We start from the raw sequence: 144,179 nt of genomic DNA, 5'->3' as shown, positions 1-144,179 counted from the left end.
CTGGAAGCAGATGCGGCAGAGACGAAGGAATACGGTATTGGAACTGGTCCTCCTGGGAGCAGATATGGTATTGGAACTATTTACTATATTTACTATAAATCGACTGACTCCCACAGCTACCTAGACTACACATCCTCCCACCCAGCCCCCTGTAAAAATGCCATCACATATTCCCAATTCCTTTGGTAAGGGCAGGGATTATGATTCCAGTAAATGAACAAAGAACATGGATAAGCATGGTGTACAATTTAACTTCTGACAGAAAAGCAAGCAAAACGAAATAGGCCACGTGTTATATAACCTGTCTGTGCTACTCGGAAGCTCATGAGATGGGGCTGTATAATTGGTATTCCCATTTCATACAGCCCATTGTCCATTTTCAGCCTCTGGATCAAATTCCTTCAAGTTAACAAGATAACCTCTATGAGAGCAACAGAGCTCAACGTTTTAGATGATCCTCCTTACTATCACTCTTGAGATGGTGGAGGATGGTACAATTGCAACATTGAAAGGCATCTGGATGGGTATATGAATAGGAAGGTTTAGAGGGATATGGGCCAAGTGCTGGCAAATGGGTCTAGATTAGGTTGGGATATTTGGTCGGCATGGACGAGTTGGACCAAAGGGTCAGTTTCCGTGCTGTACATCTCAATGACTCTTTGACCCATTACTAACAATGCCCCTATTAAGCTACACAGGTGATCAGCATGTGGACGTATTGATTTCTGTTTATGGAAGCTCCTGCCATGTACCCAATTCAAGAGAATGATACATCAGCAGAAAGTTTTTAAGGGAACATATTTACTAGTTTGGAGGATGACCTGCTTTGCCAAAGAGGACGACCCTACTTTGTATTTTTTTTCTTAGAATAATATCAAGAAAGCACAACCAATGATTATCTCCCACAAGGGAGGGTGTAACCTTTTCCCCTTTGACCTTCAGCATTATCAATCCACCAACAATAACACCCAGGGGATTTCCATTGACCAGAATCTTAACTAGGCCAGCCACATAAATTTGATTTGATTTATTATTGTCACGTGTACCAAGATACAATGAAAAGTAGTGTTTTGTGTGCTAACCAGACAAATCAGACCTTATATAAGTACATCAGGGTAATAGAACAGAATATAGAATATAGTTTTAAAGTTACAGACAAGGTACAGAGAAAGATCAACTCTAATATATGAGAAGTCTGTTCATAAGTCAGTGCAGATAGGGTGGGCAGTCAGAGGCTTTTTCCCAGTGTGGAAAGGTCAACTACAAGAGGGCACAGGTTCAAGGTGAGGGGGGGAAACCTTAGGGGAGAAGTGTTGGGTATATTTTTCACGCAGAGGTTCATGGGTGCCTGGAACACACTGCCATTATAAGTGGTAAAAATAGGCACGTTCGTAATGTTTGAGCCCTATCTTGATAGATACATTAATGGGAGGTGGACAAAAGGTTAGAAACCACGTAAGGGCAAAAAGTAGCAGGTCTAAATAAGGATAAAAATCTGCACAGGCTTGGTGGGCGGAAGGGCCTGTTCCTGGACTGTATTGAATTCTATTGAATAACAGCAGGGAAGAAGCTGTTCTTAGATCTGTTAGTGCTGTGTGCATTACATGTCACGAGAGTGTTGGAACAAAGCACAAAAGTAACAACCAGTCTCTCAGTGCTTGGAAGTGATTCTTCAGATCTGTAAACTAAAGCATGTAATGATGTGAAGTATGCTGAGAATTCTGTGACTCACTTCCTAACTCTCCAATGCCGGTGCACTATCTACAAGGTCCACGTCCATGGTGCCTTGGATTACAATCCAGCCAGTTTGGATGAGTGCAGCTTTAACAATGTCATGCTTAGCCACATCCAGGACAAAGTAACCCATTAGATCAACACCTCATCAACCACCTTAAATATTCACTTCCTCCATTCTTGGCACGATGTGAGTCTCCATTTTGCACCAAAGGCATAGCAATAGTTTTAAAAGCTCAAACCTGGGTTCCCAGAATTATAAAAACAGTTAAATATTGTCTTGTTTTCCCCAATGAATGAACTGGCATGAAGTCAGATCAACTTGTGGCTTTGAGCCATAATCATCTTCGATAAAGACCAGTCAGTGTCTGTTTACATGCTACCCTCAGGCATCCACTGAAGGTTCCTCTTATAATAAGCTGAGTTCTGCCACTGAGCTGGTTTTTTTTGCCCCCTTTCCTCGGCCCATGAATTACTGGGTAATACGTGGGAGTATTGGAGTAAAGGCTCAAAAGTAACAATCAGTCTCTTAGTGCATTCAGGTAACGCATCAGATCTGTAAGATAAAACTTGTAGTGAACTGAAGCATGGAGATAAGCAAAAAATGAGCTTTTAGTTGAATAAAATAATGTTTGACTTGTTGAACTAACAATAATTTTGGGAACTGACAACACAGCTAACTTGCTACATATAATTATAAGTGCTGCATTGGATGCAAAGTTTAAATGGAGTGCCTCACAACTGACAGATTATTTAACATTTCTGTTCATTTCTCTGGGTGAATTTTATTTTATTGGCAAATTCATCAATGTGAGAATTGTCTGCACTGGAGAATGCAGTAGTTTTGCAGCCCGTGTCAGCAACATCAGACACTCCCGATTCAGGTATGTCTAATTCTTCAAGAATACAAAGGGGTTTGTTACCTTTAGTTCTCTCTTCAAAACACTGCAATCCCTTCTGCAAGATGCCTTCGGTAATTTCATAGGACAATTGCCTATTTAAATTTAATACTCATTCACATTTTTATGTAAGGGAATCAGCAGCAAGCATAGGTCAAATCCATTAAATTGGGGAAGGGTGCAGGACTGGCAAATGATAAAACAGACAATGGACTCAACTAAGCCGAAGGAATGTTTTGCATGTGGGCAGAACCCGAAAATCAGTGGTGGTAAAAATCAGAAATGTAAAACAAAACACTGGAATTTAAATTCAATTAATTAAATTTGATTTAATAGATAAAATCAGGAATTGGAAGTGATTTGATTGTGATTGCAAAATCATCATAGAAGTATAGAAATTAGGAAAATTGGTTGACCATTCGGCCCTTCGAGCCTGCTCTGCCATTCAATGTGATCATGACTGATCCTTTGTGTCAATGGACATATCCCAGCTTTGTCTCCATATGAGGAAGACTACTTTGTTAAAGTTGGGTTCCTGAGTCACACACTGGTGGCACTTAACATTGAATTGACCACCACCATGCAACCCATCATCTTAAATGCTGCAGTGGCTATTGCAGTTGCAATCCCAGAAACCTCAATCATTTTGCCTTCTCCTAAAATTCCCCTTATGAGTTATTCATATTAACATACAAATTCACTATTAGGTGTTTGCAGAGAGTGTTAATTCACTAATGCCAGTGCATAAAATTAACCCTTGCCTATCTTTCAGCTGAAATAATAAAATGTAGCACAGGTCCACATGAAGCAAGCATATATTCACAGAGCAATTCTGTGATGCAAGTGATAATTGTCAATGAGTATTTTCTAGACAATTGGCTGGAGACCTGACTAACATACGTTCGCATACAGTTAACCATTCCAATGCCTGGCCAGTTGACAATCTTGCATGCTAGAAACACAATGACGTCAGCACCTGGATTCAGCAAGCAACAGGAAAACCTGGTGTTTTTCACTGAAAGATGTGGCATTCCATTAGTATGTTGACCACATGTGTCTGACAAACTATGACATTTATCAACAATGACGCCAGCGTATGAAAATCCAAGCATGTATGAACTGACAAGGAATGAATATCAGGTTATGTAGAAGTGCCTTCTGAGCCAACATTATCAACGAATCATAGACGAACTATCTATTTCAGGGTGACAAGATTAATGATAGATCATCTTACTCATATTGTATGTATCACCTTACATAGAATGTGGAAAATCAAGATACTGAAAACAATGTTTGTGAAGAACTGGAACATTTTCAGCTGCAATGAATGATGGTTCCCCATTCACCTACCATAGTGTCATATCATCCCAAATAAACTATCTAATGTTGATAAATAACAACATTTCAAGATATCTCTTTCTGGCATATTTTCTTTTGAATGCATTCTGACATTATTGTATCAGCCACTGAGGACCACCCTTTACAGGAATACACTTTCTTTCCATGCAAAACTCAGAGAGAGAGAGAGAATGGCAATTGGCCAATTCTTCACTTGGCTGGATAAACCTGTTCTGTTGATGAAGATGGTAGACAGAGCTGACTGAATCTGTTAGGTGGCTGCAAAAACCCAAAACTGTGGAAGAAACAGGTAGCAACAACACATTTGCTTTATTGCTTGGCAGCAAGAATGGGCTTCAAGAATTGGATGAAGCCACATTGTGGAAAGAACAGAAACTGTTTTGCAATTATTGGCATTATTTCTGAGTTTCTGAGAATGATTTGAGATAGCTTATTGAAATTGTTCTTACTTTATTTATGGGTGTCAAAGCAATTGGCTGCTGCAGATACATAGAGATTGTCTCATTGCATTTTCTCCAGTTTCCTCATTTCCCCTCTCCCCACCTTGTCTCAGTCGATTCCCTCGAACTCAGCACCGCCCTCCTAACCTGCAATCCTCTTCCTGACCTCTCCGCCCCCACCCCACTCCGGCCTATCACCCTTACCTTGACCTCCTTCCACCTATCACATTTCCATCGCCCCTCCCCCAAGTCCCTCCTCCCTACCTTTTATCTTAGCCTGATGGACATACTTTCCTCATTCCTGATGAAGGGCTTATGCCTGAAACGTCGAATTTCCTGTTCCTTGGATGCTGCCTGACCTGCTGCGCTTTTCCAGCAACACATTTTCAGCTCATTGCATTTTTATACAATTCATTATCACCTGATGTTTCATCATATAATCTTAGGCTCAACCACAATGAGTCTTAAGAATCTTTTTAACAGCCTTTCTCTCCTTACCTGTGGACCCCATGATATGTTGTTTTAAATGTCCTTAAGCCACAATTCACAGCCTTCCAGTCACCTTGCTGTGTTGCCGAATCTATGATCATGTAGGCAATATGCATGTTTGTGGCCCAAAGATGATGGAGTGACTCAGCAATATGAGAATAAAGGAAAGAAATGTCAGAGCCTAAGCAATTCCAGGAAAAAATAAGTAGTCTGTCTGATCAATGATTATTGTGTGATAATTATAACACTCAGTATTCGAAAAGATTGACAAAGCAAGCATATAGATAAAAATTACATTGAAGGATGCTTTGGATAATTTGTTACTAATTTCTCTCTAAATTTGCAAATTGGAACTTCCTGCAAGGATTTGATCTTATTTTCTTTGCAATTAGTGTTCCTTCTATTTTCTATCCCTTTTTCTCATCCAGGACTTTTTGGCATCATACTCTGTTTACTGAGAGGACAGTTTTAGGTCTGTTGCAATGTTTTGTTGTCAATGATCACTCAGAGATGTGAAAACAGCTAGTAATCCTCAGGGTAATCCTCAGGCTAGTAGGAACTGGTTGCCCTGAACATTTGTGACCTCTCCAACCTTGGTTTCCATTGCTCTCTGTAGCCAATAGCTACTGGCTCCTGTTTAATTTAGTTTAGACAAGGAAGAGGCGTGAAGAACACAGCAAGCCAGGCATCATTAGGAAGTGGAAAAGTCCACGTTTTGGGTGGACATCTCCACCTCCTGATGCTGCCTGGCTTGCTGTATTCTTCCAGCCATCTGCTTGTCTACCTTGGAATCCAGTATGTGCAGTTTTTTTTTGTCTCTAACCAAGTTTAATTTAGTTTGGCCAACTTTCTGTCAGGCCCAATTACTCCAGCTGTGGGTCAATTTAGAATGTCCAATTTTGGGTCTGTGGTAGTTTGAACATATGATCCTACAGATTCATAAGCTATCTGTCACAAACATCACATTATGTAAACAGTTTTCTCTTAAAATAAGAAGAGTTTGCAGTCACCTGTTCTCCAACACATGCTGCACTGGGTCACTGTTCCAAAAGGACTTTCTGATCTTGCTCTTTTTTTAGCGAAAACCCATCACAAAATAATGAGCACTTAAATGCCTCAATTTTGAGATCAAATGTATAAGATTATAACAATAGTTCTTAAAGTTTCCTGTGGAAAAGCAGTGGTCTAGTGGTATTATTGTTGGACTGTTAATCTGCAGGCCCAGAATTTGTTCTGGGGATCTGACTTCTAATCCCACCATGTTGGATTTAATGAAAAATCTGGAATTAAGAGTTTAATGATAACCATGAATTCCAACCACAATTGTTGGAAAAATCCATCTGGTTCACAAAGGAAAACTGTTACTCCAGACCCACAGCAATGTGGCTGATTTTTAACTGCTCTCTCGACAATTCGGGATGGGCAGTAAATGCTGGCCTAGCCAGTGAATGATTAAGAAAAAATATACTTTAAAATGTACTTAATTGCTGTGAATCAGGACACTTAAAGTTATATCAATTCACATTCTCTGCCGTGAGGCCATGAAAAGATCCACACAATAAGAGCAGAATCACATATATTGGGTTCAAACTTTACTGAACAGTATGGCTGCATCAAGTGGTTAACATTGAAAATGTTGCTTTGTGAACAAAATACAGAGTTGCACTGATTAGTCATGCAGAAAAGCAAATAGCTACAGTTATGATGACAGGACAACAAGCCTCACTCAGTTAATTCTCTATAGGTGCTAATTGACATTTTAAGAATTTCTGATATATTTTCTTTTTATGCGGCAAAAAAAAGACTTCTTGTCATATTAGCACCATTTGAAGTCCTGAACAACAAAAGGCTGCTATCCCATTAAAAAAGGCAAATATTTTTGAGGAATGGTTCTGCTGCCTTGAGATTAGATTGCCTACAGTGTGGGGACGGGCCCTTCGGCCCAACAAGTTCACACCGACCCTCTGAAGAGTAACCCACCTAGACCCATTTCCCTCTAACTAATGTACCTCACACTATGGGCAATTAAGCATAACCTGCACATCTTTGGACTGTAGGAGGAAACCAGAGCACCAGGATGAAACTCATGCAGACATGAGAACGCGCAAACTACACACAGACTGTCACCCGAGGCTGGAACCAAACCTGGGACCCTGGTGCTATGAGACTGTAGTGCTAACCACTGAGTCACTGTGCCACTTTGAGTCAGCTTTTTTTTACAACCATAGAACCATTGAATTTTCTGGTGTTCTCACATTACATCGATTTAGCAACAACAACTTGTGTTTATATGTTTCCTCTGATATAATAAATTTTCCCAAGGTGCATCACAGGAGCATGGTCAAGCACAGTGCCACATAAGGATTTATTAGGGTCATAGAGTCATAGAAATGTACAGCATGGAAACAGACCCTTTGGTTCAACCCGTCCATGCCGACCCAGTTATCCCAACCCAATCTAGTCCCATCTGCCAGCACCTGGTCCATATCCCTCCAAACCCTTCCTATTCATATACTCATCCAAATGCCTTTTAAATGTTGTAATTGTACCAGCCTCCACCACTTCCTCTGGCAGCTCATTCCATACACATACCACCCTCTGTGTGAAAAAGTTGTCCCTTAGGTCTCTTTTATATCTTTCCTCTCTCACCCTAAACCTATGCCCTCTAGTTCTAGACTCCTCCAACCCTGGGAAAAGACTTTGTCTATTTATCCTATCCATGCCCCTCATAATTTTGTAAACCTCTATAAGGTCACCCCTCAGCCTCCGAGGCTCCAGGGAAAACAGCCCCAGCCTGTTCAGCCTCTCCCTGTAGCTCAAATCCTCCAACCCTCGCAACATCCTTGTAAATCTTTTCTGAACCCTTTCAAGTTTCACAGCATTTTTCCAATAAAACTGCACGCAATATTCCAACAGTGGCCTAACCAATGTCCTGTACAGCCGCAACATGACCTCCCAACTCCTGTACTCAATACTCTGACCAATAAAATTTGGATCATTGGAATCTGTTTTGGGGTAAAGGTGACCTGTACAAGAAGGACGGATTGCACCTAGTTTGGAAGGGGATTAATATACTGGCAGGGAGATTTGCTACGGCTGCTCGGGAGGATTTAAACTAGTAAGGTGGGGGGGTGGTGGGACCTAGGGAGATAGTGAGGAAAGAGATCAATTTGAGACTGGTACAGTTGAGAACAGAAGCAAGTCAAACAGTCAGGGCAGGCAGGGACAAGGTAGGACTAATAAATTAAACTGCATTTATTTAAAAGCAAGGGACCTAACAGGGAACGCAGATGAACTCAAGGCATGGTTAAGAACATGGGACTGGGATATCATAGCAATTACGGAAACATGGCTCAGGGATGGGCAGGACTGGCAGCTTAATGTTCCATGATACAAATGATACAGGAAGGATAGAAAGGGAGGCAAGAAAATACTGCAAAAGCTGAAAATCTGAAATAGGAACAGAAAGTTCCAGAAACACTCAGCAGTTGGGGCAGCACCTATGGTGAGAGAAACAGAGTTAATGTCTCAAGCTGAGTGTCACGTCTTTGGAACCGAAGTATTGCTGAGATACTTTGGGACTTCCTGAGGTTAGGAAAGTCACTACATAAATGCAATTCCTTTTAGTTTTCTCTTCACCTAAGGACATTGACACTTGCTGATGCAATAGCATGTGAGTTGACAGAATTAATTCTGCAATAATACCTGGCACCCCATGCACATGTAGTTCAGTGCCTTGAAAATTGTAACTGCCAGGCTCATATATTAAGAAACGCCACTTGTGTGAATGCTGAAGGCATCAGGTTCCCATGCAACTACGGCCTAGCATAAGCTTGCTCCTTCAACTGGGAAATGCCCAATGGAGGATGAAGTGGGGAGTTGGTAGTCATGGTGAAGTTGGGTGTGAAGAGGGTGAAGTGGGGGCGGAAGAGCTGGGAGAGACAAGTAGGGGAAGAAGGTCAAGGCAGTTCATAATAGACGGAAATAGTAAATTAGAAACATTTCTGGAATTGATCTGAACACTTTCCCCACAGAGCAAAAGTGCGTTATTTAAACTCCAAAAGCTAGTGTGCTTCCAATTAAACCTGTTGGACTATAACCTGGTGTTGTGTGATTTTTAACTTTGTACACCCCAGTCCAACACCGGCATCTCCAAATCATATTTAAACCTAGATTACGAAACCACCTGCTTCAACCAGCTCAGTCCACAGAGTAGCTTCTTAATCCATGTTTTAGTATAATTATAAATAGATCCATCAGGACAAAAGCTATAATTGCCTTGCACCTCTCCTTGTTGTATTATCCTGACAGTGAGTGGTTCCAAGATGAACATTTGTTTTTACATTATCTCGATTGCATTGGCTAGACATGTCATGTTTTGTAGCAACAATTAATGTTCAAAGGGGTAATGTTTGCAAAACAGGGCTGTGAAGGTAATCTATGGCTAAGCAAGAGATGCATTATAACAAGCCAACAGGTATTAGTCAACTGCTAATAGAATATTAATTACAAATTATAGTGTATGTGGCCTTGATGCAGTGGGAAGATGCCAAACAGAAATTAAATCCTTTCCCACTGCAAATCATGTGGTCAGGTCTTTGTGGCAAGCCTCTTAGAGCTTGGCTTAGACAAACTTTAACAGATGTCTTCAACTATCCAAACAGCTTACATAGAACATAGAACATAGAAAAATACAGCGCAGTACAGGCCCTTCGGCCCTCAATGTTGCGCCGACCGAATCCTACCTAACCTACACTAGCCCAATAACTTCCAAATGCCTATCCAATGCCCGCTTAAATGACCATAAAGCGGGAGAGTTCACCACTGCTACTGGCAGGGCATTCCATGAACTCACAACCCGCTGTGTAAAGAATCTACCCCTAACATCTGTCCTATACCTTCCACCCCTTAATTTAAAGCTGTGTCCCCTTGTAACAGTTGACTCCATTAGCGGTAAAAGGTTCTCAGTGTCTACCCTATCTAAACCCCTAATCATCTTGTACACCTCTATCAAATCTCCCCTAAACCTTCTTTTCTCCAATGAGAACAGCCCCAAGTGCCTCAGTCTTTCCTCATACGATTTTCCTACCATACCAGGCAACATCCTGGTAAACCTCCTCTGCACTCGTTCCAATGCCTCCACATCCTTCCTATAGTATGGCGACCAAAACTGCACACAATACTCCAGATGAGGCCGCACCAGAGTCTTATACAACTGCAACATGACCTCAGGACTCCGGAACTCAATTCCTCTGCCAATAAAGCCCAGTACACCATATGCCTTCCTCACAGCACTATTTACCTGGGTGGCAACTTTCAGAGATCTGTGTACATGGACACCAAGATCCCTCTGCTCATCCACACTACCAAGTAGCCTACCATTAGCCCAGTAATCCATCTTCTTGTTACTCCTACCAAAGTGAATGACTTCACACTTAGCTACATTGAATTCCATTTGCCACCTTTCTGCCCAGCTTTGCAACTTGTCTATATCCCGCTGTAACCTGCCACATCCTTCCTCACTATCCACAACTCCACCGACTTTAGTGTCATCCGCAAACTTACTCACCCAGCTTTCAAGCCCCTCCTCTAGATCATTTATAAAGATAACAAAAAGCAATGGTCCCAAAACAGATCCTTGAGGTACACCGCTAGTAACTGCACTCCAAGATGAACCTATACCATCAACTACTACCCTCTGTCTCCTTCCAGCCAGCCAATTTCTAATCCAAACCTCTAATGCACCCTCAATGCCATACCTCTGTAGTTTTTGCATTAGCCTACCATGGGGTACCTTATCGAACACCTTACTAAAATCCATATACACAACATCTACTGCTTTACCCTCGTCCACCTCCTTAGTCACCTGCTCAAAGAACTCAATAAGGTTTGTGAGGCACAACCTGCCCTTCTGTTACTTTGCAACAGAATCTGTACAGGCATCAAAATTGATAAGTAAAATAGATGACAAAAATGTGTGTCCTTTGACAAAGAACAAAGAAGAACGAAGACAATTCCAGCACAGCTACAGGCCCATTGGCCCTCCAACCCTGCAGATTTAGATAGAAGATCCAGATCCTCTACCTAAACTTATTCCCTATTTTCTAAGGATCTGTATCCCTCTGTTTCCTGCATATTGACGTATCTGTCTAAATACATCATAAATGATGCTTTGGTGCCCACCTCTACTACCTCCACAGGCAATGCATTCCAGTTACCCATCACCCTCTGTGTAATGAGCTGTCTATGCATATGTCACTTAAACTATTCCCCTTGCACCATGAGCCCTAGTAATTGAGTCCCCCACTCTAAGTAAAAGATTCTTGCTATCCACCCTGAATATACCTCTCATGAGTTTGTAGACCTCAATCAGGTCCCCTCTTCAAGCTCCGTCTTTCTAATGAAAATAATCCTAATCTACTTAAACTCACAGACTATTCGCAAAAGTGCATTATGAGAGATTTAACCCTTTGCTGCATAAACCTTACTGATCTTCAAAGGTTATAGAGATGTACAGCACGGAAACAGACCCTTTGGTCCAACTCGTCCATGCCGAACAGATATCCCAACCCAATCTAGTCCCACCTGCCAGCACCTGGTCCATATCCCTCCAAACCCTTCCTATTCATATACCCATCCAAATGCCTTTTAAATGTTGCAATTGTACTAACGTCCACCACTTCCTCTGGCAGCTCATTCCATACAATACCACCCTCTGAGTGAAAAAGTTGCCTCTTAGGTCTCTTTTATATCTTTCCCTTCTCAACCTAAACCCATGCCCTCTAGTTCTGGACTCCCCTGACCCAGGGAAAAGACTTTGTCTATTTATCCTGTCCATGCCCCTCATATTTTATAAACCTCTATAAGGTCACCCCCTCAGCCTCCGACACTCCAGGGAAAACAGCCCTAGCCTATTCAACCTCTGCCTATAACTCAAATCTTCCAACCCTGGCAACATCCTCGTAAATCTTTTCAAGTTTCACAACATCTTTCCAATAGGAAGGAGATCAGAATTGCATGCAATATTCCAACAGTGGCCTAACCAATGTCCTGTACAGCCGCAACATGATGTCCCAACTCCTATACTCAATACTCTGACCAATAAAGGAAAGCATACCAAACACCTTCTTCACTATCCTATCTACCTGTGACTCCACTTTCAAGGAGCTATGAATCCGCACTCCAAGGTCTCTTTGTTCAGCAATACTCCCTCAGACCTTACTATCACATGTATAGATCCTATTCTGATTTGCTTTTCTAAAATGCAGCATGGAGGCACAGTGGTTAGCTCTGGAGCCTCACAGCGCCAGAGACACGGGTTCAATTCCTGCCTCAGGTGACCGACTGTGTGGAGTTTGCACATTCTCCCCGCATCTGCATGGCTTTCCTCCAGGTGCTCCGGTTTCTTCCCACAGTCCAAAAATGTGCAGGTTAGGTGAATTCGCCATGCTAAAATTGCCGGTAGTGTTAGGTGAAGGAGTAAATGTAGGGGAATTGGTCTGGCTGGGTTGTGCTTCGGCGGGTTGGTGTGGACTTGTTGGGCCGAAGAGCCTGTTTCCACACTGTAAGTAATCTAATCTAATCTCACATTGATCTAAATTGAACTCCATCTACCACTTCTCAGCCCATTGACCCATCTGATCCAGATCCTGTTGTAATCTGAGGTAATCTTCTTCGCTGTCCACTACACCTCCAATTTTGGTGTCATCTGCAAACTTACTAACTGTAACTCTTACGTTCACATCCAAATCATTTATGCAAATGACGAAAAGTAGACGGCCCAGCACCGATCCTTGTGGTACACCACTGGTCACAGGCCTCCAGTCTGAAAAACAACCCTCCACCACCACCCTCTGTCTTCTACTTTGAGCCAGTTCATGGTTATTCAGCACAATTCTACAACTCACATCTATCTCAACTCTTCATAATTTCCTTTTTCGCAATCCATCAAAATATGCAAAATAAACATATGTACATTATCACACACCGATTAACAACTTCAAATGATACTTTGACAAGTGCTTGGACAGCAATGGAATTTCTCATCCCTTGAACTGAATGGACAATTGCCAGAGGTGTGGCAGAATAGGGTAACAATAAAAAATAATCAGATTCCGAACATCTGAAAATAAAGTCTGGTTTTCCTTTTAAGGCTTCTTAAACAGCTAGATGTGATGGTCACCAGCAATCCATCATTTATTTCTGATTATTTGATAATCTCACTCCTCTGCAGAGCCTGATTCTCCCAGGTTCCAATGAGAAACTGGACAGTGCCAGACTTGAACTTCGGAGTGGTGACCTGAAAGATGAAACTCTCCGTTCCTTATCTGGGCCTAAAGATTCACCCTCATTCAACAACAGCATACGGTGCCTCCCTGGTCAGTGCCCACCTCCATTCCTCAGCATCAGCGAAATGTCAACCTCATTGTATCATGATGGCTGGACTCAGATGAACTCAGAAGACCCATCAGCTGTTCACTGAAGCACCTTGGACCTCACCAACACCTTACAATGCAATGTTCCAGCCAGGTCAATGTTTTAAGGTAAGGAACAGGAGCTATGGAGGAGATGGAAGGAAAATAGTTTTCACCCGGAGGGTGGTGGAAATCTGGAACTCACTGCCTGTAAGGGTGGAAGAGATTGAAACCCTCATAACATTGAAGAAGTATTTAGATATTAAGAACCACACAACACTAGGTTAGAGTCCAACAGGTTTATTTGAAAGTATTAGCTTTTGGAGCGCTGCTCCTTCATCAGGGCGGTGCTCCGAAAGTTAGTACTTCCAAATAAGCCTGTTGGACTATAACCTGATCTTGTGTGATCTTTAACTTTGTCCACGCCAGTCCAACAGCACCTCCTCCACATGTGCACTTGTGAAGCCAAAGCATAGAAGGCTTCAATCAAGGGCTTATGCCCAAAACGTTGATTCTCCTGCTCCTCTGATCTGTTGAGCTTTTCCAGCACCACATTTTTGATTCTGATCTCCAGCATCTGCCGTCCTCACTTTCACCGTGCAAGATTGTGAGCCAGCTGCTGAAGAATGGGATTAGAATAGTTAGGTGGTTGTTTCTGACTGATGCAGGCTGACTGGGCTAAAGGGCCTTCTTCTGTGCTGCAGTTCTCTATGATTCACTACAATGTCACTAGTAATACATAAACCCAGGCACATGGTCTGAGGTCATAGGTTCAAATCCCACCATGGTATATGGTGAAATTTGAATTTGATAAAAACTTTGCATAAAAACTAGTCTAAACGCAAAAACTTGTCTGGCTCATTAATGTTCTTCAGGGAAGGAAATCTGCCATCCTTACCTAATCTGGCTTTTATGTGATTCCACTGCCTCGTGCCCAATGCCTAATGCCCAAAGCTAAGGTCCCACTGTCAAACATTGAAGTCTCACTGTCCACTGCTGGAGTACCAATGCCCACTGTTGAGGTTCCACTATGAACTGCAGTGGTACTATTGCTCACCTCTCTGGGTGTTTGATATTTGAACCTGGCATCAAACCTTATCCCCTATTCTGAGAAAATCCCAGCCACTATATCCAGAAGGAAAACCAATAACCTACTTGCATTAACCAGTCTTTAGCAGTAATTCATATCAGAGTTACCTGGGAATGAAACATATTAAGCAACCACGTTGATCATTACAGGTGGTGAATTATTGGTGGCTGGTATGCTTGACCAACGGGAGAGCTGTAGGCTGAACCCAACTCATTACTCATGCATTCAGTCTCAAATTCTCAATTAGCTGCAATGTGTCAGATTGAGCAAACTGGCACAGCTGCAGGCGTGTGGGGGTGGGAGGGTAGAATCTGTGAAAATGAGGGGTGAGTCCTGAGTTAGGGTCCAAATCAGTGCTGGGGAGAAGGGCCAGAGACTCCCTTCAGCCCATCTCTCCTCACCACATGTATCCCCAAAACCATTACATTTACGCTCCATGAACCTCAACTGTTGCCAACCTCACCCTGATTACCTGGAATTAAACCAATAAGGCATTTGATAAGATTCCCCACAGTAGGCTCATTCAGAAAGTTAGGAGGTATGGCATACAGGGAAATTTAGCTGTGTGGATACAGAATTGGCTGGCTGAAAAATGACAGCAAGTGGTAGTGGATGGAAAGTATTCTGCTTGGAGGTTGTTGCCTAGTGATGTCCCATAGGGATATGTTCTTAGGCCTCTCCTCTTTGTAGTTTTTATAAATGGCATGGATGAAAAAGTGGAAGGGTGGATTACTAAGTTGCCAATGACACAAAGGTCAGTGGTGTTCTACATAGTGTCGGGAGCTGTTGCAGGCTACAACAAGTCATTGACAAGATGCAGAGTTGGGCTGAGAAGTGGCAGATAGAGTTCAACCAGGATAAAGTCAAAGTGATTCATTTTGGAACGTCGAATTTGAATGTTGAATAGAGGGTTACGACAGGATTTTTGGCAGTGTGGAGGAACAGTGGGATTTTGAGGTCCATGTTCATAGATCCCTCAAAGTTGCCACCCAATTTGATAGGGTTGTTAAGAAGACACATGATATTTTGGCTTTCATTAACAGGGGGATTGAATTAAAGAGCCACAAGATTTTGCTGCAACTCTATAAAACCCTGATTAGACCACACTTGAATATCTGGTCACTTCATTATAGGAAGGATGTAAATGTTTGAGAGAAGATGCAGAGGAGATTTACCAAAATGCTGCCTGGATTAGCAGGCTTGTCTACAAAGAGAGGTTGAATGAGTTCGGGCTTGTCACACTGGAGAGAAAAAGGAAGAGAGATAACTTGATAAAGGTATACAAGGTAATGAGAGGCCTGGATGGAGTAGATGACCAGGGACTTTTCCCCAGGACAGAAATAGCTGTCAGATCATGGAGGAAGGTCTGGGGAGACTTCAGAGGTAGGTTCTTTATGCAGAGAGTGGTGGATGTGTGGAATGCGGAGACATTAGGGACATTTAAGCGACTGCTAGACAAGCACACGGATGGCAGTAAATTGAGGGGTGTGTGGGTTAGGTTGACCTTAGATCAAGATAAATGCTTGGCACAACATCGTGGGCCGAAGGGTCTGTACTGTGCTGTAGTGTTCTATGTTCTATTAGATTAGATTACTTACAGTGTGGAAACAGGCCCTTCGGCCCAGCAAGTCCACACCGACCCGCCGAAGCGAAACCCACCCATACCCCTACATTTACCCCTTACCTAACACTACGGGCAATTTAGCATGGCCAATTCACCTGACCCGCACATCTTTGGACTGTGGGAGGAAACCGGAGCACCCGGAGGAAACCCACGCAGACACGGGGAGAACGTGGAAACTCCACACAGTCAGTCACCTGAATCGGGAATTGAACCCGGGTCTCAGGCGCTGTGAGACAGCAGTGCTAACCACTGTGCCACCGTGCCGCCCAAACACCTAACTTTCTCTCATCCACTCTGCACCTCCCTTTCTCTTTGTAACCTCAGTCTTTCTCTTTCCTTTCCCTCCAAACCATTTGGGGAGAAATAAGAAACAGCTTTGTGTGATTTTTTTAATCTCGTACAGAGTTGGAAACTTGCAGCATTGACTGCTGTTCTGGTTATGAATGGTTAACCCAGTGAAAAGCCAAGGGTCTGCAACCTTCCTTGCTTCTCATTGCCTTGGGATTACTTTACTGTTTTGTCAAAAAACTTGTTGTTTTGTTGAAAAGCCATTTATTACTCAGTCCTTACACTTATACAGAACCAAAGACTGATCTGGAATGAGTATACAGACTCACAAGTGATTCATTTGAAATAAAATGGATGGGATAGTTGTGCGTAGATGCTCAGAGCTTGCTTCACATGCTTTGCTCATTTCAAAACTGTAATGCTGATTAAATCTGCTTTTATTGTCATTGCCAAATTTCATTTTTTGCATTATTTTACATTCTAGGAATAACCCAAAGTTCTCATGGTCTTAACACTGTGAGTGAATTCGCAAATGTTAAGCATTGCTCCCACCGATAAAACCAATTACCAATAAAATTAAAAAACAAAAGTATCTTATTTTTAATTTCCTAATATTAGCCCTGATGCAATCATGTTGGCATTTTGAGTTTCATGCATAACTTTCTAATTTTAAACAAATCCAGTAGTGCTCAAAGAATAAATCAAATTTATCCAGAAATGACCCCGGGATCAAGCAGTTTAGCGATGAAGAGAGGCTGGTTAGGCTTCGGTTGTTTTCTTTGGAATAGGAAAGTTGAGAGGGAATTTGTTGGAGGTGGATAAGATTATGCGGGGCATGGACAGCATGGATAGAAAGCAGCTGTTCTCCCGGGTCCGGGTCTGTAATAAGAGGTTGTAGTTATAAAGCTGAAAATGTGTTGCTGGAAAAACGCAGCAGGTCAGGCAGCATCCAAAGAGTGGGAGAATCGACGTTTCGGGCATGAGCCCTTCTTCAGGCTCTCTCTCCAGCATCGCAGTCCTCACTTTCTCCTCATAGTTTTAAAGGTTTCGAAGGGATTTGAGGATTTGTTTTAACCTGAAGGGTTTGTGGGGTATGGAATGCACTGCCTGGGACGAGCCTGAGAAATGTCATAACATTCGCGCCTGTGGGCCTAGTGCTGGAAGGTGAGACAAGTGTGGATCTGGCAGCACAGACATACTGGGACAAAGGCCTTTTCTCTACTGTATGATTTATTGATTCCAATCAAATATTGCAAAGGTAGGAATTTCACTTACCTAATACTTTAAATACACAAGCTCTGAAATATGATACCCACTTAGTTGCATTCTATTACAATGATACTTCAAAATTATAGAATCAGTACAGTGTGGAAACAGGCTCTTAGGCCCAACAAGTCTACACTGACCCTTTGAAGAGTACACATCCCTGAACACTGTATTCAAGTTAGCACAGCCAATTCACCTAACCTACACTCTTTGGACTGTGGGAGGAAATCGGTGCACCCAGAGGAAACCCACACAGACACAGGGAGAATATGCAAACTCCACACAGTCAGTCACCCGAGGCTGGAATCGAATCTGGATCCCTCGCGCTATGAGGCAGCAGTGCGAGTCACTGAGCCACCGTGGCAACCTATATGAGTCAGTGGGAACCTCTTTATCAGAAGATTGTGGGTTCAAGTCCTACTCTAGGGAGTTGAATGTAAATCACTCCCAATGCAGGTCTGGGAGAGTGCTGCACTATTGAAAGAGCTGTCATTTGAATAGAATATGATCTCATCAACTCTCACAGGACAGTGTAAGATAATCCTGACGTGCTGTCTCAAAGAATATTAGGAGAGTTTTACTTGGTGTTCCAGCCAATACCAATCCTCAATTGACATTACTAAATGGATAATTTGGTCATTATTACAACTCACATGGGAGATTGCTAAGCACAATTTGGCTGCTTCATTTACTACATTGCATTGACAATCCTGCAAAAGGGCTTGTTTTGCTGTAAGGCACTTTGGGACATCTTATGACCATGAACAATTATATCAAAATGCGTCCTTGGTTAGTGGAGGGAGGTGTTTTGCAGCGGGTATGTGGTTGGTTAGTTTAGTTTTCCTGCTGCTTAATAAAGAGCCTTTTCTTCTTCAAAGAAGGAGTTGGCAATCAGCGGTTTCTGAGTGAGCACCCACAAAAGTGCCATCTGCTTAGTGAAGATGTGTGAGTTAGGTTATACTGGTTTTGGTTTTGGATTGAAGCTGACCACAGCTTGAACAGCTTCCCCAAATGTTTCTGTTGATAATATCCCACATTTGTGGGTAATTCACTGAAGATGAGTTGCGGCATTAAAGTGACAGAAATGGAGAGAAAATTGGGTGCAATGACACAAATGTGATTGACCCGCCTTTTCACTGAGACAGGGGCCGCAGTGGTTCCACTGGTAAGGATCACACCTTGAACTTCATCATGGGGTAGGTGTAGGATAAATTCCGGAGAGTATCAAATTTGAGGAGAAGTCCCCATAAGACTTTGCAGCTGACAGAGTCAAAGTTTTCTATGAGGTCACGAAATGTCATGTCGAGCAACTGGTGCTATTCCTTCAGCGTTCTTCAATTTGCCATTGTGGTGCCCTTCAATGGGGAGAAAATGCCCAGCAAATAGCAAATCACTTCCTTGGCCAGTGGAAGGATGTAGTTGAGGAGATTTGTGCAGCAATTTAGAAAATACGAACAATTTTACCTATTTTGGGAATCTCTTCTCAACAAAGTCAGACATAGATAATCATCACCCCCACTGAGCAAATGATAGAACATAGAACATAGAAGGATACAGCGCAGTACAGGCCCTTCGGCCCTCGATGTTGCGCCGACCGAATCCTACCTAACCTATACTAGCCCAATAACTTCCAAATGCCTATCCAATGCCCGCTTAAATGACCATAAAGAAGGAGAGTTCACCACTGATACAGGCAGGGCATTCCATGAACTCACAACCCGCTGTGTGAAGAATCTACCCCTAACATCTGTCCTATACCTACCACCCCTTAATTTAAAGCTATGTCCCCTAGTAACACCTGACTCCATTAGCGGTAAAAGGTTCTTAGTATCTACCCTATCTAAACCCCTAATCATCTTATACACTTCTATCAGATCTCCCCTAAACCTTCTCTTCTCCAATGAGAACAGCCCCAAGTGCCTCAGCCTTTCCTCATAAGATTTTCCTACCATTCCAGGCAACATCCTGGTAAACCTCCTCTGCACTCGTTCTAAAGCTTCCACATCCTTCCTATAGTATGGCGACCAAAACTGCACACAATACTCCAGATGAGGCCGCACCAGAGTCCTATACAACTGCAACATGACCTCAGGACTCCGGAACTCAATTCCTCTGCCAATAAAGCCCAGTACACCATATGCCCTCCTCACAGCACTATTTACCTGGGTGGCAACTTTCAGAGATCTGTGTACATAGACACCAAGATCCCTCTGCTCATCCACACTACCAAGTAGCCTACCATTAGCCCAGTAATCCATCATCTTGTTATTCCTACCAAAGTGAACGACTTCGCACTTAGCTACATTGAATTCCATTTGCCACATTTCCGCCCAGCTCTGCAACTTATCTATATCCCGCTGTAACCTACCACTTCCTTCCTCACTATCCACAACTCCACCGACTTTTGTGTCATCCGCAAACTTGCTCACCCAGCTTTCAAGTCCTTCCTCTAGATCATTTATAAAGATAACAAAAAGCAATGGTCCCAAAACAGATCCTTGTGGTACACCGCTAGTAACTGCGCTCCAAGATGAACATAATCCATCAACTACTACCCTCTGTCTCCTTCCAGCCAGCCAATTCCTAATCCAAACCTCTAATGTATCCTCAATGCCATACCTCCGAAGTTTTAGCATTAGCCTACCATGGGGAACCTTATCGAACGCCTTACTAAAATCCATATACACAACATCTACTGCTTTACCCTCATCCACTTCCTTAGTCACCTTCTCAAAGAACTCAATAAGGTTTGTGAGGCACGACCTGCCCTTCACAAAACCATGCTGGCTATCCCTGATCACGTTGTTCCTACACAGATGTTCATAAATCTTATCCCTTACCATTCTCTCTAAGACTTTGCCCACCACTGAAGTCAGACTCACTGGCCTATAGTTACTAGGGCTATCCCTACTCCCTTTCTTGAACAATGGGACCACATTTGCTATCCTCCAGTCCTCTGGTACTATTCCCGTAGACAATGACGACATAAAAATCCAGGCCAATGGCTCTGCTATCTCCTCCCTAGCTTCCCATAGGATCCTGGGGTAAATGCCATCAGGCCCAGGAGACTTATCTATATTCATCCTTTCCAATATTCCCAAAACCTCCTCCCTGCATATTTCCAGGGCATCCATTCTAATTATTTGTGATTCCATATTCACATCAGCAACAGTGTCCTGTTCCTGAGTGAATACTGATGAAAAGTACTGATTTAATGTCTCTCCAATCTCCTCCGCCTCCACACACAACTTCCCACTACTATCCTTGACTGGACCGATACCTACCCTAGTCATCCTTTTATTCTTGACATACCTATAGAAAGCCTTTGGGTTTTCCCTAATCCTACCAGCTAAAGACTTTTCATGTCCCCTTCTCGCTTCTCTTAGCTCCCTCTTTAGCTCCTTCCTGGCTACCTTATAACTCTCAATCGCCCCAACTGAACCTTCACGCCTCATCTTTACATATGCCGCCTTCTTCCCTTTCACAAGGGACTCCAATTCCTTACTAAACCACGGCTGCCTCACAAGGCCCTTTACACCATGCCTGACTGGTACATACCTATCGAGGACACGCAGTAGCTGCTCCTTGAACAATCCCCACATCTCATTAGTGTTCTTCTCTTGAAGCCTGTTTTTCCAATCCACACATCCTAAGTCATGCCTCACTGCATCATAATTTCCCTGCCCCCAGCTATAGCTCTTGCCCTGCGGCGCACGATTATCCCTCTCCATCACTAAAGTAAAAGTCACCGAGTTGTGGTCACTGTCCCCGAAGTGCTCACCTACCTCCAAGTCTAACACCTGGCCTGGTTCATTACCTAGAACCAAATCCAATATAGCCTCCCCTCTTGTTGGCCTGTCGACATATTGTGTCAGGAAACCCTCCTGCACACATTGTACAAACACCGACCCATCTAATGAACTCGAGCTATAGCTCTCCCAGTCAATATCTGGGAAGTTAAAGTCCCCCATAACAACCACCCTGCTACCTTCACTCTTTTCCTGAATCATCCTCGCAATATTATCCTCTACTTCTCTAGGACTATTAGGAGGCCTGTAGAAAACACCTAACAGGGTGACCTCACCTTTCCTATTTCTAACCTCAGCCCAAACTACCTCAGATGGCAAGTCCTCTTCCATCGTCCATTCCACTGCTGTGATACTGTCTTTGACAAGTAATGCCACGCCTCCCCCTTTTTTACCCCCATGTCTGATCCTACTAAAACATTTGAACCCTGGAACGTGCAACAGCCATTCTTGTCCCTGTTCTACCCACGTCTCTGTAATGGCCACAACATCGAAGTCCCAGGTACCAACCCACGCTGCAAGTTCACCTACCTTATTCCTTATACTTCTGGCATTGAAGTATACACACTTCAATCCACCTTTCTGGTTACAGGCACCCTCCTTAGAGATCGCTGCATTATTCCTAACCTCCCTACACTCAAGGTCCTGTACCCTAAAGCTACAGTCCTGGTTCCCATGCCCCCGTGGAGTTAGTTTAAACCCTCCCAAAGAGCACTAGCAAACCTCCCCCCAAGGATACTGGTGCCCCTCAGGTTCAGGTGTAGCCCATCCTTTTTATAGAGGTCCCACCTTCCCCAGAAAGGACCCCAGTTGTCCAGAAACCGGAATCCCTCCCTCCTGCACCATCCCTGTAGCCACGCATTTAACTGCTCTCTCTCCCTATTCCTCGACTCTCTATCACGTGGCACGGGTAACAAACCAGAGACTACAACTCTGTTTGTTCTAACTCGGAGCTTCCAACCTAGCTCCCTGAAAGCCTGTCTGACATCCTCACCCTTCTTCCTACCTATATCGTTGGTGCCAACGTGGACCACGATCTGGGGCTGCTCCCCCTCCCCCTTAAGGACCCGGAAAACACGATCAGCGACATCACGTACCCTTGCACCTGGGAGGCAACATACCAAACGTGAGTCCCTGTCGCCCCCACAAAACCGTCTGTCTGTACCCCTCACTATTGAGTCCCCAAGAACAATTGCTCTACCTTTCTCCACCCTACCCTTCTGAGCAACGGGGCCAGGCTCCGTGCCAGAGGCCTGAACCTCGTTGCTTGCCCCTGGTAAGTCATCCCCCCCACAAGTATCCAAAACGGTATACTTGTTCTTGAGGGGAATGACCGCAGGGGGTCCCTGCACTGGCTTCCTCCTCCCACTCCCCCTCACTGTCACCCATCTATCTTGAACTTTCGGAGTAACTACTTGCCTAAAGCTCCGATCTATGACCTCCTCTGCCTCCCGAATGATCCGCAGTTCTCATATCCACAACCAAGTTAATATTTCATTTGGCAGCAATGAATCTTGTGCTCGCATGTGGTTCCCACTCTCGGACAATCTGTAAGCAATGCAAAGGAGCACCGGCAAATGCATTCTCCAAATTGGGTATCAAGCTGTCCGTCAGCAGTATCTACTCCCAAGGTGGCTTCTCCAGTATCAAGTCATCAATCACTCCAACCAGCTCCAAAAGGAGAGAGATGCCATTTGTATCTGTGATCCCAAACTCCTGAAGCAACAGCTCTCCTCTGGAACTCACTTGCAGCAGCAGACTCCCAGATGGATGGGGAGGTCATCAATGCATCCCTCAAGCATTCAGACAATGCAGTTGACTCATGGGAAACCCTGGTCTGTGACCGAAATGAAGACAACTAATTAGGGAAGGCACCAAGCACAACAAGAGATTTTGCTGGGAATGTGCAGGTTTAAAGTTGAAGTGTTGGAGGGAGCACAGATAATTCATCTCTGCAAACCTTCAAGCACCCCCTACCTCCCCCCCCCCACACCGCCCCCCCCCCCCCCCCCACCCCACCCCCACCCCATGTGGCAAAATTGTGCAAATAAACTATCCATCGCTCAGAACTCCTAAACTGGAGTGGAACCGTTTCATCCTCAATCTGGAGGAACTGCTTAAGAAGATTAAGAAGATATAATTGAAAACAACAAATGCTGGAGATCAGATAGCATCAATAGACAGCCCACTTTATGGATGCTGTCTGACCCACTGTGATCTCCAGCATTTGTTGCTTTCTGTACAGATTCCAGCATCTGCAGTAATTTACTCCTACAAGAAGATATAATAGTTGTCTTTGTTTATTGTACACTCCAAGACACATTCTTTCCTTTTTCCACCTTGACATAGACTGATGTCAGACTCCTCCACCACTTTAAGTCCTACACTTGAACCAGCAATCACTATGTATCAGATTGGTGGCTCGGTGGTACAGCCCAACCCTGTACTTTCCCTGCCCACCCACATATACTATTCAGCAATGTCTCTGAAACGCAGCCGAGATAGTAAACCTCCATAAACACATAGCAGTCCTGCCATTAGTAGCTTGCCTATCTCCTCTGTGACTGTCATTAGCTAACTCTCTGGCCTAATATTACATGGGCAGAGTTTGAACCACTAGAATTGAGTGGAAGTTAAATATTTTTATTTCTTTTCCTTGTGACTTTCTTTGCATCTTTTGTCGAGACTCAGTCTTTTGTAGGAGCAAATTACTGAAGGTGCTAGAATCTGTACTGAAAACAACAAATGCTGGAGATCATAACAGGTCAGACAGCATCCATGGAGAGAGAGCAAGCTAAAGTTTTGACTCTTTAATTTCGTCGAAAGTGATGAAGTTGAAGGGTTGAAGAGAAAGGGCTGGAGAGTGGAAGTGGCTGGTTAGCTTTATCAGAAGCCAGTACAGACACAATGGGTCGAATGGCCTCCTTTTGTACAAAGTTCTTTAATTCGATTTAATATTTAATGCCTTATGTAAATTGCCTTTACTACCATCTAACTTTGGCTTAATTGTGCAACATCAATCAACAACCCATTTCATAGCAGCGAGGAAATGTCATTTTTGCAACTCCACATGTAATTAAATTACATTGCAGAAAGATAAATAGTGTTACACACACTGAGTGAATACAACATGCAAGAAAATGAATGGGTGCCAGTAACAACATTCTGTTTCAGAGGGTGTGTTTGTGTTTGGGAAAACAAATGTTCTGGGGACATGATCCCATATTTTTAAAAAAATATATCTTGACAATTTAAAAAGAGTGCGATGCCTTTTGGTTTTGTGTTTCACACTCAGCCAATAATTTCCATCTGGTTAAAAAAATGCAATCACTTTAGTGAGTGGATAGTTATAAAGCAGAAAGTGGGAAAAAAAATGTAACTTTCATACAGGTCTGCAGAGTTGGTGCAACACACTTAGGCTTTGCAATAGTGTTAAAAATGTCATTAACATAGAGCAGGGCACAGCTTCATTTGTGTCAGCCCTCCCTGATTTGGAGTCCAACAGAATTAAATCTAATCTTCAGGACCCTGCTGTGAGCAAATCCCCAGAAAAAGTATCATAAAAACATTAAATAAAAGAGGTTTTGCACTCCTTTGAACTTTTATTTGTCCCATGGAGACTCATAAAATAAATAAATTTACCGACAATCCCAATGGAAGAAACTGATGGACAAGATTTTACTTTTGACAATCTTTTATTTAACAATAAAATCAAAGTCAACACAAATTAAATGAATTTACCTTGCAAATCACATTCCATAGAAGCAATAAATTACAATTTGAATAACTGATGCAAAGGTAAATTTTTAATATTGCTGAAAAGATAGACATGTTGCCAATGATTTGTCATTTCATCAAGAGAAGGGCAGGGTACTAAAAATCAAGCGACCACAATTGTTTCTTCAGTCAAATTATGCTGAATGTTTGGCAAGTTGATGCTGAGCTATGCCAAGAAGAAATCACAGCTGAAAATGTGTTGCTGGAAAAGCGCAGCAGGTCAGGCAGCATTCAAGGAGCAGGAGAATCGATGTTTCGGGCATGAGCCCTTCTTCAGGAAGCTTGGATGTTGTCTGACCTGCTGCGCTTTTCCAGCAACACATTTTCAGCTCTGATCTCCAGCATCTGCAGTGCTCACTTTCTCCTTCAAGAAGAAAGCACAGTCAGGATTATTGGTCAAATGATGCCCAATCATGAGTCAAATCTAACAATAGGCACAGAGTAATCCTGATTATGTTAATAGCTACATTAACACCCAATTTAAGATGATCAGTCAAACTCTGACAATACCCCTAAAGAGTTAGATTCAACACCAAAATATTCTTCCTTTAGGGAAACAGTGGTGCTCCTGACACAGTTCAATGCTAGGGTTAATTTTAAATTAGTGACAATGGCCAGCATAAAGCACAGAGATCACATCCTCAGTGTTCCATTATGTTAACAGACCATTTTGCCCTAACATTTCTGGCTGGTACTCTGCCCAGCATAAATTAAGTACTCTATTATCAGATGCCTTTGAAAGGCAGTTGATGATCCGTGAATTTCTGGCTTGGACTACCACTGCAGAATAGAGCCACAAACTGTGTATGTCAGACCAGGGATTCTATCACTTTTCCATATTTTGGAGCACTTATGGTGCTTAAAGTAAAAGAGCATGATGTTTAAATGGTGTCCTTCCCAATCTCGGGGAGAAAGTGAGGACTGCAGATGCTGGAGATTAGAGTCGAGAGTGTGGTGCTGGAAAAGCACAGCAGGTCAGGCAGCATCTGAGGAGCAGGAGAATCAACTTTTCGAGCATAAACCCTTCATCAGGAATGAGGCTTGTGGGCCAGGGCTGAGAGATAAATGGGACGGGGCGGGGTTGGGGGGAAGGTAGCTGGGAATGTGATAGGTAGGTGAAGGTGCGGGAGAAGGTGATAGGTCAGAGAGGAGGGTGGGGCAGATAGATGGAAAGGAGATGGACGGGTCAGGAGAGCAGTGGCGAGATGGAGGCTTGGGACTGGGATAATGTGGGAAGAGGGGAAATGAGGAAATTGTTGAAATTCATGTGGTGGCAGGGTGCCAAGGCAGAATATGAGGCATTCTTCCTCCAGGCGTCGGGTGGTAAGATTTTGATTAGAGGAGGCCCAGGACCTGCATGTCCTTGACGGAGTGGGAGGAGGAGTTGAAGTGTTTAGCCACAGGGCAGTGGGGTTGGTTGGTGTGGCTGTCCCAGAAATGAAATGATCCGCAAGTAGGCATTCTGTCTCCCCAGTATCGAGGAGACCACACCGGGTACAACGGATTCACTACCTGACATTGGTGGAGGTACAAGTAGATTTCTGTCAGATGTGGAAGGATCCTTTGGGGCCTTGGACAGAGGTGAGGAGGGAGGTGTGGGCGCAGGTTTTGCATTTCCTGAGGTGGCAGGGGAAGGTGCCAGGAGTGGGGTGTGGGCTGGGGGGAACGTGGACCTGACGGTGGAATTGCAGAGGGAATGGTCTCTCCAGAATACTGATAGGGGTAGGGAGGGAAACATATCTCTGTGTGGAGTGACAGAAGTGGTGGAGGATGATGTGATGCATCCAGAGGTTGGTGGGGTGGAAGGTGAGGAACCGGGGGGGGGGGCTTTTGTCCTTGTTGCGTTGGGTGGGGTGGGGTTCAAGGGCGGTGGTGCGGGAAATGGAAGAGATGTGCTGGAGAGCATCGTTGACCATGTGAGAAGGGAAATTGTGGTCTTAGAAGAAAGAGGACATCTGGGATTTTCTAAGGTAAAACTGGTCATCCTGGGAACAGATGCAGCGGAGGTGGAGGAATTGGGAATAAGGGATGGCATTTCTACAGGAGGTAGGGTGGGAGGATGTGCAATCTGGGTAGCTGTGGGAGTCAGTGGGCTTGTAGTAGATGTCCATGGTTCGTCGGTCGCCGGAGCCCGCTGGAGATCAAACATCCCAGATGGCCTCCTTCTTCCAAGATCACAATTTCCCTTCTCATGTGGTCAACGATGCCCACCAGCACATCCCCTCCACTTCCAGCACCCTTGAACCCCACCCCTCCCACAGCAACAAAGACAGAGCCCCCTAGTCCTCACTTTCTATCCCACTAACCTCCGCGCATATCGCATCATCCTCCACCACTTCCCCAACTACAAACGGACTACACCACCAGGGATATATTTTTCTCCCCACCTTATCAGTGTTCTGAGAGACCATTCCCTCTGCGACTCTCTCATCAGGTCCACACACCCCCACCAGCCCACACCCCACTCCCAGCACCTTCCCCTGCCACCGCAGGAAGTGCCAAACCTGCACCCACACCACTCCCCTCACCTCTGTCCAAGGCCCCAAAGAATCCTTCCACATCCATCAGAAATTTACCTGTACCTCTACCAATGTCATCTACTGCATCCGCTGCACCCGATGTGGACTCCTCTACATTGCGGAGACAGGAGCGTACTTGCGGGTCGCTTCAGAGAACATCTCTGGGACACCTGCACCAGCCAACCCCACCGCCCCATGGCTGAACACTTCAACTCCCCCTTCCACTTCGTCAAGGGCATACAGGTCATGGGCCTCCTACATTGTCAAAACCTTATCACCCGATGTCTGGAAGATCACCTCAGATTCCGCCTGCAAGCACACAGGATCAATGTGGATTTCAACAGTTTCCTCATTTCCCCTCCCCCAACGTTATCCCAGTCCCAAGCCTCCAACTCGGCACCACCCTCCTGACTTGTCCATCACCTTTCCCATCTATCTGCTCCACCCTCCTCTCCGACCTATCACCTTCTTCCGCACCTGTATCTGCCTATCACATTCTCAGCTACCTTCCTCCCAGCCCCACCTCCCTCCCATTTATCTCTCAGGCCCTGCTCACAAGCGTCATTCCTGTTGAGGGGTTTATGTCTGAAACATCGATTCTCCTGCTCCTCGGATGCTGCCTGATCTGCCGATCCAGCACCACACTCTCAACTCTTTCTCAATCTCACAAAGTTCCAAAACATTATATAATCAATAAATTGGTACTCTCAAAACAAAAACAGAAATTGCTGGAAAAACCAGCAGGTCTGGGAGCATCTGTGGTGAGAAATTAGAGTTAATGTTTCAGGGCGCGTGGCCCTTCCTTGGAAGTGGTAATCTGGTCCCTGTTATAGAAACATAGCTACCAATTCGTGAAAATTAAGCTCCAACAAGCAGAGTTAATGACCAGCATCTTTTTTTTTGATATTGGATAGGGATAAATTTCAGCCAGGAAATCAGGTATAGGTCTTTCGCAAAACAGTGTCATGGAGTCTTTTGCATCCACTTGAGAGAGCAGAGGAGCATAAGTTTATACTCCTCATCATTTAAGTTGGCACATAACTTAATGATCTATCATATTTTCCACTACCTTCCATTTTAACACATTACAGTATTCTCGTCTCCCTCTTAACAATATGAGTAGCGTTCAGTCTAAATCTTGATGAAGGTGCTCCATAAATCCCCTCTCTTCTCAATCTCCAAGAGACCCAGTCACTTATTTCTCCTCATGGAGAAACTTAATATCTTCAAGCAAGGCTGTTTCTGGGTTACTGAGGCATGACTCTTTGAGAGGGAACAGGGTATTTTGCACTGATGGTTCCATTATGCACCACCATTCAGGATGATTGTAGGGATCAGATGGTTGGGTAGCCTTTCCAACAGCAATTGAGAGACAATCACATCTTTCATCTGTGTAGCTTTTCCTTACCCACCCAAATTACTTTGCCTCAGAGCTCCACTTAGATAGATTTTATGAGTTTGCACACCTCTCTTTGTGCTGGCTGAGTAGTATAAAAAAAAGCGCTTTCAAAGAGAGAGGCCTGGGATAAATGATGTGACATTTAACCCTTACAGCCTGTTTCAATGTGCCTCTAATTGCAAAATCATGGCACCATCTTTAAACATCGCAAACAATGAGTTTCTGTGCGCTGTTTACTGCTTACTAAGAGGAAAATAAACCAACAAATAGTCTTTTAGTATGGACAGTACACAAGATAAAAACAAGTACTGCGGATGCTTGAGATCAGACATAAAATGTGTTCTAAAGAAAAATCATATTGGATTCAAAACATTAACTCTGTTTCTCTTTCCACAGAAGCTGCCTGACCTGTTCAGTTTCTTCATCACTTTCTGCTTATTTTTCACTAGTTTAGCAAAATATTCAAACCTGACAACAAACAGATCCCAAGCCAGACCTAGGCAAAAGTATAAAGTACAGGATGTTATAGACAAAATATTTTCATCACTAAAAAATAGCCCAACCACTCCCTTACCTCAGCTCATTTGCTTTTGAAACACTCATCCATTCAGAACTTGATTATGCCTATAAACCCTTAGCCAAATCCCCTTCCACAACTTGAGATCATCCCAAACTAGGGTTCCTCACTTGAACCAAATCTTATTCGTTCATCATTCCTGAATTTGCCAACCTGAATTGGCTATCAGTTAAGCAATGGCTTCATTTTAAAATTCTCTTTCTTGTTTTCAAATTACTCCATAACTACACCCCTCCAAATCTCTTAATCTCCTCCAACCCCTACAACCCTCCATGAAATCTCAACTCCTTCAATTCCACCACTAGGAGTTGTAACAGCTGTAAAGGCACTAAACGTTAGTACTGGCAGATTTTTAAATGGAGCAGTTGGAGGATAGCGATATTGTAATGCACGTTTTTAAGCACAAAAGAAAGTAGAATTTGCATTTATATAGCACTTATCCTGACTACTGGATGACTCAAAGTATTTTGCAGCCAATAAAGTGTTTTTCAAGTATAGTCATTGCTGTAATGTAGTAAAGCTAGCTGATCATTTAAACTCACAGTCACAGCAATACAATACAGACCAGATAATCACATTGTGATGTTGATGGAATGATAAATATTAACCAGGTGTGGGAATAACTCACTGCTCTTGTTTGAAATGGTGATATGAAATCATTTTATTCCATGATAGCAATTGAATGCAGCCTTGGTTTAACATAGCTGTTCCATCCAAAAGACAGCAATTCCACTAGCGTAGCACTTCCTCAAGTACATTATTGGAGTGTCACTTTTGCTTTTCCTTCACTCATGCTCTGGAATGAACCTAGAGGACAGAACCTAGTGATTTACTACTAAATGCCACACAGCTGACACAATGTATGCATTTCACAGTACTTGGAAATATAAAGGATTCCACAATAGCAGCATTTATGGCATTACAGTTGACCTCAGTCTTCTTGGTAGTGCTTTTTCCTTTTGAAAAAATTGGGGTTTCCCAAATCTGTACAATTGCTAGACTTTGCCTCACTGAGTTTTCCACCCTTCACTGACTCATCAGTTCCACTGAATCCAGGAATTGAGAACTGCAGGTCAGAAGAGAGCGTGACCCTTGTTTGATTACTTTCATGTCATTTGTTTTGTAAGGAGATGGAGGGAGATTCCAATCTTTGCAAATCAATGAATAAGCTTCTAGAATTTGGATCTCTTCTATTTTCCAAAGATTTCCGTCGAACTCCTGTCGGAATTATGACTGGAGGAGTGCCAGAGTTTAAATGCTTGAACTTTCCAATTGCTGGCTAACCAATGATTTTTGAAAACTGAATGTTCTCTTTTTGTCAACTTTCCTGATCTACAGCTACTCTGGAATGGTGCAATCAATGAGGACAGTGGGTGATAAAAAGCAGAAATTCCTGAATTTGATTTGAGAAATGACTGATTGATGTACATTCCCAGGAGGTCTTCCATAGTAAGGGCATACCAAACAGGTCTACTTACAGAAAAGGGTCCTTTGGCCTATCAAGTATTCTAATCCCCATTGAGATCATTTATGTGTATTTCTGATCAAGTGTTGTTATGATTACTTAAGTAACAGGTATGACTTTGTCCAAGTTAAACATAAGAAATCATGGTAGGCCCAGTCACATTGGACCAAAGGGCCTATTTCAGTGTTGTTCTGTGTTCTAAACATGTGGACCAACAAGCCTACTCCGTCATTCAAAATGTTAGTGAATCTTTAACATCAACTCCACTTTCCTAATGTTTCCCATAACCCTCAATTCCCCCAAGTGATCAAAATCTGTCTCAGTTCTATCGGTCTGTTCATGACTTTTTAAATGATTAGGGATAGTGAAGACAGCAATGCTTGGCAATTTTTCCAAATCGATTTCACATGCACAGCTATGTCCAGTGATACTTTGCAATTAAGCACTGCTAGATCCAGAAGAATACAAACACTTGGCTCCCATTTTGAGGTACCTTCACTGGGCAAATACTACTACCCAAAACCCAAAATTCTGGAGACGGTCTCATTACATAATATGATCATCTAGACTCAAAGCTTTATCTTGGTTTCTCTCCGTGGATGCTGCCTGACCCATTGTGATCCCCAGTATTTTTTTGTTTTCAGGACAAATTCCAGTATCTGCAGTAATTTGCTCCAAAGCTGTTAACCATATGCACTCACCAATTGAGGGCAATATTACATGTCATGAGACCATCAGTGCACAAGTGAAATAGTTAGAAATCTGTAAGTGTTCTATAGTCACTTCATTAAACACTTTGATGTGTCTTCTCTGTTGAAATGTCACATCTAATTTGCAGAGAGCAACTTCCACACAAAGCAAACACAATATGATAATGACCAAATTATATGCTCTAGGGATAATCAGTGACAAGCTATTCAGGGTGAAACGTAAGGAGACACATCTTCATGAAAAGAGTGACATTAGCTTAATACTTCCACTCACAAGAAGCAGGGATTCCAACTGAATGAATCACTTTAAATCTGAGATCAATACAACGGGGCTATGGAGAGGGTCATGGCTGGTGACTGTCTACCCTCATCTGCAGCTATGTTCATCCCCGGGTGTTCTCGAAGATGGAACTTGTGGTGTCCACCAGTACTCTTGAGTACTTTATCTTCCCTTCCAACTCCATTTTAATTTAGATTCCTTCCTCTCCCCTAACCTCTGCCCTCACCTTTGTTGGTCTGCATTGCCCTAAATGTGGTTTACATGTAAACCAATCAATCAGAAACCATGACTGATTCACACAAATGGTCAATAGCTGCAAAAATACCGTGGGTGATTTAGGGATGAAAAGAAAACATTCAGTTGTGTGCAAGAGCACTTCTGGATATATAAAAAAAACAGAAGACAAATAAATATGAGATCAATTGATGTTTTACTAATTAAGGGTGTAAAAGGAAATGGGGTCGGAAAGTAAGGTACAGATTAGCCATGAGCACATGGAACTGTTAAAAAATCTAAAGGCAGAGAACTACATCACCTGAGGTAGTTCAGTGATGTTGGTTCAGCAGTAAATACTGACCAGGCCATTGGGCTAAACTCTCAGAATTTCTGTCAAAACAGAGCCATGGGAACTTCTACATCCAGCAGAAAGGGGAGGCAACTTTAGTGTTACACTTAAAAAAAAGCACTTTCAAAAATACAATACTGCACTGAACAGTCAGTCTTGATTTGATATTTAACTAGGACTGTGAACTTACATACATCTGGGATCGAGGCAAGAATGCAGCTGACTGAGCCACTTCAGACTATGGTTTTTGCTCTCAGGTAACAATGTTGTGGCTGAATCTCTCTGTGTCCCTTTGCTAAGGAAGGAAAAGCCCCGCTCAGATTCTTGTCCTTGATAGTTGCCCAGAGAGGCAGGTGAGATTATGTGAACAAATTACCTACCAGCACTTGAAAAGAATCAGTCCTCTCCTCTTGTCAAAAGTTTCAGAATTTTGTTCCTCCTCATTCTTAATGACCCACAAGTGGAATTAAAGTCTGAAACTTCTCACATTTTGAAACAGTGCATTCCCATAATTTAATTAATGGATAGTTAAATATAAAGGTAAATAGACACTTCCCTTAGATGCATAAACAAGAGGAGAGTCACCCCTTTGTGTCTTGGCTTCCCAGTAAAGAATGAGGACTATTCCATTGCACTCCTGAGTTGTGCCTTATACATAGTGGATAGGCCTTGGGGTGGCAGGAAATGAGTGATACTTTGTGTGTATTCAATGATAGATTATCTCTAACCCTCTAAGGTGAGAATGCTAACAACTTTCTGAATGAAGTTATTTCTCCTCTGCTCAGTCTTAAATGATCAACCTTTATCCCGAAACTGTGCTCCCATGTACTAGGTTCCCCAGTCCAGCCTCTCAGTGTCAATACCAAGAATTCTCTTAAGAAGGTTGGAGATTCACAGAGATTACTTCTTATTCTTCTGAACTTCTGAGCGTATATTTACTTAACTTATTCAACTTCCTATTATGGATCAAACAACATTTCCATCCCAGAAACTAATCTGGTGCTTTGCTGCCCTGCTTCCAAGATAAGTATATCCTTTCTTAAATATGGAGATCAAAACTGTGCCCAATCTTCCCGGTGTGACCTCAACAAAGCCCTGTACAATTATGGGAAGACCACCATATTCTTGTACTCCAATCCTCCTAAAGGCTACCATGTTTGATCTTTGCCATATCCATTGATTCAGGAGTCCATTTGTCTTCCTAATTTCCTGCTATATTCTCATTTTTGGTGTTCCTTGAATGCCCAATTTTCTCTGAACATCAATTTCTAGAAATTTCAGGTCTTTTCGAAGATGTTGAACTTTTCTACATTTATTCCCAAAGTGAATAATTTAACATTTCCCTCCATTGTACTCCTTCTGTCATCTTGTAGCCCAATCATTTATATTTATTTCCCATTGTGTCCCTACTCTCGGTCCCCAATTACATAGATTGTAAATAACTGAAAACCCAGCAATAATTCTTGCTGTAGTCCATTAGTAACAGGTTGCTAACCTGAAAACATAGCATTTATACCTCATCTCTGCTTCTTTGTTAGCCATTGTTTCATACATGTTAATATATTACCTCTAACTCCATTAGTTTTATACCATGCATATTAACCTTCTTCTCCTCAAGTACTTCTACCAGTTCTACTTTATCTATCCTATTAGTTACATCCTCAACATACATCTGTCAAATATAATTTCCCTTTCATAAAAGCATATTGGCTTTGTCCTATCATGTTATGATTTTCCAAATGTATTGTTAAGAACTCCTTAATAACAGATTCCAGCATTTTTTGAATGACAGATTTCAGGCTGACCGGTCTGTAGATCTTTGTAAGCAGTTCCCTTCTTTTCTTGAATAGGGCTGTTACAGGTTTTAACTTCCAAACTTCTCGGACTAGTATAAAATGTGGAAAATTTCGGAAAATCCATTATCTCTACAGCTACCTCTTCTAGAACCTTAGAATTGCAGCCCATGTTCTTGGGATTTGTCAGATTTTCATTCCTTAAGTTTCTCTGTTGATGTTAGTTACTTCAAGTGTCTCATTCTTTTTAATTCATTGATTATCTTTTATTTCCTGCATGTAGTTGATGGTTTCTACTGTGAAAAGAAACAGAAAATATTTGTTGAATATCTCCACCATTTCCTCATTCCACTATAATTGTGTCTGTCTCTAAAGGATTGACGTTTACTTTAGCTGCTTTTTATCCACTTGTGAAAGCACTGACAATCCACTTTATATTCACAAATATTTATTCTCATTCTATTTTTCCCCTTTTGCAATAATTTCTGGGTCACCTTGTGATGGTTTTTCTAAATCTGTCCCAATCCTTCAGTTTGCATACAGACTTCCTAAACCTAAATCTCTCCATTTCTCCTCTTCTCTTTTTTCCTTTCATACAGAATTTAAAATATATCCCTTCAGTCAAACTTGGTTAACTGCCCTAATATCTTTTTTGACCCTTGTCAATGAAGGAACAGTGGTACATATCTAACTCAGCTATATAATCATATCATATCAATTAACAGATATTTTTGTTGTGACTTTGGGTGGCTCAGTGTTGAGCATTTCTGCCTCACTGCGCTTGGGTTTGGTTCCAGCCTTAGGTGACTGTGTGGCATTTGTACATTCTTCCTGTGTCTGTGTGGGTTTCTGCCTGGTGCTCTGGTTTCCTCCAAGGATGTGCAGGTTGGCTGGATTGGCCATGTTGCCAATAGTGTCCAGGGATGGTGCAGGTTGGGATTAGCCATGGGAGTTACAAGGATAGGGTAGTGAGGTGGGTCTGAGTGGGATGCTTTTCAGACGGTTGATACATACATGGTGGTCTAAAGGGATTCTAATTTATCTAACTTATTGCAAATGCTGCATGTGCTCAGAATGCCTTTGATTTTTATTTGACGTTTTTAAGTTTCTTTGCACCAAGGCAAAATTTGCTTATAGCTCTTGTTTCCTCTGCCTTCCACTTCAGCTTCCTACCTCAGTATCTTGCCTTTCTATCTTTGTTTCCCTCTCTTGTATCTCCCAGCTCAGGTTTCCGATATCCTGGGACTCTGGTATAAACCTTCCCCCGCCAAACTAGGCTGCATCTTCCCCAGATTCAGTTCCAGTGCCTCAGGAATCTAAACCACACCCCTCCACACCAAATTTTCAGCCACACATGCACGCAGTCAGTTCTCCTTCCTGACCTTGCTAACACATGGCACTGGAGGTAACCCTGAAATTAGTAACTTTGAGATCCTGTTTGCTAATTATTCCCTGGCTTCTTAAATCCCGTTTGCAGAACTTCATCCCTCTTTGTATGAATGCTGTTGGTACCAACATTAACTATGATCTCTGGCTGTTTATTACACACATCCTACCCCTTCAAAATACCAACTTGTCAACTGATCAGCACCTTTTCCCCCTCAAGTACAAATTGTGTGAAACGGAAGCAGGAACACCAATGCTAGCCACATGCTTCCTCTAAGAGAGAGAAATAACTTACTTCAGAGACTGACTCCAAGCTGCTGGTCACTGTGCACAAGTAAATAATGGGTGATTTAGTGACAGGATGTCAGCCTCTGTGCAGTTATTTAGAGTCATAGAGTCATAGAAATGTACAGCATGGAAACAGACCCTTTGATCCACCTTGTCCATGCCAATCAGATATCCTATCCTAATCTATTCCCATTTGCCTGCATTTGGCCTATACACCTCTAAATCCTTCCTATTCATATACCCATCCAGATGCCTTTTAAATGTTTCAATTGTACCAGCCTCCATCACTTCCTCTGGCAGCTCATTCTATACATGCACCACTCTCTGTGTGAAAAAGTTGTCCCTTAGGTCTCTTTCACATTTTCTACTCTCACCTTAAATTTATGCATGCTAGTTCTGGACTCCCCCACCCCAGCGAAAAGACCTTGTCTATTTACATTATCCATAAATCTCACAATGTTATCATCCTCCATAAGGTCACCTCTCAGCCTCTGATGCTCCAGGAAAAACAGCCCCAGACTATTCAAACTCTCCCTATAGATCAAAACCTCCAATCCTGGCAACATCCTTGTAAATCTTTTCTGAACCTTTTCAAGTTTCATGACATCATTGCAATAGGAGGGAGACCAGAACTGCACACAATATTCCAAAAGTGGACTAACCAATGTCCTGTACAGCTCGAACATGACCTCCCAACCTCTCTACTCAATGCTCTGACCAATAAACGAAAGGAAAGGTTGTCTTCAGTATCCTATCTACTTGGAAATTCACTTTCAAGGAACAATGAATGTGTTCATTCTGATTGCTTAAATTTTGGCATTCTTGAGTTTGCCCTGATGAGTGCAAGTAAAGAAACAAAGGTAAGTTGACTCTTTTTTTCAGCAATGAATCAAGTGTATGCTGCTCCTGGTCATTTTGGATTTTGTTTTTCAACAAGATGGTTACAACTTTGTTTCCTAAAGCCATTCTGTTAATTTTTACTGGTAGCATTGTTATGGATGAGCCAGACCTAGTCAAAACATTTCAAGAAAGTTGCCCAGACCCTAACTTTGGCAGTTGCTTTAAGCTGGTGTAACACAGATATTCCAGGAGGGATGCACCTGGTCAAACTACGTAGTTTTAAACAAAACAGAATTCATTTATAAGATTACCAAATTAAACACAACCAAAGAGAACAGAATACTCAATAAACCTATCCGAAAACCCAATAGATCATCCCAAATTAATGATGCTGTTCCCAATACTTGCAACCATCCAGATAAACACCCTTTGGCACAAAAGGTACAATCAAAGACAGGGTCTGACAGGAGAGAAGCCAGAGAGAGAGAGGGAGAGAGAGTACCAGACTGGACCTGCTTCTTTGGGTTCAGCAGATTTTTCCAACTCTGCTAAAACCAAACCAAACCAGAGAAAAGCTGAGCTGGGAAAACTGGCCACACCCCTTTGATTGTACAAAAGTGTTTTTCTAAAAGCCTGTTTCCTGAGGCAGTATCTGTTAGCTATAATCAAACTGGCCCTAAAACCCTTCAACTTAGACTTTTTGGAGTCTGTGTCTTTTACAACCTCTCTGAAAAAAAAAGCCAAGGACAACCTAACCTTTTTAAAGGAGCAGCATTGTCACTGAGTTTAATTTTGAATCAGTCGCAACCTATTCCAGTCTAATTTCGTAACTATTTTAACATTATATACTAGACTGACAGTTCTGTTTGGGGGATTGCAATGAAAACACTGGCAAAACATTAGTCAGACTGGCTGAATTTCAGAAAAACAAGATCATTTTGAGGAGATTATGCTTCAATAGGTCAGGAATGCCAGAAATAGAATTACTTGAGTAATCGCAATTTCCTATGAAATAATGGAAATACTTATATAAAACAATGGAACAGTACTGGAAAATAACTCACTCCCTCATGAAATTGCGGGTTTCCTATAGCATGTGGGCAAAAGTAGGTGGAGGGACAGTTGGTGGTGAGGGAGGTGGGGAGGCTGCAGAAGGACTTGGACAGGTTAGGTGAGTTGGCAAAGAAATGGCAGATGGTATACAATGTGGGAAAGTGTGAGGTTTTGCATGTTGGTAGAATAAACAGGGGCATAAACTATTTTCTAAATGAGGGAAGTTTTCAGAAAATTGAAGCACAAAGAGACTTAGGAGTCATAATTCAGGATTCTCTACAGCTGAATGTACAGGTTGAGTTGGCAATTAGAAAGGTAAGTGCAATGTCAGCACTCATTTCAAGAGGGTTAGAATACAAGGGATACATTGCTGAGGCTGTAAAACACTCTCATCAGACTGCATTTGGAATATTTTAGCAATTTTGGGCCCTGTATCTAAAGATGTATGTGCTGATGTTGGAGGGGTCAGAGGAGGTTTACAATTATGATCCCAGGAATAAAGGGTTTGTCATATAAGGAGCGGTAGAGAACTCTGAATCTATACTCAACAGAGTTTAGATGGATGAGGGGTGGGTGGTGGGGGGAGGGGGGGGTGGGGGTGGATCTTACAGAACACCTAAAGGCCTGGAGAGAGGGGACACGGAGATGATTTTCCACCAGGAAGGGAGTCTAGGACCTAAAGGCATTGCCTCAGAGTGAAAGGGCAATCCTTTGCAACTGAGATGAGGAAGAATTTCTTCAGCTAGAGACTCATTGTCAGAAAAGACTGTGGAAGCCAAGTCACTGGGTGTTTTTAAGAAAGAGGGAATTAGATCCTTGATTAGTGAGGGGATTAAGATTGAGAGGAGAAGACAGGTTGAGAAACATAATTATATCAAATGACAAAGCAGTCTCAATGGGCTGAATGACCTAATTCTGCTCCTACATCTTATGGTTTTATACTATGCAGACTGCTGTAGTTGCAGAAGGCAGCTCGCCAGCCTCCTACTCAACAGCAACTAAGGATGGGCAATACAAGCTGGCCCAGCCAGATTAAGTGAATAAAACAAAAGTCATGAAATCTTTCAGGTTGAAGCTGGGTGTGTCTTTAGCAGTGGTGAAACCTCATTGGCTATCAGGTTAGATTGGGTCAGCAGTTCAGAATCAGACTTTGACCTTGGAGATGGACCAAGATCTGCTAAATCTTTTTATTTCTGTCATTTTTGTCTCGCTCTACTGCTCTTTTTAGTTCAAAAGAAAGTGTTGCTTCTTTATTGCCAAAGTCCAAAGCAAAGAAGCCAAATTGGATAATGACCAAAATATCCAAATATTTTCTATTCCCAGGGTCTGCACTATTGACTTTGAAAAATGAAATATTATTGGAAACAGAATGTTATCTTACTCATGCATTTCCTATTTGACATTTGAGCTTATGTCTTAATATCCTGGACCTATTGTGTTCATAATATGCTGGGTGGTGAGCCATAGAATATCAAAAATATTGTACTATCATATTTCACATTTCACTCGATATAAACATATAAGTGACAGAGCAGGTAGAAACATACCTGAGCTGGCTGGCGATATTAAGCCTGGATGTATAATAATAAACTGTGAGGAATATTAAGGTAAATCACAGAAGGACTTGAATTAATTGAGCAAGTAAGCAGAATGATGGTACCTTGCAGTCTAACATGAAAACTTGCATGATAACTCATCATGGTCATAAAGAGAGTGGTAGTGTCACTGGCAGTAGTGATAGCTAGCTTCCAACTTTAGATGCAACAACATAGGACTTAAAACACATCTGGATGGGTATATGAATAGGAAGGGTTTAGAGGAATATGTGCCAAATGTTGGCAAATGGGAGTAAATTAATGTAGAATATCTGGTTGGCATGGACGAGTTGGACCAAAGGGTCTGTTTCCATGCTGTATATCTCTATGACTCTATGACTATGACCTGTGAACACCAGATCCTTTGAAACAGAATAACAAACTCCTGATCCCCAGATGCTGCCTGACCTGCTGTGCTTTTCCAGAGCCAACCTTTCAACTCTGACTCTCCAGCATCTGCAGTCCTCACTTTCTCCTAACAAATTTGTAGCCAATGCAATTGCAGATTTTAATAGCACTTTCCAAACGCGTGTTAATAGTTTTTGTAACAATTCACCGTAAAAGGATAAAATTGAAAGAGACCCTGGTGGCTTCTTTGAATTTACTCATCTGTCTTTTCACAGGACAGTGCTATCACACTCAACCTTTCTGTCAGAAAATGTATCCTTCACTCAGCGGGAGATAAATCTATGGAAGGTTCTGCCCTGGAGGAGTGTGAGGTTCAGTCGTTGAATGTATTCAAGACTAAGATCGCTAGATTTTTACATATTAAAAACATCAAGGGATACAGGATAATGCAGGAAAATGAAATAGAAAGATCAACACTGATTTCATTGATGGTTTAAATATGCCCAAAGGGTTGACAGTTCTTTTGTCTTATGTTTTTATAAAACAACATTTTCTCCTACATTTTTATTTAGTCATTCACAGGATGTGAGCCGCCCAGGCCAGACCAGTATTTATTGTTTGACACAATTTGTCCTTTAAAAGGAGTGGTGAACTGGCTTCTTGAAATGCTGCAGTTCAAGAAAGACACATGCGCCCATCGAATCCCTACAGTGTGTAAACAGACCATTCTGCCCATCAAGTCCTCACTGTCCCTCCAAAGAGCATCCCAACTCCCTACCTTACCCAGAACCCTGCATTTCCCACAGCTAATCCACACATTATGGGCAACTTAGCATGGCCAATGCACCTGACATGCACATCTTTGAACTATGGGAGGAAACTGGAGCACCCAGAGGAAACCCACGCTGACACAGGGAGAACCTGCAAACTCCAGACACACAGTTACCCTAGGCTCGAATCAAACTCAGGTCCTTGGCGCTGTGAGGCAGCACTGCTAACCACTGAGCCACCTTGCCACTGTCGAGAATTCATTCGGTAAACGTCTATCTTTGCTTCTTGATCCCATTAAGTTGGTTTCAAGGTGGAAAGATGGTCAGAATTGAGGCTGGGTCTGGGTGTAGTTCCCTGCAGCTGGACATGCAATACACTGTAACATGAATGTGCTGCTCACTTGTGGGTACAGAGCTGCAGTATAAAACAAGCAATCAATATGGTAAAAGTGGCTGAGGAGAAAGCTGTGAAAATTCTGACCAAGCTTCTAGGCAGTAAATTTCACTTCATTGTCATGTTGCAAATTATCAGAGTTGGATGTTCTCCAGGGTCTTACCAATTTCCTCTTTTTTTTAGGTCAAGGGACAAATAAAGACATCTTCTGCCAAGTAGATTGCAATCCCTACCCACCTTACAGTACAAGCAAATGCATTCAGATTAATTAAAGTACACATCGCACACAGCAGCTGAAAAGGTAAAATTTACACGAGCAAAGGCTTCCAATTTAAATTAAAGTTCCAGAATGTTTGTAGTTGCACATAATTTTGCTCAGCAACTCCCATTTAGAAGTGGACGGTTTCTGTATTGTATGGAAATCAATATTTCAGTTCGCAAAGATTTCAGTTGTTAAATGTTTTCAGATCGCACGCACTCTGCCAGGTTCTCAAAGCCTGAGCCTCGTGCACTTAGCTGGAAGGTAAATGCAGAATTGATCTTTTTCGGAGTCACTAAAATGCAAATGAATAGCCGGAGGGTTAAGGCCAAAAAAGGCTCTCTAATTCCAGCAGTTTACATTTGTTTCATGATGGCCCAGAGCTTGGAAATTCTGTGATACCAGTTAGGATCTTTGTATCAGTTCACCAATTCTGGAAGAAAGCTGAATTGTGGCGAGTTGCTATTGTCTTCCGCTGACCAGAGTTTATTTCACATTTAGCCCCTGGGCTCGGGTGCAGTCAGGCTTGTGTCAGTGTCTGAGTGCTGGCAAATGACTGCATCTTGGCTTAAATGATCACCTTCTGGCACAATACCCTTACCTGCAGATTTCTCATCAGAAATCAGTTGATAGCAAGTATGAGTGGAACATTAAATGTGATATTCCCCGTCTGGCTCAGTTGTGTCCCTAACACTATTCGAGCTGACCTCATTGAATGTCAACAACAACCTACATGTAGAGCCATAGAGTCATAGAGATGTAGAGCACGGAATCAGACCTTTCGATCCAAACCGTCCATGCTGACCAGATATCCTAACCTAATCTAGTATCATTTGCCAGCACTTGACCCATATCCTCTCAACCTTCCTATTCATACACCCATCCAGACGCCTTTTAAATGTTGTAATTGTACCAGCCTCTACCACTTCCTCTGGCAGCTCATTCCATACATGCACCAACCTCTGCATGAAAAGTTGCCCTTTAGGTCCCTTTTATATCTCTCCCGTCTCACCATAAACCTATGTCTTCTAGTTCTGGACTCCCCCATCCAGGAAAAATACTTTGTCTATTTCCCTATTCATATCCCTCGTGATTTTATGAAACTGTATAAGCTCACCCCTTACCCTCCAACACTCTGGGAAAACAGCCCCAGTCTATTCAGCCTCTTTCTATAGCTCAAATCCTCCAACCCTGGCACGGTGTCACAGTGGTTAGCACTGCTGCTTCACTGCGCTAGAGACCTGGGTTCAAATCCTGCCAGAGGCGACTGACTGTGTGGAGTTTGCATGTTCTCCCCATGTCTGTGTGGGTTTCCTCCAGGTGCTCTGGTTTCCTCCCACAGTCACAAAGCTGTGTGGGTCAGGTGAATTGGCCATGCTAAATTGCCCTTAGTCTTAGATAAGGGGTAAATGTAGGGGTATGGGTGGGTTGCGCTTCAGCAGGTTGGTGTGGACTTGTTGGGCCAAAGGGCCTGTTCCAACACTGTAAGTAATCTAATCTATTCTTGGAAATCTTTTCTGAACCCTTTCAAGATTCACAACATCCTTCCGATAGGAAGGAGACAAGAATTGCACACAATATTCCAAAAGTGGCCTAATCAACATCCTGTATGCCGGAACATGACATCCCAACTCAAATACTCCTTACTTTGACCAATAAAGGAAGGCATACCAAACGCGTTCTTCACTATCCTATCTACCTGCAACTCTGCTTTCAAGGAGCTATGAACCTGCAAGGTCTCTCCAAGGTCTCTTTGTTCAGCATCACTCCCTAGAACCTTACCATTAAGTGTATAGGTCCAGTTCTGATTTGCTTTTCCAAAATGCTGCACCTTACATTTATCTAAATTAAACTCCATCTTCCATTCCTTGGCCCACTGGTGCATCTCATCAAGATCCCATTGTAATCTGAGGTAACCTTCTTCATTGTCCACTATAACTGCAATTTTGTTGTCATCTGCAAGCTTACTAACTCTACCTCCTGTGTTCACATGCAAATCATTTATAAGAGTAGTGGACCCAGCACCGATCCTTGTGGCACTCCACTGGTCACAGGCCTCCAGTCTGAAAAACAACTAGCCTCTGTTTTCTACCTTCAAGCCTTATATAGCCAAATATTACAAGCTTCTTCACATGATCAATATCAAAGAAGAATTGATACCCATACAAAGAAAGTTGAAATCTTAGTCCAGGACTCAAACTCAAAGAACAAAATTAACATTCTGTGGAGGACTGAGGGAGTGTTGCACTGTTAGGGATATCTTCTGAATGAAGCTTTGAACTACAGCCCTATCTGCTATTTCAAGAGGATTTGGAGAGGTGATGATCTAGTGGCATTATTACTAGACTATTAATCCAGAGGCACAGGTAATGCTCTGGAGACCTGGGTTTGCATCCTTCCATGGCAGGTGGTGGAATTTGCATTCAATAAAACTATGGAATTAAGAGTCTGATAATAAACATGAATCCATTGATGATTGTTGGGCAAAGCCCACCTGGTTCACTAGTCTCCTTTAATCCTCACTGATGCCCTTATCCTGTGAGTGAATTGAAAAAAAAAGACCCTGCTCATTTTTTGGAGATGAGCAGGAGGGTGAGTTTCCTGGACATTATTAATGTCTCAATTGACATCATGAAAGCAGATAAAATGAAAAGGAAGTCCCACGGATGTTGGAAATCTGAAATAAAAGCAGAAAATGCTGAAGTCCAATGGACTCAAAAAACTTCAATTCCTTCTCTCCCTCTCTCTAAAGATACTGCTCGGCCTGCTGAGATTCTCCTCCGCCTTCTGTATTTCATATCACAAAAACTGATGGCCTACTCATGGTCACATTTCTTTTTGTGGGATCTTGCTGTTGCCAAAAGTACCTACTATGTTTCCTACATTCCACAACACCTTTAAAATCTACTTTATCACTGTAGAGCACTTGAAGACATCTATTTCCTGTTAATTGCTGCGTAAATATGATTTTTTTCTTTCTTCCAAGTCAGAGGTCAGACTTAAGCAGCATGTTAAATGAGTAGAGGGAGGTGGAGAGGGCCGAGACAGCAGAAGCTGCAGGTGCTAATTTGTCAGGAAAATAATTGAGCAAATCATTAAGTACAAGAATTGGAGGATGGCAGAACTTTCAGATGGAAAAGTTACAGAGTTTGGGCGGTGTGAACTTGAAATGAAAACTGAGATTCACTGCTCTGTAGTGTGCACCTCAACATTTCAGTATTTCCCTGTTAACAAGCCTAAAAATATGAGCAGAGTTGCAAAATGGTTGTCATCTCCACAACTACATATACGGGAATCATACGATTATCAAGCAGGAGATCTACAGTACAGGAATACTGCACAGTTTAGTGTTGTCAGATGATACAAATGAGTCCTTTTTTACATGTGTCACTTGTAAAGAAAGTGTCTATTAAATGTAATGCTACCAAAGATTTTATTTTTGATATGAATCTTGATTGTGCATGCCAAGAAATAAAAGCAGAGCCTCTTTAAATGCATGGATGTAGGTACCTACATTTCTGCAAACCTGTCATTTGAAACAGGAGCTGACTTGAGGCAATACTTGAGTCATTTTATTTTTCACTCTGCACCTGTCCTCAGGTGTGCATCGCCCTACCTCCATGAAACCTTACAGTCTCTGATGTAGTAAAACATTTTGCAGTGAGTAGCAGCCAGCAAGCATCATGAATCACACACTCTGCAGTCACTACCTGAGGCACTTGGTTGTAGCCTCTGCGGCAGTGTAGAAAAATACAGTCTGCCACTTTTTATCACCCCATCTGTCAACAAACTTAGCTGAGGCACCCTACCTGCCTCCCAGCCTTGATACTCAGCATCCTGTGCCAGGAAAGGTCACCAAGAGGTAAAGAAGCCCTTTTGCGAAGGCTCAATGCCTGTAGTTTTAGGCGCTTCCCCTGTATAATTGTAGCAATCAAAGAGTTTTGGAATCTGCAGTCTACAGAAGGGCAGGAAAGAAAAATTCCAAAGTTTTGCAGCAGCTATTAGGCAATCATAATGTTTACTTTCCAAACTCTTCTGTATAAAGGGCTGTATGTACATAGTTTATGCTTGTAATGTCTATTTTCCTTTCCTTGCTCAACAACCCCATGCTGAATTGTACAGCAGAATCAAAGTTAATTGTTTGAGTTTTTGCAATCGCTCCCTTATGCTTATTTTCTTTCTTTTTAAGGCGTGTACCTCGCCACCATTCCCTTGAGATTATACGTATTTCTTTTAACTGTAATCGTTGAAATTTTTATTGTTAGCTTTAAGGTTATTTAATAAGCCAAGTGTGTAAGGTGTAGCAAAGTATTGTAAATAAATATAAAATGGCAGATTGTGTATTAACTGTGGGAATATTTACAAGGAAAATGTAGTTCTACAAGTTACTGAGTTCTTTTGCAGCCTAAACATTTTTTAAATGTTTGTTCTTGGGATGTGACTTTCACTGGTAAGGTCACCGTTAATTGCTAATCCCTAATTATCCTTGAGAAAATGTTGGTGAGCCATCTTCCTGAACCACTGCAGTCTAAGTGGTATAGCTGCAGCTGCCTTGAAGGTAATCCATTTTAGATGAGAAATTAAGTGGATGCCCTATCCCTCCGCACACGTAGATATAAAATTTCCCACCAAAGGAGAGCGCAGCAACAGCAGAACTTGGAAATGATGCAGTCTTATCTGAACTTACTTGTTTACATGAAAATGGAACTCCAAAGAACCAGCAGGTTCATATTCCATTTTTTTCTGGTTTTTTTAAGTTGCATTTTTACCTCTATCATCCCTTGTCAATTCTGATCCCTCAATTAATGTAATTAAAAAGATATTTAAGCTAGTCATTATCTCATACCTTGCTCTGAGCAGATTGACTTCCATACTGTTACAATGGCTATATGTGAAAAGTACATCATTTGTTCTCTAGTGCTATGGGATATCCCGAGGTTGTAAAAGACGCTATAGAAATGTAAACCTTCTCTTAAAGGGATTTAGTGATTGAAGCAGAGTCTGCCAACATTTCACGAGAAGATCATAGGATCCCTAGAGTGTGGAAATAGGCTATTTGGCCCAACAAGTCCACATTGACCCTCTGAAGAGTAACCCATCCAGACTCATTCCCCCACCCGATTACTCTGTCTTTAGCCCTGACTAATGCACCTGACCTACACATCCCCGAACACTATGGGCAATTTAACACGGCCAATTCACCTAACCTGCACATCATTGGATTGTGGTAGGAAAACAGAGCACCCGGAGGAAACTCATGGAGAAAAAGGGAGATCTACACACAAACAGTAACCCAATGCTGGAATCAAACCTGGGTCACTGGTGCTGTGAGATGGCAGTGCTAACCACTGAGCCACTGTGCAAGGTAGATATTGAACAAAAGGGTTAAAGGTTATGAAACAAGATGTGCACTTGAGATTACAACTAATCATTAAAATGTAAGTTCCAACTCAGAGCACTTGGACCCATCTCTTTTTATTTTTGCACTTTAAAAAAATTCTGGAATGAAATGAGAAAGAACTGTTTTAAAAACCAGTATTTTAAGTAGTAACTAATGTGGTTGTAGACAACTTGGAGCTAAGGGGTTCTGAGTATAGGTGTTGCTGGGTGACAAGAGTCTAATTGGCTTATGTACCAGTGACCAGTTATCGATGTCAAAAGTTCTTTGCCTACCAACAACTATGTGACTCATTCACAGGTAACTGAACAGCTTGGTGCTGGGAACAAGATATACAGAGAGAAGTGCTTTGATTTCCACAAGTCCAGAAGCTGTCTCTCTGCTCACTGCAGTTAAAACTCATTTTAAACCTGAAAAAATCCAGTTAATCTTTCTCTCAGCAGTTTTGTAATCTGTAACTTTTAACTAATACGTCAGAGACCTTTTATAAGCAAATCAGCCATTTTTTGTCTCTTCTAAACCATTGGAAGTATCCAGAGCAAGATGACTGAAAAGCCATGTTCGGCTTAGCATAAGAATCACCAGGATCATCTCATCATCCTGTGACTAGGAACCAGTGTACTATCATCCTGTTCTCCTCTGCCAATTGTGTGTTTGTGTGTGTGTGTGTGTGTGATGTTTATAACGGGATTAGAATTCTAATTAGTTGTGTTATATGCCAATAGGTAATAATTGTTTAGCTTTTATTAGACTTTAATTACATAAAATAAATAGTAATTTTTGGTACATACAGAAACCTGGTGTGTGCTTTCTATCAACCTGGGTCCAATAATCAGGTAAAGTTGAGAATTGTGCGCACTAATTTTACAATCTATAAATTTGTGACAACTTTGGGATTAGCTTGATTTCCAGTGCCCTAACCCAGTCAGCCATGATAGTCCAAAGACTATTTCCATTATGTAATTTCTCCATGATTTCATGGGATGTTCCCTTCTTCTGTTGTCATAACTTCACATGGTCCTGGGATGTCCTGCTGCTGGTGGTAAAATCCTGTTTGTTTTGGTGTGAGCACAGAGTTGGAAACATGGCTGGTGGAGGGCAGCATCAGTGGGAGCTTCAGAAGCTGGATAAACAGCAAGCTGGCATGTCATAATCTGGAGAAAAGGTTAGCCCCAAGGCCTGGTGTCAGACTCAGGCCACACCTGTGTGCTTGGGAGAAATCACTGTCTGGCTGTCGAGTGGGACGAGTAATTTGGACAGTAGGAAGGTGCTGTTGGGGAACAAGAGGAAAGTTGCCTGCATTTTCAGATTTACATTTCAAGTTGGGCGATGTGGTGAAACCAACATATCCACTTCTTCAATTGATGGCAGGATATTATTAAACTGAAGAGCATTCAGAAAATATTTACCAAGATATTAGTGGGAATGGAAGGTTTGTGTTATAAAAATAGGATGGACATGCTTGGACTCTTTTCACTGAAGCGTGGGAGGTTGAGGAGTGACCTTACAGAGGTTTATAAAATCACGAGGGGCACAGATAAAGTGAATAGCAAGGGTATATTCCTGAGGGTGGGAGGAGTTCAAAACTAGGGGGCACATTTTTTAAGGTGAGAGGAGAAAGATTTAAAAAGGACATGGAGGCAAGTTTTTTCACATAGAGAGTGGTTAGTGTGTGGAATGAACAGCCAGAGGAAGTGGTAGATGCAGGTACAGTTACAATGTTTATAAGACATTTGGATGCATTCAAGAATAGGAAAGGTTTGGAGGGATACTGGCCAAATGCAGGCAAGTGGGACTAGCTTAGTTTGGGAACATGGGTGATGTGGATTCGTTAGACCGAAGGGTCTATTTCCATGCTGTGTGTGAAGATTGTTTCTTCCTTGACATGTCATTGATACTGATGATTCTTCCAGGAGAGATACAGAAATAAGGTGTTTGGCTTGCACATATGTCTTGGTAGTATCTGACATTATGTTTGAGTCTATCATCACTATCTTTTCACCACACCATGTTATATTTTGAATTACCTGCCTATATACATATAGTTCTTAGAGATATAGGGATCAAAGGGCATGAGGAGAAAGCAAGAACTGGGTGCTGATTTGTATGATCAGCAGAGCAGGCTCAATGGACTAAATAGCCCACTTCTGCTCCTATTTTCGATGTTTCTGTATTTCTAGGACACATCTAATAAGAAATCACAAAGAAGAGTGAACATTTGGAGCGGGTGGGCACACACACAAGGATCAATTGAGTTTTTAAGAGTGAGATTGATGGGCTTTTTTTGTCAGGTGAGGTGATCAAGGAACATGGAGCAACAGCCATGATCAAACTAAATGGCAGGACACATGTCAAGGGTTGAATGGGCCAGTCCTACAACCAACTCAGTGACAGTAGTGATAAAAATTTCTTTTAAAAGACACAGTAACACAGCTAGTTATGTTTCCACACAATAGCAAAATACTGTGGATACTGAAAATCTGAAAGAAAGCACAATATTTTGGAAACACTCACTAGCCTCCAGATCTGTGACAAGAGGAACAGACTCAATGGCAGGATTTAATGGAAGTGAAAGGGATCTCATCAGCTGGCTGAGAGGCAGAGGGCATATCACATTACCCTTTGTACCACAGACATTTAACTGGGCAGCTACACACCTACTCCAGGATCAAGGACAGAACTCCCATCCACTGAGAGCTTCTGACCAATCAGAGATCCACAGCTCTATTGAACAACAGTGACACTAGGGAGCAGTGGCTGTTTCTAGTAAGACATCCAGTGAAGGACTAGAGTCAATACCAAGGCAACAGTTGAATGATTGGGTGGGCAGGTCCGGCCAAGCCAGGTCATGGTGGTGAAGGGTCGACAGCAAGGACAGAATGGTAGCTGCCAGTGGACTCACACTCTCCCTGATGGCGCTTCCCTCAGTCAGGCCGTTCCCTTGATGGAAAATCAGCCCTGACATCCCCCAATCCCAGGAACCCACAATAGCATATGGGCTTGCATGTCATGCTTTCAGGATGGTGCTCCCCGCAATGCCCACTGCTGGCCAGTGATAGGTCCTTTATGTGGGCAGTGATTGCCTTCCTGCCATGGATTTAATCAAGGTGAATGCAAGGCAACATCTCCATCTCCCAAGCCTGAGTAAATGACCTCCTCCACCAAATTCATCAGGGTCAAGGAAGTAATTAAATTCTGTCCAGTGTTTCAGGTCTGTGATCAATGTTAGACAAATTCCAGCATTTTTCATTGTTATTTTGATTCCCCAGTATTAAACAAAATAACTTCATAGGAAGCAGGCCATTTATTGGTATCATTAACATCACCCTTCAATGAATGTATTTCTCATGTGTGAGTTTATTAAAATGGCCCTATTCATAGCGCCACAAGTCCACCAACATGGAGAGATCCTAGGCTATAAAGACATGAATGAGCTTCAGCTCTTGTCTTTTTATATTCACACAGCCTTCTATTTCAACAGGATACATGAGCCATGAAGCTCCCCCAAGCTGAGTGTCTCATTCAACTTAAGGCCTCATTTGTTGAAACACTGTGCGTTCTGAAATTAATCTGAGAAAATGCAGTCCATAAGCTCCATGACAGACGTTGCAGGAATAAGGCCTTGCTTGAAACTATTTCCAAACAGAGGGAGCCGATAGCCAACTGGTATTATCAGTGGACTGTTAATCCAGAGATCAAAGTCATGTTCTGTGGGCTTGGTTTCAAAAGCTGCCATGGCAGATGGTGGAAGTTTGAATCCAATCTAGAAAAAATATAGAATTAAAGGTCTAATGATGACCATTAATCGACTGCCATTTATCAGGACCAAGCACAGTTGGTTCACTTTAAGGGAAGAAAACTGTCATTTCTACATGGTCTGGCCTACGCGTGACTCCAGGCCCACAGCAATCTGGTTGATTCTTAACTACCCTCTGGGAGATATATGCCTCGTTCTCAACACATGGATAATTATTAAAAAAAACAGCTCCAGACCAATCTATCTGCTGTATGGAGGGAGCAGGTTAGTGCAAGGTAAAAACACATTATACAGTGCTGCGATCATTCCCAGTGATAGTTTACCCATAAGAAAATTATGATCTACTCCCTTGAACAGATCAAACAATCTCACTCTGTGGCAGAACAGAGACTATTCTGAGAGTAGAAAATTCTGTACTGGTTCCACTCATTTGAATTCAAAATTTGCATCCAATTTGTTTGCTTACAAGTAGGAACAGTAAAAGATCACAAAATTCTTACTGACCTGAGCAGAATTAAGGGACAATCAGACATGATTTTGGAGGAAAAACATCATTAAAATTTTCAATCAATAACTGAGAAAAGTTTGGGTGAATAGGGTCAATCTAAGGTTCAATATATCGATAAGACTTCTTAGGTCAAAAAGGCCCCTTTCTACTCCTAAACATTCACCATGAGTTAAAAAGAGAATGTTTTACTTAGCTATTACAAAACAGAGTTTGAAGTGAAAATCAGAGTTTTGGCTCTGGAAAGAGTTTCCACATGCCAGACTGTACTCTACTCCAAAAATGGCAATATGTACCTCTAACTGGTGTCTATGACACATACTGCATTACTGAAGAGCTGGTTCTTGTGTTATCTAAAGTGGAGTTTTCTCTGACAACACTGAAAATAATTCCCATCACTCACAATAGCAAGTGCAACGTTAGGCCAACAGGGAAAACATAACAAATTTGGATATGTAATCCAGCACCGCAATGCCCTTGCTTAGAGAGAAAAATGAGCATTTTGATAACAGAATAAAGCTGGGTGCTACTAATGTGACAAGCAGTGCAAATATGTCTTTTGTGACATTGTTAAACTTTTTGACTGCACAAGTCATAACATCACTATATGAATGCTATTCTTGCATGATTTTAATACATGAGATTTTGTGAATATCAGTTCACCTTTCACTATTTGCCACAACCAGCTTGCCAGTGTTTATCGAGTAAAAAATGAGGTCTGCATGCTGGAGATCACAGCTGCAAAGTGTTGCTGGTCAAAGCACAGCAGGTTAGGCAGCATCCCAGGAATAGAGAATTCAACGTTTCGAGCATAAGCCAAGGGCTTATGCTCGAAACGTTGAATTCTCTATTCCTAGATGCTGCCTAACCTGCTGTGCTTTGACCAGCAACACATTGCCAGTGTTTATCCCAAACTACCAAAAATTAATCATTAAATGTTGCAATAAGAAAATCCCTTTTGATCATTTTCATTGAACAGTAACATTTAGTATCGAAATTCAGCACAACTGATAATATTCAAGATATTTGTGTCACTAGCAGCACTGTAAAACGTTTCTGAATGGATAGATTAACACGAGAACATGCAAAATAGGTGCAGAAGTAGACCAGATATTGTGTCAATTCTGCTCTTCCATTTGGCAAAATCTTGGGTTTCAATCCTACTTTCCCACCCAATCCTCATGAGTCCCTGAGGGACTAACATTTTATCTCTCCCAGACCTATTCAATAATGCAGCATTCACTGATGTGAAGAATTCCAAAAGCTTTTGAGTGAAGTAGCACAGTCATAGAAACATGTAGACATAGAAAATATGACCAGGAGTAGACCATTTGGCCCTCCATGGCTTTATTCTTGATGAAGGGCTTTTGCCCGAAACGTCGATTTTACTGCTCCTCGGATGCTGCCTGAACTGCTGTGCTCTTCCAGCACCACTGATCCAGAATCTGGTTTCCAGCATCTGCAGTCATTGTTTTTACCCACTTGGCTCTCCATGCCCAGCCATTCCCTATGACCATGGCTGATTAGCAAACTCAATACTGTTCCCAATTTCTCCCTATACCCTTTGATTCCTTTAGCCCTAACAACTACATCTAGCTCCCTTCAATGTATCAGCTTCAACTACTTTCTTTGTTAAAGAATTCTACAGGCTCACCAGCCTCAGGGCAAAAAGAATTTTCAATGATCTACCTCTTATTCTGAGACTGTGCCGTCATGGTTTGGATTCCCCAACCAACAGAAACCGGAAAGTGTGTCTCATCAATATCAAGCTTGTGATCACAGTATTCTGATTATTTTTAGTATTTAAGAATGTAAAGTCCCTTTCTTTTTACTCTTTCAGATTTCTCTCCATCTCCATCACTGAGAATAGCAATTCTTGCTGGGGAATGGGTCCATAGCCAGTGTTAGTTCTGTTGCTTCATTGAATCTTCTAGATATGTGCCTGGACAGTATTGGCAAGCCATTCATTGCAAAGTCTTCATATTCTAGGCCCTAGAGCAAAGACTACAGGATAGGGATTAAAACAGCAACAATAACTTATTTTTTCACTCGGAAAGATGGGAGGGGTAGATAGTTGCATAATTGAATATTGATCAAGTATGTTCAGACTTTAATGTGCCAGACTTTAATGTTAAACTGTTCAATTGAACATGTGTTATTAACATTAACATGCTACAAGTTGTGGTTATTTTACCAAATGCGGTATTTGCCATCCTTGCCAGTATTTCTTTTAAATCATTCACAACATGAGAGCACACCTGCTAGGCCAACTTTTTTTATCCATCTCTAATTGTCCATGCAGTTGAGAGTCAACCACATTACTGTCGGTCGAGTCACATGTAGGCCAAACTGGGTAAGGACGGCAGTTCCTTCCCTGAAGGACATGAGTAGGTTTTTCTTGACAATTGATAACAGTTTTGTGGTCATCATTAGCCACTTAATTCCAGATTTTTATTGGATTCAAGTTCCTTGGTACAATTCAAAGCTAGGGTCCCTTGGTCGCTGGATTGCTAGTCCAAAAATAATAGCATTAGCCCATTGCCTTCCCATGTTGTTCCAGGTAAGGGTTGTTTAAGGTAGTTCGCAACGAGACTAAGCACCTGCAGTTCCTCTGTCCAACTTCAATATACAATTTCCTCACAGTCTCTCAGACAATTGTACCATTCCATATCCTTTCCATTGCTGTCAGCAAATATGGAAGGAGCATGCTGGCCATCACATTGATGAGTGGACCTTGCTCTCCACTTGGCGAATCCCAAATGTCCGTGGTATCCTTGTCTAAGACATCTCACCACCCCTAAGCTGGAATGAGCAGTATTTCAGCAAACTCTGATAGGTTGTTCACAATTAGGAAATGCTGTCAACGATCAAAATATGCCTTCACAGGTCTCTGATCTGGCCATCCTATGGCACAATGTCAACAATGCAAGAGACTCTCAATTTTTCTTTTGTTCCTGTCACATTTGCTTGAACCTGTTTTGAGATACTGATGAAGCCTGAGTATACAATTCATCCACACCAATAAATGCCTTATAATTCATTGTAAGGCTGTTGACTATCACACCGGAGATCACATCCAATGTCATTAGTAACACTTCCTTTCATCTTCTCGGCAAACCTTATAAGAAGGAGTTAGAATCTCTTTAACCACAGAGGCACCTTCACCAAATCTTTCTCATCTAATTTAGAGACCAATCGATTTTATGAGTGGTTTCAGACCAAGGATGTAGTATGCAAAGAATACACATAAATAACAAAGAGAACATCCTTCTCTATAAATACACAATGTGCTGCTGTATCTGACGATGCTCTGCAGGCAAAGTACACCTGTTTCTGCAATCCAGCTTAGTGCCCCAGAAAGAGCACTGCTGTTCAGTGTATGTAGCTGAAGCAACTGCAGTTATGCCAGCTGGAAAGGATGGATTGTAGTGGGCCAGGACACTTGTGGACAGCAATGTATACTTGAGCTTTTGCCAAGCAATTTCCTGATAAGAGCTCCAGTCCCTTGCAGCTCCTTCAGTAGTTGCCTAGTATTTGATTGCCAGCTGGTTGACCATGCTTAAAAATCTTTTGTTGGTGATGAACCAATTGTAGACATCATCCTGAACAGTTCTCATTTTCTATGGATCTGGCCTCATTCCATCTTTGTCAACACTATGTGCAAGAAGCAAATGGGTTCCTTGGATAACGCATGCTTTTCATTGAGAGTAAAGCCTTCAACCTCTAGGCACCTTAAAACTGCATGAACCCTCAGGTTATGTTCCTTGCCAATCTTCTTATGTATTACTATCTCATCCATGCGGTTTATGACCCCTTCTAAACATGGTAACATTGTAGTCATAATACGCTGGAAGATTTCTGGGACTGAGGAGGTGCCAAATGGTAGTCTGTTGAAATAATATCATCCAAATGGAGTGATAAATTTAGTAAGCAGTCCTGATTGTTTATCAAATGGCACCCATCAGAAGCCACTGTTCGCATCAAATTTGGAAAAGATGCTTGCTTCTGGACAATCCAGTGAAACTTGTGTCATCTGTAGAGAAAGTATGGTTATTCCTAGTTACTGATTTATTGAGCTGTGTTAGCTCAACACATAGTCTAGTGGAGCCTTCTAATGGGTTTGGGTATAGTAAACATATCAAAGCACTACTCAGTTGATTTGGCCACCAGGGAAACATGCCATTCCAGTCATTACTTCAAGTCATTTCTGAATTTGATTCATTAAGACCTGTGAAACCTTCCTGGATGTGTAGAGATGTATTTTCTTAGTATTTTACAACATAGAACAGTACAGGACAGTACAGTTCAGCCCTTGATGTTGTGCCAACCTTTTATCGTACTCTATGATTAAACTAACCTCCATACCCTTCATCGTACTATTATCCATGTACCTATCCAAGAATCACTTAAATGTCCCTAATGTATCTGACTCTACTACCACCGCTGGCAGTGCATTCCATGCACCCACCGCTCTCTGTGTAAAGATCCGACCTCTTGACATCTCCCCTAAACCTTCCTCCAATCACCTTAAAATTATGTCCCCTTGTGATAGCCATTTCTGCCCTGGGAAAAAGTCTCTGACTATTCACTCTATCTAAGCCTGTCATCATCTTATAGAAGGGCTTATGCCCGAAACGTCGAATTTCCTGTTCCTTGGATGCTGCCTAACCTGCTGTGCTTTAACCAGCAACACATTTTCAACCATCATCTTATAGACCTCTATCAAATCGCCTCTCACCTTTCTTCACTCCAATGATAAAAACCTTAGCTCCCTCAACCTTTCTTCATAAGACATGCCCTCCAGTCCAGGCAGCATCCTGGCAAATCTCCTCTGCATCCTCTCTCAAGCTTCCATATCCTTACTACAATGAGGCGATCAGAACTGAACACAATATTCCTAGTAAGGTCTAACCAGGGCCCTATAGAACTGCAGCATAACCTCACAGCACTTAAACGCAATCCCCCTGCTAATGAAAGCCAGCACACCAAACATCTTCTTAACAACCCTATCATTTTGGATGGCATGTTTTAGGGATTTATGGACATGGACCCCAAGATTCCTCTGTTCCTCCACACTGCCAAGAATCCTCTCTTTAACTCTGGATTCTGCATTCAAATTTGACTTTTCCAAACTGAATCACTTCACACTTTTCCAGGTTGAACGCCATCTGCCACTCCTAAGCCCCGTTCTGCATCATATTGTCACTTATAGCAGCCCTTCACACTATCCACCACGCCACCAAACTTTGTGTCATCAGCAAACTTACTAACTCTTCCACTTCCTCATCCAAGTTATTTATAAAAATGTCAAAGAACAGAGGTCCAAGAACATATGCCTGTGGAACACTGCTAGTCACCGAGCTCCAGGCTAAATACTTTCCATCTACTACCACCGTATGTCTTCTATGGGCCAACCAATTCTGTATCCAGGCAGCCAAAATTACCTGCATCCCAAGCCTCCTTACTTTTTGAATGAGTCTACCATGAGGAATCTTATCAAACACCTTGCTAAAATCCTCGTACACCAGATCCACTGCTCCACCTTCATCAATTGTTTTGTCACATCCTCAAACAATTCAATAAGGCTTTTGAGGATTCCTGAAGAAGGGCTTATGCCCGAAACGTCGAATCTCCTGTTCCTTGGATGCTGCCTGACCTGCTGCGCTTTTCCAGCAACACAATCTCAGCTCTGATCTCCAGCATCTGCAGACCTCACTTTCTCCTCCTATATCTTGTCTGACCCAGTGGACTTATCGATCCTTATGTTTTTCAAAATATTCAGCTCATCCTCCTACTTAACGTCAACCTGTTTGAGCATATCAATCTGTTTCACGCTGTCCTCACAAATGACAAGGTACCCCTCAGTAGTGAGTACTGAAGAAAAGTATTAATTAAGGACTTCCCCTACCTCCTCCAACTCCAGGCACAAGTTCCCTTCAGTATGCCTGATCGGCCCTATCCTCACTCTGACCACCCTCTTGTTCCTCACATAAGTGTAGAATGCCTTAGGGCTTTCCTTCATTCTATCCCCTAACACTTTTTCATGCCCATGTCTAGTTCTCCTGAGTCCATTCTTCAGTTCCATCCTGGCTACCCTCCAGACCCCTGTCTGATCCTTGTCTCCACGACCTCAAGTAGCCCTCTTTCTTCCCATTGACTAGATGTTCTACATCCCTTGTCATCCAAGGTTACTTCAACCTTCATCCCTTCCTTGTCTCAGTGGTACAAACCTATCTAGCACTATCAGCAAATGCTCCCTAAACAACCTCCACATTTCTATTGCATATTTTCCTGGGAACAACTGTTCCCAATTTAGGTGCTCCAGTTCTTGCCTAATAGCATTATAATGCACCCTCCCCCAATTAAAAACTTCCCCATATCATCTACTCCTTTCTCTCTCCTTGACTATAGTAAAGGTCAGGGAGTTGTGATCACTATCACTGAAAAGCTCTCCCATCGAGAGATTTGACACCTGACCCGGTTTGTTGCCAAGCACCAAATCCAATATGGCCTCCCCTGCAGTTGGCCTACCTACATACTGAGTCAGAAATCCTTCCTGGACACACCTGGCAAAATATTTTCCCTAAGGAAGTTACAATCAATATTAGGGAAGTTGAAGTCACCTATGCTGTCATCTCTGCACCCTTCTAAAATCTGTCTCCCAATCTACTCCTTCATGTCTCTGTTGCGTCTGGGTATCCCATTGACCCACATAACTGAAGCCCTCCCTCCTACACCAGCCCTGCAACTATGTGTTCATCTGCACTCGCTCTTTGACTAACATGATGCTGTGTGCTCAGTATTGAATTTGTCCAATTCAGTTAACAATTAGGATACCTACCTTGAAAGAACATTTACTAGTGTGACATTGTAGCAATTCTAATTTTCAAACAATAATTTAGAGCAACACAGAACCTCTGACTTAAGAAGAACTTAAGATCTGAGCAAAAATCAAAAAAACCTGTGAATGCTGTAAATCAGAAACAAAACAGAAGTTTCTGGAGAAGCTCAGCAGGTCTGGCAGCATCTGTGGAAGAAAGTAGAGTTAACGTTTCGGGTTAAGTGACACTTCCTCAGAAGAAATGTTAGTTCTGATTCCTCTCCACAGATGCAACTAGTCCTGCTGAGCTTTTCCAGCAATTTCTGTTTTTGTTTAAGTCCTTAGCACGCCATTAATGTTGAGAGACATTCCTCCTACTCCATGCAGCTTCATAAGTTGTAAACTCTGCTACTTTAGCCATTGAATTTGATACATACTCTTGCATCAAGCTTAAAATTGACAGGACGTCCGTTGATATAAGCAAGTTCAGAACAATTGGGATCATTTGGATTGTCAGCTTCCCTCATAAATGCCTAAGGTACGATTATTAAAAGCAAGAGGTCGATAGTATTACATCTTTGCAGGAATACATGTTTGTCTTATTATTGTTCTAGAATTATGTTCTGTTCCTGCAAATTCTATGAAAATGATGTTTTGGTATTATAGAAATAGTATTCTTTTATCTTGGTTGGATATCCTTTACACCTGTGAAGTTTTATTGTTCCACAACGTTAGTACTATCTCTTGAAGCCACCATTTTAATCTGCTGTCTTTTAGTTTGTATTCTTGCATCAATCAATGGTGTAATGGCACTGTTTCTGTCACGTTTGCTAGTTTCTATATCACAGCGATATTTTCTGTTTGCCAGTCTTTCCAACTTTGTATTTCTGTGTTAAAATTTCAATAAAGGCTTAAATGTATTACTGGCTGTTTTGTAGTCATTCACTCTTTTCAATATCTTTTAATGGTTTGTAATACTGTATCTCTGCACAGTTTATTTGGTTCTCCCACCTTTTTCAAGGTGTTCCTACCTGTTTCAATGGTTGAAATGGTGGATATCCATTTCTTACAGACCTTTCTCACCCTCTGAGTTGGCTTACTTTTTTCCAGGTAAAATGGATGTTTTCACAATCTTCATCATGTAAAATGCCAAATGCTTTCTTCTACACAAATTTCTAAATATATTTCCCTGACTGCAGCCTTTATGTATCTTCCCCATAGAATTTTGGCTTAATTACTGAGTCTCAGTCACAGAGTCATAGAGATATACAGCATGGAAACAGACCCTTCAGTCTAAATCATCCATGCCCACCAGATATCTTAAATAAATCTAGTCCCATTTGCTGCATTTGGCCCATATCCCTCTAAACCCTTCCTATTCATATATCTGTCCAGTTCCCTTTTAAATGTTGTAATTGTACCAGCCTCCACCACTTCCTCTGGCAGCTCATCCCATACACACATCATCCTGTGCGTGAAAAGGTTGCCCTCTTAGGTCCCTTTTAAATCTTCCCCTCTCACCTTAAACCTATGCACTATAAGTTTTAGATTAGATTACTTACAGTGTGGAAACAGGCCCTTCGGCCCAACAAGTCCACACCGACCCGCCGAAGCGCAACCCACCCATACCCCTTACCTAACACTACGGGCAATTTAGCATGGCCAATTCACCTGACCCGCACATCTTTGGGCTGTGGGAGGAAACCGGAGCACCCGGAGGAAACCCACGCAGACACGGGGAGAACGTGCAAACTCCACACAGGCAGTCGCCTGAGGCGGGAATTGAACCCAGGTCCCTGGCGCTGTGGGGCAGCAGTGCTAACCACTGTGCCACCGTGCCGCCCTGGGGAAAAAACGTTAACTATTTGCACTATCCACGCCCCTTATGATTTTATAAACTCAGTCTCTGACACTTCAGGGAAAATAGCCCCAGCTTATTCAGCTTCTACCTATGGCTCAAACTTCCAACCCTGGCAACATCCTAGTAAATCTTTTCTGAACCCTTTCAAGGTTAACAACATTTTCCTTACAGCAAGGGGACCAGAATTAAATACAGTCCTTTTAAATCTTTGGTTTTTGCTGTAAAAGAACACATTTTGATGGAGCTTTTTGTCTTCCAATCATTATGACAATTTTCATCAATACCAATTCAAGGGTTAAACCTACATTTATATTACAAGGGGAGTGATGATTAGTTGCAGAATGATCATTTATTGACAGTGGCTTTGCCATGGAGAGTGCACAAGTTAAAGAGAATTGCAGATAAATATCAGGTTTTCTTTAAATGTTAAGCCAGGCAGATTAAATCTGATCTCAGCATGAGGTACTGGGTTGTCTGAGATAGGTTACTGCCAACAATCCTCCTTTGTCATGGGCTATCGTATGATTAATGGTAGAGGACATATCTTCAGTATCTTCAGAAGAGGCAATGCTCTTCAATAACAAGAAGTTTTATTGCATGATGGTAAAAAGTACAGCTACATTTGGTCAGGCATAATGTCTAGGCCTTAAGGGAGCTGGTACAGATACATCTGCTGCCCCTGAAAGCCAGATAGTACTCCTCATCTCAACAAAAAATTAATTAACATCAGTAAAGTCACCATAGAACCACTCTCCTATTAGAGAGAGATGGCTGGTATTGTGTTTAAGCTGGGAGTCCCCACATCTCAGATGTGAGGCAAGGTTGAGAAAGCAGAAACTTCATGTTGACTTCAGTCAGTCCAGGAATTGGACCTGCACTATTGTTATCATTGTGCTTCACACACCAGCCATTCAAACCCACTGACCCCCTAATAACATCAGGAAAATAGGTGGTGTTGACATAAGATGAACACTAACCCCTTTAGAACCATTGACTTAGTAAACATTAATATGTTCAAATTTGCAGTTGTCACTAAGGCGTAGAGAAGTTAAATGTTAGATGTAAGCCACTTGTGTTGATCTCTCTTCCACCACCATGGCCTTCCCTGGGTCCAGCATATTAAACTTCATGGATGGAAATGAACCTTCAGTAACAGAAAATCTGCAAAGTATGAATTCAGTGACAAATAGAAAACTTGGGAAGATTCCAAATCACTAGTTTGTTCCCATTTAGATTGTGTCTGGAATCTAAGCAGCAAAATGTCGATGATTACAAAATATTACAAATAGAAGAATTGTACGTGAAAGGGGTTTCGGAAATGACTTGTTAACTGAGTTGCGGCATTGCCAGAGCAATGTACTGGAGTCAACTCAGGATGGGGTCCTCTTTACAGCTCCTAAACACCCATCCCCAAACAAAAGCTGCCTGGAGAATGAGTGTCCCTCCATGAGCTTTTTGCTGTGGGGTCTTTGTCACACATGTCAATTGTCAGCAGGCATCTTTGCCTGGCAGACATCAGCAGAAAAAGCACAGACCTCGATGATCAGATGGATCTCTTCCTTCAAAATTTGTCAAAAGTTAAGCAAGGATCATTCCAGTGAAGTTCAATGTAATGGTTGAGATGTTGGTGTCCCCCCGAGATATTAAAATAACATCTCTCATGTCAGTTTCAGGTTGCTAAGTCAATTACATCATTTAAAATGGCTTTAGTACTCTGAGAATAGTTTCATTTCAACTCACTGTTCTCAGAAATCATTATAAATCTGTGACAATAAACTTTGCCTTGGAAATTTGCATGGCCTAATAAGACCACAAGAAATAGGAACAGGAGTAGGCCATTAAACCCCTTGAGCCAGTTTGGCCATTCAACAGGATCATGGCCTTTCCGAAATTCCTCATGTCCACTTTCCTGCCCTTTCTCCATAACCCTTAATTCTCCTACTGGTCAAGAACCCACACCAGGTTAAACAACATACTATCAATTAGATGGCAATTTTCAAGATTTCGAGCCAAGGAAGCTGTAACTGAATTTAATCGAACAGGTTTAATACTTTATTCCTACTTAGGTTTTCAGGAAGGATGTTTTCTGCACCCTTGCAAATTAACACATGGTGCAAAAGCATTGGGCAGAATTCTGTATTTTTCTGTGTTTTCTAACTAATGTATTTGGTATGTTGCTGTATGATATCCTTCTACAGTGATAGCATTGTTATTCCTCTCAGCAACTTTGACATCAGCTTTCAGACCCGAGGACAAGGAGTACCTGGAAGTGTGTCAACATTTGCGTGCAATCCAGGGCAGTGCATCAATTTTGTAGGGGGGCCCGTCGAACAGAAACTGTTGAGAATCAATGCTGTAGGTAGTATATTGACACCGTGCAACATGCACATTTTAAAACACATGTGCACACTTGCAAATATATAGCTGTTCACATGTCAAGTGTTGACAAGCCAGGCATTCTGTCCCTCAACTGAAACAATGGCAGGTAACTCAACCTCAAATGTATGACCTACCCACTCCTCATGGATAATCAGCAGAGTTTATCCAGCAGCATTTTGAATTCAAAAGGCCAGGTCACCACATAAGACAACAGATTCAAACTGATACACTTTGTTCATTTATTAATACAAGTAGCATAGTATTCCATTCTTTACAAGAGATAGGAACAGGTCAGGTCATATCTATTCACCAATAACTTACTTTACTAGAAAAAAAGAGAAATACTGTATCCTTAAAGCTCCACATCTGAAAGGTACTGCATAATGTACAAATAACTTAGAACCTGTTACTTTTGTCTATGCCGCCAGTTTTCTATGTCATATTGCACATCCTTTTTGGCTTTGTCAGTACCTTGAAAATTATAAGAACAAGACAGGAATTATTTTACAACAAAAAAAATAAAGGAAATTTAAATGTCCAATGGATGATATGTTTGAAATCAGCCACTGAAAAGATGCACAAGTGGTTATTGTATAATATGTATGCTTTGCACCTTGGATAAGGGTGCACAGCACCATCAGTGTTTTTGGGTGGTTTACTGGCATTATGCTTGCTTGTTAATTCCCAGATGTGCTGAATTTAACGAGTTTTTACAGTTATTTAGTCCTTTATTAACTTCATGTGGTTGAGGTAGAAGATATTGGACAAGTTGAAAGCAAAAGAGACTTTTTTTTTCCTTTTAAGAAAGGGCTTGTAAATAGACCATAGAAGCTGTAAATGTTTTATTCACATCTCTTTCAAAAAAAAATAGACTGTAGCAGTTACAAGTTGTACATGGAGCTAAAGTTTTTTTGTAATAATTATTTTAATGTTTTATGTGAAGTTAAGGAGACAACAGTTACAGTACTTGACTCTCAAAGCTACAAAATCCCTTAGAGCAAGACCTGAAGATCACAGGAGGTACACATTACCAGAACCACAGTATTTTGTCACTAGGCCTCAGGCTATGAAGCCAATAGTGCTAACATGCAATTTTTATATTTCCTGTACACCCACAAAAGCAGAAATTTTGTGGTGAGAGGGACAAGCAAAAACAGACGCTGTGGTGCCAGGAAACCATCCAAACATTAGCAACCCAAAACAAAATTAAAAACCCTCTCAAGCAGAACTGCATTAGATCAACAAAATTAAATCTAGTTTATTTTTTAAAAGAAAGAAGATTATTGAACAAAACTGTAGCAGTCTTATTTTTTCCACTAGCATTAATAATTCTGTTAAATGTATACAACCATTCAGTCTGTATAGCGTGTAATGAAATAATTCTTCTACATCATCTTCTGGTAGTCTGAATTACTTACATACAAACAACAGTTACAGGAACTTGTTCACAATGCATTTCAGTCAAGGACAATAGCTGTCCAGAGTCCTCATTGGCAATATCCGTGTATAACACTGATTGCCTGCAACTGATAGTACTTCCTATGTGGAGGCTAAAGCCAGATAAATGGTCTGTCTACAAGGTAATGCATCAAACAACTTCCGCTGGTGTGAGGCAGTAGATCTGGGAGTTTGTTTTCGGCAGTTTTACGAGCAGAGAGGAGTAGTCTGGCTCTCTTCTGTCAGTTTGCTGTCTCCTCTTTCAAACTCTTGTTCATCTCCCTCTTGGTTCGAGGGTCCACAACCATCCATGGCTGACCTGGGTACATACAATAAGCCCCACGCAGTCTCACAGTTGACCCATTCATCATTGTATATTTTACAGGTATTTGCAAGATTGGAGATGGAGGGGTAAAGGGAGGGAAGTTGGGCGGTAGCTTGTTTAAAATTATATTTCACAGCACAAGATCCTGTCTCACAAATAAACATGTGATGAGTCTACAATGACGTATTCACAAATGGTGGTTGAGGAGTCAGTGGTGGAGCGATACATACACAGCATAATGAGCTCCTTACAGGTGATGTCTAGGGAAACCCTTTATCTGAACGAAGTTGACTTGTTTGTGGTCGTCCAGTCTCAGAGGCTTCCTATCATCTGAAAATGAGTTGACGGTGCTCGTTTTGTTTTTTTTTGTTTCATTTGGAAAATGTTAATGCAAAGCAGGCTTGCTCTGCAGCCCGAATCCCCAAGCTTCGAGTGGGAGACCTCTAGCCCATCGCAGTGACCATACTAGAGGGATGGTGAGGTCCAAAGGACAGGCTGGAAGGTGGATGCATCGGTGTCGGTGTCGTCAGCATGTGGCCTGAGTGGCTGAAGGGTGGAATATGATGAATTGGCGACACGTGTCTCGTGAGAGCTGTGGGGCTGAAAGAACTGGCCTTGTCCATGAGGCTCTTTGAAAACTCATCCAGACCATCGTGGGTCTTTTTGCTTTTCTTAGATTTACTGGACATTTTCCTGTTCCGAGTCTGGATTCCTTCTTTCTTCATGGTCAGTGGTCGGTTAATCTACAGATAAAGAAAGGAAATATTTTATGATATTTTCTCTCTTTTCTGCTCCACTCCCCCAAAACTTACAATTTTCTCTCTTTTAAGCTCTGATTTGTGCTGACGCAAGATACCAAGGAGACCAGCAGCAACTTGGTTTCCCAAGGGAGAAGCTAGCTTTCATGTGCAAGTCTAGGCTGAGATGATTGTCCAACTACTACTGGCTCAGTACAATCCTTTTCTCAGCCAGCCCACACAGTTACAGACTCACACACTGGCGCAGAACAACTTTCCAGTAGCTTTCACTCCAGCTGGACAAGCAAGAGGGTAAAAAGTTATCAGGGGCAGGCATGAATGTGGAATAATCAGACCAGCCATGATCTTATTAATTAGAGGAGTAGGCTTCAGGAGCTCATAATTTGTATGTTCAAGTCGGATGAGAAGCAAAACCACCAGATCTTCCCTCGTTTTTCCCCAACACCAGATCTCTTAGCTTGTTCCTAGGAGCCCCAGTGCTTTCCTGGTTAAGAAGAGTTAACACATTGTTCTTGGGACTTGGAACTCAACAGTATGCAATTTCTTTGTCAATGAGAGGCTTACATATTTATATATATGCTACAGCAAAGAAAGCACAGTTTGCTGAATTCTGTTTTCAATAAGGCATTCTATGTATTGTACATATGAACAAAGAGCCTCAAAATAAATACTCCACTATTTGCAATCAAAATAAAAACATTTACTGTCTAAACCTGAGGTGATTCTATTTTCAGCTATCAGTTTCTTTTATGTGTGTAAAAGGGACACAGGAAACAATATGATAAATGAGTACGAGTAAAGGAATGTTTTCAAGATTCTGCAAGCACTATCTAACTCATTCTCATTAAGAGTTTCATTTCTTAGTTCCAGTCTTTAGATCCTAAGGTAACTTCAACAGCTGTCAGTCAGATTTTAAGTGGAAACTAACACCTTCAAGACATCACACTGCAGAGAATTGCAGCACTGATTTTCAGACATTAAGAAAATGCATTCAGTCACAAACAATAATACTTCTTGTGGTTACACATCAGGAGATGATTGTACATTTTAAACACTTCCCTGGATAACTCTGGAGCAGCATCAAAAAGAAATGCACAGAACACTTCTTTTCCAAAATACAATCAACTGCTGCCTTCCCTTCATTTTCCAAATTGGTTCTGACAAGCTGATTAGGCCATCTACAGTGACACATTATGCAAATGTGCAAAATTAACAGGTAAGAGTCTTTGACTGCCATGAAGCATCAGTGACAGAGTTTATTGTTTTGCTGTGTGCATTTTCATGCAATCAGAACCTAGTTATAGATGATTTGGTGGGAGTGAAATGAGCCAGCATGGAAACATTGGGACTGAATGGCCCCTTTCTGTGCTGTAACTATGCTCAATTCCAAATAAACTCTGTTTACTAAAAACTCAGGATGCATATTGTGCACTTATAGATTCATACAGTGCGGAAAAGACCCTTCAACCCATTGAGTCTGCACCGACATTACTACCACTAATGTCGCTAATTCCAATTTCCTGTATTTGTACAAGATCCTTAAATGTCATGATATTTAAAGTACTCAGCTAAATAATTTTTAAAGGTTGTAAGGTTTCCAGCCCCAACTACCTTCCCGGGCAGGGCACTCCAAATTCCCAATACCTCCTGAGTGAAAAGTTTTTTTTCCCCCAAATCCCCTCTGAATCTCCGGCCCCTTACCCAAAAACTGTGCCCGCTCATGATTGACCCATCAACCAAGGCAAACAACTTAACACTTAAAACAGAATCATCACCCTCAAAAGCTGTTATTTCAACTTTTGGTTTACTTTTAATTCCTTTAAATAGTTTCTTTCTTCACCTAAACCGTATAAATTGCTGATACAGAACTGAATACATGTAGGCACTGGGATCACACCCAAGTCAACCCCACTAGATTGGTCAAAGTGCTGATCTCAACACTCCCTTCACAGATCTTAGAATACTTTTATTCCTTCACACCCTTGGGGCATGTCTGCAGTTCTGCAACAGTATAACCAGCATAGCTGTCAAACATTGCACACTACATACTACAACATTACGCTGTACACTACATGACTGTTAAATGGCTAAGACAGCAAACGTTAAGCTTACAATTGCGTCGTCAAAGCATTCTAAATTCAACTTCTGTTTTGACAAACTAAGTAAGTAAATTGGTTTCGCAGATCATGTACACCTCTGTTGCAAATTGAAGTTATGATTAAGAGAAAGTAAGCTCAGTGAAATCCATTCAGCCAACTTGAATTGATTTTAACTTCCAAAACTTACTATTTTTCCTTTCTATTCCTTAAAGGTGTCAGTTCCTGTTGGGTGTGAATTCTCTACAACTTCTGGTATCTGAGCTGATGTCTATTAGTAAACCTCAGCTAGTTGCTATCCATTCACTGTAACATTACCAAATCCTGAGTTCACCATTGCTAAAACACTTGCACTGTCCTTTACGGGGAAGGGGCTGGGGGCATGGAGTGTTGATTACAAGCCAGAATCTTTGCTGATACTTTCCCAATCCCCAGTCCAGGGCTGCTGAACCCAGATTCAGCAACCCAAAAACTGTCCTTGTTGAAATCTGCTAACTAAGCATAGTCCCATGGCTGAAACCACACCACTTCCTGGAAAAACACAATTACCTATTACTAAGAAACAGAAAGTCAACATCAAAAATACATGTTTCTCCCTGCCTGCTAGACACATTAAGCTATTGTTTTGAAACAAGCTTCAGATTTCAATGTATAATATTCAAACTCTTTTGCATGCGAGCCAGTAGGTAAACATATCATCTTTATTCCTCTCCACCCAGTCCTTCTGACTACAACACCTTCCTGGCCAGTTAGTTAGCAAAGAAAATAAGGACTGATCAACAGACTGTGGAATGTTCCTTTTTAAGGAGAATGGACTTAACTGACACCTCAGCACAATTGAAAAGTTTTTAAAAGTTCTCACTGTCTCAGATAAGGAAGACCCAAGCTATTTTAAACTGATTCCCCCAAATCTCTGAATCTATTAACTTTGTTATCAATTTAGCTAATCCATCTCTCCTTCCTCAACATAAAATCTTCTTTGAAATGGCATCCCATGACTTCCAACTTCATTCTTTGTGAAAGGTGTGCGCCTTCATAGACCAGGCGAGGCAGCTGTCTACTTTCTGCGTTCACTTTTCTAAAATACTCTCGGTCCTGGCACTAAGCTGAAAGCAGCTCCTCCACAGAGCCAGCAAAGGACAAACTTTCACCTTCCAGCCTTCTGAAGTGGTTGCAGATAAACTTTTGGTTGGGCCTCATCTCTCCTTCCCTAAGCACAACCAGGAAGATTGCCATAGTGATCAGACTGAGAAGCACGTAGTGAATTCTTAAACGAACCTTATATATGGGACGTAATCTATCAAATCAAGCCAAATAATGATGGTCAACCCTTACCTAAGTGTGACCAAAAATAGCTATTACAGTATAAACAAACTTTTTTACATAGTTAAAATTCTGACTCAGCACTTAAGTTTATTTTATTACAATGATCAAACTAAGAAAAATGTCTAATGGATCCTTGGGGGAAGATCCAAGTAAATAAATGTCCACATAATAATGTGCTTTTGTTCCAAACAAATTCCTCCAGAAGTGCTTTGAGCTGTCTAGAATACATATGTGATCATATATGTTATCTTTTCCCTTATAGCACAGTGAATACATTAAAATGGCATGGCTGCATTTCTACATGTGCCTTTGATTGACCTAAAAGGAATGTGATTAATCATAAGAAATCATTTAGTTTTTTTTAAAACAATGTTGATGATTTTCTTTTTGCCATGTCAAAATTGTGTAATCATTAGCCCTTGTCCCACCTCTCTGCAGAGCATGTTCTCTTCATTCACTGTGTCACTTAGGTAGGCAATGTTACCCAGGCACTACACCTAGTCTTATTGATGATTTAGGGATGCTGGTGTTGGACTGGGGTGTACAAAGTTAAAAATCACACAACACCAGGTTATAATCCAACAGGTTTAATTGGAAGCACACTAGCTTTCGGAACGACGCTCCTTCATCAGGTGATGAAGGAGTGTTGCTCCGAAAGCTAATGTGCTTCCAATTAAACCTGTTGGACTATAACTTGGTGTTGTGTGATTTTTAACTTAGTCTTATTGAGTTCACTTCCAGCTGTCAAATTTGTACTGAGCCTCCCTAAGCTGTACTGCTGCCTCGCAGCACCAGAGACCCAGGTTTAATTCCAGCCTTGAGCGACTCCCCGTGTCTGCATGGGTTTCCTCCAGGTGCTCCAGTTCCTCCCACATTCCAAGAGATGTGCAGGTCAGGTGAATTGGTTAAGCTAAATTGCCCATAGTGTTAGGTGCATTAGTCAGGGGTAAATATAGGGTAGGGAAATGATCTAGGTGGGTTACTCTTCGGAGGGTTGGTGTGGACTGGTTGGGCCGAAGGGCCTGTTTCTATACCGTAGGGTGTCTAGTCTAATTCAAAGTTAACTAGTACCTTTCTTCCCATTTAATGATGACTGAATGTTGGGAAGTTCTATCAGTTTAATTTAAATCAGCAATTCAGCAAATGTGCTGCTTGAATAAAACATATTTGTGCACAGAAAATCAGTCTCTACCTCCTCCATCTACTTGTTATTACAATAACTCTCAAATTTGTTGAACTGCAACTAAAATGGTAGCCAACAATTTTATTTTTACAAACTAAACTGCCTCATTATGATATCTGGAACATTTTATTGACGTCCGAATTTTGTAATGGAGACTTAATACTAATGAAAGCTTATTACACAATTTAATTCAAATACTGTGGGTTGCCCCTAGAATGGACCACACAACATGACATAGACAATGGGGTAAGTGGTACTATGGCTTAGTGCGGTGTGGAGGCTATATTTCATAATACAAAGATGAGTAATGGAGAATAAATATACAGTTACCAAGCACATCACAAAATGATTAAATAAAGACATTAGAGACAAGCAAGCCACTCTTTGCCCCTTTGCCACTGCATATTATTGGAGAGCAAACAACTGTTTATTTAATAGAAATTATTTATCTGCAAATGATCAGTCAGATTTTGCGTGCTGTACCTGTTTGAACATAGTACCAAATGCATTAAAGATTAGCAGAGATGCAAGGACTGATGCAATTGCTTGAACTCTCTCATAAATGAGTAACTGGAGGCTAGTCATTATCTTTTTTCCAGTGTAACACTTTGCAACATTCTTGTAAACTTGCTAATAATAAGACTGGACAGAGAGGGGCAAGCGCCTAAATCAACAAACATGACTCAAAAGCCTGTGGGCTAAAGTTTATTGGCAGCTGCCAGAGAAATGCACACCAGATGAAGTCTGTCCACACTGATGTACCGTAAGGATTAATTGATTAAATTAGACTGGCGCCACTCACGTGACAATTACTACAGGCCCTTAAATCCTCCCCAATAAACTGACAACAGAGGTGGTCTCTCCCACACATTCCCACCTCCCGGCAGAACAAACCTGCTCATATTTCACAAGTAACACAATCAAAAAGGTATCGGTTCCAATTTAAACCATGCACTCATGACATCGCCCTTTTGTCAACCTTCACTCCATAGAATTAGATTAAAAGTGCACGGCGCACACATTAACACGTGAACTAATTCAAGTCAATTACACTGGTGCGGCCCATTTACAACTGAATTGCCTTCAATTTCAGGTTTAGCATCGCTCACCTACTTTGACTGGCTAGATTTATTCCACATCGTTAACCTGCATAGTTTCTGCAATTTTACCCACCACCTCCTCCCCCCGGAGATTAATTTATATATTAATAGGTTTAAGTGATGTGTTTACTGCAGGTTTTTTCACGTTATATTTTTTTTCTCTGTCTGGCGTCTTTCAACGAAATGCCCATGTCAAAATGAAACTTTAGGGTGTTATTGAATTTGACTTTTTATGACACCCATAGCGGTGTATACGTGAGACTGTACATTCGTTTAACCCAACAGCTCACGGTTTCCTACATCTTTTTCTTTCAAAATGCCAATTATCAATCTACTTCTTGCCTCATCGATCAGCACCTTTTGCTTTAGTAACCCGTTCGATTCCAATTGTATTCCTTGCGATTTTCCTTTTACCAAAATGCTGCCGGGTAGCAGCTTCGAAAATATTGCGCGCTGGGAGTAATTTTCCTAATTTTATTTCTCTCTCTTTCTTGGAATTCTGTTACGCTCAAGTTTTGTTTTAAAGAAGCATCAGTCGAAACCTTAACTCTGCTTTCTCTCTGCATAGATGTTGCCAGACCTGCTGTGTTTTCCAGCAATTTCTGATTTCATGCCAGTGTAATGGTGATTTCACAAGTTCACGACAAGCCCCACAACTGGGTAATTCTAATCAACTGCACCTTGACCCTAATCAGAGGCTTTATTCAATCGGGTGAGATTTCGCTGGAAATCCACCTCCGTGGTTTGTTTTCTTTTCACTCCTCGTCTCATTTTTGCCTCCCATCCTTTTCAATCCCTCCCCTTTTTACCTCTCTGCAATCGCCTAAATCTGTCACATCTGTACAGACCATGAGTCTAAAAACAATCCAGTTTCCTCTCCTCTCCCCACCAGTACACCGTCCCCTCACCCAGAAACTGCCTATTTTGCGGAGATATTCTGTTTTTATCCCCCTAATCTCCAGCATCCTGTAGTCTTTTATCACCACGTTCATTCACCTCATAATTCGCTACGTATCTTGGTATTTAGAATTAAAGATACATATAGCAGAAGGAAAAGGCACCGAAAGAGGCAAAACTAGACATTGTTAAATCAAGACACAACAGGCAGAGAGAAACAGAGTTAACCTTTAACGATCCTTCTTCAGAACTGATGGATTAAATTAAACTGGCGGCCACCCCAGCCCCTGAAGATGGGTGACTGGACCCCAAAAATTAACTCTGTTTCTCTCAACACCGATGCTGCCAGACCTGCTGAGTTTCTCCAGCGCGTTGACTTTGTTTCAGATTTTCAGCATCCGCCGTTTTTTTCATTTCTCTTACAGAAAGAAACCAATTGATCCACCGTTTCCCTGCCAAGAATCAGCATTTCCAGTCTATAGGTCAATAGAAACCCAATCACTCGCCCCCTCCCACCCAAAAAGAAGATAGATAAACGTCGGATAATCGAAATCTGAACCAAAAACAGAAAAAGCAGAGAAAAGAAAACACAGGTAGGTCTGGCAGCATCTGTGGAGAGAGAATTAGCCTTTGGAGTTCAGTCACCCTTCCCACTGAGCTCTGAAGAAGGGTCACTGCACCAGAAATGTCAATTCTCTTTTTTTTCTCTCTCCACTGGTGCTGCCAGACTTGCTGAATTTCTCCGATCGTCAGAAGTTGCCTGGGGAAGGGACAGACAGCGACCCTATATTCCCTGGCTGGCTAGGTGGAGCACTCACGTTGTGGAGTTTATAGTAGAGTCCACAAGCGTTGCAGACGGGGTCTCCATTGGCATTCCGTCTCCACAGTGTGGTGGTGGTCGTCTGACAGTTAGCACAGGACGTCCCTGCCCGTCTGGCCGCAGACTACAATAACAAAGCACAAAGGGTCCTTCTTTAAAAAAACACACGAAATATGTCCACACAGTCAAAGGTGTGAGTGCAACTCTTTTAGTAAACAAACAACTCGTGATACACATTGTTCTTCAAGGTGTGGAGGAGCCGGTGTTGGACTGGGGTGCACATTGTTAAAAATCGCACAACACCAGGTTATAGTCCAACAGCTTTATTTGGAAACACAAGTTTTCAGAGCCTTGCTCCTTCATCAGGTATCTGTTGAATTACATCATGGTGTGATTTTAATATTGTTTCTCAAGCCATTTTCTTTAGCGATCCGGAGCTGAAAAACTCTTCTTCTAAAAATCTTACGTAAAATATTTAATTATGTTTCCTATATTTACCTGCGGGAGATCTCTCCATATAACTCGATTTTTTTTAAAAAATGACGTGTTTTGCTATTCTAAATTTGTGGCTTAAATGAGGCCCTTTTTTTCTTACTGTCTTGGGAATGCAGACACAAGTTCACTCCATCCCACCAGGTAGATGGATGGATAAGGATCTGCTCAGTGGAGCCGAAATGAATTCTGCACAAATATTTGTGACTTTGATGCTCTTACAAGCCCCTGAAATGGATGAGTAACACCCAGGCAACTGAACAGAAACTTATTAAACAGAGCCTGTCAAACCTTCCACAAATCATGAAACAATTGGAGGGCGAGGACTGAACTTAAAAGATTTGTAAATGCTACATTTTGTGTGTGTGCCTGAGCGCACTTTGTGCCTTTTTTTTCCTGTTAAAAACAAAGCTGTTTTGTTATTATTTTAAATCGACACTGAATTTAAATTTTATACCAGAATCACTCAGTTTAAACTGCGCCGTTTGGAATGAGCCAGCTCTACACGATCCCTGTGTGCACTGGAGAGCGAGTCATTATCTTTAATAAAACATATGAAAAGACAATGCCAATTCGTCTGAAATGTTTAGGCATGTTTAGGCAGGAACGTGCCTTGTGTCCTTTTCGGGAGGGAGCTCCAATGAGTGGACTTAGACTGGGAGATTAGGGGATGAAACTCTTTCTAACAATCGAGGTCTTTTGTTGGTTTGTAATAAAGCTATCTTGCTGGGACCCAGTGTTTTCTGCTATTAATCTCGATTTCATTTTCCCAACAGCGGAATGCCAAGTGTATTTTTTAGGACATACACGGATCCACTTTTTTTAATATAAAAGAAGCGACAGACACAATTCAGAAGACGCCTGGAATGTATATTTCTTAAGACGTGTTATTGTAATAAGAACACAGACCCACTAGTCTGCAGTAAGAAACTGCCACATATTTCTTTGCTGATGACATAGACTTCAAGCTGATCCTGTTTAGACAGACACCCGAAACTCCTTGCACCAAACTTTAATCATTCCATATTTCAAAACATCCCCCCTACTCCCAACCAGCCACCCCCTCACCCTCCTGATTTCTTGTTCAAACACCTTTGTGTTTTGAGGTCGGGAAGTGATATTGTTGTGGAAAGCAGTTATCTCAAGTCGGCAGATATCCGGCCGCCTTAGCATAGGAAGTCAGCTTTTTAAATTAAGAGATCAGGGATAGGATGGGGGCAGGGGTGGGGGGAGAGGAAAGAAAGGGCGACCTACTGCCAAATAAGTGTAGTGCAAACATTTCCCTCCCTCGAAAGGCTTTCCGATCCTAACGAGGCAATGAAAGATTGGAATCCCATTAGTGGGGGGGGGGGGGGGGGTGCTCAGTAGTTACAAACACCATTTTGACAAGAGGACAAAGGACTACCCTGGCAGCGGGAATGGTCTGGACAAGGGGATAGAATTGATACAATATTAAATGCATGCTAACTGATTAGCAGCTAATAAAAGGAACGTTTTTTGTAATTACGACGATAGAAGAGGGAGGAACCCAGGGAAAGAGATTTCAGACAGACTTCTGGAAGGCAGGTTGGAAGGAATCTAATGGCAAATCTCTCACTGTCTTTGGTTCATACGTCAGCAATGACTGGCTGGAGGCTAGCGGGAAGGGCAGGGTGGTAGTGTCCTTACCACTGAGGCAGGAGGCCCCGGTTCGTGGGTCATTACATCCCTGAATAGGCTGTTGTAACAATACCTGGCAAGAAGGTAGGTAACGTGGTAACGTCCCTAGCTCTGAACTAGGAGTTCGAGTTCAAGTCCCACCTGTTCCAGAGGTGTGTCATAACATTTCTGAACAAACAGGAAGGGATATCAGATGGTCAAACGCTGGTCTGGATATGTTGTGAACTATAATCAAAGGACTTTTGTTGGGGTGACTCCTGTTACATGGTGTAGATGCAACGCGGTGAAATAAAAGGCGAAGCAATAATATTATCAACAGAAAACCAATGAACACATTCTCTGTGAACCATTCAGGAAGTCACATTAAAAATATCACGTAGGGAAATGTGTTACTGACTAAGACTTCGGTTGAATTTCATTTAAAATAATTTTACTTCCATTCCATTTGCTTTCGAATTTGAGACGTGTCCAATCATGAATTAAAGCTTCTGATAATTAAAATGTGTATCTGTGTGTGTGTGAACTTGTCTGTGTGTGTATGCATCTATGTGTGTCTATCTGTTTGTGTTTGTGTATCTATGTGTGTATGTGTATGTCTGTATGTGTATCTATGTGTGTGTCTGTGTCTGTGTGTCTGTATGTATGCCTGTGTGTATCTGTGTGGGTCAGTGTGTGTGTGTATGTCTGCGTGTGTGTCTGTGTGGGTTAGTGCGTGTGTGTATCTGTGTGTTTCTGTGTGTATGTCTGTGTATGTGTGTCTATGTGTGTCTGTGTGGGTTTGTGCGTGTGTATCTGTGTGTGTCTGTGTGTATGTGTGTCTATGTGTGTATGTCTGTGTGAGGGGAATGTATGCAAAGCGTTGGATGTTGACAAAAAGGTGAAAATTCTGTCTTCTTTCAGGGTGTCAGAAAGAGAACTAGAAATACCCGCGCGCTTTCACAGCCGCCTTTCCTTTCAAAATATTTGAAGAACTATTTGCAGTACTCGAGGTATCGTGTCAATTTCCGCAACTCACCCAACCCCCCCCCCCCCCCCCCCCCCCCCCCCACCCCAAGAAACATCTTACTCTAGATCAGGAAATGAAAAGCTGCTGTTTGATCATTCGATCCCCTGCTACGCACCAGTCTCCTCTTGGGTTTGATGAGAGGTCGGTTCTGGCCGTTCATTTTGTGGTACAGACCGCAAGCATTACACAGATAGTGTCCAGTGCCGTCCCTCCTCCACAAGGGGGTAGAGGTGGCTCCACAGTTCACGCATTCTCGACCTTCTAAAACAAAATCACAAGCCAGTTACTTGCAGTCACTTTAACACACCTCAGTTGATGAGATGATTTTTTTTGCTTTGTTTGTTTAATTCGGCTGGAAATGCATGCTGTATTTGTGTCACTTTACAGCAACGCTGTCCATTGGATTAAACCAATAGCCACATGTGGCTAATTGGAAATCCAGATGTGGCTAATTGCCTTTCTACTTAGTAAATAAAACATGAATAATAGGTACCGTTCTTGGACATGTGAGCTCCACATTCATGAATGTTTTACCCTTTTTGTGCGTTTGTTGGTGGGAAAAAAAGCGAAAAGTAAAAAAGGTGTGTGTGTGTGTTTTCGTCCTTCTGACTAATTTAGTTTGTCTGACTAATTAACATCCCTAGTTTATAAGTGTAAGCAGATGTTTGTTAAGTAAATACACACATATGAAGTATGTGTGTCTGTGCGCGTATTCAGGTATTTTGTGCTAAAATTAGTGCATGTGACATCGTTGCCCAGTCAGCAATTCTAATTTACAGTGTACGTGCAGAGGTTTAAATTTATCTTTTTTTAAAAAAGGTGCATCAGTAACTTCCAACCCATATCACTGTGTGCAGTACATCCCTTTACAACAGTATCAACAGCTGCGTAAGTACTGTGTCTAAATGTGTTTTTTTTTGGTTGTATATACCAAATACAATGCGCATATTGTAAGTTTATACATTTTTTACTTTACGTGTATGGATTATACAGTTGGACACTTTTCATAACACTGTTAGATAGAGATAGTGACTGCTTTTGATTATTGCGTTTGTAAAATGATAAAGGTTATGTTATAATATTGAAAGTCAAATGTGGAATAGCCCCTTTATCAAAGCCACCTCTGTAACCCAAGTTGAAATCTTCCTGCTTTCTGCTATCTCATGGTAATCCCACAGTTGCTTGCTCCCAGTGTAAGCGATCGGGCCCTTTGTTTTTGTTTATCTTTGGACTCATCACATTATAAAAGTCCTTGTGAAATGATTTAGCATTACTTCTAGACGTTAGTACTTTTCATTGCTCTTTTAAAATGATCCTTTATTTAATTTCTACATAATGTGCCTGGCGCCACAGAGGACATCAAAGTACGGAAGAGCTGATTTTAACTCACTTTTTAGGCAAATATTTGCAATGCAATAAGCCCAAAATTACATTAGGCTGAGTGCAGTCTTTAACTTGGAGCTTAGGATATCTTGTTAAAACTATTTGTAAACTCGCGAAAGGTTATTTTCTAAACTTTAATGTCTGCTGTTTATTGCAGGGCCAATAGGTAAATAAATGAGTAATTTACAGACATTGGCTGATTGCTATAATGCACAAAAATGGCGTAACGGAATATTTGTCAGTCTTATATTAGCCAACTTGATGGGAGTGAGCAATGTGTGTGTTGTCAGCGTGAACAGGTTATATTAATAATGTTAACAATATGATGAATGTACATACCAACACGCACAAAAAAATAAAACAGTGGATATTTGTACATTTCACAGTTTTCAATAAATTGCAAGACAATAAAATGCCATGGATACTGGAAAAATTTTGAGATGCAAAAATGTCAACTGTGCTAACGCTGGCTGTCTCCATCAGTATAGCAAAATATGCACATCAACTATTGTGACACTATGTGAGCACTCCTAGCTGTTGACAGTTGACATCTTTTTTTTGACAATCATATGCCATTGACTGGACAATGTCCTGACCTACATAAAGTCGCACACCTATTAAAATGTCGAATGCACATATCCCCAGTTCACTACAGCTTGATCGGTCAACTTCCAAATGGTGCAATTTACAGTCACGAAGTATTTTTTCGCGATCCCCTGAAAAAACAGAAGGGGAACGGTCAATGCATTGCTTATTTATTCTGTATGTCAGTCTGAAGAATGGACTCAGACACATTAAAAGGGACTTTTGTGCATTAGATTTTTTAATAAACATTCAAAAAAGGGAGGGGGGAAGGATTATCGGGATCAATCCTGAGGTGTCTTCAAATTCAAAACATTATCATTTTCACAAGTCCAAACTTCGCTGCAAATCAAGACCCACTTGGAGCTGAGCAGAACGTTAAAGACATGAGTCAGTAATTGGCTAGTTTGGGGGTTATTATTGAACACTGTCAGACTGAAAATAAAGCGAGCTTGAACGAACAGTACTGGCAGCTAGAGGGGACAGTGCAGAGGTGTATTTTTTGAAGGGTTGGTGTGCAGTAAGGGCTGTATGGGGGGGGGTGGGGAGGAGGAGGAAATGAACACGTCCCGTTGTCTTAGTACCAATGCTTCTGAGCTCCACTTGGCGCGTGTACGCGGTGTCAACCACAAAAGTTAATTGGTAATATCACAGCTACAGATATTTTTTGCCCTTTAAAGCTTTTTTTCTGCACTATCACCTTCAACTTATAAGTCACAAACTTTCTCTCTCCTCTTTTTGCCCCCTGATCGTGTCTCTTCGGGCCTTGTCACTCTTTCGCATCACAGTGAATCGTTACAGACTGTGCAGAGTATTGAGTAAAGACGTTGAAAAGAGGCATCCGCACCCTAACCGCAAGCTCTAACCGTTTTTCCAAAAGTTGCAGCTTGACACACTCTTTCTACAGAAGAATACAGACGTAAAGCACCCTACTTTGAACCAAAAAAAACCCACTCCTAGTCTTTTACCTTCAACTATTCGCATCCATTTTCTTTAATGAAAAAAAAGGAAGAGAATGGTGTTGCGCAAATAACCTGCTCTCGATTTGGTTTTTCCAAACCGCAAATACCTAACCTAATGCATTTAAAAAGTCTCCCATAAGCACTGTGAAAAAAAAATACATCAGACTGAGGACAAAAGTGACCTATTTTTAAACATGTTTTTTCTCTTCTAGCGTGTATCAACTTACGCCTGTCTGCTGCCACATACAACACTACAAGAACGGCTTTGTAAAAATGCTGCTGATGCAAGTCATTTTCAATAAATTAGCCCCAGGATCTAATCTCCCAGACAAATAGATATTAATCTCACAGTTATCCCAGCAACGTCCATTGTAGGACTGTTGAGGAACATGTTGGTGACACCCTCCGGACATTGTTCCAATTCGTGTTTTGATAAACTTCTCATATCACTAAAGAAATAACAATACATTAAAAAAAGTTGCTGAGCAGAAAAACCACTTCTATGTTCTTCTGTGGGATCTACTGTGGTTTCTATACCCATTGCCTAACGCGTTATTACTTAACAAGTAGAGGTCTTAATGAAGACATGTAGCATTCAATTTCGCCCATAAATGCTCATTTTTCTACTTTATTCTTTCTCTCTCAATGTCTGGTTCCTGCCTTAATTACAGCAAGTGTCAATAGCCGCCTGCATAATCTGAGGCTCAGTTGATTATTCAATCACCGACAGTATGGCAGTTAATAGTTGTATAAGTCGTCCCCCCACCAACCCACATCCACCTCTCCCTCTCTCTTTAACTGCTTTGCAGTTTGGCTTGTGCCTGTAGCGGGCGGAATTTATTAAAGTTCACAGTTCTGGATAAACAATGAAACTGTCGCGTGCATCAGTCTGAAAATAATTGGATTAGCTAAAACACAGAAAGCCGAAAAGGGCCAGTCTGCTTGTCCCAGTCCCATTAACTGCTCCGCGGATAGAGTTCAGGGAAGCCCGATCGAAATCGCCAGGATCGCTGGCTCTAGTCCTCACTGCAAATCCAGCACTAGATTAAATCCAGCAGTAAAAAGGCACATCACAGAATAGGCTTGCTAAACATTACCGGCTGCGTTTTTGTTTTTTTTGCAAGGTGCAAAGTTTAATGGGAAAGACGTTGTTTCTGTTTCAAAGTCTTCAGTTTGGTCGAGTAACAAACTGACATCTGAGCGCCCATTACAATTGACAACCAATCTGTGATTGACTCTACCTGTGCTGCTCAACCAGGAAATGGAAGGTGTGACTTGATTTTAGCACAGATAGCTTATTTATTTCCAGTGTTGAGGTTTGAAAATTGGATTAATACAGTAATATTCATTATTGTATCCATACTAAAATAGTTTAGTATTTACATGTGCATAAGTTTTCGTGTGTGCATTTGTGGAAGTATTTGGAGGAATTTTAGGATTCAACTTCTAGCCATTCAGAAGAAGATTGTTCCTTTCTAGGTTTTATTACTAATAATGATATAATCACAGGATGATTTGTATTACTGCAAATGTGCCCTATTTCCTTCCTTTAAATTGTAAGCGAACACTAACCCCTATTGGTGAGTGTAATGGTTTACTTGTTACAAATTTAAATTCAAAGGAAATTTTCAATTGGTTAAAAAAATGATCAGTTTAATTCAAAAGTAAGTCAGATTGGGACTTTAGGTCCCTTAAAGTGTCAGGTATTTTACACATTGCATGCATTTATTGAATCACGCCAGTGTAGCTTTCTAAACGATTGATATCTGTTTGTGCACCCTTTTCCAATGGTTAAACACTTGTTCTTCCAATCATGAGTTCACATTATCTTAAATAATTCTGGATTAATATCTAACTCATAATTATCTAACTGAATAGTAACGGATTTCTACGTGATCAGCATGCAAGAAAGTTGATCAATTTGATATAGTAACCTTGATTTCACAGTGCCTCCAGGTGTTTCTGTGAGCACAGCCTTGCTAGATGTCTTGTTCAGTAAGAAACAGAGTAAAGCTTACCTGTGCTGGAACGTGCTTTTGGTCTTGATTTGGAAGGAAAGCCCGGGGGAGATCCTCCTAGCAGGCTGCCAGATGGGAAGAGGCTGGAACTGTATTCAGGGACGTAAGGTGGGTAAGAGGCCAGAGGGTGATGGGCTGAGGATGAGCACCCTCCTAATGCCATGCTGCTTCTGGGGTGAGAGGATCCTGTCTCTAACTTCATGCCCTCAGCCAGGGACACCTGGTACTTGATGCACTCCTTGTCCTCCTGGCGGCTGGAACTGGTTGACCCAGGGGTGGAGATGGTTGGGTCAGGGGAGACATCCTTGGGAGGGGTAGGAGGGAAGGTGAAGAGGTGAGGGCTGGAGTGTCCTGCTGACAGGGAGGCTGATGAAGATGGAGGGTAGACAGAAAGAGCTCCTGGGGAGCTGTGGTGGAGTGGAGCCTTGCTGAACGCACTCAGATTCCACGGAGAAGCATTATGATGGGAGGCCAGGGCTTTTCCTCCATCAAGCCAGGACAGAGAGCCATGAAGCAGAGGAGGGCGGCAAACCTGACTCCCTAAAATGACAAAATAAAATTGCGGATCAGTAAACATAGCATTTCATCCAAACCCCTCAACTGACAGCACAATTCCAAGTTTAGCAACTTCTTTTTCAATTCTAACACCTATAAATGATTTAGTATTTGATAGTTTATATTAAAATTAGTCACGGAGCAGGAGAATCGACGTTTCGGGCATGAGCCCTTCTTCAGGAATTCCTGAAGAAGGGCTCATGCCCAAAACGTCGATTCCCCTGCTCCTTGGATGCTGCCTGACCTGCTGCACTTTTCCAGCAACACATTTTCAGCTCTGATCTCCAGCATCTGCAGTCCTCACTTTCTCCATTAAAATTAGTCAGCCTTTTTCATTACTTGATTTTAATTATCCCAAATTCATCCTTAGCTACATTTTCAAAAAAAAAGAAATCAAGCACAATGGGTTGACACAAAGAAGCATTTTGCTTCATTTTAAACAAAGCTAAGCACTTTGTATTGCATTCTGTTTGACCATAAACATTCTTTTATACAGTGTACTGCACCGACTATGGTCGTTCACTCGCTTGGGAAGAACTGGCCAATGTGAAATCCAGATATGTCATTTTAGATACAAATGTTCTTTTTTGTATAATATTTGGTGTGCGCGCGTCACACAAAAAAAAAACACTCAAAGTGGAAACTCAGAAATAAAAGCCCATGAAGGAACTTTCAGTTTACAATGTATACAGTTTTCACCCAGCTACAACTAAACCTGTCACGGACAAACACCGCAAGTGACAGTACTTAAACGTATTCAACAAGTCACGAAATGAACGCCCACGCTGCAACTGGTCGCAAAAAAAAGCACATTATTTAGGGAGTCCAAGCTCAGAAATGTCAAATTTCGCGACAAGTAACACTAAATGGAATAATTCCCCAGGCGACTGGAAAACTTGGGAATGGGATATTTGTGTAGAGACTAAAAGACATCCGGGAAGAACTCGAACTAAACTCGCCCCTCTTTCTAAACATTTCGACCGTTCGGATCAAGAACGGGCAGCACAATTCATTTTGTTTCTATATCCTCAGTGATTAGCAAAAGTAGTTGGAATAAGGTCGGAAAGCGGATAAAAAAAAACTTGTCAGAAGTGTCAGTTTGCAAGTTATCAGTGGAGGCCTTCAAAAATAAATCTCACTCAAAAGGCAAACTGATGCGTCTGCTCTTCTACACAGAACCGTGTGTGTGTGTGTGGCTACAGGGACAATGCAGCCCGTCAGTTAACGCGTAACTTCTCACCGTGATGCGGTGGGGGATATCTCTGCACGGTGGCCCGGACCGAGTTTCCATAGTATGAGGCGACGTGGTTCGCCTGGCCGTCAATGTTGAAAAGTACATCCACTTCTTCGGAGGGGAGATAGGGCGCAGAGTCCACATACCCATGCCCCAAGCCGGGGTGGTGAGAGTCAGGATGTTGTCCATTCAACACGGCGGGGTGGTGGTGAGTCATCCAGCGAGGCTGGTCCACTTCCATCACGGTGAACCTTCCAACGCAACCCCCTTTTTTTGTGCGTTTGGCGTGTTTCTCTCTGTGATTACAGTCCCGGTCCCCTTTCCAAGTCTTTTTTTGCTTTTCAGTTTACAGAATCCACTTAAATTAGATCCTTCGGCGCTGCTTTCTCATACACCTGTACAGTGGGGTGGGGTGGGGAGGGGTGGGGGGGGGGTGGTGGAAGAGAGAAAGAGAGAGACGAGAGAAAAGCGAAGGTTACTTTATTCGAAACTGACACCTGACCCTTCCTAAAATGTTGGGGGGGGGGGGGAGCAGAGAAAAACAAGTAAGTCTAAAATCGAAACTAATTTAAAACGACCGAGAACACTGCAGGTCCCGCATCGCTGAATGCGAATAAAGTTATTAACTCAACAAGGAACATTAAAAAAAGTCATTAGTTCCATTGCCTGAATCCACTTGGTATCCAATACAGCCCCTAAACACCTTTAACCAAACATTAACCATGTAAATCCCTAATCAATAAGGGTCTGCTAAATTTAAGCCTTAACGCCGTTTAATTCCAGTTTTGTGCTGCAATATTTGAATTTTTTTTCAATAAGTGAACCATTCCGCAACGCATTCGCCCTTTCAAGAGATGGGCTGGTTCGTTCTGTCATTTTGGGGGCTTTCAAAAGGACGAGTAAGAAGCGCAGAACGAACCTTAGCTGTTCCTTCGCTGTCTCTCAGGAGGTTGTGTCAGTCGCGCACATGAGCTAGGGCTGGAGGAGCCTGAGCTGATCAGATGGTGTTTATGTCCCAGTTTTTTTTTCACAGTGAAGGCATTCTCTCTGAACTGGCGGATGGCGCCAGTCGGCTCTCAATGCACGGCGCGTCGGATCTTAAAAACAACCCACCCCCTCGCGGCCAATCACAGCCCTCCTACACCCCCCTCCCCGAGGACCCCGGGGGTTCAAGCCCCGCCCACCCACACACAACCCCATTCCTGATTGGTCCGTCCACGGGCCCACCCCATTGGTGGAAGGAAAGGCACGCCCCCTTCCCCCTCCAAGCCCGCCCATTGGCTACTCCTTGGCAGCTATTGTCAGAGGGTTGGAATGAGGAGGGGCCGAATGGAGGGTTTTTTTCCCCTCTCCCTTTGAACAATCAGAGGAAATCTCCTCCTCCAGAGGCACAGTTGATTAATGGAAAAGGTTTGTGGCGTGTTGGGGACGGTGGGGTGGCTGTAGAAGTCAGAGTTTATTGGTAAACTACAAATGCCAATCATACCGCTTCCGCAATGTAACATTGTCCCAACGCCCTCTACACCCCCCCTCCAAAAAGTCATTCAAAAATGATCATTTTTAATTTAAAAAACTTTTTTTAAAAAAAAAGAGACTGTCCGTTCTGGGATTTTTTTTCTTATCGGAGATGTACTCCGAACACGTAGAGATTTGGTACTGAAAGCATAACTATGTTCACTCTTTAAATCTCTCCATTTATAATGAGCAGAATCTGGCCGCTTTAAAATCCTTGAGAATTCAGGTCCGACACGAAAAAGCCTTAAGTATACATTCACATGTGAAGAAAGTAATAAAATATTAATTCACATGTGAACAGACGCACTGTAAATGGCAGGTAACTGTCGTACAGGCAAAGGTCAGATTCTGCCCGTCAGAAATCGGGAGAGCGACAGCAACTTGCATTTATGTAGCGCCTTTCAGCCGTCAAACGTCCCATTGTGCCTGGCGGGAGCTTTGTCAAGCACAAGATCGACAGAGTGACCTCCACGTGAAACGACATTCCGGCAGGTAACCAACACCCTGGTCAAAGAGGTAGGTTTGATGGAAGGTCTTAGAGGGGTGGGGAAGAGATGGAATGGCAAGCCGTAAGTGCTGCGGGTAGAGATAGACCTCCCTCGTCAACCCGGTGCGGAGATATTGTGACACGTGCCTGGAGCAGGTGAATGCAGGCCTCCTGGTTCAAAGGTAGGGACACTGCGCCAACAGGAGTAGGTAGCGACAGACAGAATCAAGGCATGAGCGGGAAAATCACTTTATTTCGAAACTGGGAAAGGCACTGGAGGTCCGTCTATGAAATGACAGGTGATTGGGAGCCCCCTGTTCTCCCGGGATTGAACCGTGTCAGGTAGGCGCAGTGCCCAGCACTGGGGGAATCATTCCAGTTGACTGCATCAGAATAGGAGGGCCGCGGGCTGGTATTTAGAACCTAATTCCCAGGCCGGCTGCACGGGCTGACAGTATGTAATTGGGGAAATGGGAGGTTGTTCTTTTGATGCTCTGCATTTTACTGAAATAGCCAGCCATACCGACGCCACTTGCCGTGACGTCATTAGCTGAATAAATAGCCAGGAAATGAGGCAGTGAAAAGGGAATTTCAGTTAGCAGTGCCAGCGGAAGCGACATGCCACAGAACATATAACATAAATTTGTTTAGGTCAGAGAGCGAGTATTCTTCACTTGGATCAAAGATTTCTCTTTTTTTTTCGTGAGGTGGGGTGGGGGGCTAGTGGGATTTTACTTTCCCAAAGTTGACTTGTATCCACAAACCTCCTTAATCTAGGAGATTCGGACATGCATCATTTGTTAACCAACCACAATCATTTGACCAGATTGCAATTCACTGATTCAGAACCGACGGGGGGACAATTTCGGACCCAAAAATGCACTGATGCTTTCCCCCCCCCCCACCCCCCGTCCCTTCTGAGACATGTGAACTTCACTGTACAGTGAGCGGAGAACCCAAATAACGCCCAGTCACTGCACAGAGGGCCCCGCAGCCATCAAAAAAATGTTTACACAAATGCCATGTATTTCAATCAATTTTCAAAATCATCATTCAAAACTCGCGTGACCATGTCACCATTTTGTCCTCTCAACAAAATCTTTGCATTCCTTTTTGAGTTAATTTGAATAATCTTTTGGAAGGTCTCGGTTGATTTTACCCGCGGTACATGGTTACATCTTTACTGCCTATGCTCTCAAAGGTCTGTTTTAGTGAAGGGACCGCTGCTCTATTTGTCAAGAGGTCCTCGCACTAGTGAGCTTTTCTTTTTCACGATGATCTTTTATGTATCCCCCTCTACCGTGTTTTCAGAAACCTTCCCAGACTAGCAAATGGTACCGAGTGAAGCTTAAAGACCTCGCGAAGCGCTCCACGGGCCGAACAAATGCACGTAAAGTTGTCACGTTTGTGTTAACTTGCTCGTGCTCCCTTGTGTGTCGAGTGTAAGTTAAACGGAGACTATAAACCCCGAGTCTAGCCCAGGATTCGGGACGAGTGAATCTGCCCGTTGCCTAATGCACCACTTCCTCACTGAATGCTGACCATTGTGTGGGTGATCTGTTTAACCTCCTGCCCATCCTCACGCTGCAGGTAGTAGCTCAGTAAAGCCTAGCAAGCCCCTAGTAGTTAAAGGGGAGGTTTATGGATGAGTAATGTCAACGGGAACAGCCGGTACTGTAATTACAATCTATGGACCATAATTTATTGAGGCGACCACACACCATTTGGGCAAGACAAACACATTTGGTCATTTCGGTGGCTCGCGACCAGGAAATGTTGCATTTCCCCGTGTTTTTTAAACTCTCATTGCAATTATAACTTTAACAAGTCTCTGAAGAAGACCTTTGTGTGTGTGTGTGTGTGTGTGTGTCTTGGCTGTCTCTGAAATCCCGCCCAGTTACCCGGTGTGTGCTGATTGACAGAAGCAGAGCTAATGTGCGCCATTGTTTCAACAATTAAGCGCAAAAAAAATACAATTGTGTATTTTTTGAGGGGAGGAAATGCTTCATTTTGATTTGAATTTTAAAAGGCGCGCCACTGCAATTGATATCGGTGATATCTCCCACTCCAAAGAACACGAACACACACACATACACACACACACACAAGACGCCTTGGGAACATTATTCTTCGATTCAAATCGATCTTTTCGTAAAACCTGAGTAGAATGTTTGTTGCTGGGTTGTGATCAGGCACCGTAGCGGAGATAGACCACGTGTAAACCGGGCAGATCCTGACTCGTCAGAAATGACTGTTTAATTAACCGACTCGCAGTTGCCCTATGCTATTTGCGGTCGGATTTGATCTTCTGTCTCAATCTTCCTCTGATATTCGGTTCAATCACCGCTCCCCGTACAGGTAAAGTTATATAAATAGCCTGTGGCAAACGCGCAGGGTTATACTGGGGACACAGAGCCTCAAGGCAGAGTTAACTAGCAAGAAAAACTTCAGACATGGAGCCTAACTTATATTAATGATTGAGAACCGTTCAAACCAATGAATGGGCTTAGTTGGCATCTAAGATACAGGATGGAATACTTTTAAATCAGTTATTGATATAACTGACAGATTATAATCAGTATCTCTTTTAAAGATTTTTTTATATATGTAAAGCTTTTAAAACAAAATGAGATCATACAATTCGTTAGTCCTTCCCTAGGTGTCATATATTCTCTTTCGGATTTTAATTACAGCGTCCTTTTGTTAATTTGTTCAGTGGCACATCTCTTTCTAAAGCGTCCTATGATATAAACCAGGGGTTTTCTAGATTTATAGAAGTGATCTGACATTCACAAGCGAATGGTTTGGTTAGAGAAAACGAGACATCTGTGGGCACAAAGGACAGGCTGTTATTTATTGTCCACCTCACTTCGCCAGAACATTCTTATTTAAGTGCTAATTCGATTCTTATCAGATTTATCACTTACAGAGGGAGTAAAGGTGTTACCATGCTGACAGATTTATACTTAAATGGTAACACACAGGAGAAACGCGTTTTCATCAGAAAATTGATCAACGCGATGTTCAGACGAACTAAAAAAAAGAGCAGCGCAAAATGACTAATCGGTGATTGTACCATAGTTTCACAGAGAGAAAGAAATGTTCGAGATATTGTGAAAATGTGCGTATAATGAGGTGTTACCGCCTGGATCCAGGGTGAGTGCGTTTGTGTGTGTACACACGTGTGCCTGTGTGTGAGGGAGTGTGTATATGTGTATGTGTGCCCGTTTGAATCCACCCGTGTGTGTGTGTGTATATGCGTGTGTGTGTGATTAGCTGTGTGACTCTATGTGCCTGTACACATACTTGCGTTTGTCTATGTGTGCATGAGGAGGGGAATGTGTGAGCCTATGTATTCGTGTCAGTTTATGCGTTTGTGTATCTGTCTGTGTGTGTATAAGGGGGGAATCTGTGAAACTATGTGTGTATATGTGCGTGTCAGTCTGTGTGAGTCTATGTGCTTGTCTATGTGTGTGTGTAAACCCTTCTTGTGCGTGTGAACGCTCAAAGCAATGACTTGTCAATTTCAGGTTTCAAGTTGGTAAGTTCCGGTGAGTTTCACTCTTTGATTCACTCCGACTTGTTTCTATCTTAAGGTAGCGAGCGTTCTATTAATACCAGTTTAGGTTGGATTTACCGCAGATTCCTAATAACAGTTTCTCTTTGTTAAAACAAATCGTGTTGCTTTTTTAACCCGAAGAGAAAGACAGCCTCTCTCATCTAAAGAAGTAAACTTAAGAAACAAGAAGGGGGAGTTTTGAGGTCAGTTCAATTTTGGATTGAGTAATGTGTTGGTAAAGGGAAATCTAGCCACAGTTCTTTGTCCTATCAGTGATATAAAAGAGCAGATCTGACCATGTTCATTGTGCTGATGGGAGCGTTGCTAAAGTCATGTTTATTCTCAAAGTTTGGTGAGGCAGTGCCTGAGAAATTGGGTAGAAGTCTGGAAATCTCGCTGGAAGCTGAACTAACCCACACACAATGGTATCTTTTTGCTATTGGATCAGTTTGGACCGAGGAGGGCGAAGAATCTCGTTGAGTCACAACCCTCCACAATTTTCCAGAATAATCAATTTACAATTTTGCAAGTGCTTTAAACCAAAAGCAGAAGTACGTTCTGTGTGAGAATGGAGCCAGAATGTGTCAGCTCCTTCTTCACCATATTGTCTTAAAAGACAATAGAATTGTTCTAGTGACTGCCTGTGTCCAGAACAACTCTTGACTCTCTGTTGAAAGGCTAGCATTCTCGGGAAAACAAATACTTCGTCCTAAGTCCCAACATATGGCATTAATATTGTGTCCCAGCATTGTCTCTCGCCCTCCCTAAAACACTTAATACGTATTTGAGCTGATGTTTTGTTTTAAGTTGTCCAGTTTATTGTCATGGGGCAGCTCGTCATTGTGTTTCCTTTTGACAGAATGAGGGATGGAGGGGAGCTGGTCGGGGCTATTGACATATCTCTGGCGTTGTCAGGTAGAAGACTCGACCTGGCATATACTGAGATAGTGGCCAATGACTGCGCGGAGATAACTCCGACAGTCGATTCTGAACTCAAGTATTCTCCCCCTTGAGTATTCGGAAGGACCTATCGCCTCTCACAGGTGACACGGTGTATGTTTAATGTAGCAGGTTAGAGAATGAAACCGCCGACAGTTAGAATTGGAACATCCCCCCCACCTCTCTCTCCGTTTTTAATTTATCCTCAATTTTAAGAAGTTCGACCGAATGGCAAGGGAGAGGTGCACACTGTTATTCAGCTGCATGGTTCATCGCAAAGTTTGACTGGTGAATGAGCTCGCGCTACCTGGAAACAAAAGAACTGCGGATGTTGGAGATCTGAAACAAAAACAGAAATTGCTGAAGAAACTTAGCAGGTCTGGCAACATCTGTAAATGCTGACTTTCGCCAGCAATGTCTGTGGTTTTGATTTAAAGCTGTATCTGGCTCAGTCTTTTTCCACATTCTCTCCAGATGCGCTGGGACTCCGCTGTCTATTCACGGGAGTCTTTGCTGTTTCCCAAGACAGTCATTTAGCGATGACATTTTAACAGCGTCCAATTTTAAAAATAAACTAACCAGAAATACTCATACATTTAAAGGATAAGCGGCCAGATTGACGGCCAGATCAGGAGCACGGCGAACTGATCGTTTATCTGCTCTGGGTTAGATTTCACAGAAAAAAAACTCTGTTATGTGTCTGTGCTCATTCATTTCCCCCTTATTTTGATCTGTACGCCACAGTAAGTTTGCAGTTTCACAAACAGCATCTCTCTCTCTCTCTCTCTCTCACACACACACACACATACACATAAGTGTTACTTCTGTAATGTCAGAAGAACGGTTCTTCTAGCGGCAGCTGAGAGAGAGAGATAAAAGGCTGAGTCGAAGGTGGAAGTGCAGAGATAGCTATGTGTGAGACTGCAGAAAGACACGGGAGCGAGGGGATAACCAGATACACTGCCTTCTATTCCAATGGCTTCATTCTTTCCAAAGTAACCAGATAACCGTGTAACGTTTTGTTAAATTCGATGAACCACGATTGCCCTAAATGATGATAAATTAAATCCCCGATAGAAATTCAAATCTATATGCCCCATTATCATATTATTTTATCCTCAGGAATGATATTTCAAACGTTACACACATGCAAATGGACATGTTTGTCTCCGCACATTATGTGTACATATTTTAACACCGAGGAATCCAAAATCCATCCGTAAATACACACACAGGATTGTCGACTAGCCAATACACAAGCAGATACAGAATAAATGTAAAGTCCACTTACAGATGTTCCCGCTGACAAGTCTGCAACGAGGAGGTAGACAGCGCTTTCCTGAAAGAGTGAAATGAACATGAAATTGATCAGTATATTTGTGTTTGCAAGGAGACAGTACGGCTGTGAGGTGACGACCTTGCAGCGTGACCCTCAACCTCCAGTTTCTCTTGCTCTATCAGGGCTCCTGGGTACACTGGCTCAGTCCGGAGCAGCTCCCAATCATGAGGAGCATTTTACAGAAAATGTCTCATTGTCACACAGCAGGAAGGCTCCTGAACAAGCCGCAGTGGATTTTACCATTCGCTGACAGCGTGCCTGGCGACAGGCAGCGCAGTTTACCTGCTAACCATCTCCCCCACCACCCCCCTCCCAAATTAGATTTAATTCCGGTTCATAAATTCCGCCGTGGGATACCATTAGGATCAATCAGATTCTAATATTCATCATCCACAAAAAAAAAACAATTTGCCGAGTTTCTAATCTGAGGATAGTTTCGAGATGGAGTTAAAATCAATGATTCGTATGTTAAATAACACCAGCACGGGCGACAGTCAATGCCTTGTGAGCGTTTTGCTATATCTTTCAGGTTAGAGGCCAAATTAATTCAGCGGCTCCTTACCCCCGTGCTGTTCTAACAATGCATTTTGTTTTGTTATCTGCAACTTTGTTTATCGCACCCCTCAATGTTCATTAATGGTGGTCCCTTCCAGAACAGGAGAATGTGGTCTAACCCCCAATCCCCCGCCTCCACTCCGCAGCAGTTACCCCGCTTTCTCATATGCACGTACTGTATAATATTCATTTGATACGAGAGCAATTTCTAGAGCGTCCCAATCCGAGTAGTTTCGAGCAAATAGGAACAAATATAGGCTATTTTCACCCACTGCAGTTCGACAATGGATATTGATGAGATCAGTTATGTTGGGGAAAGGTATTCATTGCTGGATTCAAATGAAGTTCTGACGAGATTTAATTCGAAGGTCAAAATCAGAAATTCATTCCCATGAGTTTTGCCTAACGCACATAATTACTCAAACGCTGCTTTTTTTTCTGGAGGGGGGTGGGAGGCGGTGGAAGACACATAATGCCGTGTAGTCCCAGATTAATTGCACTCTGAGCGTATTTTCACTGTTAGCTTTGAGCATTGGCGCCTTAATTCCAACCAAACGCACTTAGGTGTAAGCCGCATCATTTGGTTGGTTTGCAAAGTAATTGATATCCTGAACTGACTCCCGAATCAAACTGTGAAATCGACCTTGGACTGACAATTTAATTCTGAACGGCATTCACAGAAATAGCAACAATACAGCAAGTGGGGAGGGGAGGGGGGTGTTTTTGACGCTCAGAGGAACAGAATACAGTGCGATCTCAGGAGTTGTCAGGGACCTTATTCTCGATTATATTATTCTCGGTTTAACGAACTATTCATGAATGTCATCCCTCCGATTCAGTGCCTGTGGCGTTCGGCCTCACTCCACGTGGGGAAGACGTTGAAAAAATATAAATATTTACTGACCTCTTGAGCTCCTGTGTGGAGTCTGGCGTTAGCAACTCGCTGTGTTTTTTTTTCCTGATCTCTCTCCCAAAACTTATCGCCTCGTGACAGACAGACGAGCAATGTGCAATTATAGCTCGACTCGCTATTTCAATCAGACCAAACTCTGCATTCAGCCGTAAAGCCAGCCTCTCGAGTTCTCTTCCGGGTTGTTAAGGTAGCTCAGGTCAAGTCGCTGACTGACCATCCACGAAAAACGACTAAATTCACAGTTAAATGGTATTCAAATAGACGGGGGCGGGGAAGGGTTGGCGGGGGGAGCTGTTGGTGCAGAGAGACAAAAAAACAGCAAACATGTCGTTTTATAAATGGGTTGGTATCTTCCAAATGCAAATAATTTGACGCTGCTTGTTTACTGCCATTTCAATGTTGCAAAAGCAGAAAGACAGGGTTTAAAATGTCCAGGAACAAAAGGTCTTGTCAGTTCTATTAGCGGAATCTACCTTCTCACCAAATCCACATCGATGCTTTGGACTGTTTAATGTAATCTCTACATCACTTACCTGCTCTCGAGCATGACTCTCACTCTACCTTAAACTAAGGCACGAGTGAATAAAATACACGGGCCGGTCCTTAGTATTTGCATTATTTTACCTGACTATTCACACCAAACTTTCTGAGGGAGCATGTTCAGACACTGGGAGTGTGACCGTGTATGAGAAGGCAGACAGTATTCTTGGAGGTATCCGTCAAACGGACAGGGGAATGCTCCTAAACGCGCTGCTTTGGAATCGATGTCTTTAATGAAAAGATAATCTTTCAAAAGTGTTGCTGACTGATGGTATCTTTGCAAAGAAAAAAAAAGTGACGATTTTGTTACAGTGAGAGTAGGGATTTGGTGTTTCCACACGACATTCAAACTGAATTTTGAGGGGGACATGATCCCCTGATTAATAAAACGATTAATTAAATATTGGTTTTGCTCCTGGTTACACCACTACCCCCCGACAAACACGGGCTCACTCCGCTCGCAGTGTTTGTTACTTTAAATAAGGCTTGTATAAATGAGGCGGGAGAGGGGATGATGGTAAAAACCTCACTGGACTGATGAAAGGGACTTTAATATCATTCATTGTATCTGCTTGTAAACTGATCGCTACAATTTCTATCTTCGCTGAGCGAATTCAATCAAGCTAATAGATTCAAGATAATTAAGTCACTAACATGACATGGTAACATTCAGAAACAATAAAGGCGAGTTACAGATTCTCTTTCTCCCCCTCCAAAAAAAATGAAATAATTCCGAGGAAGTGAGGAGCTGACATGGAAGAAACTGACTTTATGTTTATTGCAGGGTATATTACAATGAAGGAAATATCTGTTTCCCTCCTCCTCAATTATGCTGGATAAAATAGATGACGCGTCTAGTGACGGGCTCCGTTACACGGGCACTATTCTCCCGATTCCATTGTTAGCAAGTATACACAATATCTTTATTTTTCATAATTGTCCACTTTAAATTGATCTCACAGAATCACAGTGAGGTTCTAAGAGACAAACAAATAAACATATGGGGGGGGGCGGGAGGGAAACAACAGCGTTTCAGTGTGTGTTCATTTGACTGAATATTCATTTTCTGCAACACCTTTTCGCAAATAATTTTGTTTCCGTCAACCTGGATGGAACTGGCAGGAGTTTGAGGCGTTTCCCATTTATCGCGGTCCCATTCTCCCTTAATCGATCGGTGGAGCTATCAGTACTATCTCTGGAGACCAAATGGGAATGCAGTTCAAGACCAGTGTTTGAACGCATGGGTGAGGAAACTGCGGGGGGAAAAAAAACCCTTTCAAACGGAGACAGAGGCAGTGAAGAATTTTACTTTGCCAATACAATATGTCGTTTTTGTGAAAAAAAAATCCAATTTGGGCTATCTGACTGATACCAGTTGACATATATTAATATGGGTAAGATTTTAGACAGTGTATCCAATACACCAGGCACTGCTCCTTTATGTTGTGACATCCGCCCACTAATCCGTCAGTCTTGTTTGCTTTTTATCTGCTTTTTGAGAAATAAACATTCTGGGTGTTTCCAGTGGACATTACATGACTCACGAGAGAGACAGAATGGAATCAGAGACACATTTCGAGTTCCCGAGCATAGATACACCGCTTGGTACAAATTCATATTATAGGGGGATATAACAATGAAGCAAACCAGGCCGGGACAGGATGGATTAAGATTATACACTTGGAACGTGTAACCACATATCAGATTTGCTTCAATATAGAATTCTACTCTTTTAAAAAGCACTATAATAATCGTCCCACTGTTTAGATCAGGCGGCTTACTCCAAAAGGAAGAACACGTTTTTCTGTACGAGCTGATTAACAATTTTATTATTAAATCAATGAAACACAACCAGCGATAACAAAATGACCAGGTCTGCTAAGCGGAAACAATTAGCAATGTTTGGAAAGGCTTCGATATCAGCAGTTTTATGATTGATGATCATTTGCAACTATCCTTAAAAATAGAAGCTTTTATAATTTTATTTAAACAATTCATCCTTAATAGCATTCAACTTTACAACCAAAACCAAATGGGTTTAACAGGCACGGGGGAGAATAGGAAAGATAAAGTCCCCCATAAAGGTAAAACACCACGGATATCTCAGCTTCCAATTTATTTTATCTTGATCTAACACCGTGCCCAGTGATGTAATAAACCGTGGGCATCTGATTTATGAAAATGTTAATATGGTCTGAATGCCTCTCCAAACAGCACAACTAAAATGATCACAGTCACATCTTTAAAAATAAGTCATTTTTTTTCTCTCCCGCCCTCCCCCCTCCTCCACACCTCCCTCCGTAATACCGAAGCTGCAAATTTAATTAAATTGTGTTAATACCGACAATTTTTCATCTGGGCTGCGTTCGGATTTTTTTATGGCGTTCTTGGGTTTGACTTTTTAAATATTAGTGAAGGTGGCGAATTATAAATTACTTGCTCCTTATCGGTGCTGCTCACGGAGCCAGGATAAGAAGGTCTGATTAAGAAAGAAGTCAGCGCCAACGTCGGTTTCATAATGATTTCGAATAATGCAGCCTTATCTCTGTGCTGCAGATAATCAGCCTTTCAACTCCCAATGTTTTGTTACATCGGGTAATTTATTGCATCTAATACATCACAATGAATCTGATGTAAAAATACGATGGTCACCGTTGTAAAGTCTCCTATTTTTCATCCACAGGATAGTGAAATGCCTTACGATTTTAATTGGGAAAATATAGTCGATCTGATAAGGCCAATAATCTAGCTTTGAGTGGTCTAGTGCTGTTTAATTAGTGTGTCAATTTCCAACCTGAAATTAACAAGATCGACCTGAAATTGTGCGCCTTTCCCCCTTTCCCCAAAACACCGCAAGATATTTTCATCAAATTGGATGTCGAGAATACTGGCGCTTTTACAAAAACGAAGAATAAAAAAGATGATTATTATCTTAAGCATTGGGGATAGGGCGCATCATTAAAAGATCGCGCGCACGTAATTTGAACATTAAAATAAAGGGTTGGCTAACTTTCTAAATATATTTTCTCTATCTCCCCACCTCCCCCCCCCCCAAACCTCAGCGTTTATTTATTCACATTGATCGGCTTTAAGTGTTCAGGAATAAACTCATACAAATATCATCACATCTACATTCCCATAAGACAGCATAAAATCTATCTGATGGTCCACAAATTAATTATGGACTCGATTTATAAGCGCATATATAGAATGAAAATGTCTAGAAACTCGACTCTTAAAATCGTTAAATGTCTACACACCTATCTTGTACCATTTCGATGATCATTGTGAGACATATATAAGTAGTGTATAACGCTCTGATTGTCAAAATACAGGCGAGATTTGGAGATAGGTTTTGTCAAAAAAAAATTGGACAAGTCTAGCCACACTTACTGTAGGAAACGCATTGCCAATTTCATTGTTTCTTGATCTATTGATCCCTGTGGAGGGAACGGCGTTTTCCATTACACTGAATGTTTTTGGTGCCAAGATCCCAGAGAAATTTTGTCTCGGTTTGATTTTTTTATATTAAAAATGTAAAATTTTCGTTTATGGGCACATTTTCAAACGGTGTGCTGACAGTTTCTTGTCTGATTGATTGGTGGTTATGGATAAAAGGCTGGCACTACCTGGGAAAACAAAAGCAATCCCGGGCAACAGGGGTTGGATTGAGAGCATGCAGCTCTCTCCCCTACATCATGAAGGCATTTATTCCAGCAGCTCCACGCGAATTTAAACATTGCATCCGCACAGTATTTGCCCGTTTCGGGTTGTCTGCGGTTCAATGCTAATGCACACAAACTGCACATTCCAATGCTTTCTGTTCGCTAACATCAGCACCGACTTTAGGAAGATGCAGAGGAAGGAAGATTGGAGACCGATCTGGCCCATTTCGGTTCCCGTCTCCCATCAGTTTGTCAGAGCTGGGGAGAGTCGCTCTAACCCTGGACCACACAAACACCACCGGCACCCACCCCACCTCCCGCGACCCCCACAAAGGAGAAAATGTTTATTCATTGTCCATGCCCCGTTTTTAACATTAGTTCCACATATTTAACCCGCATTTTCGTCCCTTCGCCAGCAATAAATTTGCATGATATTTGCAACTTTAATTATTGGAAGCACACCTTCCAGTTTTCCTCTCCTCCTCTTTAAAACCCCAGCGTTTGTTGTTCCCCCAGAACCCTCCCCAGACACACGAGAGTGTGTATGCATTTAAAACAAAGGCGAGCCTCCGCGACAATAATCTCTCAGCAATTGGTATTTGATACCAAAGTTTTCACTGCATTTGATTTTAATTTTCACAAAATAAAAGGACAAAGGACTTTTATTTCGCCCTGAGCATTATCGGTTCACTGCTGTGGACTGTCTTAAGGAGATGTCCCAGCAGGTGTGAGAAACCATTTCTCCACGTCGGTCATCGAATACGGTGCTCCAACTGGTTTCATATGTAGTTGTGTGAAAGTCAGGGAGGGAATCCGGGGGTGAATTAGATCTCAGCCAAGCGAGAACCTCAAGGCTTCAGTACATTGTCCCCGTTCGAGCTGTTGGGTGGGCTTCTTGTCATCTCAATACTGGAAATCCTCCCCCAATCCTACATGGGGATGGTGTTGGGGTTTGGGTTAACCCCAAAGTGTGACAATCCATTCCTGATGAAGGGCTTTGGCCTGAAACATCAATTCTCCTGCACCTCGGATGCTGCCTGACCTGCTGTGCTTTTCCAGCACTACATTCCTGATGACAATCTATTAATTGACAGACTGATTGCACTGGGGTCGCTGGTTGGTTGATTTCTCCTCCATATGGGGCTGGCACAGTTGTTGATCTCAGCATTGAGCGGGCATCCCAAAGTAAGATTCTTTACCAAATGAGGTGGTCGTTTTATTACCATGCCCATCCTATGTAACAAAAACTGACCAATATACCCAAGGTGTAATGGTAACCGTAGGGACAAACAGGACAATGCAATTACGTGCAGCAATTACTCACCTTCCTCCACCCCCCTCCCCCCCTCCAACCAACATATTGCTAATGTTGGACAGTACGTTGCAAGAAAAGTTTGCATCACTCATAGGCTAACGGGGACACTCAACTTTAATACAGAGACAGATAAATGCAGTGTCGCACTGGAATGTAGAGGAAAACATTATTAAAGCTCATACACGAGATAACTAGATCAATATTTCATCATCATATAACCTCACTTTATTTGAAATGCCTTTGCATAATTATCACGAATTTAAATAGTATGTAGTAACATTAGAATTGCACAAAGTGATATAGGTACTTTTTTTTAACAAAAGCCCACGTAGCCCTGCGTTGATAAACTAAGTTTGGAAAAAGAAGTTTAAATATTCAACATTTAAAATTAAGAGACTAATTGTGATTGGTGCAGCACTAACAATGCTGTGATTTTGATGTTGCTGCTGTCCGCACTGTGCTGGCTGCTTTCAGTTTTACTCCATTCGGGAATTCATTAAAGTATTATTAGAGAGTATTTAAGCGGCTTAGTGAATGGCTGTTTGTGGAGAGTCGGGAAACTCCACTGAAAAGGGACTCGGTTTCACTGCAATCGCTGGAACAAATGCAGGTCGTTTAGCGTTTACACCCCAATTGGCGACGTGTTGTCGGTGGTTTGCTCGGAATCTGCCTTTCCACACGGCTAAAATGTCCTCAACTCTTTACACAGACCAACTTGGAGGCTATCAGATTTTACTGATGGCCCCCATTTCACGAGGCTTTAGTTACAGACGTGGCTTGTCCGAATTTCACTTACCGCTGTGAAATCCTCAATGAGTGTCAAAGACCCCAGTATCAAATTGGAGGGGGAGGGAGGGTTAAACTAATTCTTTTTTTTGTCTGTACGTGGCTCTGTCTTAAGTTGGAACTCTTTTAAATAAACAGAATGATTTACGTTGAAAGAGATAGACTCGTCAGTATTTTAACTGGTCTCATTTCCTGCAAGTGAACATCGCACATTCGAAATTCCCGTTCTACGACAAATTTGGAAAGAGGAATGTATTGACATGGTATCTTTGACATTATTGGATGTTTATGATTTGATTCTTGACAAAGAAGCAGGAATTTTATCTGAGTTTGATTTTTTTTCATCTGGATATAAATTATAGGAGTAAACTCCCACATCTTTCTGCTTCATATAGTTTTACCCAGTGATAGGATTGCATGCTTATTCACTGGGATTTCTGCAGCTACACTCTACACTCACTCTACTAGAACACGCTTTTTTTTAAGGAGATTTTAAAAATCGGGAAAACAGTGCAGACTTCTGTCTGGTTTAAATATCTTCATCGATTTAATAGATGAATTAATTACTCGCGTGTCGACCGAACGTCCCAATTTATCTCAGAGGTGGATCGGGTCCTCTGGCGGGAATGATACACAAGTAACAGCACAGGGCAAGCAAAGACTTCACTCTGCCAAGCGGAAAGCACACCCTGTAGATCACGGTGACCATTGAGGGGGTACACAGACAATAATTTCTTTGCAGATCCACTCAATGAGCTTTCTGAATGATTTCACTGCCGGTCAGTCCTCCCAACAGGCATGTATTACCGATCATCAATGATTCACAATCAATGAACATACTAAAACCCAAGACTTGCACTGGCAACGGGGAGAACTTCATCTGGGGCAACGCATCCTATCTGCATGGGCCGGGTTTGGTTTCACACAAGGTACTCTCATAACTTAGCTGGAGCAATATCCGACTGCAGAGCTCCGAGAATTTCCCTCAGAGTGGGGGGGGCGGGGGGATATGGTGGGGTCCCAGCGCCGTGAGCTTTAAATGCCGCCAGCATCAAATGATCTAAAGAATCTCCAGTAAATAAAGGGCGAATCTGTCGGTATAGTGGTTTGTAAAAGGCTCACATATGGGAGATGGTCAGGGCTTTGACAGCACCCCGGGCCCTGACACCGTGCATTCGGGAGGGATGAGTGCAAAAGTTATCCCTTTGGGATCGTGAAGATTCCCCCCCCCCCCCCCCACCCCAAATAACTAACTAAAACCAGACGAATTAGGGAAAAAGCTAATAACGACGCGAGGTTCCTTGATTGACATCCTGCACCACGGATCGGGTTAATCCCGTCTTCACTTCTGCGTTTTCATAACTCATTTATCCCTCCTAGATTATGACTTTGATCGTTGCCATGGAGAAAGCGATAGGACTAAGCCATTTCCATGTCTGTAAGGAGACCATTATTCCGCATGCATAGGCCATTCTCAAAAAGGTCGCCACAAAGTCATCGGCCACTGAACAGGTTTCCACTTTGGGTCTTATTTTACCCCCCCCCCCCCCCCCCCCATGTCTCTCTCTCTCTCTCTCCCTTTCACACACACACACACAAAACCCTTCCAGTAAAAATACACTTTACATCTTTTCAATAAATAAGAGCGACAATCGTTTGAAGCCACACAGACGGCAGTTTAAGGCAAACTCGTTCAGAATAATCAGCCTGGAACCGGGAGAAACAGTTTGGTTTTATAGTAAGGAAATCTCCCCAAAAAGAGTCTAACCGCCTAGTGACCTGTTGTACGAGTCTGTAATAGTGCAGTACAATAAATATCGAATTAGCAATCTTAATGAGCGTCTAATGGAGTTTGAAATACAAAATTCGCAGATACACACGCACTTATACAAATGTATTCGCACAGTCTGTTTATCTCCAAGTATCCTACATTAAGCGCTCAACGCCTGTTCAATAGATACCATGGTCATTAACCTGTCCGGAATGGGACAATAGACAAGGTATGCGCATTTATTAGTTTTAAAACAAGCCCTGACTGCATTGATTTACACATATTTTGATATGACATAATTTTGTGGAACTGTCTATTTTCTCCCGTCTTCCACCGGCCATTCAATTCTCAACACTGGATGGACCACATTACCGAGTGAACTGCCCTTCCCATTGGATTCCTGACTCATTCTTTTAAAAGAAACAAATCACTCTCAGAATTCGAGGATTTGGGGAAAGGGGCAGAACTAAACAACTGCAAACACCTTCTCCTGGTTTTCTTAAAACTTTGTAAGGTGGCTAGAACAATATTTGACTGCCTCCTTTATATAATAAACGTCCTTGGACTAATTAATGGTCTCCAATACTTCATTACCGATAAAGGCTGGGAGAGTAATGCTGATGTTTAGGGGAGTCAGATAACAATTTTGTTAACAAGTAGATAAAGGAATAGCAAGATACATTTGTTTAGCTGCCTTTAGATAACTGTCTGCCTGGTTTGATGATACGTTGTGCTTTTGTAAGCGATTGCAAATGAAGGCGCGACCAATCGCCCTTCTCCAATTTGTCATGAAACTGTACCAGAAACATCTTTCAGGAGAATATAGAAGACGCTTTTCATTAGACCAACTTACGCGCCGTATATTGTTACAGGAATTTATCAAGAGACATTCGGGTTTGTAATACTGTACATCAAAGTAGCGTAGAAATCGATAATGTGCTGGATTAGTGAACGGCTGCTTGAATACTTGACAATAATTCTATTAGAAAAGGGGACAGACTCAGACTTCGAATTAACCAACTGGATTGCCAGTTATAATACAAAGATGTGTTCAAAGTTTAACTGTAAAGTTTAATTCGGGTGGAATTCCGGCACTATTTAAGAATGAGATAACTGCTGGTGATTTTGTTTTTATTACATTCACAATGACCTTAAGCAGTCAAGCATGAGACACAACAGTGACCCCGTAAGCATTTAAATCATTCTCATAAACTTAAGCTTTGTCCGGTAACTTCGAAGTGTATGCAAATATTCGCAGAACCAGACAGCGACGCCCTATTATTTATGATTTTTTAAAAAAATATATTGTCTGCATCTGTTGTCGAGAGGGGAAAAATCCTCAAAAGTCGGGCCGTTCAGATTTAATATTTTCTTTTGATGGTTCTGATTACAATGCAGGCAGGCAGACAACCAGGCGTTATTGTCTGTTTATCTGTTTCAACGTGATCCACTTATCTTTCAGTTGCTTGGCGGTACACAGTCAGATCAGAGGGACCTTTCTCCCTGATGCTTTCTCTGTTTACAAACCTCCCCTCCTCCCCTTGGCAACTGTGGCGGCCAGAACGCGACATGACAGGCTGCAATGGCGGCAATATCCAGCAGATGGCTCTGCGCCGCGCCGTCTTCCTTACAATTTGAAAATGCTCTCTATTTCACCAAGTTCTGTGAAAGAACAGGTCTCTACTAATCCACCCTTCTATCTTTACTGTTAGCTCCGAGAAACGCCAATCTGAAACACTAATAATATTAACTTAATCTATTTACCCATTGCATTAATTCTGTTATTTTCAATTTTGTTTTTGCTATATATCTGAATTTGCACAATGCATTTTACGTTGACATAGTTGGGAGACGGGACATTTGATTTTTTGTTGTTAAACGTTTCGGCACGTTGGAGCTCATTTAGGGGCTATCCCAGATAAGAACAGTACCTCTCTCCAAATCAATATTTGGAAAGGAAATGAAACAAGGGGTCCTGCTGTTATCCGAGTTATGAATGGGCACCGAATTATTAACTGTCAACGATTAAGCAGCTTGAGAAAATATTTCAGACCTCTATAAACGTACGCGTTATTAAAGCTGAAGATAACCCGAAAGTAGTATTCATTAGCTCTTTTCGTGATTTGCCTACTTAAATAGAAATGTTGTCAGCAGATAAATAATGAGACCCTTAATTAATTCCTGACTCTTCCCTTCTTTTCATTCCTCAGTAACAATATTTCTATGAGTTGAGGGAGAAGGTGGATGTCAGACCCAGTGAAATCCTCCCAGAAGTGAAACTGTTTGATGTACCTGCTTCTTCTTTGTATTTTTAATGCAGAGAAAATGCACCGAGCACATTAAACAACCCAATTTCATGTCAACCTCTTTTATTGTATCTGTCAGCTGTTTTCATTGCAGAGTCAGCCAATATATTTATGTTATTAAGAAATTAATTCTATAACTTATCCAGCAAATTGTGGATCAGGGAGATGCGCATTATTGATAACGTAACGTGCAATAAAATATGCGCAGAAATTCGGGTCAACCGTTTTAGTTTGGGGAAAACAGGAATTTGACTTTTTTGAGAATCGATCCAGGGATTGTACCTTTACACTCGCACATTTCAGAAAAGTGATTCCTGACCACTTGTTTCCACCCTTTAAACAATCCCGTTTATAAAGCACAGTATTTATTAAATTACGAATGAGTGCATGTCTAAAATTCCTGCTGAACATCGGTTTAGTAAACGCATCCCAGAGCAGATTCTCTCCAAGTGGAATCATCGCAGTACAATCTCACTCAATGAGATTCAACCAAAAACATTTAAAATAACCTCCAACCTTCGACAGAATACTGTCAGCCCCGCAAACAAATTCACTCTCAAACATCGCCACGGCCCAAACGCTATGCAGAATATGATGGAAGTGGGAAGTTAGAACAGAAAACGGTAACCAATACAAAGAAAACTCGGACAGAAAACAGACCTTGACTTTAGAATGAGGTTCAACTGGAATACCTAGATTCCATCCCCACCCCCATCCCTGCTATTTTTTAGACACAAACCGAGTTTCTGTAAATTTGCGGACTTATCCGGTTAGACTGAGCAGGCGGCATAGTTTCGGTGGAATAAATATTCTCGATAAATCTAGATGAAAATTTTTAAAAAATATTTTATCAGAAGATCACAGATAATATTTTCCATCGGTCTCTGTTGTTAAAAAAAACTCATGAAAGACACAAGTGGCTACTTAGAGAGTTGGATTGGTGGAAAAGGCTGGACAATCCATACAGGTTGGCTCAGGAGCCACAGTTAGCGTTAATGTGGGGAATGTACAGTGCAAGCGAACACATGGGTATAGAATAATGAACGCACAGTGAAGGGGGAGATGGTTTTGGTTATTAATTGTACGCTGTGTATTCGATCAAAGACAGCCCCTTTTATAGATCACACTAAGTTCCAGATGCATAATATTTGGTGATTAAACTAAGCTATATGTATTCACTTTGCAAAACTGTAGATAATGCCACAATCAAACATTTTAGACTTTTCAGTGTGGTCTTCTAAATACAAGCCTTAAATAAACCAGAATCCATGGTAAACAAGATAATAGCTTGGTTAACAGTAAAGCAGAGATTACAGATTGGTTATGTTTAGTCAAAATCACAAGGCAAGCCTGGATGCTTGACTTCATTCATGCACGTCACTGTTGTTTCAAAAATAAGACCGGGAAGTATTGGAGAAACTCAGCAGGTCTGACAGCACCTGTGGAGAGAGAAAGAGAGTTAGGTTCCAATTCAGTGGCCCTTCTTCAGCACTCCATTATCACTTCAGACTGGTGAAGAAAGAACATGGTGTCACATATTTTTAAAGGATAAGTTAAAGATATGGACACAATAAGAAAGATAGCTTTCAAACCATCTGAAAAGAGGAGAGAGGAAATCTAAGGTGTTTTGACAGCAAGGGAATAAAAAAAATTAAACCAGCCATTTGGTAATGATTTCTAGGAAACAGAACAAGAAACAGTTCAAGGAAGATGTCAATGAAAAAACGAGCACTCTGTCTCCCAGAACAAAACTGATCAGTCAAGCCTTTGAATTATACACTCAGATCAGATTGTGATCAACTTTATCTGTAACACTGTTGTGTCTTACTGTCAATCACATCAATTATTTAGCCATTATTTAGTCTCAGTTGATTTTTCAATTCCTGCACTCTAAAGAGTTAAAAAAAAAAGAATCTGCAACATTGTGACTAATTTGGACATCTTGCCTTCAAAAGGATATTGGCACTTTGGAGAGAGTTCAGAGGAAAAGGCCAAGGATGATTCCAGTTCTTAAAAATAAGCCACAAGGTTAAGAAATTAATTTATTTTCAAAAGAGAGAAGACTGATCAGGAACTTGATCCAGATCTTTAAATTCCGATCAGTATAAATAATGCATGCAGTTTTATTAAGCTAAAACGTGATCACACAACAAAGGCTTGAGTACAAATTGGTAAGAGTCATGTAAAACTACAAATTAGAAATGAAAACCAGAACAATAGATGTTTACAATGGACTACTGTTAACAATAGTTTTGATGATTAACTTTCTTAAGAGAAGAACTGGACAAAATGTTGATGAAGGACAAAATGAAGTGGAACAAATATAATTACTGACAAATTATAAAAAGATATAAACAAAAGAAGCAAGACTGGAACATTTTGCCTCGTGGATTTACTGCACTATTCAATATGATCATGACTCATCTGATTGGGGTTTCAACTCCACTTCCCTGCTTGCTCCCCATAATCCTTGATTTCCTTTTGATCAAAAATCTGTCTAACTCAGACCTGAATGTTTTCAATAACCCAGCTTTCACTTATCTCTTAGATAGTAAATTCCAAACATTAACAACCTTCCAAAAGAAAAATAACACTCCACATTTCCACCTTCAATGAGAGACTTTTATTCTGAAACCACATCCATTATACATGATTCTGAGGCGATACATCCACTCAGCATCTACACATTGGAGCATCCTCACAGCCTTACATGTTTCAGTGTGATCACTCTCATTCTTCTTAACTCTAACAAACAAAGGCCGAACCTTTCATCATAAGACAACCTGGTCATTCCCAAGAATCAATCTATTGACTATCTGAACTGCTCTCAATTCAAGCATGATTGAATTCAAGCATTATATATCTTAGATAATAAGACTGAAAGGATACACAGTAATCTAGCTGGGATCTCAGCTGGAACAAGATTTCCCTGTTTTTATATTGCACCCCCTCCCTTGTAATAAAGGACAACATTATATTCCAGTGGCCTTCCTAATTACATGCTGGTCTGCATGAAAATATTTTATAATTCATACAAGGAAACTCAGTTCAAGTTCTGCGTATTCCCTCAGTCTAACATTATTCTGCTTTTCTATTCTTCCTACCTCCACATTGCATTTTCCCACATCATGCTCTATTCACCAAATTCTGGCCACTCATTCAACTTATTTATAGCCTTTTACCGATATTTTGAGTCATCCCCATGACTTGCTTGACTGTCTATTTTTATGTCGTTATATTTGTTTAGAAAACGCTTTGTCTTTTTATGATTAGATTAGATTAGATTAGATTCCTTACAGTGTGCAAACAGGCCCTTCAGCCCATCCAGTCCACACTGACCCTCCGAAGAGCAATCCACCCAGACCCATTTCCCCATTGACTAATGCACTTAACACTATGGACAACTTAGCATGGCCAATTCACCTGACCTGCACATCTTTGGACTGTGGGAGGAAACCAGAGCACCCGGAGGAAGTGCACGCAGACACGGGGAGAATGTGCAAACTCCACACAGACAGTCACCTGAGGCTGGAACTGAACTTGGGACCCTGGTGCTGGGAGGCAGCAGTGCTAACCACTGAGCCACCGTGCAGATTTTTATACGTGAGACCCTATCATTGATCTCTGTGGCACTCTACTAGTCTGTAATTGCCAACATAGAAGGATCTATTTATCCCTGTTCTGATTCCTATAGTTCACATGAGGTCTTGTGCAGTAATGTTTATACAGCACCTTATTGAATGCCTTTTGGAAATCTACGCACACTACATCCAGCGACTGTCCATTATCCACGCTGCTTGTTATATCCTCAAACAACTCTATTAAATTTGTCAAACGTCATTTCCTTTTCTTACAACTGTACTGATTCATCTTGATTGTATAATGATCTTCTAAATATTGTGCGATTATAAAGAAAGCAATGAATTCCAACATTTTCCCAATGGTATATAATAGGTAAACTGGCCTAAACTTTCAGTTTCCAATCTTCCTTGAATAGTGGTGTTAGTTTTGCAGTTTCCAAAGCAATTGAAATGCTTCCAGAACATAGAAAATTCTAGAAGATGACAATCAATGCATACACCATTTCTGTAGACTTGGAGCCAACTTTTCAGTTCCTGCCAGAGTCAGGAAGGGGTGTGGACTTGACGTAAAATTAGGTTCTCAGAGGACATTTCTGGATCCCAATACCATTCAATGTGTTTGTTCCAATTTTCAAGGGGAGAGCTACAACCCAGTGACCTCTCATCACCACTCTATCATGGGTTCCATCTAACTTTGCTGCTCCCATTTCCTGGTAACACTTGGTGCCACCAATCATGTGCCAAAATTATCTTTCAACCAATTAGAACATTACAAAAAATTGTTGCACAAATGATACAGTGCCAGAGTCAGTGCCTTAAGTTATCTTGGTGTTGAGTTTCCAATATCACTTTGAACATTCAGCCCACTAGTTCAAATTCCACCACAACAACTAAAGGGGATGTAAACTTCAAGCAATGAATAAATCTGCATTAATTGCAAATCTTATTGGCAACCAGCATGAAACTTTTGGATTATTCTAACATCCCACCTTGTTTTCTAGTTTTTGTTCAGAAGTAAGTCCAACATCCCTACTTGGTCTTGCCATCAGCAATGTGTTTGATTCTCAGATGCCATAAGACTTGATAAATAAAAACTTAGCCAGCTATGTTAAAGCACAAATAAAAATGCTTTGTGTGTAGACCTATACCTGATGGGCTGCAGCAGTTCAAGACTGTTGTTCACCATGATCTTCTCAAAGATAATTTGAGATTAGCAAAACAGTCTTGCCAGCTATGATGACGTCCTAAGTACAAATATAGCAAAAACAGTTGTGTTGTTTGTATAGAATTCTCCATGTCAGGAACAATTTGAGAGAACAAAGAGGGTGCTGTACAGATTCTCTCAGATAGAGTCCTACAGCATGGAGACAGGCTCTTTGGCCCAAACAGATGATCTGGCATGAGGTAACATTAGAGCAAAAATGGCCTCCATGTTTGTCTATGTTTGAATATTGATTGTATTTAAATGCAATTAATCGGCTGCAATGCATGTTCAGATAGGCATGATAATACATTTTATTAACAATTATTTTCTTCCTTTCCAAATATACCTTTTGTTAGTTTTCAAAAAGCACTGAATTAAAAAGTAAAGGAGCATGCATGGACAACAAGTGAGGATGGGTTCATGTTTGTCTAGTATGAGCTGCTTGTGCCGTAACCTCTGAGTCTGAATCCTAGAACTTTCTTGTTTCAATTCAAATGGTGATAACACGTCATAGAGTCATAGATTCATAGAGATGTACAGCATGGAATCAGACCCTTCAGTCCAACCTGTCCATGCTGACCAAATATCCCAACCCAATCTAGTCCCACCTGCCAGCACCCAGCCCATATCCCTCCAAACCCTTCCTATTCACATAACAGTCCAAATGCCTCTTAAATGTTGCAATTGTACCAGCCTCCACCACATCCTCTGGCAGCTCATTCCATACACGTACCACCCTCTGTGTGAAAAAGTTGCCCCTTAGGTTTCTTTTATATCTTTCCCCTCTCACCCTAAACCTATGACCTCTAGTTCTGGACTCCCCGACCCCAGGGAAAAGACTTTGCCTATTTACCCAATCCATGTCCCTCATAATTTTGTAAATTTAATTGGAAGCACACTAGCTTTCGGAGTGACGCTCCTTCATCAGGTGATTGTGTCGTTCCAAAAGCTAGTGTGCTTCCAATTAAACCTGTTGGATTATAACCTGGTGTTGTGTGATTTTTAACTTTGTATACTCCAGTCCAACACCGGCATCTCCAAATCATATCCTATCCATGCCCCTCATAATTGTGTAAACCTCTATGAGGTCACCCCTCAGCCTCCGACGCTCCAGGGAAAACAGCCCCAGGCCTGTTCAACCTTTCCCGGTAGCTCAGATCCTCTAATTCTGGCAACATCCTTGTAAATCTTTTCTAAACTCTTTCAAGTTTCACAACATCTTTCCAATAGAAAGGAGACCAGAATTGCACGCAATATTCCAACAGTGGCCTAACCAATGTTCTGTACAGCCGCAACATGATCTCCCAACTCCTGTACTCAATACTCTGACCAAAAAAAGGAAAGCATACCAAACGCCTTCTTCACTATCCTATCCATCTGTGACTCCACTTTCAAGGAGCTATGAACCTGCACTCCAAGGTCTCTTTGTTCAGCAACACTCCCTAGGACCTTACCATTAGGTGTATATGTCCTGCTAAGATTTGCTTTCCCAAAATGCAGCACCTCGCATTTATCTGAATTAAACTCCATCTGCCACTTGTCAGCCCACTGTTCTAATTTGAGGTGTCCACTACACCTCCAATTTTGGTGTCATTAGATTAGATTAGATTAGACTTAGATTAGACTTACAGTGTGGAAACAGGCCCTTCGGCCCAACAAGTCCACACCGACCCGCCGAAGCGCAACCCACCCATACCCCTACATTTACCCCTTACCTAACACTACGGGCAATTTAGCATTGCCAATTCACCTGACCCGCACATCTTTGGACTGTGGGAGGAAACCGGAGCACCCGGAGGAAACCCACGCAGACACGGGGAGAACGTGCAAACTCCACACAGTCTGTCGCCTGAGTCGGGAATTGAACCCGGGTCTCAGGCGCTGTGAGGCAGAAGTGCTAACCACTGTGCCACCGTGCCGCTAACTTACTAACTGTACCTCTTATGCTCGCATCCAAATCATTTATGTAAATGACAAAAAGTAGAGGACCCACCACCGATCCTTGTGGCACTCCACTGGTCACAGGCCTCCAGTCTGAAAAACAACCCTCCACCCCCACCCTCTGTCTTCTACCTTTGAGCCAGTTCTGTATCCAAATGGCTAGTTCTCCCTGTATTCCATGAGATCTCACCTTGCTAATCAGTCTACCATGGGGAACCTTGTCGAATGCCTTACTGAAATCTATATAGGTCACATCTACTGCTCTGCCCTCATCAATTTTATTTGTTACTTCTTCAAAAACTCAATCAAGTTTGTGAGGCATCACAAATAATGCCGACTGGAACAAACTAATCTATTAATGTCTTCCCTCTCAAACAGAGAAAGATCACTGAATGAAATACAGAAATAGTTGCAGTGATCCTACCAAATCATAGTTATATCCAAAATAGAGAGAAAAATGCTGGAGAAGGTGCAAAGGAGATTTAGAAGGATAATACCAGAAACGTGTCAGCTTACATATCAGGAAAAAATTGAGAAGCTGAATCTATCCCCTCTTGAAAAAGTGTAGGTGGAGAGGTTGCTTAATTGAGGTCTTTAAAATTGTGAAAAGTTTTGATTGAACCAGTCCATGGGGAAGTTATTGCAGTTCCTAATGGGTTGCCCCAAATTATTGAGCTCCAAAGTGAAGACAGATGAACTGACTCCTGTCTTTATTCACCACCACACCCCCATCCCTTCTTACTTGGTTGCAGCCAGGTTATTCCTGATGAAGGGCTTTTGCTCGAAACATTGATTCTCCTGCTCCTCGTATGCTGCCTGGCCTGCTGTGCTTTTCTAGCACCACATTCTAGACTCAAAGTTACAAAGGATCCTCTCCCTTGCCAATACCTTTCTCCCAGACCAAATTCATATAGGTTTTAAAATGAGCCAAATGAACCAGGCTTTCCTGAGGGTTTGTTTATTAGTTACTAAATACAAGAAGAAATAACTACACAACAAGCATGCACAGTGATTAGAAATAAGAAGTAAGTCCAAAATAATAAATAAGAGTTAAAAATTATTTGGATTCATGTCTATGGGTCATTTGTGAGCAGCAGATAGTGTAATATTGATTGTTGAAAAGTGTGGTGCTGGAAAAGTGCAGCAGGCCAGGCAGCATCCAAGGAGCAGGAGAATCGATGTTTCGGGCATAAGCCCTTCTTCAGGATTGAGGCTGGTGTGCCAAGCAGGCTAAGATAAAAGGTGGGGGGGCGCGCTGGAAATACGATAGGTGGAAGGAGGTGAGGGTGAGGGTGATAGGCTGGAGACGGGGTGGGGGCGGAGGGGTCGGGAAGAAGATTGCAGGTCAAGGGGGCGGTGCTGAATCCGGGGGTTGGGACTGAGACAAGGTGGGGGGAGGGGAAATGAGGAAGCTGGAGAAATCTACATTCATCCCATGTGGTTGGAGGGTTCCTAGGTGGAAGATGAGGCACTCTTCCTCCAAGCGTCGTGTGGCCATGGTCTGGCGATGGAGGAGGCCAAGGACCTGCATGACCTTGGTGGAGTGGGAGGGGGAACTAAAGTGTTCAGCCACGGGGCGGTTGGGTTGGTTGGTGCAGGTGTCCCAGAGGTGTTCCCTGAAATGTTCCACAAGTAGGCGGCCTGACTTCCCAATGTAGAGGAGACCACATCGGATGCAACAGATACCGTAAATGATGTGTGTGGAGGTGCAGGTGAATTTGCGACGGATATGGAAGGATCCGTTGGGGCCTTGGAGGGAGGTGAGGGGGGGAGGTGTGGGCGCTGCACCCAATGTGGTCTCCTCTACATTGGGAAGACAGGCCACCTACTTGCGGAACATTTCAGGGCACCAATATTTTCAAAGTTCAAAAAAAGGATAAAAAATTGACTGTCCTTTACCAGTTCTCCTTTTGACCTTAAAAGTATAGGGCTTGAAATCACATGGAATCATAATATTACTTAGTCATAGATCATAGAGTTACGCAGCATGGAAATAGACACTTCAACTCATCCTTGCTGACCAGCTATCTTAACCTAATCTAATCCCATTTGCCAGCATTTGGCCCATATCCCTCTAAACCCTTCCTATTCGTGTACCCATCCAGATGCCTTTTAAATGTTGCAATTGTACTAATCACTTCTTCCTGCAGCTCACTTGGCTGGAAAATTTCTGGAGTTCAGTGTTTGATTTTTTTTCTATTTAATTAACCCATGCAAATGCAATATCTCATGCATCTGTAGCCGGTGAGATTTGAACTCAGACCTTCTGACCTGGAAGAAGCAATTCTACAAACCATTGGACTCCCTTTCGACCTATTATCTGTTGCAAATAAAAGCTCAATGGAAACTCAATTTGCTTCCTGCAAATGGGCCCACACCAGCCATGAAGTACCATGTCTAAGTTATTGCCACGTAGTTACAATGCCCATTCTCTAAGGCTACAGGTCCAGAGTTACTTTCCTAGAAGTTAAAAATCTCACCACACCAGGTTATAGTTCAATAGGTTTATTTGGAAGCATGAACTTTCAGAGAACTGCTCTTTCATCAGGTAGGTAGTGGGGCAGGATCGTAGGAATCAGAATTAATAATAAAAGATTAAAGTGTCATACAACTGATGCCATGTATTGAACAGACCTAGATTGCTGTTAAATCTTTAATTACTGAGAGTGCATTGCAGGTTGCGTTAATATTCATTAATGTGTAAATCCCAGAACTTCTTTCAAGTCACATTCCCGAGATAACTTGAGGTTTTTTTAAAAAAGGTGATATCTCAGCTCAGAAATGGGTTCCATTCCCAAGAAGTAGAAGCCAGCAGCAAAACAGTGACAGGGAGGTGCCATGACTGGAACAAAAATCCTAACACTAGCCAGCAGGGGTAAAAGAATGCCATCTAGTGTATCTGGAAAGCCACACAGCCGATTAGAAACGATTAAAAACTATAGCCTTCAATTAGAAGATACTTTTCACATCTTGGCACATCACTCCTGGGCGTTGTTACTTATACAAGGAATTGCTATGAGCAAAATAAATTATTTAAACAAACATATTTTGTGAGATTATCATACTTTTCATTTACAAATGAGCTCTTTCCACACTGTCAGTTAGCAATAATATCTTTCCTTCATTCAGTCAGACGAAAGATTCAACAGAGAGGTCAGCTCCCCAGGATATGTCGCAATGAACTGATAGCATCTGAAGGGGAAATCATGGTGCTAGGCCACACGATACCAACTCAAGGCATCTCAGGTGAAATATGTCATTGAAAGAAAGATCAGAGTACTATGAATTTAGAATGAATATCATGATCAGATGAGAATTTGATTTAGCCCATGTATATGCTATAGAATTTACAGCACCAAAAATGGCCACTCGGCCCACGAGGTCTATGATAGTTTCTACACTCTAGCTGTGCATCCTTACCACCTACTCTACCTCCCATTATTAACATACCAGAAACGAAGGAGCTGATGCTTTTGCCTGATTTCTTTGTCTCCCAATATGGATGGTTTTAAGAGCAAATCCATTATTTTGACTTTGCCTCTTGATAAGATTTTGAAACATGAAAAGTCTAAATTGGTGAATGTTTCTGGAGCAGTGACAATTGAGAGATCTTCCCCCTTGCATTCTCCCCCTCTTTTCCTGAAGGTGATGATAGGGGATTCCTCATGTGCACCATCTCCTTTGTTCTCAATTGTCTGTTCTTCATTTATGATCCCAGATAATAATTGGGAGCAGGTCACATGGGAAGGTAACAGCTCAGCTTGATCTTGTTCTGTCTTAATATCCAGATACCTGCTCTCACCATCAGTTTCCAGTTGCTTCTGATTCACATAAATTAAATATATTCAAAACTGATTGCACATCACAGACTAGGTTTTTCTCCCTACAATTTAGAGGATTGAAGGGTATCAGTTAGCTTAGTTGGTTGGACAGCCAGTTGTCAGGCAGCATCCAAGGAGCAGGAGAGTCGACATTTCGGGCATGAGCCCTTCTTCAGGAATCAGGTCCTGAAGAAGGGCTTATGCCCAAAACGCCGACTCTCCTGCTCCTTGGATGCTGCCTGACCTGCTGAGCTTATCCAGCAACACATTTTCAGCTCTGATCTCCAGCATCTGCTGTCCTCACTTTCTCCTGAACAGCCAGTTTGCAATGCAGAATGATGCCAACAGTATGGGCTCAATTCCTGCACAAGCTGACGTTACCGTGAAGGACTGTCCTTCTCTGGTGTACATCAAGACAGCCCACTGACATTGCACATGATGTGAGTTGATATCTAGAAGGGGAAATGCCTCCTTAGAGATGCCAATATCTTTGTCAGCAGGTCAACAATGAGTGACCTGACTTGACCACTGACCACAGAATCCAAACCAATGTTTTGACTGGTTGGTGACTTGGTGTGACATGGATCAAAAGCTTGGGTTAGGTCTCAAAACATAAAGGGAGTTTAGAATAACATTTTCACGCAATCCATATTAAAGATACTACTGCAGTTAAACCCGAGTTAATCACAATCTTTAAGAATTACTGAAAAAAGACAGATTTTATTGAAGCTTTCCATCTTTCAGTCATTCAAAGGGAAAATCTAGCATTTCTTTGCATGAGAATGGAGTATTGAGTGTTTATTGAGTGAGTACTGATTGGTAGAAGTGTTGCACCTTGTAGTGTTTATTGACAGTTAACAGTCAGGCTTTGTTTAAATTTTAAAGCAATCAGGTTCACTCCGATTGGTCAGACTTTACCCTGAGCAATGACCTGTGAATGGATATTTGCATCATTGATAGCCATAAGTGAGTGGTGGTTGGCTAATGGAGTTCATGAAAATGAACCTTCCAGCTCAGCGATTAAACTTACATCCAATGGTGCCAGTATTTAAGAAAGGTGATATGTAAATGTCAGGGAACTATAGACCAGTGAGCCTGACATTGGTGGTTAACAAGTTGGGGGACAGAGGGTACCCTGAGGGACAGGATTTACATGTATTTGGAAAGGCAAGAACTGATTAGGGATAGTCAACATGGCTTTGTGGGCGGGAAGTCATGTCCCACTAACCTGATTGAGTTTTTAGAAGAGGATTAATGAATGCAGAGTGGTGGACATGATCTACACGGATCTCAGCAAGGCATTCAAAAAGGTTCCTCATTGTAGCTTGTTTAGTAAGGTTAGTAAGGAGAACTAGCCATTTGCACACAGGACTGGCTCAAAGGTAAGAGACAGAGGGTGGTGGTGGAGGGTTGATTTTCAGATTGGAGGCCTGTGACCTGTGGTGTGCCACAAGGTTCGGTGCTGGGTCCACTGTTTTTGTCACTTATGTAAACGATTTGGATGTGAACATAGGAGATATAGTTAATAAGTTTGCAGATGACACCAAAATTGGAGGTGTAGTGGACAGTGAGGAAGACTTCACCAAAGTACAATGGGATCTTGATCAGGTGGGCAATGGGCTGAGGAGTGGCAGAGGAAGTTTAATTTAGATAAATGTGAGGTACTGAATTTTGGAAAGGCAAATCAGAGCAGGACTTATACACTTAATGGGAAGATCCTGGAGAGTGTTGCTGAACAAGAGACCTTGGAGTGCAGGTTCATAGCTTCTTGAAAGTGGAGTCACAGGTAGTTAGGATAGTGAAGAAGGCGTTTGCTATGCTTTCCTTTATTGGTCAGATTATTGAGTACAGGAGTTGGGAGGTTATGTTGTGGCTGTACAGGACATTGATTAGGCCACTGTTGGAATACTGCATGCAATTCTGGTCTCCTTCCTATTGGAAAGATGTTGCGAAACTTGACAGGGTTCAGAAAAGATTTACAAGGATGTTGCCAGTGTTAGAGAGTTTGAGCTATAGGGAGAGGCTGAATAGGCTGCGGCTGTTTTCCTTGGAGTGTCGGAGGCTGAGGGGTGACCCTATAGATGTTTATAAAATCATGACAGGCATGGATAGGGTGAATAGCCAAAGTCTTTTCCCTGGATTGGGGGAGTCCAGAACTAGAGGACATAGGTTTAAGGTGAGAGGAGAAAAGGTGGTGCACGTATGGAATGAGCTGCCAGAGGAAGTAGTCGAGGCTGGTACAATTGCAATATTTAAAAGGCATCTGGATGGACATATGGATAGAAAGGATTTAGAGGGATAAGGACAAAGTGCTGGCAAATGGGACTAGATTAGTTTAGGATATTTGGTCAGCATGGACAAATTGGACTAAAGGGTCTGCTTTCATACCGTACAACTCAATTACTCTATGGCTGACTCTAATTTAGTTGAGTTGAGACAGGTGCAGGACATATGCATGTTCTTTCTATCTGAAAATTAATATTTGCCATTTCCAGTACACCCAAGTGTGCCACACTGCAAGCCTAAATGACAATCCTAAATTGATTGTCATCACAATTCCTTGTGCATTCGGGGTTATCCAGGAAATGTTGTCCAATTACAGAGCCCTATCTAATGTTAGACACTATGCTATTCATTTTACAAGCACAGGCTTGTTGGGGACAGTCAATACCTTGTCTCTTGTGAGCTTTGGGAAGGACATACTGTTTGATATAAACTTCCAGTCCTTGAGATGTATTGTGTATATAATCAGGGCCTCTCAAGGAATTATAATTTATAGACTAGGGAACAGCAACATGAGTGGTGTTCACCACGAACAGGATTTTATCATAAAACCAAAAAGACACAAGCGAGTAATGTGGTGAATGAATTTCAGTGCCAGTATGACGGCAGGTCTGTAGGAGACATTTTCCAAAGAGTGGCAGTGCCTCCACCAATCACAGTGGACTAGCCAATCCTTTCATCCAATATAAATGCTGGTTTCCCTTTGAAATGGTATTCTTGCAAAATGTCTTGATGAGTGCAAGACATAAAGTTTTGACAGTGGTTTCCTTTTAGAAATACTTAAGTTCTGTTTAGGCAAATTACTATTTAAGCAGGAGTTAGATAAATACTTGAGGAAAATTATTTAAATATTCTGCTTAGCACAATCATTTGGCTCTGTATATAACATCACTATTGCTGCAACATGTTCTACTTCAGTAGCTCACTAATGCTTAATATTTTGTAATCTTACCCTGACAACATACTTATAATCTGGTTTCCATAATCACCTCTATACAACTTTGTCTTCATGTGCCCCAATTCTCCAGCTCATCACAAGGAACAGGACCAACTTCCACATACGTGTTTCCAGTACATGGTCAGATTTCCATGTGGGAGTGCATATTATTAAAACTGGTCCTCACATCTCAACTTCCTCATGGGTATCGTCCCAACTGCTGATGTAAATGTTGCCTTTAGCAACTGTAAACCTTCGGGCGGCACGGTGGCACAGTGGTTAGCACTGCTGCCTCACAGTGCCAGGGACCTGGGTTCAATTCCCACCTCAGGCGACTGACTGTGTGGAGTTTGCACGTTCTCCCCGTGTCTGCGTGGGTTTCCTCCGGGTGCTCCGGTTTCCTCCCACAGTCCAAAGATGTGCGGGTCAGGTGAATTGGCCATGCTAAATTGCCCATAGTGTTAGGTAAGGGGTATATGTAGGGGTAGGGATATGGGTGGGTTGCGCTTCGGCGGGTCGGTGTGGACTGGTTGGGCCGAAGGGCCTGTTTCCACACTGTAAGTAATCTAATCTAAAGTTGTCAGGTTCCTCTTTGACATTTCCAAGTGTATTTCTTTTCATTTTGTACATGTGCATTGTAAGAATACAGGATTAATATAAAGTTCGAAGTAGAAAGGAGTAGGGAATTGGGATCAGGATGGACAATTCTGATTTTGAGTTGGCTGTGGCACCGGCAGAGGCAGTGAACTTGTAACGGGTAACTTTCTTCAAATTTATTCATCTCAGTTTCATACTTAAGTACAATCTCTCTCTCTCTCACTCTCTCACACACACACATATACACACACACACACACACACACACTAAAGAGACATCACGCAGTTTAAGCTTATTCTCTCTGGAATTTAGAAAAAGGTGAGATCTATTTGAGGTACAGAAGATGCTAAAAGGGATTGACAAAGTAGATATAAAGAGGATGTTTCCTTATGCAGTACAATCTATAACAAGAGATCATGGTTTTAGGATTAGGGATAGCAAATTTCACAGAGAAAAAGAGAAATTATTTCTCTCAAAGGGTTGTAGAATCCACTACACCAAAATATAATGGATGTTGGGAACACTGAATAAATTTAAGGAAGCGATAGACAGATTTTTAATTAGTAACGAGTTAAAAGGTTATGGACAACAGGCAAGAAAGTGGAGTTGAGGCCGAGATGAGATCAACCATGATTGTATTGAAACTGGAGCAAGTTCAAGGTGCTACTTGCCTATTTCTGCTGTTGTTCTAATGCCCATACCCAAACACACACATATATCGACATACATACATACACACACATTTACTGTACATAGGTGCATCCACAAAAATGCATGCATGGACAAAACATACACAACACAAACATACATAAACATGCACACATGCTCAAATACACAGTTATATATAGAAACATTGAAAATAGGAGCAAGAGTAGTCCATTCGGCCCTTCAAGCCTGCACCATCATCCAATATGATCATGACTGAGCATGCAATCTCAGTATCTCATTCCCACTTTCTCTTCAAACCACTTGGTCCTTTTAGCTTCAAGGCCATGTCTCGCTCACTCTTGAATATATCTAAGGAATTGATTCCAACAGCTTTCTGTGGGAGAGAATTCCATAGGTTCACAATTCTGTGAGTGAAGAAAGTCTTCTTCATCTCAGTCCTGAACAGTTTACCCCTTATTCTTAGATTGTAACCCCAACACGTTTGAGCATGGACACACACATACAAATAACAAACACAAATGCACATGTACACCCACACAAACACGTGTGGACACACACCAAAGCACACCTATTTATCCACATAATGACACATATAGACACACACACATACATCTAAACAAACACACACATAAACACACATAAATACATCTGCACAAACACACACATATATACATCCACATAACCACACACAGACAGACATACATATAGACACGCACAAATGTGGCCATGAAAATCACATTAAACAAAACTCACAACCAACAGAATAATAAAATAGAGAAGGCCACAATGAAAAATGGAAAATGAAACCTAGAGTGCTGACAAAGTGGAACAACATTAAGGAACACTGCAACGTTTTCTTGAATAGATTTAATGGATAAAGTTATCAGTGTGCTCTGAAAGTCCTGATAGTTGTCTGTGAGGTCATAAGTACCATGAAAACTGCTTAAAGGCAAAACAGGTTTCTTTTCTTGCAAGTCACTGGTACAGAAAAAATAATTCAGCAGAAAAGATTTTCTTTAAAGTGCGAGGGTTAAAAAATTGCACAGTTTTTTGAATGCAGTTTCAAATGAGAAAGATGAGACTTCTGCCTTTTGAATCCGTGTGATACTGCCTGAGGCCCTTCATTTAAAAAAAAAGATTTTGGCGGATTCCAGATGTAGAACTGCTTACGTCACCTCCCAAACTGTTACCTTTAATATGTGCTAATATGCTAATTGCACCCTATGTCAGTCACTATGAACTTAACCTCACCCATGAATTGAAGATTGACTACTGAACATGAAATCAAACATTGCATTACTGGAGAACAGATCTTTTCCATCTGAAATAAGAAAACAAGACAGCGTACGGAAAGATCCAATTTGTTTAAGGACTGAGGCAGTGAAGGTCACATCTGGCAAATTAAGTGATTATTACATGATGCATAAGGCTGCACTCCAAGTTATTTCACATGGTAGCAATTCACTTAAACATGAGTTAGGTTTTTAAAATCCCAAAGAAAAATATTTTAAAGCTTTTTCAGATAGAGACACCTGACAAGTTCTCTAATGATTGAGGAGCCCATACAAAGCTTCCAGGTGAAGAATTAAACACATAGGCAGTACAGCTTGTGATGGTTTCAGTTCTTGGTAAGAGGTATGATCTTATTCCTGTTGCATTTTGTTTGGCCATGAGAGTGAACTGCAGTTTAAGACCTCTTCATAATCAGATTTAATCCAGTGAACATTCGTTGTATAAAACTATACAATCTTATATAACAGAAGGAAGCAATTTAATCCATCATGCTTCTGCATATTCTTGGAAGATAAACTGTGCATGTTAGCCTCAAACCTCTACCTCTCTCTCAAAACACTACAAATTTCTCCTCTTCAAGTGCATAGCCAATACTTTCTGAAATTTTTCCTTAATCTGATCCCATCGTGCCTTTAGGCAGCGCATTCTAGATCATAACAACTCTCGATGTGATGGAATTTCATCCTCATTTCCTCTCTAACTTATTTTCCATTCATTTATAATCTACAAACAGTTTTTACTAACCCAATTATCAGAGGAAACCCAATTTACTTCTCCACAGACCATGCTCCATAGTTCTGACACCCTTACTGCTCTAAGGAGAACAGTTCTAGCTCCCAACCTCTCCCTACATAAGTGAATCCCCTCATTCCTGGTGTCATCCTGTAATTCTCCTTTGCACCCTTTCGAGGACTTGAAGTGTGGAGCACAGCTTTGTACACAATCCTCCAGCTGAAGTCTAACTGAACTTTGCAAAGATTTCGGACAAATTATTTGTTTTGGAATGCAATAGCTTCAATTACAAAACCACAGGGATTCTTAAGCACTTTATAGGCTTGTGCTGACACCTTCAAAAATTTGTGACCAAGCTTGGATAAGTCTCTCTGTTCTTGCAAGTCGTAATTTGGTCCCATTCAGATTAATCTCCCACTCTGTGTTATTTCAGCCCAAGCACAGCAATTCACACTTACCTGCATGGCAAACTTTGAGTAGAGTGTCATCATTGTCAGTCCCTTGAAATGCCAATGATATTTGTCACTCTTCATGTTTTGCATGTTGCAGGAGATTCTACAAGCCAATCCTGGATTTACAGTATTTGTGCATTAGTGAATTCAAGTACTAGAAAACAATGTTACATTAGTTGTGATATAGTGCAACACTCCTCACTAGAATAAAAACAGAAAGTGCTGACCTTTATTCTGCTAGAAATACCTACTCTGAATTTATGCTTTGTCATTTCTCTAGAAGCATTACAATTTCAGTGACCATACCAGTATGCAGTCCCCTTCCGAGAGACTGTGGCATTAATTTCAAGAATTCACCAATTTAATTTGCTTCAATGTCAAAACAATTTAGCACAAATTTTAAACAATTTATGAATATGAATTTACAAATTTTGCTTATCACAATGATTTAAATTTAGTGAACAACTCTTCAACTACATTTGAACTCTCCATTAATTTCAGTGAGAATTGCAGAATTAAAATTCACTGAGATCCATTTGAAAGAAGGAGGTTAAGTCTAATTTATTTGTGGTCCCCTACATTCCCATACAATTGGAATGAAGTACCCACAGGAACTTCTTAAATATAAAGTTGCAAGCTGAACTAAGTGCGATGGAACTCTTATTGCTAGGTGCTTTGCCAGGGAATTATACAGCTGTTCTGGGGAAGATTTGGAATTTATCATTAAAGACTGAGGGAATGAGCACTTAGAGAAATTTGAGCTGGTTAGAGGGAGTCGCATGAATTTGCAAGGTGAAATTCATCTCCATCCATCTTAGTCAAATCATATTCAGCAGGAACTAAAGACTATGGTCTTCCAGAAGACATTTAATAATGTTCCAAATAAGAGACCGTTAGCCAAAATTAAAATGCAAGGAATTAATGGCAAATTTTTGATCAGGTTTGATGGTTCATTAGGCAGTAAAAAGTAAAACATAGAAAATGCAAGAAGGAATAGGCCATTGGGCCATTCCAGCCTGCTGTGCCATTCAGTATGATCATTTCCTACTTTCACCTGCATACCCTTTGGTCCCTTTAGCTCGAGGATCTATATCTAACTCCTTGGTGAAAAAACAGAAAGTAGGGATTAGTATATACTTGAATTGGAAGGAAGGCATCTCTGCTGTTCCACATCTATACTTAAACCTTCAACTTTCTGACTTGGAAATGTATCACCATTCCTTCACTGTAGCTGAGTCAAAATTCTGGAATTCCCTCACTAAGGGCATTGTAGGTCAACCCACAGCAGGTGGACTGCAGCAGTTCAAGAAGGCAGCTCACCCCCACCTCCTCAAGGGTATCTAGTGACAGGCAATAAATGCTGGCCAGCCACTGAAAGTCCACACCCCATGTCAGAATTTTAAAAATGACTTTGGGAACTTTTCTCTATATCTTCTTCAGAATACAGAGAGAAATTTGTAGATGATTGATGAGATTGATGGTATTGTTGGATATATGGATGGAAGAATAAAATTACAAACGTTGATAAGACAAGGACAGTGAGCAAAATTGTGACTGATGGATTTCAATGGAGAGAAGTGTGATATATTCATTTCAGATTGAAAAAGAACAGAACAAAGCCTTTTCAAATGGTGAAAGGCTGGAGATAGTGGCAGTCCAAACAAATTTGGATTCAATGTTCACAGATTAAAAAAATAGAATAGTCAGAAATAATCATAATCGATTATTGGAATCTTATATAACTAAAAGGATAGAAAATAAGAAGGAATAAATTTTAGTGGTGTTATATAAAATGCTAGTTATGAGGTATTTGATGTCCTGTGTAAAGTTGCAGCTTAGAAAGGGAAGATTGCTCTTGAATGAGGAAAGTGTTGACTCAAACACAAAACCATACATGAATTTCGATGTGTACTTACCTGCTCATTACCAGCAGATGGCTCTGCAGAGGGGCATGAGCATGATGGCTAATTAATATGGAGGTGTCATTGATTGCTTAGAAGCAGTAGAGGCCCACAGTTTAGGGACAGAGGGAAACCAGCCTCTCAGGCCTCTGGGAGAAAGCAGGTGAACTTTCATCCCATGACCCCATCACTGGAGCATGGGTCCGCCAATTCTGATGGTCCACTGAAGCAGCTACCATGATTGAGGTAGCAGCCTTCAGACATGGAGGGGAAGCTCCTGCAATGTAGATAAAATACCAATGTCAGCACAACATGGCCCCTCTGAAGACTCAATTGGCGGACTGCCACCATGGAGTATGCAAACAACTTGGTTCTCAGTCTCTCTGGCGAGAAAGGGTATACTAGGTTGTCACAGGAATCACATTGGGGTGCCGTTATGATTCAGCTTACCCACCACCCCCCCAAGATTTTCCCAACTCCAGCTCCAATCCCATCTTCACAGGAACATGCAATCCTTGAGTTCACAATCTTACCTTGGCCGCTGTGGAATGAATTCAGCTTATTAAATAAATCTGGAATAAAAACTTAGGTCTCTGTAATGGTGAGAATGAAAATACCAGGTTGCTGTAAAAAGCCATTCAGTTCACTAATGTCCTTTTGGGGGGTGAGGACGGATAGGGTATGGAAGAATCTGCTGTGTGTCTGGAGTCACTTACTGCATCTGATCTATACATGACTCCAGACCCACAACAAAATGCTTGTCTCTGAAATGGTCTAGCAAGTCCAAAGATGTGCAGGTTAGGTGCATTGGCCATGCTAAATTGTCTATAGTGTTCAGGGATGTGTACATCAGGTGTGTTAATCAGGGGTAAATGTAGAGTAATAGGGAGGGGAAAGCGTATGGGTAGGTTACTCTTCTGATGGTTGGTGTGGACTTGTTGGGCTAACTGGCCTGTTTACACACTGTAGGGATTCTATGATTCTATGAAGTCAGTTAAATATTTTCAAGCAAGTGACTCCTTCTCAAGTGCAATTAGTAATGGGGAATAAATGATGGCTTTCCAGTGCTGACCACATTCTGTGTATAGATGATAAAAAAATAGATTGAACATGGGATAGAACTTTACTGAGATTACTCGATTCAAGCAACATCATTTTGCCTCAAAATAGGGAAAGATTTGGAGTTGAAAATCCAGAAGTCCCATAAATTTCCATTTGATTTATTTAAGTGAAAAGTTAGAGGATCATCATTACTAATTGAGTGGCACCAGGCTCAAGCCTATTACAAGCAATTTAGGAATGGCTAAGTCTAAGTCGACTTGGAAGCAAGTTGGCACCCAATGTAGTACAATATAAAATAGCCGCTCGTACTCATGAGCAAGCATTTTAAATATTGAATCTTTAAAATTAATTTTAATACACCCCAGTATGGGATCTCAATCCGAAATATGTATGTTTATAGTCAGATGTTTGTAAGTCGGGGACTGCCTGTAATAATATTTGTTGTTTTGGACAAAATGTTACTTTTTTTTTGAAAGTGAAGTAAGTCCAATGGAAGGATATTCACCTTCAGAGTATGAAGTTACCTTGAAAATGAAGTTGATCTGTATATTAATCCCTCAGTTGGGGTATTTACATATTGAGTAGATAATCTGATCTAGTTCTTGGTGGCTGGGACAAATTGACAAATTACAGCCTCTAATATATAATGTTTAGAGTGGTGGGGAAATCTGACTCAGTGCAGGTGTGTTAATTTTCATATTGTGTCCTATTGTTCTATATTCAAAATTTGACTCATATCTAGGTTTTGAAGTACTTTAAAATCTCAACTTTCTGATTTCCCTGGAAAAGGTTCAGCTTTGTAATTCTGTTCTCAGAACTAATAGCCCTAGACACAACATTATTATTGTCTATGTTCCCTAAACCCTATTCAATGCATTAATGGCCTTTAAAAGTGAAGTTCACAAAGTTGTAGTTGTTGCAAGTTATTGCTTTTAGCTTCATGTAACAAGAGTACATTTTGGGAATTGAGAGGATAGAGGTCAATGTGCTTAACATCGATTGATGGAATTATTTCATCAGCCTGAATTCTTGATATGCATTCTCAAATATTGAAGATCTGCTGCAACAACAATGCTGACTTGTAAAAATAATTACACCAATATTTCAAATGTGGTCTCACCAGTCATCTACACAAGGTCAGGATTAATTTTTTTGCCAGTAAGATAGACTTTAATATTTGATTAGATTTTCAGATAATAATTGTACAATAGCTGAGATCCTCCAGAAAATGAATAATAATCACAGCTACATATTTTCCCTTTCAACCTTCTGTCTTTCTTCAGTGTCCAATTTTAGTATTTTCTAATTCATTACATTTGTGTGCACTGAACTCTACTCACCAGCTCCTTGCCGATTTATTCAATTCTTTCTGATCTTTATGAACATTACTTATCAAAATTCTGCCACTCACACACCTGGCACATCTGTGTTGCAGATGATTTTACGATGGCATGTTCTCTAAAATAAAAATGTTATTTTGCCACAGCAACAATCCAGATTTCACAGTGGCAACGAAAATGAAACTGCTGGTGTTTGTGGTCATCACTCCTCTGAAACTGACAGCAATGTATGGGCTCTATTAATAAATTAACATACCGTGGATGCTGGAGAATTCTGAAATCAAAGTATGTTCTAAAGCAAAGTTATACCAGACTGGAAATGTTAACTCTGTTTTTCTCTCTGCATATCCTGCAGACCTGCTGAGTTTCTGCAGGACTTCCTGTTTTATTATGAATTCTATAAACATATAGCTTGCCATAAAAATCCAATAGTCACCACTTCTCCAGACAATGCTGCATTGAAGATTTTGCAAACTACAGTCAAGAAGATATCAAGGAATTGACGAAGACGTGCTTGTTTAAATTATCAGCCTTGCTGTAGCTACCTTTGAAAAAGTTACACTTTTTTGAATGAGATGTAATTGAACTTCTAATGGATTACTAAGTTTATAATTGTTGCTAAACATCTTCAATATATCCGATAAACCAATTTTATATGTGTATAATATCAAATTTCACTATTATGAAAAAAAAGCTCATGCTGTATCTTTTTTTGAATAAATAGTGTATGATCTTTCAGCTTCTACATTACTCCCCTAAGGTAGTATTTACTAACATACACAAAGGTACACATTAAGATAGAAGATGAAATAACACTACATACTTTTTAAACAATCTTTTTCTGTAATATTTTAAAAAGTGAAAACATCAAATTAGCAGTAAAAAATTCGGTGGCATTTGCTTCCTGGGAGAATACTTTAATGCAATTAGCAACTAACCTTACTTGATGATATAACTTGCTCGGTGACTGTGACTTTAACAACGAGGAAGGTAAAATCCACATCACAAAGATAGGTAGGTCTTTGTGGACAACTTTACAGCAGCGGTTCAAGAAAGCACTACCAACTTCTCAAGGGAACGGAGTATGGACAACAAATGCTGGCCCAGTCAGTGATGCCCATATGCTAAGATTGAATTTAAAAAAAGTCCTGAGATATTAAGCTCACAATTTCCAATCAAGTAACTAACTGTACATGACAAGGTCATGAGCATCTCTTTATTGCTCATGCCCAGAACATTGGTGATTAATTGTTGCAAGTTTTGTTGCCTGTTTATTATCCATAATAGGTTAGACTATAATCCTGGTAACTAGGAAAGGTTATGCAGTAAAGCTGCTCACCAGCATAGGGTGATTATCCAACAACTGGTACACTGCTATTCCTATATTGAATTCTCCTTGCAAACTCAATACCTACATCAAATGTTGTAAATTACATTAGTTATGACTGTATAGAAATCTTAATATGCATGAAGATCTACTAAAGTAAGTAAAACTGATACACAAGGATGAATAAAGTGAATAGCATAAATAACCCTCATTTTTCTCCCCAAAATACAATGCTACAAATATACAATACTCTGCCTCAAATTGATACAACCTTTGGTACTAGAAAAAAATAAAGTACTACTCAAAGTATTTTCTCTGTGAACAAAATTTTTACCTGATTCAATAGGTAAATGTAAATATGTCCATTTTTTGGAAGAATTTGGAATGATAATCCTAAGGCTTGAAGCCTGAATTAAGAGTCCAAATTATGTTAAACTGAGAGTGGCAAGCAAGTGCAAGGCTGTAGATCATATCTGATCTCGAAGGTCAGATTACTTTCATAAATGCATTTAGGCATTAATTAATTATTTATAACATACATCAGACAAAAAGAATATTTGGTTTTTGAACGATTGTTGTAGAAGTGTGTGTTTGTCTATATATATAAAACCGTTGCACACCTAGCGTATAACTACTATTTTTCAGAATATTGAAATGGAAAGAATCATTGCCATTTCCTGCTCATTTTAATCTTGATAATGTGGCTTTACTTTCACTGCTAGAGCCAGGGATTTATAAGCAATGCAAATTTACAAAAGCTTCCATCTGCAATTAGTCTTAAATCATATTGCGACAACGCTGATTCCTCAGGGAGTCACCAGGTTAAGTAAAGTTCAGTTTTAGAAGTAGAACCTTGAAGCAGGGCTTCTAAAGCCAGACTACCTATGAACAATAATAAACATAAAATACTGTGGATAATGGAAATCTGAAATAAAAAAAACAGAATCTGTTGGAGAAGCTCAACAGGTCTGATAGATTCTGTGGACAGGGAAAGAGAGTTGACTTTTTAAGCCCAGTATAACTCTTCAGAACTGCTTATTTCTGAATATGAGTTGTTTTCCAGCACTTTCTGTTTTTACTATTTATGAACAATTTCAGGGAGATAAGCTAATTGCGTAAAGCCTTTATGATTTCATTGACATTTTACCATTCTCAAGGTTTGGTCATTCCTGACACCACAGTAAACTGAGTGAGGATGAAGGAAATGTCTTGAGACCATGTTGTGGAACACTAATTGTGAAGGAGAGGCACAAAGCCAGCTTTTGCATTTCTTCCTTTAATCATCTTATCTTGCAAAGATCATTTAACTCAATCTTAATTTAGCAGCAGAAAGTTGGAGATGGAACTCCAGGGGTTGAGTTTTCATGGACTTTGATGCTTCAAAGCAAGCTGAAAACAATGCTGCACCTTCATTTCAGGCTTTTGGGCGATATATGAATAATGATCCAGCCTGCATTTTCTGGTGGTTCTGGGATATTAAGAGCTCTACAGTATTGTTTTAAGAACAGCGAGTTCTCCTTGTAACCTTTCTCAAATTTGCCAATCACCGCAATAAGAACAAATAAGTGAATCATTTTTATTGTCGCTGTTTCAAGGCAGATTACTCTTTAAAAAATGGTTGCTACATTTGCAGACACAGCAACAGTCAATGCCCTTAAAAATATTCCACTGCTTTGAGACATACATAGCTATATAAATGCAAGTTTTTATTTCTCTACATGTTGCCATCACTGAGATCATGAAATCAGCAGGTTCTGTTAATAGTCAGCATGAATTCACATGCTATCATCTGGATACTCTGCACTTCTTAATTGTAAGGGTACATTTTTGCATAGAAAAGTTTTCCAATATTGTCAGAAACAGAATAATCGCAATACCAATGTTATAAGTAGGAATGCAGGAAACTGAAGCAAGTGGGACAGGATCGACATTCTTCAATATTGCGTCTTTCTCCGTTTACAAATAAATCTTCTTCTAAAATATATTATGGTTTATCTTTTTACAAAAGTCATTTAGAGCACCATTGAATTGTCCTCTATTGCAAGTACAGAAAATGCATCATTCATCATTGGTGTTCCCTTGCAGATGAGGATGACTCTCTTGCACTCTCAGGGTGAGGCTGCAGGTGGTCATACAGAGTGATGCAGCTTCCACAGGCTGTGTTACACTTGGGGCAGGAGGTTGTCATGGGAAAGGGGAGGGTGGGACATAAGTGTGGCAGCACATTCCTTTTGCCTTCCGCTTTTACCCGACAGCAAGTCTTGTGGTACTCAACACCTTCTTGCATGTTCCTCCTCCACTATGGAGGAATTGGCCCAGTGATTCCCAGGTGTTAGTGGGAATGCCAGAGAACCTTGTGGGTATCCCTGAAGCACTTCCTCTGTCCGACCTGTGGCTCGTATGCCGTGTCGAAGCTGGGAGTACAGCACCTGCTTGGGGACTCTCGTGTTGATCATGTGGATGACAAGCCCAGCCCATCGCTGCCATTCAAGGCGGGGGGGGGGGAGGGGGGGGGGGAGGGGGGGGGGGGGGAAGGGGGGGGGGGGAGGGGGGGGGCGGGGCGGTTCAGTGCTTTGATACTGGGGATGTTGCTCTGGTCTATGACACTGGTGTTGGTGTATGCTTCTTCCCAGCACACAGCACATCACTAAATGCTATGATGTGAAAATAGTACAACAAACACATTCACAGTGATAAAAACATCAAATTAATTTTGATCCTGTGCATGGAAACCATGCTGTTAGAACTCTGTCCGATGCTGCATGGGGATATACAGCATCAGTTGTGCTCTTGAATGACCCAGTTTCTAATTTTTTTTACTCTTGTGGGATTGTCAATTAAAATGACAGTAGAAAGGTTAATCTCAGTACCTTTTGGTTAGGCATTCATCTCCTCAATGCCTCATGTGGGTAAATATATATGTGTGGATGGTGGTTTGAGAATAGATTTGAGCTGAGCTGTGAGGTTTATTTATCCAAGTAGGTTTCTGACGTTCACTGTGTGGGCACATATACATAGAAGACTTACTAGTGAAAATATACCAGCACTCCCACCTCATGAAACCATTTCCCATGAGCACGAAAGGATACAGCATGGGATAGAACAGACAAAAATACTAACATGATTCCAATTCATCAGTCTGTTCAAAGTCACAGGTATTGCATGGCTCAAAAGATGTTCAGAACCAGATTGAAACAGTTTGAACTGGATTTCACATAGACCCTCAACCCAAAGAGAGAGAGAAGGTTTTTCACCTGAGGAGAGTGGAACAAAGGCACAACAGGTTCCCCTGCCATTGACCATCTCATTACCAATTCCAATGCATATAGCTCCAGTTAGACCAGGCTATTTACTATTTCCTATTTGTCTTCTTGAAGAGTTTCCAATTTTGATCACCCCCTCTCCCCCCCCCAATCAAAAGACATTCTTTCCAGCTCTGTAATGTTGTTCATGCCTCAAACCACTTACTGTTGAATCACTAAGTTATGCCTTGTTACCTCTGGGCTTGATATTTCCAAAGGTCCCTTGGCAGTTTCCCATTCTCCAACTACTGTGCTAGGCATCTACTCTTCGGCAACAAAGGGGGTGGTTCGCTTGGATGGCTGGTTTGTAGCACATAGTCATACCAATGGCATGGGTTCAATTCCTGCGCTGAGGTTGATGTGGGGGCATTCTCCTTCTCAATCTCTCCCCTTGCCTGCAGCATTGTGACCCTCAGGTTAAACCACCACTGGTCAGCTCCCTCTGACAGGGCAGCCCTATGGTCTGGTAAGACAATGTAGACTTTGCCTGCTTACAATATGTCCCTCCCTTGCCTATCAATCCTATGCTCCCTGACCTACAATGATCCCAGGTCCCCTAAACCTTTACTTGAAAATATTCCTGTTGATGTTTAAATCCCTTCCTTGTCACCTGCCCTCATAACCTTCTTTAGTCCAACAACCTGCTGAAGACTTGACCTCCTCCAATTCTGTTTTTTTTGTACACGGTCCAATTCCTTTGCCTGGTTTGTAGCTGTGCTTTCAGCGACCTTCACGCTGAGATCTGGAATTTTCTCCCTGGTTTTTCCACATCCCAGTTCTTCTCTAACAGCCTTTTAAAAACCCATCCTTTCTACTAATCTTTTTGTGATTGCTCTTAAGTGTTTCTTTTATTTGGCTCCATGTTATGTTATTTTTAGTCAATTTGCCTTGGGATGTTTTGTTACATTAAAGGTGCTATATAAACTCTGGCTGTTCTTGTTGAGGCTGATGTTAAGACGGTAGCTTAGACATTTTGTTTCGATGCTAGCTGAGTGCTGAAGCCGTACAACCTGGGTGGTCCACCACTGAATGTGGGAGACAGTGTTGCCTTATTGGAGGTCTGCCCATTTTCAGCCACTGCAGTTTCTAGGTGTTGAGTGGCCATGGTAATGGAAGTGCCAATCTCAAATCAGCAGCTGCTTCATTTAATTGTTCACTGCAGGATCTGATGGGTCTACATGCCATTTACTGCTGTGTGGACATGCAAAGCATAAATGTTAAAATGGCCTGAAATGAAATGGGTGTTAAGTGTTGCTAGGGAACCAGTGACAGTAAAAGTGATTTAAATGGTTCTGATTGGAACTAGAATCTTTAATGGTTCAACCATGTTTCGAATCTTGTTGAGAACAGACGCACTTTATATTCTTGCATTCTTTTTAAAGCAACTTTTCACGCCAGTCTTGGAAAAAGCTGTTAAGTGCTTTCAGAATCTTTGCCCCTCCAATTGCTTTCCTTTTGCATTTCATTCACATACAATTATTTCCTTCCAGCATTAGATGCCTCATGGAATCTACAAATGAAGCAATGCTAGTGAATTTGCTTCAGAAAATTTGGTGCAAAGCTTCCAAATGAAACAGTCTAAAAGTTGCCAATAACCAGCCTCAACAGTAAAATCGAGGGCTTGGACTTTCTGCCTTTTTGTTCTTTTTTCAGCACAGTTCATCCAAATTAACCATAGCAGCACACAAAAAATGTAAAGGAAGTTGATGACACTTCTGGTTGGACTCACATCTGCAGCCCTCAGTAAATGTGAGCTTGTTGAAAACTTTGTGGCTTACGTCCTTACCTATGCTAAGTTCCACTTAATCATCATTAACACGCTTGCTAGCCCCAACACTGGTTCATGTTCAAGCAATGCTTAATGTTAAAATCCCCACTCTGATTTTAAAGTTTGGTCTCATTCCTCCCTGTCTGTGTAACCTTCTCCAGCCCACAACCTTCTGAGGTATTCATGCTCCTTTGATTCTGGTGCGAGAGCATCCCAAATTTTATTCACTTTGCCATTGGTGGTTGCACCTTCAGCGGCTGTTCTTGAATTCCCTCCATAAACTTCGCGGAGTCTCTAGTTGTCTCTCCTCCTTCAAGATGCTGCCTCAAATCCACCTCACTTTGACTAAGCTTTTGGTCATCTGCTCTAACATCATTTCTAAATCAAAGTTAATGTTTTGGGTCCAGTGGCCATTCCTCAGAATCTTGCTGAGCTTTTCCAGTAATGTCTGTTTTTGTTTCTTTACCTGATGAATATGGCAGAGCCAGTGTAAACATTTTTAGCACAGAACTGAGTGGATATTGATGGAATTAGTGCATCCCAGGTCGTATAATATGATGCCCAGAACTGTACACAATACTCCAGCTGAGGTCTAACAAGTGTATTACACAAGTTCAACATCAACTCCTTTCTCTTGCACTTTATAAACTGCAATACTGATGAGGAATGTTTTTCGCTTTATTTTAAAGTTATTTATTTGATTTTTTTCCCCCTTGGAAGACCCTGGTGTACTTCAACTGAAGTTTTTCAGCTTTGACAGAAATATTTCCACATACAATCTGAAAAGTTGAAGGCCTGCCACAAACCATCATATTCCTTATTAATCAGTACAAATGGTCAAAGCAGCACCGTTTTTTAAAAAAAATGTAATTTATTCTCTTAATAAACTGTAGCAATCCATTATTTTGGTTATAATCACCATGCCACTGTTTGTTAAAGCAATGAGAGTTCTGAGCAGAGAAGATAAAATATATTACAAGCTTAACTATAAGGATGACAAGTCCATATAGAATGCAAAAAATGACTGTGATATATAATACAAACTTTCATTTTAAAAGTATACAATTAATTACACAAAAAGGCTAACAATGGGTTTAATTCTCTAGCCTTTTCTTGGAAATAGGTGGGATCTATAAGCAATTTTACATTTTCTGCATTGTATAAAGATAGTAAATCACGTCTCTCACTGCATTGGATTTTTTTTGTTTTTGTACAGTTCACTACCATTGTGGCCCATTCAAAAACTGAAAATAAAAAGGAAAAATCTATAAAAAAGAGGAACGTAGTTTGAAAGGCCTCTTAATGTGCTCGCGATTTCTTTCTCTTATGTTTCTTCTCCTTCTTCTTATTGATGCATTTTGGGCAAAACCATTGGACTTCATCTGGTGGTGCAGCAGAAATCCCAACACAAGGCCTGATAAAGTAAATATCCAGTGAGCTAAAGTTTCAAGAACTGAAAAATTCATGCTCATTTTTTTTTAGAAAGCACCAGCTGATCAACAAACATAAATATTAGGCGTATTGAAGAGTACGGCAGAAATTAACTTTAGTGTAGACCATTGTAATTCTCCTGAAGTACAGGTCAGAGTTTGCTGCGCTAGAACATTGAAAATTATCTTCTGTTGGGAAGATACCGCCTAACGCCCTTCCATTCAAAAATATTTGTTACAAAATTGCTCAAAGCACAAGCTAAAAATGGCATAGCAAGGGAAGCAACTAAGATACATGAATAGAACAATCAGCAGAATATCATCCTCAACTAAACAGATTTAAAGATTGTGAAATAAACTGTGAAAGGTATGCAAAGCAGGGTGAATTAAAAAGGTTGAATCTGGAGTCAAATTAGTAAGCAAAAGAGAGATAAAGGCAAAATGCTGGATTGAGAGAGGGGACACAGAAAACCAAAATTTTAAGTTTGACATTTGTAAAAGTTAAGAATTTAAACCCTGGAAAAATGAGACTCCAAATTTGTAATACTTATTTTTCAGTGTCACAGGAACTGACTATAAATCATTAATGTTTAATTGACAAAATGGTCATGTTAAGAGTTAACTTGCTGCACTGACTTTATTGAGCATATATGGACAAATAAAACATGTCTTTAAGAAAAAGGGATGCTCGGGTTAAAATGCTAATTTTGCAAAGCTAACTATGGAGCCATGCAATAGTGACAGTAACTTTGGGAGATTTACATTTAACCACAGATCCATTTGCCTGAAGTCGTTGAGACATATACCTTTACAAACAGTGATGTGCAAGTGCTTGTATTGGACTGGGGTGGACAAAGTCAGAAGTCATACATCAGGTTATAGTCCAACAGGTTTATTTGAAATCACCAGCTTTCGGAGTGACCACCTGATGAAGGAGCAGTTCTCAGAAACCTGATTTCAAATAAACCTTTTGGATTATAACCTGGTGTCAACTTCTGACTATATATATAAAACAGTGTGTCATTGCCTTATGTATACTTTTACTTGTGATAGGAAATTATGATTCAACAAACTGAAAGTAAATTGATAAAATCTTAAAATGTGTTGCATTTAAATGGTTGAACACCTGAGGCATTGCACAAGCAAGAAATGTGAAACTAACCAGATCATGCCTCTGGTGCCTTTAATATGAAGTGATGGATTATAGTCCCATTTAAACTCAAATGTTACGTGCCTTCGCGAAATTGTGCTTCATTAAGGTTAGAATTAGATTAGATTAGATTAAATTAGATTACTTAAAGTGTGGAAACAGGCCCTCCGGCCAACAAGTCTTCACCAATCCGCCGAAGCGCAACCCACCCTGACCCATTCTCCTACATTTACCACTTCACCTAACACTACGGGCAACTTAGCATGGCCAATTCACCTAACCTGCACATTTTTGGACTGTGGGAGGAAACCGGAGTGCCCGGAGGAAACCCACACAGACAAGGGGAGAATGTGCAAACCCGGGTCTCTGGCGTTGTGAGGCAGCAGTGCTAACCACTGTGCCACCGTGCTGCCCAGGTTGTATATTAATATATCCTAAAAGTCACAAAAAAACCTTCACTCGGGAAAGTCAAAAGGTATATTTATAAATGATGATAAAAGTAATGCAGAGAAATAAAGTGAAACCATATTTTAAGAGATTTATGAAAAATATTGTCAAAGGAAGATTGGGGACCATCAGAAGATGGTTAATACAAATGCAACCACTATGAAGCTGGCATCATGTATTGAATTTTTTTTGGGATGCATTTACATTGTCCTAATCCTTTCCTGCCTTTTCATTCATATCATGCTTCCTCCAAGTCTGCACTGGTGGAGAGAGCAGGCAATTTTTCCCTGGATCTTTCTAAGGGACTTCTGGACGCAATCATCAGAAGGTTCACAATAATAGAGGTGTTGTGCAACTTGGTTTCAAGATTCTTTCTGTCTATACATCTTTGATTTTTTCAGGTGAAGAAACAGTTGCCTTCCCCTCAACACGTTGCACAGTGCAAACTGTAAACACAAACTGCTATCCAAATAATGTAAGGGGAGTACATCAGTGCTCTGGTGTAATTGGTCAGTCATTGCCATATTTTAAAAATGCACTGAAAGCAAATATAAGGAGGACTGTTGCTTCAACTTTGACATGTCTCACTCTTAGATTATAAGATTTACTGTAATTATTCAGTATAAATACACACTGTCTTATGTTGCTTGTGTTTGGATGGAGCACAATGGGTTTACAGTCACCACTCATTATTTCAACTGTTTCACAGATATTCAAGAAATTAAAGGCAAAAGATCCCTTACCAATGGTACCAGTCATCACAGTCATCACAGCCAATCATTGGGCTGCCATCATCTGGCTTGTTGCAACCAGGACAGATCCAAATTTGATTTCCCCATTCATCTCGGATCTGAGAGGGGCAAGGAAGAAGCAAAGACAACATTGTTTTGAGATAATTGTCTAACAATTAAAATAGATAATTTTGGTATCAAATTTGCCATTCACACCTTGCACATAATAAGTACAATCTTTGATCCCAGTTTCACAGAGTTTCAAAAAAAAAGAAGAAACTACATAATTGGGAGTTTGTCGGTATGGGAGGTACTCCATAAGGGAATTTGATGTGGTCATGAAAACATAGGTCCGTTTAATAATGAAATAAATAGTTCCTAAACTAAACTCATATTAGGAATGAAGGGGAAAGAAAAACTTTCAAAGTTCCTGTGCATGATCACTATCAGTGTACGTCTGATAGGAGCTAAACAGAATGATGACTTGAGAAACATGGTCAGCAGCAGTCAATATAAATAGGGGGGAGTGTCCAAATACAAATGGTAATGCCATTTTTAGAATATTGCATACAATTCTGGTCACTCTGGAACAACGATGCTGTTAAACTGGAAAGGGTGCAGAAAAAAATTACAACACTGTTGCCAGGACTTGAGGGTTTGAGTTAAAAAGAGAGGCTGGATAGGCTGGGATTTGTTTTACCTGGAGGCTGAGGAGTGACCTTATAGAGGTTTATAAAATCATGAGGAGCATAGATAAGGTGAATAAGCCAAGGTCTTAAGGAGAGAGGGTAAAGATTTAAAATGGATCGGAGGGGAAATATTTTCACAGAGGTTCGTGCATGCATGGAATGAGTTGCCAGAGGAAGTGGTAGTGGCAGCTACAATTACAACATTTAAAAGACATTTTGATGAGGACATGAATAGGAAAGGTTTAGAAGGATAATGGGCCATTGCAGGAAAATGGGTCTAATTCAATTTAGGATACCTGGTCAGCATGGATCATTTGGACAAAAAGATCTGTTCTGTACTGTATAACTCTATGACTTTGTAATTCAGCACTATCAACTGAAGAGGTCAAAAAAGCTTGGGCTGGGAATAGCTAAGCAAACAGAATTCATTCAGGTAGCTCAAAATTTAAATGTGAGTTCACTGGTATTGCAGAGCCCTCGGCAACCAAATGAATTACTGTTAGGCTATTAAATTAACAGCAACGGCAGCATTTTAGTGTCCTTCCATCTACTCAAGCAGTGCAGCATCCCATAGAGATGGAATCTACCTATGGAAATAGTAGAGAGAAATTTATTACCTGGAGCTCATGGAACAAAGATACCGAGTCTCCTCGGCTGCTCTGATACAAGTATGACACCTGCACATTGGCTCACATAACTGTAATAATTCTTCCTAAGTGTTGTAATTTCAGTTAGGTTGGGTACTAGCTTCTTGCTAACATGGATTCTTCTGATATGTCTCATGTCCTATCTGAAGCCAATGAGCATGAATCGCCACAATGACATTAATACAATTTCTCTCGTGTTATCATTATGTGCTTTCATAACTTTTTATGTCTGCTGCACTTTTGTAACTGCAACTGGAATAAATTTACTAAAAATGTACATATAATACCTGTTGGAAAATAGGATTATTATTTCCAATGCAACGCACCCTGAAATAATGGGCTTATATGCAGGTAATTTTAGATTTGGCCACACCACCTAATTTTCTCCCTCCTCTTTTAAAAGCATCGATTCAGATTAAAGGGATCCCTGTTCAGATTTTAAACCTTGATCGGTTATTCCAATGAAAGCATGTTAACTGACAGGACCTAGTCTCCACCTCTTCACGCAGATATTTTAAAAATGCTGCATGGGGAATCCAAACGCAGCAAGCTCTAGACATTCCTTTTTGGTCGTTCAAATTAACTAAACTCACTTTAAAAACGGGCAGAATTAAAATTCAGGCTGCTTGAAAGTAAGTGGAAGGCGTGCAGTGACCAAAAGTCTTGCGTGAATTTGCCAAGTGAAGTGTCATATATTTAGTCCCTTGGTTGGTACTCATCCAGCAGGAATGGACTGAATTCTGATGAATTAACAAGTGAAAGAATCCTGTGTTACACTGAAGCATAAAAGATAGGAGCAGGAGGCCATTCAGTCCTTCGAGCCTGTTCTGCCATTCAATATGATCATGGCTGATCATCCAACTCTTGTTTCAGTTCCGCTTTTAGTCCCTTTAGCTCCAAGAACTATATCTAACTAATTTGTGAAAGTATTCAATGTTTTGGTCACAACTGCTTTTTATAGTAGACAGGCAGGAGGCTGAAAGAACAAAGCCAGGCAGCATCAGGTGGTGGAGAAGTTGACTTTTCGGATGTAACCCGCCTTCTCTACCACCTGATGCTGCCTGGCTTGCTGTGTTCTTCCAGCCTCTTACCTGTCTACTTTGGATTCCAGCATCTGCAGTTTTTTTTTGTCTCAACTGTTTTCAATGGTAGCGAATTCCACTGGGCTCACCAGTCTCTGGGCAAAGAAATGTCTCCTCATTTCAGTCCAAATGGCCCAACCCAAAGCTTTAGACTGTGTCCCCTAATTCTGGACTCCCTGGTCATCAGGAAAATCCTTCCTCCATTTATCCTGACGAGACATGTTAGAATTTTATAAATTTTGGTAAGATTCCCCTCATTCTTTTAAACACCAGTGAATCGAGTCCGAACCCGATCCAGTCTGCCTTCATGTCAGTTTCATTATCACAGAAATGAGTCTGCTAACCCTTTGTTGTACTTCCTCCATAGCAAAACAACCTTCCTCAGATAAGGAGACTGAAACTGCACACAAAATTCAAGCTGTAGTCTCACCAAGGCCCTATACAATTGCAGCGAGACATACCGGTACGCAAATCCACTGATGGCCAACAAAACATTTGCTTTCTTCGCTGCCTGCTGCACTGACATGCTTACCTTCAGTGACTGGTGTACAAGGACACCCAGGTCACGTTGCATCTTCCCCTTTCTCAATCTATGCCATTCAGATGATCAACTACCTTCCTGTTATCCAAGGAGGAGAGCTTCATATTTATGTACATTATATTGCATCTAACATGCATTTGCCAACTTACTCAACTTGTCCAAATCACACTGAAGCACCTCTGCGTCCTCCTCACAGATCACCTTCCCATCCAGCTTTTGTGCCATCTGAGAGTTGGGAAACATTACATTTCATTCCCTCAGCTAAATCATTAATTATATATTGTGAATAGCTGAGGTCCAGGCACTGATCCCTGCTGTACCCTAATAGTCACTGCCTGCTTCTTGGAAAAATCTAGTGTTTAATGCATTTTATGCTTGCTTTTTCTATACCTTTGAACAATGATCAATACAAAATGATTTCACATACTACAATAGAGTGCTTGCATGCAACAGATGAGCAAGTGACTCCAGGCTCAGTTTGTGAAATATTGAGATATGATCAGAGAACACAGCATTTACATTACAGTGTTTCATTGTGACATTTGCTTTGCTCACCCCGCCATGCCACTGTTTACACACTCCAGGAACACACGGCTGCTAAAGGCGTTCAGAGACATGCTTTTACAGGCCAACTGAATAAGTTTACATCATGTATGTCACAGAGCTTAATGCTAGATATGATAACTTCAGAACATACTTTACAGAGGAAATAAGGTTTCAAATAAGAAAACGGTGGTTAAATGGACACAGTTCTTAAAATTGGTCTTTTGAGTTTGTTATTTCATTACCAACCAGCTGTAAACCATGATGCATTTCACGTTGTTTCATACATTACACCCACCACTAACGTAAGTACTTTGAGAAGCAGGAAACATGTATATAAAAGATAAAGTACAAATGCAGAAGCACCGTTTATACTTTGCCGAGAAATGCATATACTTGTGGTTCTTACATCGCACAATCAAAGCACTGAACAAGCTTACTTAGCAGATTTAATATGGGAGGCAGGTGAACAGTGTAGGAGGGTGTAACCATTTCCTTCCCTGGTTCTACATACACAATGATAGACTCTCTCGTGCAAGACGACAAAATTTACTGCAGAAAACAAATTCATGAGTTAACATATTAATTCTCTATACAATCAACTGTGGCATTCAAGATTGCAAAATGATGGATGGGTCTCTAAGGGCTGATCTCATTAGTTTACTCAATTTGTATCAAACATTTTGTTGTGGAAAAGAGGGCCAGACCTTGTACAAAGACAAAGGACACCAGCAGTTGGACTGTAATTGGGTACCACAACTTTACAGAGAAAGAGTCAGCTGGGAAGAGCTAAAATACATAAAGAAAAGAAACAGTTCTGAACAAAGAATTAAGTTACTTAAGGCCCAGGCACCATCACATATGGCAACTCTAAAGGGCAAGGGAGAAAAGATCTCACTCCTTAAAAAAGCTCTCAATTAATCATTGTGTCCTTTCTAATGACATAATCTTTCCCTTTTTTCCTAAAATGCCTCACCATGAATTGCCACACATCCCTGCACCAACCTTACTACTTCTTACCATTCTTTTTTGAAACCATTTAATAAGCTTCTACCTTGCCTGAAGCACTGAATATGCCCTTGTCAAAGTCACCAATAAGATCTGTTGGTGATTGCTTTTATACTATCCTCCCATACTACTTCTACTGCTCTATTGTGTTTGCCACAGTTAGTTATTTTCTCTTAGTTGGTAACCGATATGGCATTGCCCTTCCATGACTCCTTACCAACGTATCCCAGGATAAAATCTTACCTTCCTGACTCTATATTGTCAGTGCTGCACGTTTTGATTTGTTTCTTTCTTTCCCTGTGTTCTGCTTCTGAATCATACACATATCACATGTCCTAACGATTCTATTCTTGACCACTTCATCATTATATTATTGAGCAGGCATCAAGACCTCGTTGAGCAAGAAGTTCTGCCGATTCAACTTCTGCAAAATCAGAAATCATTATGTTTTACTCCAAGCCAGAACTCTCGACCTTAGAAACAAAATTCCTCTCAAACTTTGACAGTTCCTACACAGTAAGTCAGGAGCTGCAACACATCATGGTCCCATTCAGGTATGTGTGGAAACGTTAAACCTCCACATCCTTGTCTCTTAGGTTGTGTCGCAGAATCTTTAACTCCATCTCATTCTTTCATCAATTTATTTGTCACCTTGATTCCGCTGTTCCAATAATCCTCTTCCTGGATCCTACAACTTCAGAGCTGTACAAATTGCAACTTGTCAAAATGGCCACAGTCTGCCTTTCCTCTGACACTAACTCCCACTCCCTAATATATTTGTGCTTGCCCTTCTTCAATGGCTACATTCCAGTTTCAAAAGTCTTATATTTATTGTTCAAATCACAGATACCTTTTCTCTTCCCTACCTCAGCTACTTCATTTTGCCATATGTTTCTGTATCCATCCTTCTTTGCATTTCTCTTCCTTGTTTTCCTATCTTGGTCAATATTCTAGAACATTCAACCTAAGCCTTTCTGTCATTTATTACTTTCTTCTCCTTCAAAGCACTCCTCAAATCTTTTTCCTTCATTCCTTGGTGTAAAAAAGTTCTTTGAAAATTTTTATATCAAAATCTTTATGCAAATTATGTTTTTGATTGTGCAAATATTGTTTGTAGTTATAGAAAAGGTTGGTTAAATTTATTTCAGTCTCAGCACAGTATACTTAATTTCAACTTAATTCAATCATATTATTAATTAAGTAACCATGTGGATATATTATTTATGGATGAAAAATTTAAGATTGTAATCAGGACTTAAGACTGAACAAGTTCTTTTTAAGAGATCACAATGTTTAAGATAGTTTCATTTGATGGCAGAGCAAGGAAACCTTTTGAATTCTTCCAGATTTTCTGCAGTAAAGCCATAGGTCACATTTAAATAAATAGCAAATCTCCTCTCAAGGCTTAGTTGATTACTTAATTGCTCCGCACGAAACAAAGTCATTCAGGCTAGACTGATGCCCAGACTGTTATGTTTTGTCGACTTTAGCAGGGACAAACGTACAGGTGCTTCAGCTGACTTCAGACTAGAGCAGGGTAAGACTTTTCAGGATTCCTGTTCTGGACTGAAACATAGTTTTAATGGTGAAACAAAGAGTTGGTGAGTACAGGGTGGAGCTCAGTTGCAGTGTGTTCCATCGTAAATACTTTGCTACAGTCACACATGAGAAATGACAAGATATTAAGGAGCCCCATGAAGTTGTACCACAGAACAGGATGTGAGATGATGAGAAGTGAAAATAAGCTCTTTAACACAATTTTTTTCTTCAAGGAACTCGAAAGTTAACATAATGTTGCAGAACAAGGACAATTTTAATCTATACAGTTCCAATGCAATAAGTTGTTTTGTCTGTAATTCCTTTGATTGTTTAAGATTTTGTCAACTTGAGAATACTTTTAAAAAGTAGATATTTTGAAAAATATGAATTTAATTTCTGAAGTGCTACTCACCACGTAAGTACTGACCGTCTCTGTAACTACACTTCTGACTGGTGTCTTTGAGGCTCCTGCTCCAGAGCCTGAAACTGCAGGAGATATAACAGGAAGAGTAGGAGCTGGTGATGGAACTGCTGTGGGTACAGGAAGAGACGTTGGTGTAACTGGTGGGGCTATATGAATTGGAGTTGGCGCTGGAGATGGTGGTGGTGGAGTCTTTGGGTGCCCCGCAGGAGGCGATGGCTTTGCCTCTGTGACTGGGACTACCTTGCTGATGACACTGAAAGAGCAAATAAAAAAGACAAGTTATTGCATCATAGCCACCAAATGCTTATTTCACTGTGAATTAGTTATAAGGAGATGGTTGGTCTCACTTCTCATTAATTCTCATACTTGGAAAAGACATTTAATTAAGCTGCTAAAATTCATTTTGATGTCACTTATGCAAATCATGTAGAGAAAATTATTTAGTTTGGACCAGGCTGAAGTCTCAAGTGGTCCCTGTGAAAATATTTTCAATTACTACCCATGAATGTGGCACTGAACCAAACAAACCAGAAAAGCTCCAAATTCAATACTGGTGCTGCGTTGAACCAGCTAATATCAATCAGAAGCAGGAATGGAAACATAAGTGGACAGGGTTAAGCTTTGGCCAAGGACGGAAGAAAAATATAGCTGGATTTCTCATCAAACCGCTATCCCATGACAGTTGTTGAAATTGTTGGTGTCTGCGTAGGATTGTCTCAGGTTGTAGTTTCCCCTTTCTACGACTCTTACCACCCTCCTTCAGATTTTCTGGAAAAGGTGTTCTGTTATTAATATCCAAATGTTGGAGACATGGCACATCCAAACATTAATCTTTAGGACAGGAGGAAGAACAGGGGAGACAGTACAAGGACATTTATGTTGAATTTTAATATGAATGAGAATAATATTGCTATTACTAATACTCACTACAGATAACATCTTGGATTCCTTACAAGTTAGCAACTAGGAATAAGATAAATTTAAAAGGAAAGTCTATTTAGTTATACATGCAAATAAGAATAATTAAATGGCCAAACTTCAAGCAGTCTAACCCAGGAAACCCGTATTTCTCTTTGATCTACCAGAATATTAATTATGCAAACATTTATCTTTTAAAAATGATGAACATGCTTAAGAATTTGTTTTTGCACTTCAAATTAAAAGCTATGTTTAAAGCTAAAACAAACCTAACCAGTCAAAGTTGCATATGTATTCCACAAACTGCACATCATTGAGATTTTACACCTTGTTGAATACCTATATTTTAAAAGAATTATTTGGATAAAGTACTCCAGTAATTTCAAATTCTAATGTCTTGAGTTGCATTAGGGTTAAATTCCATTAATACTGGGCCATTAGCAATCTTCATTATTTTCCATGGAACCATGATAGAGTTTATCCTTAACTCCTCCACTGTCATGGACAAATTCACTGCCCTAGATGCCAGAAGTGTGTGGGTATGACTATACTTGAAGGTGGTTTCTGACTCAAAAATTAATTGGGTCACACTGCCCAAATCAATACAATTAAGCCATATTTTCATCCAATAATAATTCTGAATAGTTGCAATAAGGAAAGTGTTGGAAAAGACCTCTGCAAAATCTTTGAAACACCGTAACTGTTTCACGTATTTAAGTTGCCACTGACTGTTGTTACAGTGACAGAAGAAAGCATGTATTTAGATGTGCACTTGCAATGCCAAAGCATACAATGTAATGGGACAAGAGCTGGAAAATCAGATTAGAATAGTTAGGTGCTTATTTTTGACTGGCACAGACTTGATGGACCGAAGGGCCCTTTTCTGTGCTGTAGACTTTGAATGGCTCTATGAATATGTCTCTAAAACAGTGAAAATTTGCAGACTTCAAACATGGAAGAAAATAAGCAAATGTAAAATTAAAACTAACAAAAAAAGAGATCAGGTAAGAGAACAGGAGATCTGAAGGATGCCTTTTCAGCCATTTGCAAATTTTTATTACTCAGTTAGGTTATGTATAGTCTGTATCTTAATTGCAGCTACCAGACGTGGTTCCATGCCTCTTAATAGAAAGCAAGAAATGAGCTAATTTAGATGTTGTTAATTTGCAATATCATGGTATCATTACTGGCTAGGTGAGAACGCAGGCTACAAGATCAACCTCAGATGATGCAAGAATTGTTGGCATTATTCTGCACCGCACTCTAGATGACGAACCTATTGAGCCAACTAACTCAGCCCTTAAATAGAAGTTAATAAATTGAGAATGTATTTTATTTTCCTATTTTTGACAAAGCCTACAAGGTAAAGCAAATGATGACTGACGGACATGAAAGGTAGTGTGCGTGTATGAGATAAAATCTATCATACTATTTTAGTTTGCAGTAGGTACTTGAGTGATTAGCTAGAGCAGTCCCAATGTGCAGTTTAAGAATAGATATTTAACATTAAAAATGAAAAACCTTTCAAGGTCAATCATACACAATCAAGAATCTAAGTGGAAGGAATGAAAGATAATGAATATCTTTTATATTTGATTAAGAATAGCTAATTACAAGTTTTCATAATTCTTTCTGAATGCAATATTTTCAGATGAAATTCTGTGGTGTGCCATTCATTTTCTTGTACAATGCTCTTGAATTTTATTTTATGCACCACACATTGGCAAACTATCTGCACCAGGCACAAGAATGTCTCCAGGGAGACATCCGTATGAAAGGCCATGTCAAGCACCACTTAAGTACTATCAAAAATTATTTGAAGTAATTAAGCAAAGGAGTTTAAGAAGCTACATTTGTTTTGCATATAGGAATTCATACAGTTTCCACCTACGTACTAAATATCGCTTATGCAAGTTGGAAAATTAACCATTTCTTCCAGCTCTCGGTGCCAAGAAACTCTTGCCTGCATCAACCAAACCTGCAAAGATATAACTCCATGATGAAAGAAAACATACTATTGGTCTAGCTTCAGCGCTCTTACACTTGGTACATATGTTTCTGCTTGTAAATCTTGTTGCAATCTGCTGCAGTTAAGCAAAATGATTGTCATTATATATTCATCATGCAACTTGCATATAAAATGCGCACAAATATTTTGTGCTGTTAAAGATGCTATATAAATGCAAGTTGCCAAATGAAATGTGACCAGCAATTTACAGTGTAGCTGAAACAACATAATGTCTATGACTGACTAACCTTGAAGGCTAAATTACACCTAAACATAGCAATTATTAAAGAAGGCAGCAAACAACGTGACCTTTCCATAACATAATGTTCTGACTGTGGAAATAGGCACACAGGAAACTAAAGAGAAAAACAAAATTGATGTGGGTGGAATTAGATAACGACAGTCAGATTTTCACAGGTATTGGAAAGAGTGCTTGAGGTTTTTATAATCTTGCAGCATTTAATCCTTAACTATTTCATCTTAAACTGAAAATAATGTTGTGTATTGATTTATTAATAGTCAAGCTATGTCCTCAAATTTAAGATGGGATAGTCAAGGTAGATGTAGAGGCAAAAAGTGTATTAAAATAAAATTCACGATCATTGCAGTTGTTGCTTATTCGTTAAGATTTATTATTTTCACAAACAAATATTTGGTTGTAGCTGGATAAAATTACAGTGCTTCAGCACACCTAGAAAAATTTTAAAAAGTTGGGTAAATAAAAGTCTGGAGCCCCAATTCCTTTATTTGTGGCTACAGTTAATCAGAACGTTAGGAAAGCACAATGCAGAAGCTGGGTGCATGTCGAGTGTTTCTCTAGAGATACAGAAGGATGAATCAGTTTCATAATCATCTCTGAGAATACAAATGGTGAGTTACCCAATCCGTGCTTGAATTGGGAAACTGTGCAACATTTGGAAAACATATACAGGGAAAGAAAATGGGAAGGGAAAACAAAAGGGCAGCAATGGATATTGCATATTAAGTTAAGGAACTTTACAGCATAGCCTGTACTTGCTGAGTGGCAAATACTTACCCCCAATTTGTAGTCTGGCATACATACTTTTGCTTCTAACTACTATACAGGTATTACTATACAGGTATATCACTTTCCGGAAGTGAATTATTTTCTATTTTCTTTT

At 41.2% G+C, this 144,179-nt stretch overlaps 2 protein-coding genes across 8 annotated transcripts in view; both read right to left on the bottom strand.

The window, feature by feature from the left end:
* Positions 1-62,362: 62,362 nt before the first annotated feature.
* gata3 (GATA binding protein 3) lies at positions 62,363-91,541 on the bottom strand. 5 transcript variants are annotated; one of them, XM_060842640.1, is made up of 8 exons: positions 91,279-91,541; positions 89,772-89,819; positions 81,987-82,375; positions 80,192-80,731; positions 77,244-77,345; positions 75,362-75,507; positions 72,088-72,213; positions 62,363-64,652 (listed from the first exon to the last, which is right to left on the bottom strand). In XM_060842640.1, exons 3-8 carry the CDS (start codon positions 82,219-82,221, stop codon positions 64,353-64,355), a joined length of 1,449 nt encoding a protein of 482 aa, XP_060698623.1. In that variant the 5' UTR covers positions 82,222-82,375; positions 89,772-89,819; positions 91,279-91,541; the 3' UTR covers positions 62,363-64,352. The 5 variants fall into 5 exon arrangements, with proteins under 5 accessions (XP_060698623.1, XP_060698625.1, XP_060698627.1 ...); XM_060842642.1 differs by having other exon boundaries at positions 75,362-75,504; XM_060842644.1 differs by lacking the exon at positions 77,244-77,345 and having other exon boundaries at positions 75,362-75,504; positions 91,279-91,539.
* Positions 91,542-130,770: 39,229 nt separating this feature from the next.
* The window catches only part of taf3 (TAF3 RNA polymerase II, TATA box binding protein (TBP)-associated facto), a 184,869-nt gene continuing 171,460 nt past the window's right edge, over positions 130,771-144,179 (bottom strand). For 2 of the 3 annotated variants that reach the window (XM_060842639.1, XM_060842638.1), the window contains exons 4-6: positions 140,100-140,364; positions 133,651-133,757; positions 130,772-131,294 (exon numbers count right to left, since the gene is read on the bottom strand). In XM_060842639.1, coding sequence (XP_060698622.1) covers positions 131,180-131,294; positions 133,651-133,757; positions 140,100-140,364 — 487 coding nt within the window. In that variant the 3' untranslated portion in view covers positions 130,772-131,179. Of the gene's footprint in view, positions 131,295-133,650; positions 133,758-140,099; positions 140,365-144,179 lie in introns of all 3 variants that reach the window. The other variant, XM_060842637.1, reaches the window with a different exon arrangement.

This window comes from Hemiscyllium ocellatum, chromosome 23 (genome assembly GCF_020745735.1).
Source record: "Hemiscyllium ocellatum isolate sHemOce1 chromosome 23, sHemOce1.pat.X.cur, whole genome shotgun sequence".
NCBI lineage: Eukaryota > Metazoa > Chordata > Chondrichthyes > Orectolobiformes > Hemiscylliidae > Hemiscyllium > Hemiscyllium ocellatum.
This window is presented reverse-complemented; position numbering and strand designations above follow the sequence as displayed.

What these genes read in the sequence shown, in the direction of transcription:
- gata3 (XM_060842640.1), bottom strand. Translation starts at nt 82,221, where the DNA reads ATGGAAGTGGACCAGCCTCGCTGGATGACTCACCACCACCCCGCCGTG. An exon ending in AAAAGCACGTTCCAGCACAG is followed by an intron (nt 77,346 to 80,191) that starts GTAAGCTTTACT and finishes CTGTTTTTTCAG; the next exon opens with GGGATCGCGAAAAAATACTT. An exon ending in TGCATTCGACATTTTAATAG is followed by an intron (nt 75,508 to 77,243) that starts GTGTGCGACTTT and finishes ATTTTGTTTTAG; the next exon opens with AAGGTCGAGAATGCGTGAAC.